The sequence below is a fragment of the Magallana gigas genome, chromosome 1 (assembly GCF_963853765.1).
Source record: "Magallana gigas chromosome 1, xbMagGiga1.1, whole genome shotgun sequence".
Taxonomy (NCBI): Eukaryota; Metazoa; Mollusca; class Bivalvia; order Ostreida; family Ostreidae; genus Magallana; species Magallana gigas.
The window spans coordinates 67434123-67578301 of NC_088853.1; the positions used below are offsets into that span (position 1 = coordinate 67434123).

Consider the following 144179-nt stretch of genomic DNA (forward strand, 5'->3'; position numbering starts at 1 on the left):
TGGACACTAACAAAGACCAATACTCACATCAGGTTCGAATACAAACACTGAAAAAGATAGATGTTAAAGGTCGAAAAAAGAAAGGTGTCTACAACGTCATGACCTTGATAAAGATTTTCGAGAACCTCAAATCGACGTAAAAATAAAAAAAAATTACATGAGGGTTTATGAGACATTGCAACAAGACTGTCTCTTCATAAGAGAGATATGTGTTTAAATACTGAAATGCACCTGTTAAAAGTGAATACGTGGATACACCTTTAATATTTCGAAGGTGTGGACATATTTTTTCATTAACTTTGCATTATTAGATGACACCAGTCAGGGTGAAAAGAAAGTATTGGTAAATGATTTCTGTTATTCATTCGTCAGACGAGACTTAATAAATCTTATTTAAACCAGACAGCAGTGGGATGTCAAATAACACATCTGTAAAGTGTCTACACCGTGTACAAAGTTAAGATGGTCGCTTAATTCAAAGACTAATGAAAGATGGAGAAATATACAGTAGATTTAGGGATAATATGTTCACATCAAAAAATGAAGCTTGGTCATTCAGTCAACTAAATGGTTACTTAAATGTGTCTGGATTGCATTAAGTCAGCTTGTTATCACCATTAATAACCAATTAGTAGACATTCAGAAAATGTTTTTGAGTAATTTTTTTTGGAACATGTATGAAGTAATCAACATTGTTGTTCAAAATAACGCTAGCCTAGTGTTAGTTTTCAAGTTCCTCACTCGGCATTCAGAACGTCTAATACTGAAGATAAGCAGATAATTTCGCTGGTTTTAATTTCACTATGTTCGCATTGTATCGTTAATCCGCCGAATTAAACCCATCTTGAATACTATTATTAGTTTAAAAAAAACATTTCAATGCTTATTCTTTGATCATTGCTGCTTAAAATCATAACAATTGTGTTTGGTACTTTTTGAGAAATAGTGAAATTCTAAACAGGAGAATTAAAACGACTCACAAAAGCTATGTGTTCCGGCTGGTCTTTTGCAGCACATTTAGCGTTCAATAGGTTATTGCATGATATGTGGTGACATATTAAAAGAAATAATAATCATTAAGAGTGTGGGATACTGAAATTCCACCACAAAGACGAGATGCACGGTCTAAAAGGAGGCTTTGCCGAGTCCTAGGCTGTGAATTTAATGCAATATATGTCCACAGATGAATTACATAACCAGATAATATCATGTAATGAATGATAAACTTTTTGGCATTATCTGAGATTAAAACGATTTCTGACAAATTTTTATTTTGACGATCATTAATTAATTTCCGTTTTTCCCCCAGAGGCTACAAATACTGCAGTTAAGGAAGAGGGCATACAAGATTTTTTTTTTCAATAAAATATTATAAATAGTAATCAACGAAGCAACTATACAAAATAATGACTTAAAGATGGGCTCATTCCATAACTCATCATTTCCTTAACAGTATAAGACATTTGTTACAGTATACGATGTTTGTTTACATTTTACAGCGGCGTGGTAACACACTGTGTAAGACAGCTATAACCTTCACTGTTGTTTCATACTGGACAAACCGTTGAAATTGAAGTAATTGATATACTATGCCACCGCCCCCCCCCCCCCCACCCACAAGGATTAGGATAAGAATTTGAAGATTTTGGAAAATTCAAATTCCCCCCCCCCCCCCGCTTTTTTGGCTTGTCAAGAATTTTTCGAGATGAGTCTGCCCCCCCCCCCCCCCCCACACTTTAAAAAACGATGCTACGTGTCTGCAATATAAAGACAAAGAGAACCTGCAAAACAGTGTCACTATGATCAAAGAAAGACAATTCCTTTAAAAAATTGCAATGATATTTATTAACAGTAGTAATGCTTTATGATCCTTCAATTTGTAACAAGTTGTTCGTTGTGCTTCTGGTATCTGATTGGCCATTTCGAAAAAAAAGCAAAGTATTTGTGATTTTTTTTAATTGATGGTACGTGTAATTTGTTCTTAACGTAAGTCTTTTCGTATTATATTGTTTTATTTTAGTTTTACTATCCACAATGATGTCTCAATATATTTTTTGAATCCAATGTATTGTTGTTCATATTCTATTATGAACTAGAATTTTAAAGAATTCTGAAAACCGTACACCGTTTTCAGCTCATTTCCCCCGTTTTCAATTTTCAATACATCCCACTGGCCTTTCAAAAAAAAATCAAAATCAGAATCACTTTAATCAAGGGTGAGTGTTGTCAAATAAGGGAAACTTTTGAACACAATGTTAATGCAAAAAAAGCCAAGTAAAAATGTTTTTTTTTTTTTTACAAATATGATTCATATACATATTTTACGCACATTAACCATTTGAAACAAATAATAACTCAGCGCCATAAAAATGGATTCATGAATTTGAGAAAAAATGTTTTTAAAATTAAATGAGTTTCTGTAAACAGTTATCTGGCCAAAGAAAAAATAAAATTTGATGCAACATGCCTTTAGGTTACAAAAAAGAAAATGTCACTAAAGGTGACCGCATTGCACAGCTTTGCCCCTTAGTGTGGACATTAGAGTGGAATCATTAGAATTTGTGGTGGCTAAATTTTTGTGGTATTTATGCTCAGACCTAAACCATGAAGTTACATCCTGGACGAAAATTAATTTTAAGGAAAATTTATTTCTCCTTCTGGAACTTAAAACAATTGCATCCACGAATTTATATCCCTACGAATAAGCCAAAATAATAACAATAATAAAGTATTTTTCTACAAACATTTTTACCTTTTAAAGGAAATCAATGCCAACTTATATCAACCAATGCTCTCTCAATATGTATCATTCCTTAGGACTGGTCTTAAAATGTATCAGCCCTAAGGACTGGTCTTAATATGGGTCAGTCCTTGGGACTGTTCTCAATATGTATCAGTCCTTAGGACTGGTCTTAAGGGTGTTGTAAGCGACTCAATACAGTTTTAACTGCGAGTACATCTCAATGTTGCAGGCAGATGTTCAAAGTTATAATCATATTTCTGTTTTCGTTTTGACATTTAAATATTAAGGGGACACTGCCACTGGATATGCATAAAGCATTTGTGGGGGATTAACTTATACTTATTTCGATTAAAATTAATAAGAGACGCTACTCGTTAAGACTAAGGGCTTTTCTATTTCAGTTTGTCAGACGTATCAAATTATGCTTTAAATAGATTGACAACAAGTTATGTCTTACTTGTAAACAGGTAAATGCTCTTTCCCTAAAGGAAGGGAGCATAGAATAAACAAAAATTTAGGGTTCATAAATATTTCATATTCAGCCCATTGTTGATAAACATTATTACACACCAATATGTTTGCCTTCTGTTTGTTTTTTATGTTAGACCAATGACATTTCAACGTTGAAACAACCGTTGCTGTTCTTTCGGTAAACCATTTGCAAACATATGAAAATGTCGCGAATTCTTCAAAAAAGATGTAAACTGATATAACATTATTTAATATACATTGATAACATATTTGTTTTATTTTCATTAGGTATTCATTGATGAAATCTAATGACGTCGCGCACGGTGTTGGTGTTAATTTCGGTAACGTTAAAAAAACGTCAAAAACGTCATTTTCACTCGTCATTATCATAACGTAATGATACATTTCATTAACCACAACATACAAATAAATTAAAAAATAAGACCTTTAAATTGATTTTTTTTTCACATGTAAGAGATTTTATATTTCAAAACTGTTATATAAATAAATATTTGTAAGAAATATCAATGTTCAAAAGCATGTGATTCGCTCACAGCTTTCAATTCTGATTCCTAAATTCTTAAATGAACTTCCTCTGAAATTAGTCATATATTATAAAGAATAGTTCTTGATTCAAAAATGATATACAAAACTCCTTCATTCCCGAGTCTGTTCTACCCTTCTATGTTTCCTTTTTTCTTCATTAATGTTAATTCGTAGTGTAGCAGTCAAAGATCCCGTTGAAATAATCAAAATACATGTTCATCGTCACATTACGTTTAACGTCAATGCGTCATTTTACATTTACCCTATATCTTATTCGTAAAAATAAATTAATTCGACCGGTTAAGTTCAGATATTTATCATCAATTATGTCTGTAAGCTATTATTCCTATATTTTATTATTTTTATACTTAGGTACCTTCTTCACAAAATAATTTGTAGTTATTTATAATTTCCTCTAGAACTGTTTTTATGAAGAAAAAACCCCGCACACATACTGCATGCCGTAACGTTTAAGTCCTTGCGTCATTTTACGTACCCGTGACATATAATGTTGACATCATTTTTTTCCTAAAAATCAATTATTTTTATTCGCAATGCTTGTATATTTGGCATCAAATTGTTTGGGAGAAAAAGCACATTTCTAACTGCGATTCATTTTTGTGAATTTTCTGCGCGACTTTTTAAAAGAAGTGTCTAAGTTACTTTCTCTTTCATTGCTGATGTAGTTTAATGTGTTTTTATGAAAGTGTGACATTTCATTTTGACATTCTAAAATGTTTCTATTAAGAAAATTTGCGAACACATTTGCTTCTTTTAAATGGCTATACAACTTATGAAAATGCACATTCTAAAATGATTTCTATTATTATGAAATATAGCCAACATTTTTTTTAATGGGCATCATACTTGTGATCGCCATGCTACGCATAACGTTCGACTGTGAAATGTATCTCTTGTGACACGTGTCTTGAATAAACTCCAGCATAACGAAAAAAATTTTATCATTGAAAATTAATTTATTATAAAATATATATTACGCAAATTTTACACAGAAACAATTTCTCTTTATTAAAAAAGTCATATATTTGAAAAAAAAACTTCAGTAGATCATTGCAAGTTCCTGAATCACAATTTATACTTTGACAATTAACTCATCTTGCACTGGCCATTTTCGAGGATTTTTTACGCATCTACAACTCCATTCTGGGAATTCTTTGATCCGGCGTCGATCCCTGGCATTGATTACGTCAAAAACGTTATGACGTATATCTGTTACATTATCAAAATAATTAGTCCACCAAAAATTACCCTCCCGAAATGAAAGTTCACCGAGATAATTTAGTTTATTTGAGATATGTACCCAAAAAGTGTTACCTATCTACATGCCATTTCTAGAAAAATTTTCAGGTTTTAACACCGATTTATGAAATATAAAAAAAAAAATCCTACATTTTATTACATGTTTTGTTGAAGTCCGTATACATTCTAACAGATCGGTATATAAAATTACATATGTCCAAATTTTTGTTTTTAAAAATACTCAAATACTGTGCGCGCACCCTGAAAGGACATTTTAACACCAACACCGTGCGCGACGTCAATGCGTATAAAGTTAAAGAAAAAAGGAACAAACAATGCATTTGAATTGATTAAAAGTAAAATAAATCTTAACAAATGCAGTTCATAAAATCAATCAACACACAATAACCGATTGAAATATTTCAAATCATAAATATAGATGTCATTCTAAGAATATATCTTAAAAATGAAATGAGATTTGAATACTCAATAAACATACTTCTTTTAAAGGCAAGTGAAATAAAACCGGGTAAAAATTTACTTTTCAGCAAAAAAAAAGTGTATGAAAAGTAACTACGAAGTGACTTGATAACTATATACCAGAAAATATTCGCCTCTGTTTTATTTTCGCTCCTTTTGCCCTCGTTGTAAGTGGGCTAACTTAAGTATTATCGAATTCCAATGTTCTAAGTTATCTCTTTAGTACACAAAATTTAGGGCAAATTTAAGACGGGGCAAATGTAGAAGGGCAAAAATACCAAAAAGGCCTGCATGCAATATACAGTTTTGCCAATTAGTCGCCTGTTAATACATAATTTAAGTCATTCAGTGACAATCTACGCTTTCCATTACCGTTAAACCAAGTTTACTGAATGGCAGATTTTAATCTTAGTCTGCGAAGTGCACAGGCAAAAGCTTTTTATTATCAGAACGAATTTGGTGAGGGTTTTTAAGTAGCTCTAGGAAGAAAATGTGGGTTTGATTATACATGTACATAGTTGTATAAATATGTACAGTGCATTCTGACAAAAAAAAATGCAATTCACTGCGCATAAATCACGCTAGTTTTTAAAAAAGATAAAATTAAAATATCATACCACATTCTGTGCAAACTTCCATTTTAAAAATTCATTCAGTTTACGAAAGTGTATACAAGTAGTCGTCGCATCACATGTCCGAAATATTCTCTAAACAAACAATCTTTTGCATACCGACCTCTGAAAGCAGACTAAGAGTCGTCATTTTTATAGGTAAACAAACTACGCCAGAGGTTTGGGGTAGTGATGGCGTGTCAAGTGAAGAAATAATAATAATTTGCGGTAGAATGTAAGAGGATATTTTGGTATAGATATACACAGAATATTGGTAGGTTGAGGGAGAATAAACGAATCGGTTTCTATGTAAATTTCCACTTTTCACTTTTGCTTTAATTAAGAAAAGAATTCAATAGTTTTAATACGATATAAAATGGTTTGGGGCAGTTTATGCTTTATAAACCGTGAAGCAGTTTATAAAAAAGCGTAAACTGTTCCAAACCATTTTCTATCGTATAAAACTAATAAATATTGAATTCATTTCTTATAATTTAATTTTTTTGCTATCAATTGTTGATAAAAACAGTCATTTGATCCATAAAATGACATCAAATTGTACAAAATTCAAACGTAACGTCAGGCAGATTGATACGTTTTTGACGTTAGTCTTACTATGACGTAGGCAACATTCTTTATACGATATAAAGTGATTTTTTCAACCAACCAGAAAGCGTGTTACAACCAAAATTAAATTATTTAAGAATATATCATCGTTCAAATGGTTAATATTTACATTCCACATATTTTTGGCTTGTGAAGTGTGTTAGAGTCTACAGCAGCTATGACAATGTACTCAAAGATTAAAAAAACGAGTTATACTCTGACGCTTCAAACGTTTACCGTTGTAGACTGCAACGTCACAAGCGGAAATCTAAGTTATCTTGTGTGGCTGTAACAGTGGCTCTTCCATTTATATGAACTTTCCCTAAGGGTAAGATTGAAATTTTAAGGTATAAGGAACATTTGCAGACAAGGCAAAAATAAAAATGTAATTATAAGTATTTAATCAAGATTTTTTTTAAAGATATTCACATTACCGCTGCAGAGAGAGAGAGAGAGAGAGAGAGAGAGAGAGAGAGAGAGAGAGAGAGAGAGAGAGAGAGAGTATATTCATTTTTAATGGGTTAAAATATTGGAAGTGCATACATTTTGATTTTTATCATGGATGAATTTTTATGTTTTACGTAACGAACAAATGACTGGTGGTCAAACTATGATTAATCAAATCTACCTCAAATGTTTAGAAATGAATTGTTTGGTTTTCGATATTATAGTAATAAAGAAAGCAGAAATTGAAAAGCAGCTTTTGAATTTGACTGTTTTCATTTTTCTTAATGCAGAGTCTTTTTGTAAAGAGAAAAGTACAGGCTAATAAAGAACACGGCACTATTCTAAGTGTATCAGAGCTTAGGATTTGTTTGTAGGGTGTCGTAAACAACTTGATACAGCCATAACTGAGAGTGTATTAGGCGATTGTTGTAATCATGTTGATATTTAAACAAAAGGATGAACAATGCTCTTAAATAAGCATATTACGTGCCGAAAGTCTGAGAATATTATTTTGAAATTTTAAAGACAAGTAATGACTATCAGTTTGCTGACATTTTTCAGACATTATTTTGCTTACAAAGAGCTAATAATTTGTTTGTAAAGAGAGGGGGTTTTGAAGAAAGAAAATGTTAAAAGATACAAAACGAGATACAAATATGTTTTTCAAATTTTGTTAATTATTAATTAACAACTTTTCTTATCAAAGTATGTTTGCTTTTAGGTCTTCGCCAGTGATTCTTAAACTTTGAAATAGTCATTACCAGTTCATTTGATGAACAATTTTGTAAACAATTGCAAAATTAATGTCTTGTATTGTTTTCTAAAAAAAAGATTTAACGCGGGGGTGTTAAGGAAGCATATGGAATCTGAGTTACATGTAATTCCGTGAAATCACAAATCTTAATTATTATGTACATATTCAAATATCTAAGCAACGAAACGTAGATCAAAAACAAATAAAGAATACTGAAGACAATTTTTTTCCAGAAATTAGTTTGTATTAAGTAGATTTACACATTGATGACGTCATGACTAAAAGTTGAATGTCGTGTGAATTTGATCGGAAAGCATTGTAAACATATTCAAAATATAACTAATCTAAGAACTCTAATAAAGTATTGTGGTGTGATTTCTTGAGAATTTAACATAAGAATACTGGAGGAGATGTTTGTTTAATCAATCATTCGCTAAAAGGTATGTAAATTTGCTTTTATTTCTCGGCCAGGCTTTCCTCTGTCGTTGTTTACTATATAAAAATCCAACTAGAACAACACTACCCCGTATATATTGAACTTGAAATTTTATACGTATCGTTAGTTTGATCAATGCTTAAATTGAAAAGTGCTGCTAGAATCAGAGGTTGTGTGTTGTTTTGATGCATTTTGCCGTTTTTCGTGCAAACTATATAAAAGTTGGGAAGGTTTTACGAGAACTGGATTAATAACTTTTTAATGAGGAAAAACATAGGATTCTAGCAGCGGTTTTGATTAAACTGAGATGTTTTGCTTTCAATTGGTATAATTATTTTATTTTTTAAACCGCGGGGTAGTGTTGTTCTATCTCATTTTATGTTAAGGAATATACGTAAGCTATTTATAGTTGTCACGTGATAATGCAGCGATGTGGCAGTAATGTACTACCCGATTTTATTGCACTGACATCTATTTTAAAGGATAATACTAAGTTTTTGATCTTATTCAAAATAATTATTTAATTTCACGATTTTGAATATAACAGTCAAAATAAGACGCTAAATTGTCCATATGCTTCCTTAACACCCCCGCGAAATAGAACAATACAATCATCATTTTTAATACATTTATAACTTATCATCTTTTTTTGATATCATAAGATTTTCAAGGTTTAAAAAAATACCTATAGAGCTGAAAATAATGTTGCATATCAATTTTCTTTGATATATTTTTGTGTGGATTGAGTGAAAATGATCATTTGAAGGATAACTAGGGTTTAAGTTAAAAATCCAATGATAGAATATGCCATTAAAAGTTTTTAACGAACATGTTGATTCGAATTTGTTGATGAACGTTAACAAATCACAAAAATTAGTATTCATCAAATATTAATAAACTCACAACAATCATTTAAGCTGCAATACCACATAATGAGACATATCATATTTCACATGGATTCGCGGGATCAACTGTTTCACAGGATAAAACTCTGCAATACACTCAACTTAAAGGTGACTAAAAGAAAACATAAAGGTTACTAAAAATCTCACCCGGTAGATATCTCAAACATCTTTTGAATAGAGAAATAGATTTACTTTTTATTGTCAGCAATGTAAAGGCAAATTTGATGGGCATTTTATACACTGCAGATTACAACATGTTTACTGTATCATTTTATTACTATATGCGCTAGAAAATCACAAAGCAAAGTAGAAATTATCACCTTTTAAAACAAGAGCGATAATAATTGATGAATCTGAGAATAATTGTTTATTTCGAGAACTCTGAATTCTTGTATTTGAAGAATGAACTTAATATGTTATCTGTATATATTCTGTCATGTTTCTTACATATCATAAATGTTTTAGAAATGTTCTTTTGATTGCATTTGACTTGTCCTACAATGTTGCAAGAAAATTACACAATGCGTTTGTGTGAAGAATAAAGTATTGAAGAATAAAGTAGACACAGAGATAGAAATAGTCAATCTTACTAAAAGTGACGTATATTTTCTCACAAACTCTTGACTTAAGAAAATAGAGATAAAATTGATAAATGCCATCTCCAAGGGAACCTACCTAAGTAAAAATGCCTTTTGTTATTTATTTTTACATATTAACATCACTTTGTTTTCTGGAAGATTAACTTTCTAAATGCTTAATAGTTAAACAATAACGTGTTAGTAAGTCTAGGAGAAATGAATTTGACGAAACTGCAGAAAAAAACGTTAATCGCTTTAGCGGTTATGTAATTTTTTTTCTACAATGATCACCACCTTCATTGTCGACATGGATTAGCATATTTTATTGTTTATATCCACAGTTCATTAAATGAATTATTAAATATATCATAAAAAGTATGTAAAAGTAACTAAATCATCATTGGTGGAAATCGGTACTTTTGATAAAAGAAATAGCCTAATCGTCTTAGATGGCAACTTTAGTCTAACATCATGATTGTCTAGTTAAGTTCGTGGTTTTTTTAAACTGCTGAATGATTCAAATTATTTATAAGATTAATAGACAAGAAGCTCTTATTTAGTTTGATTTGATCATCTAAAAGTAAAAATACCGTTTTAAGATGTAAATGAAAAAGCTAAGAAGTTCATAAACACAAATTAAAAAAAAAAAACAACCAGAACAGCTAGGTACAGGTTAATTCATATTAAATTAAAATTCCAACCTAGACACACGCTCATTAAAAAAATCAGAAGGTGAACTGAGAGCCAAACCAAACATATGCACTTATATGACATTATTAGTATTTTTTTTGTATGTGGTCAAGTAATCTTAAGATACGGTGGACGCCATATTTTGACGCACTTTCTATCCAAACAAACAGTAAAATCAACTAAAGTTTTTTTTTATTTTTTTTTTTTATTTTTTCCATAAATTCCACCTACCAGTGTAGCGCATTGATCAAGAGCGTTAACTTCGGATTTGTAAGTCAGAAATTTAAATCCCGCTGGAGCTTTTACAACTTTACCTTTCTGAATTTTTAAGGTCTTCCGCTTCCGACCAGAATACCTTACTATTATTCTGAAAATTTAACTCTTATTTTTTTCTTCAAGACGCCAACTTTGATCCTTAATATGTCGCTCGTTTCTTCACAGATTGTTTTTAAATGTTCAGGTTTGATAACATGCCGCTCAATGTTGTCGCTTCATATATTAGTTGATAAAAATCCCCATCCAGTTTTGAGTTATTCTCCTTTTAGAAAAATTGAACGACATCTTTTGTCCGGTGGGTTTAGCTTTAATGATGACTGGCAGAGTCTTATAGATGGGCTGGTTTGGAAGCTGATACGTTAAATTTGTGCAAGACAAATTTCATTTGTTATTAAAATGCAAATAAAAGAAGTGGTATAGGTGTTAAAACAAAGGTAAGAAAAAAAATACTAAAAGAATAATTTGTTATAAGATTTATTTTAAACGTTCTTGGTCTTACCGAGACCTTTCATTCGGTATACAAAAAAGGGGCTGGCCCCTATAATTAGGGAGTTAGAGGCGTCAAAAGTTACTTTGTCAATTACTTGTAAAGGAATAAAAATTTTAAGTGCATTTTTGAAGCAAATTTGTAAAGAAATTAGTTCTGAATCCTTCTGTAGTATTCAATTTTATGTTTTCGTAATCTATAGTCGGCATTTGCAAAAAAAAAAAAAATTTGTCAGATCGGTCCATTTTTGTGAGGTGTGCACGGTAAGGAAGTTATGAATAGGTTCCTTGTAATGCACTTACTGATACATGCAGCGCGTAAAGATGATTCCACATAAAATTCCCAATGGTTTTTATTCATATGTACATTTGTATGTTTCATTTCATAAAGATAAACCTCTTTGACCTTATTTTTGTTGTTTGTTTCATAACTGTGCCCCTTTCTATATTTAGATGCATTACGCACGCACGAAGCATCATGAGGGGGGGGGGGGGGGGGGGGGGGGGCAGGGGGAGGGGGCTGGCCCCCACCTCTTTTTCTCGCAGCAACACATTTTTTTTAAAATTTTCATATGAAAAATGGAATTTTCATCGAGTTGCCCCCCCCCCCCTACTTTTTTTTTGGAGGGTGTAAAAAATTGATATGAAAGTAAGGAAATTAGGATTTAAATTGAAGTAATTTACCACGCAAGCCCCCCCTCCCCCCAAAGATTAGGATTTTGAAGATTTTGGGAAAGTCTTATTTCCCTTTATTTTTCTTTTTTGCTTGTCAAGATTTTTTGGATGAGTTTGCCCCCCCCCCACTTTCAAAAACGATGCGATGCTACGTGCCTGTTACGACGCTTAGTTAACCGACCGATAGTAGAGTCGTTAGGTGTATTCAGGCCGTCACCCAGACGACAGTGCATGTGCTTGGAGAGCTGGACATACACATGTTTTACGCCCCACTGTTTACTGTAACATTTTGAATTGTTTCAGTATTGGGAGATGTGTTAATTAAATGGTTCCAATGCATGGTAAATAAACTCAACTTTTCTACTATAAACGGCCGTCATATAAAGCACAATATGTATTACCGACATGACAAATGTACGCTGGCAATTTAAATGGACACGGGATTGCTATCGATAGAACATTTGTTTTAAAGCAAAACAAAATACTGATTAACGATGAAGATAATATTATCATCGTGGAGATGATTTTAAAAAGTGAACTTAATATTCGTATACGATAATTGAATCTAAAGCCGCTTTTTAAGTTACGGTTATTAGGGATATTAATTATGACGTGCCCCGCGTTTCGCGTTTTTTATTTGCAAAACATCTACAAACGAAATATCAAACGACCTTCAGCAGCAATTTTAAAATCATTTATTACATACACAATTTTAAGGAGGTAATTAAATGAATTGTGCTTTATAATTGTACTTGCTGTCTTCCATGGAAAAAAAAGTGGCATGGTAAAAATGGTGCTCAATGTTGATCAACTACGCTATAGCCTTAGCAATCAAAAATATTTAAAGGAAGTGAACATGAAAAAATTATCAAGGGCTCAACTTTGTCTGTTTGATGTGTATAATGATATCTGAAAACCGTTTAGACAGAACTTTCCTCAGTAAAAAGATATACCACTTAGAATAACTAATTCTTGCAATCCATGAGCGCTGCCATATTGTTAAAATCATTACCTCCCTGCTGGGTTATCTCTAAGCATCTAAGAGAGGGCAGCACTGATGCTGCCGTCAGTGAGACACATTGCATTTTTACACACGTTTAGTAACAGAGATAAAATGCTATCATCAAAATGTGAATGGAAACTTGAAAGGAATGTAAAGATTTGTCATTTTAAACAGTGTTTATGGAGGAAGATTTTGGATCTCAGAATGATGCATTCCCACCAGCAGTTAATGTGACATGTAACTAGAATGGAATGTCCGTGGATCAGTGTTATTGTGACCTATTTATTCTTGCACTCGGGAATTTCTTGTTTATGAGTGTGCTACATAAATGAGCCCACAAGGTGCATTGCAGAGCATCCTGACTTTTAAAAAGTGTCTTAATCCTGTTATTCTTCTAACAGCATAAACAGAACCAGCGTACATATCATCAGGATCTTATGTATCAAAAAAAAAATCAGAAAAATGTCCAGGGCATTTGAATAAAAAGTAACGGTAAGAAACCCCACAAAGAAAATGAAATTACTATTTTATATTAATTTAAAGTGAAATCTAAAAACAGCATTTTATTTATGTAAACACTGACTGCAACATCTCCGTACAAACATCTGGAATGTGATGGTCTTATATTTCACAAATTAATTTATCTATTCATTTTTTGTACAAATCATAAATAGTTATCTGAGGTTTATTTATAGAAATGTACTAAATCCTTGTCTTCTCATGACAGTACACAAATTTTTCTTAACATCAAGGCATATTTTTTCTTCGTAACTTTTATCAACTCTGTACATAAACACTGGCCTAGTTCCAACATTGACCCCGTCACCAGCAGCAATGTGGCTTATCTACGTCAGAGAACAGATGCATGCTGGGGAATAATGGATTACCTCCATAAACCTTTCTCTGAGAGTGTTAAATTGATAAAATCTCTTGATAGAAATAAACAAAAAGGTAACAGACCTCATTTTTAAGTTTCAAAAGGCTTTTAAAATTTATTAAGCAACAATTATTTTTTTCATGTTCACTTCCTTTAAAGCTGACATGAATTCATAAAAGCATTTGGTCGCCATATTAGTTTCGATCGCTCCTCTACTGTCACTTGGGTATATATACCTGTTGAGAAAGTTACGGTCGGTTGCTTTCTGATCGAGGCATCCAGGTTGCACGGACTTCTAAATGTATGATTTACACAATGTAGTAAAATGTAATAAATTATAAAGGAAGCAACAATCAATAAAATACAAAATATATTTATTCTTTGAAAGAATTTCCAAGGTGCCCGTAATATTTTGCACAAATAGTGCTGCCTGACTTCGCATGCACATCGAACACGTGTGTCGTTCATACAGAATGCATAACGTCTGCATCATTTTTAAAACCCGGCGGCAGTACATCCAACACAGTAGCTAAATGATAGTCAATCCAAGAAACTAACAACGTAACATCGTTTCTATCCATTCCTACAAAAACGCTCCGTTTCTAAAATCCATGCGATCATTGACATTGCGCGATCTGCCACAGTGTGTAGTTTGCGCATGTGCGATGTTATAATATACAGAGGAAAACGGTCTACACTTATCGAGGATTTTTGAAATATCTGTGGCTGGATTTCAGTCTGTCTTGTTTCGTCATTCATTGGATATGCCTTGCCAGTGAAGTGGTTGTCATATTATTTTTGTTCCCTACGTGTTTCTACACGTCTTTTCGTCCAAGGTAACGTGTTCGGGTTTTAAAGCATGAAGCATGAATAGTGCTCTCGACCTTATATAGGGGGTGTATAGCAATGAGCAGAACAAAAGAAATCGACAACTAATATGGCGGTAGTCGGAGATAAAAGGGAAGTAACGCGTATTTATGAATTCATGTCAGCTTTAACAACCTGTATATCGATAGATTGACACATTTACAAACATTCAGACCCGCAATGTGTTGGGTTGTTTTTTTTACAAATTCTATAAAAGGTAGACTAAATAACTGAATTCCTTACCGTTTTTCGTTTGGGGTATTTTGAATCACTTGTGTACGCTATTGTACAAATAGATTAATAGCCATAAAGATAAACACTTTAAGTGTTTAATTTTTAAAAGATATTGTGTACGTGCAAAGCAATGCAATGCTATGGCTTTCAAATTCTATGGCTGACTGATACTGGTTCTGCTTGATCTACAAATAACGAATGTAAGACGTAGTATTGGGGTGTTGTTTTTTTTAACAAATAAGTATTGATTTCTTAAAAGCTTGCGATACTAAACAAAGTATTTCATCGGAAGCATTATTAGTTACCTTAGCTGCATATATGTAGCTCTCGGTCTGGAAAAATTGACTACCATCCTAAATTTTTCATACAAGGGCTACAGACTTGCAGCTAACATTACCTTTAAAAATACATTTTGGAATTTGCCGCTGTTCATAAATTCATGAAAAATACGCGCAGATTCAAGTGGTTATATGTCGTTTGATATGGGATTTATGACGTCTATTTATATTGTTTTCATTAAAATTATTTCATTATTTCAAGCTTGTGTGTGGAATGAAAAGAGTATCACATGTTATATGATATAAAGATTAACAATATTCAAGGCCATTCCGTCATTTTCAAACAATGATAAAAAGGACTCTCAAATAAGAAAAATAGACGCAGAATAAACTGCATTCACGGTATATGGTCACATTGTATGATGTGTCTCAAAAGTTCCTTTTTTGGACTCGTCCTCTATAACTGCAAACAATCAGTGAATGAGACATTCTGGCGCAGAGTCTTGTAAATGAAATTTCCATTGGTCACAATGAATTCTTTCGTGAGTGTCAGGATATGTATAAAAATAAATTTAATCGTTCAAAGGTTTAAATTGTTAACAACGATATATGAGATCGAATGTTTCAGAACGATTTACAAATCCAAAATACAGTTTTTTTTAATCGGTTGACGTGTGAGCATGAGTATTTATTAGGCAGGCATCCTTACACCCTATTAAAGTAAATAAACCCTCCTGTGACGTCATACATTTTACATAAACCATGAATTCATTAAAATTCTTGCAAGTAGATTTGTAATTTCTAAGTTATTATTGGTGCACATCAAAAACCCAAATCAGTGTTTACTTGGAGATATTTTATAAGCGTTTTTCATCCTTATATTCGACATAATTCAATTATGACAAAGGGGAATAACTCTTTTCTATTTTTCTTTAAGTGATCTATCTAAATGCTATAATTTTTCTAATGTAAACATTGTTTTTCTTTTTTTTAATTAGTTTTAGTTTTCTGGCATAGTAGGCAATAAAATTTAGATATATAAACAAGTATCCATCCACTTTTATTTGATTTTTAAACAAGAATAAGTGTGATTTTCAGATGACAATTTCAGCCTTTGGTTTTTATTACCTTACATCTTAAATAGTATGGATACATATATATTTTATTTATTTTTTGATGAAATTCAAGTCCAATAAGTGAAAAAAATTTAAGTTTTTTAACTTTGAACCCATAATTTTATAGGTACGGAGTTACCTTAATTTAAGACAAATGGAATCGTCCAGCAGATAGAGAAATACTTTTCAAATTTCCAGACTGCTTGTTTAAATAAATCTATGATTTTGTTTGTTAATAATAATTCAACATCAATTATCAAATATCAATGTGCACTCTAGTACGCTAGTACACAATCTAGTACCCCCCCCCCCCCCCCGGCCATGATAAATAATTCTAAATTAGGATTATGTGCTTGCATGTGGCAGAAGAAAAGCTGGAACTTAACTGTTAAATCAACTATAAGTTACCGATATCATCTCTTTGGAAATGTATTTCTCCGTAAGTAAGTACTTGTAGTAACTGATATATGTAATTGTGAAAACCATAGAGGAATACATGATCTGTGCATAATAACTGTTTGATACAATATTTCTTTTTTCCAACATGCTTTAAGTCTATGATAACAAGCATTCTGAGAGTATTGCATGAGGAATACACGTCCCCTACCGGTTTGTGGAGATTGTGAAAACAATGCACTTTTATGCAGAATACCGAACCCGAACATTAAAAAATTGGAATATAAAAAAATTAATTTTCTCGGAAATATGTCAACCAGACGCTACAAAAGTGTAAATTTGATATGTAGTTTGATATTTTGAAACTGTTCAGCAAATCTCATATGATTCCTCAAACGCATGAAGAAAAAAAGTGTGGAAAACTGAAGTGGGACAGACAGACAGACGGACGGACAGACGGACTGACGGACGCAGAGGAAAGCTATAGTTCCCTCCAGTGAAAACCGGTAGGGGACTACTAAGAAAATATATGCTTGACTTCATATCTGAAATTTTCTTTATTCCCCTTTTTAATAAACAAAATAAACCAAAAAACAAAATTGATCCAGATAAATATTATTACATGTATCAGAAATAAACCTAAAAAACAAACTACATATTCATCCTCTACCCATAATATTGCCTTTTCATTATTTGTCATCGTTGTAGACCCGTGTAACAATCTATTAAGTAGGTGCTTGCACGAAAAGGAACCCCTTGCTGATCTACGTTTTCATAAAGAAATATAAAGAAAAAACCCAACATATTTTGCCTTTTTGATGTAAAAAAAGAAGAAATTAGTTCTCAGTCTCTCTTAATGCTTGTTTGTTAGCGGATAATCTTAGTTCATTTTGCATATCCTTTTTGTAATTTGAAAAAAGAAATGCGATATGAATTCTTTTTTCCATGCAATATTTCGGATAAAGCAATGAAGAGTGGTATCTTGAAACTTCATACAAAATTTTATTACACCATTAAATTGTAAAATGCTTACATTGGAAATTGTGCCCGATTTCTTTTTATTTAAGATAAAACTTTATTGATTAAAAAAACCTGATTCTTTGAGACAAAATGAATTGACATATCAATAAGAGTTTGACAATCTCTAATTGCAGGTCTGTAGCTCTTAGTCTGAAAAAGAAGTGGATGGACGATCTGGTACCCAGATCGTCCATTCTAATTTCTTGAAAATTGCCATTTCTTTCGTACGTGGACGCAATACTCACCGAGACTTAATGGTTCGTTTCTTTAGTTTTAACTGGCAGTGTGTTGAAAGGTTATATTGGCATTCCGATAATTTTGAAAATGAATAATTAAATAAAAATGGTTACAATTACCGTAAAATTACCGGCATTGGTCTTCCCATGCGTGGATCTAGAAGGGAAGGGGGAGGGTTCCAGCCACCCACCCACTACCCGCAAAATTTCTTTCAATTACATGTACATTATAAATTTACAAAATTTACCTCGACCATCCCCTGGCAAACTCAAATAACCGTCAGACCCTCAACCCCTACCCCCGGAAAATTTATGATCCGGGCATGCTCCCCCTCCTCGAAAAACAAAATTATTCTTCAAAAACCCCTGTAAAATTTCCAGGATCTCCTAAAAGATTCATTGGCGTTTGCGTTCGATAAAAATCCGTGTAAAATGTTTGCCAATGGTCTTTTTACCTACATACCGGGCATTCCCACTGTGTGAAAAACATGCAGCGAATCAAACTATAGACAACGTTTAAAGATATGTATTTGCTTTTATACCTGTAGTAGAGTACTTTGTTTCTTTACCTAGTGTTTATACATCTCATATTGTACCATGATCAGGTATCAGTTTTTTTTGTATTACGTCATAAGTATGGCGCAGGTACGACGGACGACCTAATCGTTGCTTGCAACGAGCTCGTGTCTAGTTATTACATATTATTTAGTCAAATATTGTAAAATCTTAACTGGTGAAGTATTTTTTTTTATAGTTTATTTGTATCTTCTGTAATATCGATATGTGTACCATACCACCTTAATATTTTGTTAGGTTAATTATTTGTTATTAGTCTAGTGGTCCAATCAAAGAAAAAATGGTATCAAACATTTAGATTGAAAATATTCTGTGATTGGGTCAACTTAATATAGAACATATTGTGATCTAAATTTCTCTTATGAATAGATGTTACAAATAGAATAAAAAAGGAAAATCATTATAGACCCAACAAATATATTTAATTACATTCGATTCTATAGGTAGTAAATGTATGCTTAATATGTTGTTATTGAGTTTTTACCGAGCGCAGCGAGAGGCAGGCGATGCCCGCCTAGCGAAGCGATGATAAATGGTAGCACTTATATATAAAAAAAAAAAGCAAATGAAAGATTAGTCAGAGGTACTTAGGCCAAAACACATTTCTATCAGCCCTGTGCGCCGCCATATTGGCAGCCATTTTGTTTTTAAAAAGTTAGTTCTTTCATTGATTGACTGATACTCATCGATGTTTATTGCCCCTTAACTCGATAAAAATGTCCCAGTGTTTCAATAGAAGGTTCTATTAATTAAAAGAAATAAAAGAGGACACCAGATAGGTTTCAATAGTGCTTCAATCAAGAAACACGACTTGTTCTATGTATGTATTATCAAATTATCAGATGGAAAATGAAAACATTAACATCAAAAAACTGATCTTATTGATACTGAATAAAGTATTCAATTCTATTACCGCGGCATTACTATGAATTAACTTGATAAACAATGAAAGAAAAAATAAAAAAAAAAGGAAGTAACTCTTTTCGGCTATATCCAAAGACAAAACATGTACGTTTTACATCCGGAACATGACATCATATTGTAGACTGAGCACTTGATGCATAGTTAAATTTTCGCAAATTATTTAAGTAGGGAACCAGGCGGATCCTACTGTATGCGTTTCATATAAAGTGTAGTACAAATATCAAACTGCACTGTGTTAAATCTGCGCTCGGTCCAACGGTCACACCGTTTTGCATATTATGTTTTCTGTTAATCTCATAGTTGCAATTGGGTGACGTGAAATTTTCAAAACCGATCTGACTACCTTATATCACAGACAAAAAAAATGGACATGTAAGTTAGATTGTAATTACACCAGCATAATGACACGGGATTTCAGTTCAATCTCGCTGTTAAATTCTTGTAATCAACTCGGTCTGGATGCAGTCTTCTGTCTTCTTTTCTGTTCTTGCCAGAATGTCAACTTTTCTCTTCATGTCAAAAATGTTAATCAAGGTTTTTCTAAAGTAGTCATTGCATTTGCAGTAAATGAATACATTTACTGAACAATTAATGATTTTACCCACTTTTGTCACCCATACCAGTTCATGCGAAATCCGTTTATCGCTCTGAAATTAAAACAAATGGAATTATACAAGTGTTGCTCTGGAAGCGCTATGAATATTAAAATGTTTATTAGTATGTTGTCCTGATAGATTTGTTTACTAAATGAAGACACGTCTTATATAAAGAATAGAAATAAATATACTGTGGAATCATCATTGTTTGTGAGGGATCAATGTTCGTGACTTTCGTGGGTTACCCTTCCCACGAATTAACATCCCCAAGAACTTGTGCACTTTCAATTGCACAAAAATATTCAAAAAATTATGCGATTGCTAGCCACGAACACCCCCACCCCCCACCCCCCCCCCCCCCCCCACACACACACACACACGAATAAAAATGATTCGACAATATTAATGTTTAATATGTAGCATAGTAAAGTCATAATGGATGATTGATCATCGAAATCTAAATACATACCACGAAAGCCAGAAGAAGACACTGTCCTATACACTGTACAGCTATTCGTATTACAAAGAATGTTACAGTTTTCAAGATCATTCGTGTTATTTGAATATTCATATTCTTTTTTCCGCCATGATTTTGTTCAGAGTTCTTGATTTGTCGAAGTATTAAGAAACTGACTGTTACTGTCACAGATAAAGGTAGTGCCATCAAAAACCAACAGTGCACCCAGATTTCCCACATAAAATAACCGCTTGATTTGCTGAAAGGAGTGGTCGATAATGTTGATTGGCCATTCACTGACAACTGCTCCGGATTCAGTTGGAACTTGAAAAAAATGGGAATAGCCATGAGGGAACACACAAGATATAGACAGGAAACCCCGATGTAAGTTGCGTATTTTGAGTTCCGCCCTTGCTGTAATAAAAATTCAACTTTGATGAAATCTGATTAAATCAAATTAAACAAAGATTCTTGTTTTTGTGCAAATGTTTTACTTATCTAATATATTTCTTTCACTTGTTGTCCTTATTTTTAATATAACTTTTAAGCAAGACTAAGTTAATAATAAATTTCGTTTTAGGGTATTTTGTTTTATCTCTGGTCATTAGAGAGCAAAGGTTGAAAAGAAAATTTACCTACCTGAATGAATGGTTTGTACAATTTAAAAAATCGATCCGTAGTTACGGCCGCTAGCATCCAGTTACTTGCATAAGTAAACACTGAAAATAAAGGCAACCCAGCGAAAGAAAAATATATTCCATATGAAGAGGATTTAACAATCTCAGGGAAGTATAACGGCAAAGGTTCAATTGTAATATATAACAAGCACACTATGACGTCATTAATCGATTTCATCATCATAAGAAACGTAGTAGATGACGTCATTTTTGGACTTCGCCACACGTAGCATGATAACAAATTACCAGGAATTCCAATGGTTCCAAAAAACATACCAAATACGCAAGACACGATTTTGTGTAAGCGCTGGACGTTTTTCACTGCCCCACTTTCATCAATGTCCTCAAAGATATGACTGTCGCTGGCATTCATATTGGTTAAACACGTGTTAGACGAACGACATCGGAAACAAACAGCTTCAAGCTCAGCATCGTTATGTCGTCATGATTAAGGTTTCGTTGTTTTTGTTGTAAAATTAAACGTTATTGCTAGAGGCCTTTTCTGTATTAAACAAATCTACAAAAAAAAAAAATGCAAAGTCAGTATAACAAAATTATAAGGAGGAAATCAAATATCAAAAAGAAAAATTTATTATACGGTCAAAGCATGGCATAGCGTTTGTTTAACATATATACCAAGCAGATCATTTTCTATAACCTATCACTGTAATCCAAAAGGACTTTTAACGAAAATATGATTTGTTAGAACACAATTTTATGGTACAGATATACATTTGGGGTAGGGGACAAGTTATGTTAACGTTGCATAGATAGAGTTCTCATTTTATGAAAATAAACATTTTTTTTTTTTGTAATTCTAAGTAAATTCTAATAAGATAAGAGAAACTATATTATACAAAATTGAGTAAATATAGCATCAATCATGACCTTACGCATGGATTACATAGCTAAAGATTGTGGTGAATATTTTTGAAGCTATTATAAAAAAAAATCAATGTTTTTTGAAAAAAATTAGGAACAAAAAAAAGTATAAAATTAAGAATCCCTGTACATTGATATTTATTTGTTTAGTTAGTAGAATTTCTTGCTTAATTAAAAAAAGATGTTTTTCATAAAACTTACAACCACCGTGTTTGAAATAAATGGAAGCAATATTCTTCTTATCCCCGAAGTCCACGGTCAGCTACGCCTCCTTATGACCTGAAACATTTACCCAGCAGGCATACAACGTTATACAAACGTTGAAAATACGTTGATTCTAAGTAGATGCAGCAAGAATGAAGAGTAAAAATGTTGAATTAAAAAACAACTTTAACAGAGAAATAAACAGAGGGAGAAAAACAAGTTACCTCATCACAGCGTATGTATGTTCTTGGCTTGCATTACTATATGAAGTATAAGATAATGCTTTTGAACAACATTTATATAGTTAAATCTCCATAGCTGCCATTGGGCGATACGAAACCACCAATTAACACTTAGATCACGGTCATGTATTTCTTCCTGCACTTTCTGTTTACTGATTGAGGTTTCACAACGGTATTGATTGTAAATTTGACCATGTTTTTCTTTACAACGATATTTAGGTCCATGTAAAAATATAGATGATAGTTTTATGAAAATAGTTTTAAGGAGGTCCCTAGTTATATACGTCTTTTGACTTTAAATTGATCTTTCTAAAAGACAAAAAGTAGCAATAGTAGTACATATCTAAAATCTTAAACATCTTTGTTTATAAATAAAGCCTTATTTTTGAGTTCACAAAATTTTTCATTCAAAACGTACGATTTTTCAACGCTTTATACAACCATTCCCCATGACAAATTAAAATCTAGGCTTTTAGATATCATCGACAGTTGTTTCGTCAATAAAAATGGTAGTCGTAAAAATACTTACCTTGTCATTAGAACTCTGAAACATTATTCTGTAAAAAAAAATCCTTCTAACTGCACACACAAGTTCTCAGAAATTGACATTAAAAAGATGCTTGAGTTTCTGATAGACAATATCTATGTCTTTTTTTTCATATCAAGTCTTCCAACAATCTGTTGGAATTTCCGTGGGTAACTATTGTGCCCTATTGTAAGCAGACCTATTTTTTTAATTCTTATGAAGCAGAATGTATTCGAAAGCTTTTACGTGAAAAAATAAATCACTCACTTTGGCCTTCAACTCAACATTCAGGTATATTGATGACGTATTATCAATTAACAATTGTTAATTCCACTGTTACGTCGACTCGATATATCCCAGTCGACTTGAAATAAAAGATACCACAGAGTCTGCGTCATCTGGCTCATATCTTGATATTTTATTGGAAATGGACATTGGTGGTAACCTAACAACAAAATTTTCTGATAAAAGCGATGCCTTCAATTTTTCTATAGTCAACTTTCCTTTCTTAGGCCAAAAAAAAATATTCATGTTTCCTGTCGCCCAACCAACCCTATCTTTTACCCTCTGACCCTAAAAGTTTTTAGTGATCATGGTGGTGATTGGTAACTTCGCCAGAATTTCCTCAGAAAAAGAAGCAAACGTGCCCAATCTTCTGAGTTCACAATCGTGTAATTTAACCACATTGGCAAAAGAACGATGGAAACTAATCTACATACATTTTTACTGCATAAATTAACCGTGTGGCTATTTTACTTTCAGGGGTTATGAATACGGCTGATGCAACAACATACTGTGCATTGGAAATAACAAAAACGATGTTTATTACTTTCAATCCTGATAAAACAATTAGTTAATAACCTGTTATTAGTTAATAACTGCAATCAATGTAAAACTATCATAAAACTACTTTCTATATGATCTCCTGAATTAAACAGATCCTTTACATAGCGTATTGTAGTAAGTGGGTCAGATGGTTGGACTAAAACCCAAAATACACGTAAATACAGAGATTGGTTTAATTAATATTGACATTAAGCTAATAAAATACAGAAATATTTATCCAGAAAAGATACCTTTATACACGTGTAGATTAAATTTTTAATAAAAAATAAATCTATTTAGTTTTTTTTTTGCCTGTTGTTTTCTATACATTACATGCATCAATAATACAAAGACCTTTGAACATTTTAAATCATCAATGACATACCGTACACTGTGAGTATACTTCTGTCTTATTATTACATACATGCTATAAGTTTTTAAAAATAAAATATTTTTTTCCCTACTTACCTACCCTAATTTTTTTGGTCAGGTGACATCAAACAGGAATATTTTTCTTTTGGCTTTATGTAGCAATAAACCTTCATCACCTGCATATGGTTTTTTTGTCTCTCAGTTTATTCGATTTGCAAGGGGCTTACTTTTCGTAAGGCAAGGCAAACTACCGACAAACAAGTTGATAATTCAGGGCTATCAACAGTCTCGTTTGAAGACATCTTAACTTGAGTTCTAAAGTCTATACAACGACCTTGTCAGAAAATACAATCTTCCACTGTGCCGTATGCTAACTGACGTTTTTTCATACTAATTGTTAGACCAAAATTAACAACTAATTGTCTTTTCTATTACGACAAAGAGTACACGGGGGATGTGGCCGGTCAGCAGAGGATGCTCACTCCTCCTAAGCACCTGGTCCTACCTCTATCTGTTTGGAGGTCCGTGTTGCTCTGTATTTTGTATTTCTTTATATGGATTTTTGAGATAGTTGACGGTTTGTTATTGTCATTTTTTTTTCATTCAAACACCATTCAAAAAAAATTAAGAAAAAATCAAGAGTATTATATCAGCATCAACGTATACAACTTACTTTCAAAGAAAACACAAAGTACAGAAAATGTTTGGGCAGAAACTGTACATAGAACAACGTCTTTGGAATCTTTCTCTGTAGACATGAACTTTATTGATCATTCTATGTAAATAACTTGATTTCTAAAATCACAGCTCATTTTATAAATATATTTAAATTATTTATCTTAAAAAAAAAATAGTTAAATAGTATTATGGATACTTTATGGGGATTTTTCAGGTAAATTCCATTTACCTGTACTTACAAAATATGATTGAAATCGATACAGAGGGCAAAAAGCTAAGGTTTCTTCATCGGCACTTTATTTCTCAATGTGGATATTGACAAAAAAGGTTATAATGGAAATCATTGATTGAATTATCTATAAGGTAAGTCTCAGAAATACATTGCACATTCAATCGTTGAAAATTATCACCCGGATATTGTCATGGTCTTGTTATGCAAAATTTCTGTAAACCTTTTATTATATCCTGAGCTGAATTTTAATCGGACAAATTTTATTTATTTTTTTAAATGTGTGGTTCTCGAATGATCATCAGAATGTGATGCAAGAATATCTCGGGACACACTAAGGAAACACAGGTGTCGCTGGCCTGGTCATAAACTTTTAATGATAACTGAGTCCCTCGTTTAACGGAAATATACCACCAAAAGAAATCGAATGTCGTTCAGTAGTAAAAATACCAATCTTATATAATACCTTAATAGAATTATAATTTGTTTGGAACTGCCCCACCCTCTCCTTGAAATATCAGCCGCTGATCAAACTGTAAAAGCAAAAAATAAAGAACTTTTGAATATGGATATTTTTATTTTTTAAGTATTGTTTAATTAATTAAATTCAAGTTTGAAAAATAATCCCTCTCTCTGATGGTTCGAGAACTTCCAGGCGGCAATCCCAAACAAATAGATATTTTAAAATATTTAGCTTCTCCGACCGACTGTCTAGTAATTTCATTTTTCAATTAACATAGGTTATCACGTGTCTTTGTTTGTTTCTTTGTTTTTAAATTCCCCTAATGTTGACCTAGGCTGATACTGTAATATATTATTTATATTTATTTTTTTGATATTATATTTTTATTTATAGTTAATGTAAAGAGAGAGAGAGACAGACAGACAGACGGACAGAGCGTTATATATATAAAAAAAATGCATTCGTAGTTAAATATCATTTAATGACAAAAGAACATATTTTGTACATAGGAGTACAGTTATAACAAAAACAAGGTTAACAATATACATGACCTGGAACATCTAATTGATTGATTATTTATTGATTGATGACTGATTAATTAATGGATAACAACAATAATATAATGAGAAATATGTCTATAAAAATATCTGTCTCTTTTAATTCTTATTAAGACACAGAATAAGTTAGAATATGTACACTGAATAAACAAAATACAATCAGAAGGTATTCTGTCCTTTGTTTATGACAGAGTAAATGATAAACCCTTTAAAAGTTAAATTTAGTCGTAATTTTATTTCCAGTGTTTCCAAAACGCCTTGAAAATGGAATGAAAGCATTTGACAAATGAGTATGATAGTTATGCTATGAAAATTAAAGGAATCGAATCGTTCAAATGGGGTTTGCAAAAATATAATAATGTATATCAGTGGAAAAGTAAATTGAGACATTAGTTTACCTATCGACCTTAAAACGCGATGAGGCATAAAATAATGCAAACTTTTTAAAATTATTTCTATCAAATATTTTCTTTTTTGGCCAAGTATGTCCATGAATTAATTTATGTTACATGGACATGTACTATGTATAGCCGTTTGAAAGAATTATTCCCTATAATCAACTAAGTTAGAACATACAATTCGTGCAAAATGAAAGCAAGTACTCAATATTGTGATACAGTCTATCGACATGGGGCTTAAATGCAGATAGGAGGTTCCAATTAAAAATGATAAAACATGCTGAGAACAGTAATTCTCATATATTGCAGTACAGGTCTAGATGAATTATTATAAACTTTTGAAAACTCAGTTTTGGAGGTACACATGTAGATATATAATCTAAACTTATCAAAGCATGAAGATGATGACAATGGGTTAACCGTAACCTTTGACCTATGAAACAGTTTATATAACTAAACCCTGACTAGAAATGAAAATATCAGAACACCACAAAAAGGGTCTTCATCCTCGGTGTTTTCTTGTTGTTGTTGTTCCCAGGTGTATCAACTCTAAAGCAAGAAGTTGTGGTGTTGTATTTCGGTAGATGCTTCATTTCGTAGGGTATGATGTTGATATATGTCTTTTTTTTTAAATTATGTTTTAAATGCGGGGAGGTTATGCTATGGGAGCTGCAAAATAAACAAAATCAGTATATGTAACAAAGAAACTATATTTATAAGACGTGTTTTAGTTTTAATTAAACCAAAGTAATACAGTGACTTTGTTTGACTATCTTTTATGGTAAACATGATGAGTAAAAAAGAATAGAAATGGAAATGAAATAAAATAAGACATAAAGGAAGTCTACTAAACTAAATTATGAAATGCTCACCCATTGCGCATGCCTGATCCGTGCATCTTACGTCACCTGTGTTAGCGCACACGCATGTATTACAGTTATCGCCCTTGTTGAAATGTTGACCAGACTTGTACTTTTTGCCACCGTAAACGCAATCTATAACATCAGTATATATACAAATGAAATAAAAAAAATATACAAAGATGAACCCAATCTGAGGTTTCAAAATGTTTTGAAACAAAATTAAATTAGAAAGTTTAAAAAAAAATCATTAGCTTTAAAATTGAGATGAACAGAGTAAGCAAAGACGTATCAAAGGAAGTGTTGGACATATACATGTATGTTTATAAAGTTTCTGTTTTTTTGAAAATTGAAAATAAGATCTACTCTGTTCAATTTGTTTTTATCCACAAAAAATTACTTCTCTCATTGTAAAAAAAAAACATTTTTATTTCAGTTTTCTTTTATTTCAGGACCTTTTTTTAGTGATGGACGAGAATCAAACACCATGAATTTTTCAAGTGAGTTGATATTAATTACACGTTAAAAAAGATTTGTTATCACTTGGTGAATACGTGTAGCATGTGACTTAATTTAGCCATACCTGGGAAACATAAGAGAGAGAGAGAGAGAGAGAAAGAGAGAAAGAGAATTGATGCATACATGCAGCAAATGAAGTACTTGAGCCATACCTGGGAAACACTGCATCTCCGTACAGCTGATGGAACCGTCTACCATACACCAACAAGTGTTACACGTATCAGGGGTAAAACTCTGACCAGCATTGTAGATGGCGCCTTTGTAATTACATGCTGGAAGAAACACATAGCTACATTGTACAAGATTCATTTCAGGTAATTTTATGCATTGTAATGTTGAGAGAGAGAGAGAGAGAGAGAGAGAGAGAGAGAGAGAGAGAGAGATATACGGAAAGGGATAACTTACTGTTGTGACACCTTTTCTCTGAGCATCTGACGGTGCCATCTGCCAGACATTTGCAAGTGTTACAATTATCTCCTTTGTCAAATGTGGCGCCCTTTACGTATAACTCGTTGCCGTATCGACAATCTAAAACATAACAAAAATGTTTTTTCTTATATTAATAAAAAAATAATTGTCAATAATTTGCTTTGGATAAGAAAAGACATATTACGAGACGAGAATAATATATGAATCATAATGATAACATTTTATTCAGACGTCTGGTACGTGATGAAATCTGAAATATTAAAACAAATCTATTTCATAAGCGAGTTCAAAAGTTTATTGTCCTCTACCACACATAACAGAAGCATTCAAAACGTTCATAAGTACATGTACTTCTCTTCTTTTCGAAATCGTAATTGAGGATTGTTGAAAGTTTTAACAAAAAAAATAAAAAAATAAAGTCCAATACTTGAAGTATATTGAATTATACATGTATGCTCACTTAACATAGTACACAACATTTTCAATAAGATATCAATAAAATTAAAACATATCAAAATAAACTAAAAGACAAACTACAGGTGTGAAACACTTACCTGGATAACACGGGAAGTCTGTACAGGTGAAGGTACCGTCGTTCAAACAGGTGCAGTCGTTACATCCGTCCCCACTCCGGAACTGACGACCGGCCGGGTAAAACTTGCCGTTGTGTTGGCAGTCTAAAATATAAAACAGCAGCTAGCCAATAAATACAACGATCATCTTCAGAAACATATACTATACTTATCAATGTATTTAAAGTTAAGTAAACAGCAACATCATCCTAAGTTAAAGACAAATGTGTCCAGGCTCCACAATCACCAACATTTCAAATCCCTCATCTCGGTCCTTAACTCAAAGTCTCAAAAGAAATGTGCATAAATTTGAGGGCACAACTCGGACTTGAGGCTGATTTTTGACTTTAGGGGACTTGGTTTCGATGGGGGCAAAACTTAAATGTAATCAATAACTCATATTACATAAGTTAAAAAGAAACTGCATTTGATATAACTATAAAGTTTGATAATTTCCTTGAGTGCTAAAACAGAGCTCCTTTTCTTTAATTCAGGGAACAATTTGGTCTACAAATGGCCAGGAGTATTCAACACTCTTCAACACTGATAATTGAATGTCTTACATGGCAGACAGGAGTGTTGATCACAGCTGATGTCTCCTGTATCCATACACGTACACCTGTTACAACCGTCGCCTTTAGGGAAGGAGCTTCCCGACTTATAGGTAGTTCCCATGTAAACACAGTCTGAAAATGTTAGAAACAACTTATAAAATGAATCAATTTACACATGCAAGTGAGAATAAACAAGTTTCACACAATAGTTCTAAACAATTAACACATGGTTAATAAAGATATTCGAGAGAAAAACAATTGCGTATATTCTTAATTTGGCATTTGAAATTGCTAAGTGATAATGGTGTTTTGTACAAATAAATACCAATAAAAGTCTATTAAATATCGACAACACTTTTCTCTCTCTCTCTCTCTCTCTCTCTCTCTCTCTCTCTCTCCTCTCTCTCTCTCTCTCTCTCTCTCTCTCTCATGATTTAAAGGATCCTATTAACCTGAACGTTTTCATTAACTATGTTAAAAAATGATGTGCTCGACATATTTAAGTATTTGAAATAAATGTCTTTCCTTCAAGAAAATATCTTCTTCCTCTGTCCCTTATATCATTTAACTCATCATTCTAATGAGCAATATAAAGGTCTTTTAAACGTTCAATTAGGTTTTCTTGCATGCAAATGTAATTTGTTCATTATGAAGAGCCATTAGCCAGATTTTGTGGTTAACATATATGCATAATTTATGCCATCATTCCAGTTATTAACGTTTTGTTCTGGATCAGGTCAATGTTTGAAATTTTAAATGAGAGCTGTCTTCTCGGAAGACTTATCATACCAACATATTTTGAATTTTACCTTTGGCAATATTTGATAATTTCTGTTTAAAACGGGTCATAAAAGTTGTTTAAACAGCTCTTAACTGTATACTCATTTTTATTGATTATTTTCTTTTTGTACAATTATGTCACGCATTCAAAAAGTAATATCAATACAATGTGTTAATTTATAGCAGTTGCTTGGTTACCTTGGAAACACTTGTTGTCGGTACACTGGACGTCACCTGATTCTAGACACGTACACTGGTTACAGCTGTCTCCCTTACCAAACACGTTTCCAGGGGCATATGTGCGACCCAGGTGTTGGCAACCTGTAAATGTCAACAGGGTTTAAGGTTATTAAAGGTTATGGACGTTGAATATCAACAGATCTACTTAATAGAAATAAACTCTACCGTAAAAAAATAAACTTACATTCGTAAAATTAAAAAATAAACCAGAAATTCAAATTGATGTTGTGGTTTATGAAAATTACGATTGAACATTAACTTGACGCATATAATGGCTTTGTTTAGTATAAATTAAATTTTCGTTTCATATTCAACTATAAGTGGTTACAAATTCAAATGCACTTCTGTTGAAATTTAAAAGATTATTTATAATATCTTAATTTTTTTTTATAGATATATTCTTAGTCAATATAGGACATATTTTGTACAATCTACTTTATATTGGTATAGGCAGTATTTCGTAAAGAATGGTAAAAAGTCCTCTTATATTCTAGAACTTGAATTATATTCAACTTTAACAGACATTATTAGATACTTACCTACACTTCTACTGATACTTATTTTAATTTAGAAAGATAAAATAAATTTTAGCAATGTCTACTTCGAAACCTGAGTTAACTTTCAGTTAACAATTTAGATTTCTGTTGCTGTTATAATTAAAGTTTTTACCGTATGCTTATTTCCCCTTCTAAAACCTTTTGGTATGTTCATTTTTTATTCCTTTTCCAGACATAAATGACACATTCTTTTTCAGGCAATATAGCGTGAAGAAGAATTCGTTATGCACAATATACATGTAAATACGTTTATTTTCTTAACCTAGCTCTTGATAATTTATTTTGGCTGTCTATCAATCATGGGTTTTGAGCGCTTTTAAAAGGAGAAGGACGTCATTGTTATTTGTTTTTTTGTTGTTTTTTTTTAAGGAATTTAAATTTTTGCTTAAGTTTTGCATAAAGCAGATTTAATTTTGTCAGGCATTTATTTTTACATGTCCCCTATGCAATGTTTTCATGCTTGTATTGTTACATTTTATTTATATATATTTTTGGACGAGCAAAATTTCGCAGGCACCAGACAACACTTGAAAGGGATAAAAAGTTGGTGGGTTAAAATAAATTGAAATAATTAAAAATGGATGTCGTCAATTCCATATTAGAAAGGTTCAATGCAATCTAACGAACAAACACTGTTAATCACCGCTTTCTTTGTCTTCCTTTATTGAATGACTACTTTGATCCTTATTATGTTCTGGTAGTCTATTTAACAATCTACTAATAAACCATTAAATTTATTTAAAAGTTGATAATGTTTATCAATCTGCTTTTCCTGCTAGGCTTATTTCCGCCTATATACGATTATTATTATCCAATAAATATTTTTTTTTATATTTAGATGTGCTTTTCTGTTTAAAACTTGTTTTTACCGGGCTATTTATGTCCCTCATCGAACACTCGTTTACTTTTGTTGCTATTCCTCTCCATAATTAGATTGACTTCTGTAATTATTACATTTTTGATAGAAATTATTACTGTTTTGAATTAATTGCGCTCTGCCATTTATTGGACCTTTGTCTGGTAATTTTCTGGACAAAACGAGTGAATATTATATTCCAAATTCCTGCTTTAGTATCTATATTGTCCTCGGCTAGATCTGTGCCCTCATTTACCGAAAAGAAGGGAATAGGCAGGCGGTAATCATCATTTACCGTTTGGTGTTTAAAAAGCTATATTCAGTATTGATTAAACCTTTTTGTGTATTCATTTGCATAATATTGGCAAACCTTACACTGAACATTATTGTTTGGTATTTAATATGCCTTTAATGAGCCCTGTTTGTATACATGTTGTTACCTGGATAGCATGGGTATTGTGTACATTCCACCTTCCTGCTTGGCATACAGGTGCATGTATTGCAGCCGTCCCCGCTAGCAAAGGTGATTCCAATCTTGTACATCTGCCCCAAGTAGTCGCAGACTGCAACATAAAAAAAACAATTAATTATACAATACAACCGATATTGTTAATTTTTTGGTAAATACGTTGAAATATGCGTATTTCATTAATGAAGAAAAAAGAAATGAAAACTTATTTTTCATTCTAGTTATGCAATAACAATTTTTATTTGGGTTCTAGTTGGTCGACCTATTTATGCAGTGCAATCTAATTGGTTAGATTCTTTTTTTGGTTTTTTTTTTCAATATAAAATATCCCTCCGCTGAGGCCTTGAAGCAATTAAATGGTCAAAATAGATAAATAATGCCTTGACGTTTGTTTTATACCTAGATTATTAAAGTGTTACGCCACCGACAAGATAACACTACTGTTGTCAGGGTAATGATTAATTAATCATAATGTATTTAATCGTATATGTCTAACGTAAAAAAACAAACAAACAAAGAATGACAATTCTACACAAAAACACGTCTATTATTTGTTTCATACCCAAATCATTTCAGTTTTGTCAATTTTTATACGTTAGAAGTGTTGAATAATTTCTATGTCATGAAATCTATGTATTAACTGTCAACGCTTTTTTGTTTGAATACAGTCTTGTCTTGAAATATTCATTTATCAATTGTCAAATGATTTTCTGTTGCAGTTCATTTTGTTTGCAATATTAATGGTTTGTGCCTTTCACGACGTTGGTATTGAGAATAACTTCAACACCTAATCGACTTTCATTTTTTCAGGTTGGTATAAAAACGAAACTTTTTAACGGCCATTTATATATTTCATTTCTCCCGAGGCAATACGTGCAAATAAAAAGTCTCAAGTATAACACATGGTTTCCCAAGTAGTTTTAAACAATAAACACATAGTTAATAAAGATATTCGAGAGAAAAACAACTGCCTAGATTTTTGATTTGACATTTAAAAAAGCTAAGTGATAATGATTTTTCTTACAAATAAAAACTAATATAAAAGTCTATTAAATATAGACAAATCTCTCTCTCTCTCTCTCTCTCTCTCTCTCTCTCTCTCTCTCTCTCTCTCTCGTCTATTACTTACAATCAGCTGACGTCTGTGACACAATCATCATCACCAACAATCCAATGCTTTGATTCCACATACTGGCACTAAACCAATACAACGTACTCGAGCGCAAAAGCAACCTCTTCCTTTAAACCTATTTAACTTCTATACTCGTCATGGCCTAACGCGCCCATTATTTTTACTTATATATGCCCCAGTCATTGTTACGTATACAAAAAAGGTTAACGGTGAATGAAAAGAGATATTTAATGCCGAAAGTTATGCCAATCATTAAAATATGGTAATTTCTTCTCCACCACTCCCAATTATATTTCCTTCAATTATATGAAGTGCGGTTAAACAGTGGATTTATGAATAAATTAGTTATGGTAGTCTTCAAAAAGAGGACATTTGGTTATCGTTCAGACACATAACAAACGCAATGGTAATTGTAACAGACTACAGTGTCCCCTCCCCCGATATAAAATCACCTATACCTTAAGTTTATCAAAGAATATAAGGCGCAAATTTTCTGATGTTTTTCTCTTTTTTCTGGGGGGGGGGGGGGCATAATAATTTCATTTAATTCATGACATAATGCCACACAAAGCTAGAAGTTCATTCAAATTCTCTCACTCTACCTCTTACCTATTGTAATTCTTACATGGATGAAACAAAACCGCAACCCGCTTGACGTTCAATATGATAGAGAGTCCAGTGTTCAATACATCTTTTGTATGAATACAATGTTTATTACCCAAGATACAGATACTTTACAATCAATCATTGTAGTGGTAACACATTTTATTAAATCTTAATTTTATTATCAAGAAAATAATCGTGTGTTTGATAAACACATATAAGGAATTAATCCTTAAGCTAGGACGACTGACGTCAAACCAAAATGTTACGGACATTTTCTCTGCTATAAAAGATAAAACATAATTTCATCTTACCTGAATATCAAACTCGGAAATCAGATATTTGACAACACATTGCAGTCCCATTTTTGCGATAGTGTCAAAGTGTCCGTTCGCTGTTCTTTGACTATAAGTATCCCCACGCTCTATCAGACTGAGACTGTAATGGCTTTGTTAAGTTTTCTTGAGAATTCTCTGAATCTCAAATTATATATATATATATGCCCATTAAGATTTTATTGTGAGACTATCTTCGAGAATATCAAACTTTTTTATGTTTAAAAGGAACCTAAATTAAATGCCATGACTCTGTATTAACCCCTATTTAAATGCTAAATGTGCCAGCAACAGCCTTGCTCTTTTTGTAAAAAAGAAGTAAGAAAAATAACTGAAAAGACCCTCGACGCGGAGCAAGGACCAAATAACATCAATTTGCCGACTGTTTTATTGCTTAGTTTATTAACATTCTTAAAAAGTAGTATTTTATTTTTCCAAACTGTTCGTGTACAAATGCAGCAGACTTAATATACATTTTTTTAACCAAAAAATCTTACTTGCTCCGAGATGACTATATGAAAAATAAAATATATGAAGATGGATACTGTTAAAAACGCAGATGACAAACCTTTTAGTTTGAAACAAGGAACTAAAAATCATTTTTGATCTGTTATACTACAGAAAGGTCTTAGATTCAGTGATGACCATACTTTGCGTGTATGGAATACGCCAAGGACCTCAGAACCAACAAAGGTAATATAAGACATCGAAGTAAATGACATAAAAATGAATGTTTCCAGATGGAGAACCGTTAATGACTGATTTATATAACGAGGAAGTGTCACTTCACAATCAAAAGATCCCGTTCTATTTGAACTTGGAACTTTAGAGTTCGTTTAGATGTAAAATTTATTTTAAGTTTATTACCAATTTAAATTACATTCAAAAAATGATGGGACAATACACTGCTTCATTAAAAATCTATATGAGTTCATCCTGCCAATGATATACGTTTGATGTTTACCTTTGAATTGGAAAAAAAAGGTTTTGTTCATATAAGTCTGACTCCCATCTTTAAATTTAAAATTAGAAATTAAATACATGTGAAACATTATCCACTACAGCCTATACCCCTTCACCTCAAAAACGATTATCAAATAAAATTTTTTTTAAGTTATTCATTTAGAATATCAATATAAAACTATATATACCAATTCATTGATGCACTTGTTTAAAGCAAAATTAACTATCTGACAAAAATGCCTAAGCCCACGCACCCCCCCCCCCCCCCCCCACCCCGACCTACCATAACAAATCATTTTAAAAAAGCCGAGAGACTGTAGCTTAAAAAAGCAACCACAAATTTGAATTAAAATGATAGTGTAATAAAAAGGGTTAATTTTTGCATTAGCATGAAATGAGCTATTTCAGGATTTAAAGAGCCACAGAAATGTTTGTATTGGCACGGCTAGACACATTTCTATTTTTTATACGTGCAGATTGTGTGTATATATATACGCTTTCCTGATCCATGTCGCGACTCCACGGCACGCTGCACCAAAATAAAGACTTTATTTATTGGACAATTTCAGACGAAGCGCAGCTTTATTTATGCTTCTAAGAAACCAAAGTATTCATCATGGTTTGACGTGAAAACGCATGGTCTAGAGCCGCACGAGCTATTTGTTGAAGACAAATTGGCAAAGTCTCTAAGTGAACTTTCCACAGTATTCAGTTTCTGACTTCAATTTCTTGCTAAAGTGATGAGTACAACTTTTGTCAAGGATTAAAAATTTGGTTTCGTCATTTTCTTTAAAGAGTACCATGGAGTGGGTATGACAAGTCTTCCTTGTCTTAATCCGCTGAAATGAATCGGTGTACATGTAAACACATCGACTGGAATGACATCCGTATTGACCAGTTATTGCAAATAATAATTGTGTTTAATGCGATCAAAGATTAAAACATTAAATGACTCTCGTAGTCTTTGAAAAAGGTGCTTGATGACTGGAACCCCCCCCCCCCCCCCCCGTTTTATTTATTTTAATTGAATTAGTCTTTCACAAAGGTGCTTGATGGCTGGACCCCCACCCGGTTTTTTTTTTAAATTGATCGAATTAGTCTTTGACAAAGGTGCTTGCTGACTGGAACCCCCCCCCCCCCCTCCCGACCATTTTGTTTTTATTTAAATGAATCAAGGGGTCTACTCCTATATAAATAATATAATTTGTAAAAACTGTTTAAAATAAAATAAAGTGGATAAATGAGAGTAGATCTTCTGATTTTTTTTCTGTAAACTTTGATCGAGGGAGAGGGGCGGGGGTCTTGTAAATAAGCACCTGTGGTCTCTGAAAAATTCATGTGCAAAAAGCTTCTAAAACTGTTTATAATTCCTTATTTTAAAATTCAATTTTAGATTGTATATTTATAGGCACACTAATAGAAAATGTGAAAAAAATTCATTTCATATCCTAATTTTGCACAAAACAGTAACTTTTGATTGACAGGCGTAAGCTAAAGGGTTAATTCGTTGCACAGTTAGACCGCAGAATAATTTATCATAATGAAAAAAAGGCAGATATTCACTTATAATTTATTTGAAGAAATGTGTTGTAAATGTGAAATAACTCTGCACGTTATTTATAATCAGTAGGCATGCCTGGCTATACGTTGAATATATATCATAAATAACGATTTGTCATCACATACATTATAATATACAAAAGTATAAAAAGCTTTGATGAATAAAGTGATTAATTATAGCTGTACAGATAATAAATGGTATATTCATGCAGTTTTAAAATCAACGATGACTATAATAATTAAATAATAAAAGGCTAACAAGTTAAATAATTGTATATAAAAAACGAAACAATAATTATGATCATAACATCAGTTGTAAGAGTATAACATACTAATCAGTTAGTTACTCGTTGTTTAAATCATTTCCTTAAAATAGAACTGCACATTAAATGAAAACAAAAATTCAAGAAAAAAAGTATTAAAAAAAAACGTAGTAAAATTACGTAATATCATACGAGTGAACAATACCGCTCTTATCTATACCGTGAACAAGAAACAAAACAAAAATAAATAATGAATACCTTTACTAGCATGCACTGATGTAGTAAAGCGGTATAAATTCTTGTTAAAAATGTAACAGTATTCAGCTTTTCAATTGAGTATGTACACCATTCACAAATAAATTATCAGTAGAATATATCTTAACTATTCAGAACAAGGTTGTTGGGTTGTTGTTTTTCGTCATATAATGTAGCAGCAATAGCCAAAGTAAAAAATAAATATACATGTATCTTAGGTCATGCAAGAGAACTGAATGTAACAGTAAACATGATCAAACAATAATTCTATTAAACGAGCTGTATGGTAAGAAATATGATCTTATCAAAAGGTAATAGAAATAATGCACGTTTAAAATACCATGCGCTAATAAAAAAAATGTTCTTTTCTCATCATATGACAGGTTTTTTTTTTTTAACTTTTAACTTCCTTCTCTAAAATGTTATAAACGTATCTGATAAGAGATATATCTGAAAACAAATGTATGTGCTAAAAGTTAATTTTGAACACAGTGTAATGACCAGTTTTGGGGAAACTATGAACACAATTATTAAAGCAGTTGTAGTTCATTGTATCATACATTTAATGGTCATCATCAAGGTGGATTTTTTTTCTTTTTAATGTTTTTGAAACGTGTAAAAAAACAATGCTGTCTCTTAAAACGTTGGACATCTGTTCAACACCTTTGGTTCTGTTCAAGCCTCCGGCCGTTAAAGTGAACACAATAAAAAGGTCACTTAGAATTTTTCGGGGACAAGCTCGACAGAAGTCTCATTTTCACCGTCAAACTTATGTCCTCTTTCCTTTAGTTCATATTGTTTTACCTAAAAAATAAGACACAAATGTCTTTTTTTTAAAAAACTTTTTATATCTTATATTATACTTTTTTGATAATTGTGTAGTTCATTATAAACGTTTTGCTATAGAGTGTTTACAAAAAGTGCAATGAATTGAATACATCGTTTAATCGTTTACAATACGTACATATTATTTCATTTAATAAAGGATGTTTGATACTATGTAAGCAATACATATTCTAATCAACATCCTAAATTTCAATGTGCATCCTTGTTTTTTTTTATTATAATTATTCTTTTGCTATTCATGTATTGAAATAACTTTCTTATAACTTAACAAACAAAAGTTCTTAACAACTGTTTCAAGTATCTCATATCATAGGTTCTTTTACTTAACAAATATATATTGATTAGATCATTAAAACAAAATTACATAAACATACCCGTTTAGAATCAAGCATTCTTCTGAGATTGAACAGATACTTAATGTCTACGTCATCAGCTGTTCTTATTCCACCTGTATTTCCGGGAAATAAAAATTATCACATGAAACAATGTTATATATTCATATAACATTAAACTATGACATCATTTTATTTCGGGGATGAGTTGTTGATAGTCATAGAATAAATAGTTCCTTTTCAGTTATTTTACGGTAAGCAAAAGTGATTCATCTGTATATAAATGCTATATTTGTAATGCTTCGAATAATAATAAATTGTATGCAAAACAAATACTTTAATTTAGTAAGTGATCGGTTCAAGCTGAATCATTTATTTATTGGCGTAAATCTTTTCTCGATAAAACGAGTTAATGCCCTTTCTCCACCAAAGTATCTTTTTTTCTCCATAATGTACTTGTTCTACAAGTCAAGATATAGGTGGTATTGATTTGATTTGAACATACTGGGGTATTTTTTTATGCAAATATTATTCAAATATATATTTACATAGATGGATTAGGCAGCAGGCAATGCCTATGTAAGCCTTCTCCATAAGGTGCAAGGCAATACAAATAAAGTGCAAGATATAAATGATAAATAGGTGGTATTGATAGTTTTGTCGGCATTTTTTTTTTTTACAGAAATTTTTATTTTTGTTGACATTGAAGTTGAAATTACCGTTTATAAGACATTCACAGGAAAATATTTATTACCAAATTTGTTCTAAAAGCTTGTACATAAAATTCACACATTATTTATGTTTACTAGCCTTATACTTTTAAATATTTTTACTTTTTAAATGATTAACAATTCCAATTAACAAAAAATTGTAGAAAATTAAAGACACTTGTTGAAATCTTGATAAAGAATCTTAACAGCGAATTAAATGCCTCTTGGGGGGAACCTACTTCATTAATAGATACTTTTTATGTCATATTTTACAAATACAATTTTTTCATTTAGTGAATACAACACTCTGATTGCTAATGCATTTTTTACGTAAGCAATTTGAATTTTGAAGAGCAAGTTCTGACTCTCTTACATACGGGCGATTATGAAAGATTATGAAAGAACAGTGTCTGTATAAGCTAACAACATGTTTACAATATGTATACATGTTGGATTTTTTTTTTTTTTTTTTTTGCTTTTTTTAGGTAAAGTAGAGCAGTTGCAATATTTTAATAATTAAAAAAAAAGAAAAAGATCTACGTACCTGTTAGGACACTGACTACCATCCCAACCAGCATACAGACCAACATTCCTATTGTGGTGTACCAAATGTAGCTAACCTTGTATACACCCAGAATCTTATGGAAACTAACAATGAAACGAAATACAAATAATTTAAGCACAGTAAATAAAGTGCATAATATTAAACATTTGAATCTTTTAAATAAATATATATTCTATAATTGTCTTAATCCTCACTGTCCAGTATGATCTGCAACACTTTCATACGATTCCGTTGTGGAAAAATTCGACTGAACTGGTGACCTGCCAAAAAAATTACTTGTAAATTGTCATTGTTTTAAAGCATACTATTTTTCTAAAAAAAAACAGAATGAAATGAACTTTTTAAAAATTTAAAATAACTGGGTTAAGTTTTGAAATACATTTTCAAGGAAATGAAATAGATTTGTTTGTTTTAAGAAATGGAAAAAAAATGGTATAAAAATGGTATACTTACGTATAATTATTGAACTGATTAAACATAGATGTGGCGGTACAGTTAGTTGTCGGTCCCCCGGGTAACCTGGGTGTGGCAAACTTCTGTATTACCTGACCTAAGGCGATCCAAAGTAAGAAGGCGAAGCCGGAGAGACATCCTGCTATAGCACCCTATCAGAGAACAGTTTATACAATTAAACATTGGTTAGACATACGCCAGTCAGTCAATTCATTGTAAAATGACTATTTAATTCAGTCAGTGGTAGTATTGTATGGTTAACGATCGGATGAATTGTGCCACTCAATCAGTTGATTGCTAACTACTTTTAACCGATTGTTAATTGACTTTTACACTCAGTCAATTTTAGGTTTGTAAAGTTAAACATTGGATGAACTGTGCTATTCAGTCATTTAATTGTTAACTGACTACTGCACCCTGTCAATTAAGGTATGTATGGTAAAATGTTGGATAAGTAGATACCTTTTCTTCAACTAAATGTATACTGGCGATCTAATAGTACACCTCTGCCAATCTGTCATTTTAAAGGTAAAATCTGTTCATTTTAAGTAAGTCTACTGTTTTACACTGCCATTTTTTTCGGTTTGTACAGTAAAACCCCAGGGTAAAATAATACTATTCATTCATCTGAATGGAAACTTATGACTGAGGAACAAAGCCTTTTCAATGACTCTTTAGTTATCATATAGTCTTTTATTTGTCGCTGAATGCATGGTAAAGTTTCAGCTTCATGGATGATACTCTAATCCATACTTTACAAAAGTTGTTTTCCTTTGCGGGATCATTTATAATGTCAAAAGGGAAAAAATCAACTTTCTCCTTCTTTACGCTACCAAATATTTGGGCGTCCTGTCAGGAAATTTCACTGAATCTAAGTTACCATTCGTGGGTTGCCTTATCTTGGGGCAGTCATAGGCACAACGGAAACGGACGTTCACCATCAAATGACAGAGTAACAAACCTCTAATCAACAAAGGCTACTGTGAGAAATCTACGGTTATTCCCAAAGATGACTGCCAAAAGACATAACACTTGTTTTTGTGATGTACCTTTGCATTTGCTGATTTAAATATGGCGCCCATTAGAAACATCCCTAGAATTGGCCCATTAACACATGATGTCGCCGTGCTTGTCATCTTCAAAATGGAAACATAACAACCCTTAGATTACAAACATTTTTTTAAAACATCGATACAAAATTTATTAAATAAACAGTGTTTTGAAATGAAAACCAGTTAAAAAATAATAATAAAGAAATACATAAATGAATCGCGATAAGTAAAATACTAGTAATTTTTTTTTTTTTTGGGGGGGGGGGGGGGGGGGTTATAAATGAACTTCTTCATATCGTTTTGCCTATTCATCTTCCATTTTTTTTTAATTTGATTGAGTTTATGCAGTAGACCAATGTCTTGATTTGTTTTTCATTTTGTGAATATATGTTATCGTAAATTGATATACATGTAGCCAGAATTTCCTACCTGTACAATTGGGCCTCCAAGCAGGTAAGCCAGGTAGGCGAATCCTATAGCTAGTGATCCAAATACAACAACTAACAAAAAATATAAACTAAACTGTTTTACTACTCGTAAATTATCTTAATTCAAAGCAAACACAAATATCAGACAGGAATGGCTGATTAAAAACCATTGAAATATCCTGGTAAAGTATTAAGAATGTTTCTTGATAGAAAAATTAATCATTGTTTGGCATCTTAAAATGTAATAAGCATTCCTTTGAGCAGGTAAAATGTTAAATTTAAGACCGCTAAAGACACTGTTTAAAAATATTTTATTTAATTGCAATCTGGAAGCAGTTCATTTCAAAATCATACATTGTATTATTACTTTTTTTCCTATTTTGATTATTGATATAAGAATCTCACCGAGGATTTTGCCGAACATAGTGGCCTGGACCTCAGAGAACCTGGCCCCACAGTGCGGCTTAATGAAGTCCTCCCATAATATGGTGGGGAGGCTATTCAGTCCGGACGACAGGGTGCTGTTAACAGAACAGGGAGGTTAATGGCACTTCTGTCGTAATACATTGATTGACCGCGTAAACAGAACATGCAGAGAGGCTAGTAAGGTTGTTTTCTTTTTGTTATATTGTAATACATTAATTGACTGTGCTTTAAAATTTTATATTTTTCCCTGTTTTTTTAATATAAAAAATAAATTATATATCATCTATGTATTGTAAGATAGAATTAGAAAATTATATGTCCAACTTCTTTGTGAAAAAGTCGATTACTTTCGATATTCAGACATTATTTTATATGGTTCAGTTTACATTTACGGTGAAAAGATTACATTTACCTCTTTGAATTATAAAGGTTACAGAGCGGTCGATGTTTATAATGGAATAGAGTGTTCGACATGGAACAGGGCAAGTAAATTCTGAGTTAGATAGTGATGATTAAATGAATACCCTTTAAGAATTGTATAATCAAATAAAGTGAGAAAAATGTAGCTCTGTTGTTCACTTATTGAGTCCATCTAATAAACAATCGTACGAAATGAATCACCAGTTTGCATAATACTTAATCGTCTTATTATTCATAAAAGCGTGTTTATCAATAATAGCCTAGCTTCATCTTTATCGGCATTCGTCTAATATGTATTTTTGCCATTTAAGCATTGCATTCATGCAAAACAGTCACTTTGATCGTCTACCAAACAGGATATTGCAAAACTGAATCCATATGTCCCTGCTATAAACACTGCTTATATAGTACAAATGTATGTTTTTACATTAGATGAAGTACCTCAAAGAGGCGCTGAATAAGGCAGCTAGGAAAACACCAGGCATACCAGGTGTGCTATCAAAAATGTCCATAACAAAGTAAGGCAGTACCTGTAAAATAGTCATATTATTACAGGTAACAAAAACTAAAGGCAAAAACCAAAAAACAACGGAAGAGATCATTGCGGTGAAAATATTCAACTTGGTTAAAATGCATTTCATGAGCAATAATGAAATAAAAGCTACAAGACAACAGTGGGATGTAAATGTATAATTTGAAAATAGTCTACAGTAATTTGTACAATGATGATCATTTGATATTCATTGAAACAATATAATGCCTTCTGTGGTGATTCATGTGGGATATGAAGGTGGCGATGATATTGCAGTACTTTAGCTAAAAAATCCCAGCCAAATAGTCTTCTATGGGAATTCGAGTCTGATACTGTCATGATTATTTCATGGCGTCTGTGATTCTCCTTAAGTCTTTGCGGGTTTTCGAACAATCCATAAACGGGGCATGTATATTTCAGTCTAGCTGTTTCTATAGAGCTTTGAATTAACTATAAGTTTTCGTAGGAAATAGAGGGAACAAAACTCGGTTGTGCAAATATCATGGGCATCATGTTTAGCAATTTTGCTGATTTTTTTTTACTTTCGGCAGTACAAGTATAGGTAAGGTTCCCACCTGTTCAGGTCGAACAATAATCTTTTTGTTCAAAGGATCACATCCCTGCTGGACGTTGTATGCGAAGGCCATCAGACCGAGGAAACAGGAAATGGAACCAAATAGGGCAAAGCCGGGAATAGCCAGGAACGAGGCCCTGAAGAAAAGTCAAAGTTGAATCGTACGATCAAAATTCAGTTCATGCATACTTATGAGAATTTAGAAGTAAAGCAAGAATGATAACCCTTACCATATTGTTCTGTGTGTCTTGCTGTACATTCATGTATTTTTTTTTTTGATGCAGCTTGCCAGTTATACATATTTTTTGAAATATTTATTGCGTACCTTTCCATACTTTCAGTAAACTTAGTGTACATGTGTTTACTGCTTCCTTTTTCAATACAGTCATTTAACTGGCTTTAATTTTGCTGTACCATGAATTGATTTAATTGATAAACACTAAGAATACAGCACGTTTTGTTATTGAATCTCTCGCCTACTCTCTGCTTCTTATACTTTCTACATGTGGTCGGTGTCGACATGATTCGCTGTATGACCCTTTGAGTTCATGCTACTACTTACTGCATTGCCTTCCCCGTGGTCGGTGTGGACATGATTCGCTGTACGACCATTTGGCTGTAGCCCAGGGAGAAAAACTGAATCATGTTGGCTATTACCATACCCCAAACCGTGTGTCTGACCGTGATATCAGGGCTGAACCTTTAAAAGATAAGTACTGATTGATTGATTAACTGACTGATTGATTGATTGATTGATCGATCGATCGATCGATTGATTGAAAAATCGATTTTGTTGCTACTTTATACAATATGTTTACTCGAGGCAGAATCTCAAAAGACCAACTGATGATCGATTTTCTGATTTTTTGATTGATCGATCCATCTGCTGATAATTGCTTGTCTAATTGATTAATTGATTGATTGATCGATTTGCTCTATTCTCTAGTATGAATATTGCTTTTAACAAATACATCAAGAAAAAACATCTAAGTGAAACTGACATCAGGTTACCATAAAAGACATCATTTCAAATCAAAATCATTTTATGTATAAAACAACTCAAATAATATTCTATTTCATGGCGTAGATGTTCTACTTTCTCGACATAATGATGCAATTAAACAGCAACAACAACAATGTGACATTTTCGACATCAAACATGGAGAGAAAATAAAATATAATCGTGCAGTGACAAGAATTACAGAATGCGTCAACTTTTTCTAATATACATACCAAGTGCTGTTTATTGCATGGAATATAAAATAGCAATTGCAATGTGTATGTCTTATTCATTTAGAATAACTTATATTTTTATTGTATCTATATATCTTATGAATACTAGTTACTTACTCATCGAACTGGATCCGCCCGTACTCTTCATTTATCCGCCAAACTTCGTTTGATCCGCCAACCTTAATTAGTCCCTAATAACAGGTTCGAATAATACAATGCACATGTAGTGTAACGTAATATGATCAAATACGCTATAGTATAGGTACAGTTGTAACAAGTAATTTACTTTATTGCTTTGGTTTATTCGCGCTGCATAGAATATAGAGTAATACAGAATCACGTCTTGGACTTACTTGAATGAGGATAGCGAATATCCCAATAACGATGATGATGGACTGAAACACATCCGCCCAAATCACGGCTTTGAAACCACCCTGTAGTCAAAAATCATAACCTTGACATAGAACGTAAGGAGACTGAATGGTCCACAAATTATGTAATCAATTTTCATGCGCAGATCAAGAAAAAAATTCAGGGGGAGGGGGGGTTGGTGGGGGCGGCTGGGGGGGGGGGTCGACGATTAAATGAGTTTGCCGGGGGTGGGTTGGTCTGAGGCATATTTTAATTAAGTTCACAATGTAAATTTAAAGTAATTTGAAATTTGCAAGATGTCCCTCTGCCCCCCCCCCCCCCTAAAAAAAGATCTTTGCATGATCTTTAACTTTTATTTAGCTTTAAGCCTTTCCTTAGTTGAGAATATTTTTTATATGAACAAAACTTCATATTTGATGATTTTCTTATATCTCTTTACAGAAATTTTCTTTTAATGGAGATAATATGGTCTTAAAAATTGCCACAAATATCATATCCCTTTATCGGATGTCGAAGGAACGATCAACACATATTAAATAAAAAATATGTCAACAGATAGCAATGAAAAAAGTTACGTCAATAATAAACTGGTTTTACGAGAAATCACAAGGCAAAGTTTTGTTCATGTTTTGATATAATAGGTAACTCATTTACGTCATTTTTATTCATATTTTTAAGTGAGTTTAGTGAGTGTGATGTAGTCTATATAAACATTAAGGTCTTCAATCGTTTTTACTCTCTAAGATACACGTATGTAATCGTCAACAAGATTTTCAAGTCATTCAGTTACCAACTCTACTCTTTTTGTAGAAAAGTGCTTATATTTGTGGTCAATATCAGGCTTGGGGCTCAGCAATGCCGTGAAGAAACGGTGACGTCACCATATTTATATCGCCTAGCTTGGAATCGAAAGGACTGTGGCATCACTTGAAACCTAATCTCAATTTTTGAACTTTATCTCATAGCTGGGGCAGATTTGATGAAAGAGTCATATAGCCGCCATCCTTCCATTATAAGCCTATAATCCAATGCATAATTAGATCGAGTTTTCCGGCACTTTATTGCATGGGGCTCTTATCCATGATTTATACAGAGTGCAAAACCAAACCATGCAATGAAGATTGTGTTTCTCTGGTTAGTTTATGTATTTTGCTCTTCTCTTATTTCATTTAAAAGCGCATCAACTGGAATTGTTATTCTAGATTTCGAAATAAAATGCAGCAAATTCGGCAATTGATACGTCTATAGGATGCGAAATAGAATGTGCAGTTTTTTGACAATCAGAGGCCATTAATGGAATAAAAAATATCTCGGTCGTTTAAGAAACACAGAGGTCGTACTATTGATGTGTAGAATATCCCGCCAGCAGCTACGATAATCATTGAGGCCCAAAGAGGGAACTGTGTTACTGAAAAAAAGAAGTTTAGGTTAAAATATAGAAGCTAAAATGAAGAGTAAAATTGTCAAACGAAACTCACTGACTGAAATAAACACCTGTTGAAAATGAAATGTTAAAAATATTGTATGCACAATCAATTTGAATTTTAAAAAACCCCTAAAAACCTGAAACTCATGCGCGCATGATTTTTTTTCAAAGATTAATGTTTGAATACACTGTATATGTGTTGCGAAGAGAGAGAGAGAGAGAGAGAGAGAGAGAGAGAGAGAGAGAGAGAGAGAGAGAGAGAGAGAGAGAGACTTTACCAGTTTTTAATGTAATTGCTGGCCCATAAACTACCAGCCCCATAAATATTGCCTGCAATGTAAGTAAAACGAGAAAGTAAAACAAATAACTCCTAGAAAAAATTAAAACCCCAAAAACTGCGTTTTAAAATTCAGATTATAGAAAAGTAAAAAGATATAGATATCAATATATGTCCTTATCGGTGGATTGACTCACATAGATGATGACACTCATAAAGGAGGCTAGTTTTCTGGGGCCAGTGCTTTTGTATCGTGCCTCTAGGTACTGAAGAAAAATAATAATTTGATTAAACGAAATCTTAAATTAAAAAGAAAACCAAAATAACTCTTTTTCAACATGTACATGTAGATTGCATATCAAATATATAAAATAATAGCCGTTAATGTGTGACGTTAGGATTCTTTATTCTTGTCATAGGACAGAATGTGTGTAGAAAGTTGACGATGATCGAGTACATACACTGTATACTGGAAAATATTACATTTTATTAAAGTTTACATTTCACCCCTGATACTTCTGTTTCGATTTTGATCAGTAAAAAAATGATGCTGTAAATGGCATTGTTAGAAACAATAGAAATTGATACTTACCTCAAATGCGCTCCGTATTTTGAGAGGGTGGAGGAGGGGGGCCTCAAACACTGCCACCAAAACAAAACCTAACCCGACGCCTACAAAACTTAACCAGAACATAGATCCGTATATGTACATTTCACCGGGATATCCCAGCATAAAAATAGACGACTGGTACGTCACAAGCATCGATAGCGCCACCGGAAGTGCACCCATGTTCCGGTTGCCATAGTAGTACTTTTCTGTTGTATCCTGTCCGCCTCCAAAAAAAGCGTGGTAAACTCCGATCCCGAGCGAAATGCAAAGACACATCGCAAATATTACATAGTCCCATGCCTCAAATGAACGTATCGACATTTTGTTTCACTCAGGTACGTTTATCTAAAATTTAAAAAAAAACGCACAAGAGTATAGATACTGTATGAAATCAGACTACACTAAAACCATTTTAACAAGATCTTGGACTTTCGGTAGGACGTAGCTAACGTCAAAACAATTTTAAAATGACGCTGGATTCAAGCGAAATAGTCACTGATTGCGTAGCCTTAGCGCAACAGCCAGACAAATCGTGTTAATTTCAGAGAGCCATGACTGAGAGGCCAGCAATGTTTGACACAACTACCCAATGTCCAAGCTCTTGTTAAAAATGGTATTTTATGTAAAAGATATATATCTAGTCAAACAAAAATTGTTGTCAAACGTTCAGAAATACCTTTTTTTTAAATAGTCACGCTAGAAAGAAATACAGTCAAAAAATTAACCAAAGCCGAAATAGTTATAGGAAGAATCCAGCTTATTACTTGCAGCTCTGTCGGTTTAAAATTCGAGTAAAAGAGGAGTCAGTTCATTATAAATCTAGCACGTAAATTCCATTCCTCCAAAAACAATATCTTTTTGTCTTTGGCTAGGCAATTTACGTCATTAGTCACTTGTTTAATTTTCGTTTATTTTTTTTAAACAGAGCAAAAATGCCCCCAATTTCACCAAGCATCAGTGTATATTGCAGATAATTCTTCTGAGTCTGCATTACGGCAAATCAATGAGACACTCAAATGAGACACTCCAATTCAAAAACATGTATATTCGTAGTGCACAGATATCTATTTCCACAGTTCTCTTAGTGCAAATGGGCCTTGGATTTTCTCTTTTTAATTTTTTGGTGACTTTCATTTGCAGATTTTCACTTTCATAATTCAAGCAGCGAACTATTGAACAAAGGAAGTTACCAATTCTATACATCAACTACTAGCATTGAAATTAAAAGAAAAATTGTATATGCTATCTAACTGATTGATTCAAAACAACACTTTTAACCTCGATTCAAATAAGAAGATTTTCTGAGGGGGAAAAGGGGGGGGGGGGGTCACCGGATGAAGTTCTGCCATTCAGTGAGCTGACTGTTAGGTATATTCAATCAATACTTATGATGATTACACAAATTCAACGAGCTGGGATGGAAAAAGTTCATGTAATACCAGAGAGAGACAGACAGACAGAGAGGGAGAGGATAGAGAGAAAGAGAGAGAGAAAAAGAGTGAGAGAGAGGGAGGGAGGGAGAGAGAGAAAGAGAGAGAGAGAGAGAGAGAGGGAGAGAAAGAGAGTGAGAGAGAGAGAAGTGTGTCATAAAACATGCTTAAAAGTCATTGAGAAATGCATTGAAAAAGATTTAAACCGTCCTATTAATGTTCTTACACTGATAAACAGGTAACATTGTATCTTGAGGTGGGTACTGTGAATTAGCTTACTTTACGTGGGTTGTTACACTGTGCATGTGAATGTAAGGGGTACTCGGTTATCTCTGCGGTTATAACCCGTCGCACCTACATGTGTAAGGGTGCGCTCGATATCTAGCCAGGGGTTGTCTCTAATGCAGTGCATGGGGTGTAATTCACATTCATTCATTATCTGTCTCCTGAAAATAAATTCCGAGGCCCTTTGATGAATGAAAAAAAATATTGCATAAATGCTGAGAATGGCAAAGAACAGAGAAACCATTAAGTCAATTCCCCATTGATGATTGTCGCAATGTGAACTTGATGCCTCTGAACTGTGTGCATGTTATTTTTATATATATAACATTGAAGTTTTTGTTATGATGATGGGAAAAAAGAGAAGTTAAGGCGTAGCAGAGAATATTTCTTCTAAGTGTATTTTCCATGAATACTGACATTCGTTACATTGGGTGCCCCTGTACTTTTGTTTATTAAGTTAGCTAACCGCATTCTAAAGTTAAATTTGCTTTTTTTGTGATCTGTTCTTTGTCTGTCATTCTGTTTGTTTATTTTTGTCTCTGTCCTTTTGTTTGTTATTATGCATGTCTGCTAATTTTTTTACATTTTTAATTTTCGATTTTCTAATGTGTGTGTGTTACAGGTGGGGGGGGGGGGGGTTCTTATAATCTTTATAATAGACCTAAATCTTCCCTCAAACGTGCACGTAAATTTTGTTATCTTACTTAACTTCAATGGTTCTTTAAAATCTTTGCATTGGCTTCGGAGTAAAACACCTTAAATCACCAACCCCGACATACCCTCTCTAACCAAATTACCTAATCAAAATGAAATGAAAAACAAAAGACAGTTTTTCTTAAGAGAGTGGGTTATATTCATTCTTTTTTTTGTGTTAATGAGGGTGTCCTGAATGCTTACTATAATAATTTGATCAACAGTTTAAGTACACAAAAATGCATGCATTTCAATAACATGTTATAGAGCTCTAAACGCATAAAACTCCCTTCATCATTTGCGTTTATTTAATCTCCACTGGGTTTTAAGAGTTGATTTTGATTAAAATAAATGAACATTTAAAAAAAGCCCCAGGCTCCCGTGGTATCTACACTGATCATGGAGACTAATCTGACACGGATCTGACACGTATAATGTTTCCAGGTAATGAGAGAGAGAGAGAGAAAGAGAGAGAGAGAGAGAGAGAGAGAGAGAGAGAGGGGGGGGAACTCGAAAGAGAGAGAGAGAGAGAGCGCGGAACTTGAAAGAGAAAGAGAGACCGACTGAGAGAGAGAGAGGAACTTGAAAGAGAGAGAGAGAGAGAGAGAGAGAGAGAGAGAGAGAAAGAGAGAGAGAGAGAGAGCTTGATGACAAATACCACATATCATTGTGCACGATGGACAGTGAAGAAATGTCCAAACACGTTTGTTTATACATATATACATTGGGAGAAAAGACATGAACAATAAATCACATTGTAAAAAAATGATGAATAAGGAAAAAAAAGGAAGTCATACTACTAAGCATGCAAGCATGCATGATACGTGCTTACATATAGCCGAAAATGAAGTTGTGAATATTTTTAAGCATTTCAGCTTCATTGATGTACACCATCGTATAATTTATTTTGGGGGGTGGGGGGTGGGGGTGGGAGGGGGCTGGTAAACGTACTTGTATAATTAAAAAAGTAAACAATAACTAATTTTCAAAGGTTTGATTTTTCATGACAGTGATTCATTATATATGCTATCAGTTGTCAGTACCATGTATCTAGACAGGTGCAGTGCAATATAAATTAACGTAGTACTCTCAGCAAACAAATAATACATTTTTAAAATGAAACGACCCATGCCCAATTTGCTTCAGGTGTATCATCAGTTCATATCAGATCATAACACCCCCCCCCCCCCCACACACACACACACACATACACACAAACATGCAAGGATTAGGAATTTAAAAAAATAATGTTTTTTCTTTATTTCCTCGACAAAATTTTTGGAATGAATCTGCTCCTCCCCCAACTATTTTCAAAAACGACCCTTCGTGTCTGATATCAAAGGGTGGTGGTAGGGGTGACTTTCATATCATTACGTTATTGCATGTGTAAATTCCTTAATTTAGGCGAGTACTTATTTATGCGATTCCGCTGTTTTGCACCAAATCGCAAAAATATGAAATCGCGAACTCAATAATTTTTTTTCTGTTATAATTTTGTATAGTTTCAAACTGTCTGAAAAAGAAATGCGAGATTTCAAAATTCGTGAAATGTGCTTCATGCGATTTTATGCAGAAATTAATCCCTCGCATTAAATAAGGAATTAGCAGTAATACACATTGGACTGTAAAATATCACAACCCATGCAACGCATAGCTCGTCAATTTACACACGAAAGAAAGAAACCAAGTTAAATCTGAAGGTACATGTTGGAATAGGTAAACACGCAGTGTCAACTCCTCGTTCAGTTCTCTTTAGACAGATAATATAAAATATATAGCATAATTCACTTACCTTTAAATGTCTTTTGAACAGCGTGAGGATGACACTCAGATTCCTTTGTTTATTTTGAGTGTATTAACCGAGGCTATATGCTAATGATTTTCTAAAATGAAATTTAAAAATAAAAATCACACATAAGGTCAATCATGTGACGGACTTAAAAATAAATATACATGTAGCATGATTAGATCAATTATGTTCATTACAACTAATTTTGACACGTGATTGATGCCTCTTTGCTTTATTACAATCTTTTTGGGACCGACTTTTCCTTGAGTGTCATTTTTACAGGATTGTAAAACTTGTTTGAAATGAGCACGGCGTAGATTAAGTTCCGATTAATCAAATTCTTGCGTGTGTTTTAATTGTTTATGGATACTTACATTGTAGATAAACCCACGCGCGTTAGATTGCACGGTTCATTCTCCAATAATTAATAGCAAGCACTCGTGCATAACATATTCTAATGCGCAAAATCACAGGTGAATTTCCATCTAAGACTAAAACATTAAAAATTGAGTTGTCATTCAGCAGAAAAACGGAATGCCGTGTGAATACTCACAACGAATCACAGAGGTTTATCCTGCGCCCATTTTATTCCCCTGAAAAACGCTGAGATGTCACTTTCACGGAAAACAAATATCTACTTTAAGAAAACATATGGCGGGATGACATGTCCTCAGCAGTAACAGAAAAAAAAAATAGACGAGATAGCTTCGTACAGCGCAATACCGCACACCTCGGCATGCAGCGCAATGTCCCTTGCTGTTTATTTGCGGGTTTCGACGATGTTTACCTTGCACTATTACACAATCGGGAATCAGTGTACATAATACCTATCTGTGACAAAAATCTCAATTAGCTATTTAAATCTATTGACGATTGTAAAAAAATAAAAAAAAAAATATTTTTTTTAAACCCATGAAGGTGCGTCGGCTAGTATTCAAACCCAGGTATTTTATTACATGTAATTAAGACACGTGTAAAAAAATAAATGCATTGAATGAAAGTGGGGTAAGAAATAGGTGAGAGAAAATAAAGGCGAGAGAGAGACAGACAGAGACAGAGTGAGAAATATGATAAGTGCACAGAAAGAGAGAGAGAGAGAGAGAGAGAGAGAGAGAGAGAGAGAGAGAGGGGGGGGAGATAGAGATAGAGAGAGAGAGAGAGTTTTGACAGAATGTAGACCTGGGAGCTTAAAGCTGTTGCATTCAATCATTAAAACATGGCATTTTTTTATTCATCGCACTTTCATACATTTGCTTAAATATGTTACAAAGCAGATCGGCCGATAGTGCATCCAACTCCAGAGATGATATGATTTAATATGTGTGTCACGTGGGAAAGTTTTTCACTCAAATATACAGTTAAATACAGATAGGCATCGAATTTCAGAGTACATGCAGCGTTTGATCAAATGATACCAAAACATGGGTCGTGAGAGTTTGATCGTTCTCTTTTATCTCGCTTATTATCTCTCTCTCTCTCTCTCTCTCAACCATTTTTTTTTAAAACTCAAAAAACAATGAACAATAAATAATGTTAAATGTCATATCCCGGAAATACAGGAACGCGCTTTGCTTAAAATGCATAAAAAAATGCAGTTAGTCTTGATTTTTTTTTTAATTTTAGTTTTTCATTTACCTTTTATTTGAATAAAAAAAGATGATTAAACAGGTGGGGGGGGGGGGGGTGAGGGTGGGGGGTGGGGGTGGAGAGACATTCAGAACTTATACTTGTAGTTCCTGAACACAATTTCTGTAGTCTGGATTTTGAGTGAAGAAAGTGGAACAGCTGCCAAAGTTTACACAATCTCGACATTTTTATTAAGATGTAAGGAATTTGCGATACTGCTAAAATGCATTACGTTTTCCGAGAATTGACAATGTAAACAGCCAAACATGTTTCTGTTTTGTCTAGAGAAAGGAGAGAGGGTGGGATTACAATATTTTTTATTACATCTAGTAATTTTTCACGGAATCTTCTTTCTTGGTGGTTTTGTTTTTTGTTTTTGTTTTGTTTTGTTTTTTGTTTTTGTTTTTGTTTTTGTTTTTTGTTTTTTGTTTTTTTTTGGGGGGGGGGGGGCTTTCATTAGTATTTCTAATTCGAATAGAGGAACAAGAAGCTTATTTTTTTTTCTTCTTTTTAAATAACATCCCCTACCCAATGATGTTATATTTAGTATTTTGATTTTTTTTCGGGTGAAACACAACACGGAATAGTATTTGTAATTTGCTCTTTGCTCACTTGAATTATATCTTCAATTACAAATGCACTACATTCATTAATTACATTGTTTTATTAGAAACACATCAGACAATTACGTTGTGCATTATTAATGTAAAAAATTCAGTATTGACCATTTTTTTTTAAAATTGTGGTATTTGATGTAAACATTTGTAACTATGAATACAACTATCTTGTACCTTGATCTGAAAACAATGTAACATTAAAAATAACCTGATTTATTTCAAAATTTGGCGTGAAAAGATACAATATAGAATTAAACTAATATTTTTCGGAAGTGCATATCAAATTGGTTTTATACATGTAAGTTTGACCGTTTCAGGTAATTCAAAAGCAATCATTTTAATTTTTTTTTCACACGCGTGCTGACGTGTGCTTGTGCTCATACCTGCCCACCATGATTAGATTTGACGCGTGTTACACCTTACGGGAAATATACACCATATGTTAAGTTAGTTGTTTAAAAATAACATCACCGGAGAATACTTTTGGTTGTGTGGACAAGGTTCTATAGTCAGAGAGATTGATATTCTCCATTTTCAAAAAAGAATCCAAACTTATTGATTATTTGATTAAAAACATATGGTGAAGATGTGTAAAATTAATTGGTATTGATAATACCCCCACCCCCACAAAAAAAGAGACCCCCCCCCCTCCCCAAAGATAAAAATGCATATTAAATGATACAATCCACCTTTGCAACGAATTAATAGTTTCTGATCAGCGCATGCGATATTTGCCACACGTGCATTATAATGCATTTTATAAAGATTGTAATTCTTATTTATCTTTAATACGTTTATCTTTAATAATGTTGTATCTTTTGTAGCTTACAAAATGTACAAATATAAAATGAAATGTAGAGTTTTGAACGACATTGTAACATATAATGGTTTATTATGTTTTTTGAAAAGTGCTCTGACACAGTTTTATATGACAGTTAAATCAGCAAAAAGCATTATGTTTAATTTTGATATTCTTAATATACACTACCTTCTGTTTTGTTACATATATATGATTGAATAAATGTGTGGAAAAAAAAAATTCTTATTGAAAGTGCATTTTGTTTCTTAAACCAAGCTTTCCGTGAATTGGTTCTTCAAGGCCAGGAAGTGGTTATAAACATTCTATATGTATGAAAGGTTTTGTACGGGAACTACTGTGTGTTGTTTCTGAATGATTATATTGTATAAAACAACTTTTAAGTAGGCCAATAGTTCATCTACATAACCCGCTGCAATACTAAAATAGCTCAATGGTTCCGTTTTTCTCGCTCAGTTAAACAGTAGCAAAATAACTCGATACACTTTTTTTCAAGAAGTCGAAGAGAAAACAAACATTGTTTAATTAGATTCTAGCAAAATATATGAGACTAATCGTGGAAGATAGAAAACATAAAACTTACAGCAATTTGTAAAAAAAACCCAACTAAAGAAACAAAAGCTTAAGAAATAATGATAGGCAAGCAGACAAACGAAAATACAGACGATAATAGTTGACAATGAGAGAGAGAGAGAGAGAGGGAGAGAGAGAGAGAGAGAGAGAGAGAGATTCACTTACATATTTAACGCAAGATGAAGCTTTTAAACACAGGTGAAAAGTTATGCAATGAAAAGGAGAGTTGTTTAGACGATCCTCGGCAGATGTTGATTATTATCTTTAAAAAAGGGGGAAAACGTGTGCAACAAGAGAGAGAGAGAGAGAGAGAGAGAGAGAGAGAGAGAGAGAGAGAGAGCGATGCACATCTTTTCAAAGTAACATATCATTTACAGATTCACTTTTTGTGCATATTGTTTGAAAGAGAAGTATACCAGGATTAGGGTCAACGCCTTTCCAGTAATTTTCCCTATCAGTCTGTATCATATTCCCCGGATGTAATTTGTATTCCCAAGATCCCATTTATCTTAAAAATATCAACAAACTTTGCAAGGTTAAAAATTAAGACGAAAAATGCACAATATGACAGTCGAATTTCGATTCTATATTACTAATATCACTGCTAAATCAATTAATATTTGGTTGACATTTTAAAAACAATGTAAAAGAATACTTATGATGATTACACAAATTCAACGAGCTGGGATGGAAAAAGTTATGTAATACCAGAGAGAGAGAGAGAGAGAGAGAGAGAGAGAGAGAGAGAGAGAGAGAGAGAGAGGAAGGTTAAGGTTAGTGACCTATTTAACTATTTATTCCGAATTCCCACTAAACGTGACACCGGACCTGAACGTGCATGTTACCTGTGCTGAAGTAACGATAATCGTGACACACGTTACAACTCCGCGCGTTCGCTTGCCTTTGCATATTATAACTCTAACTCCATTAAATGTTCTATTTGTTTTCCTCATGTCATTTATTTTCCTTGGTCAACAATTGAATTTAACCAAATTTGATTACAAATACAATTCTCATGCGCGGATCTAAGGAGGGGGGGGGGGGGTCATTGGGGGGGGGGGGGGGGGGGTCCAGACCCTTTCTTCAAAATTGTATTATAAAATCATGCCTCAACCCCCTCTCCTTTCTGGCAAACTAAGAGAGACGTCCGACCCCCCCCCCCCCCCCCCGATAATTTTTTCCGGATCTGCGCATGGTTATACTTAAAGTACACATGTCAACGTGTGTCAGTGAATATAACCCTTAAAATCTAATTCAGAAAATCAATCATATTAATGTTTATGAAAATAGGCTGCTTTTAAATCGTCTAAAGTACCAAATTCGCAGTTTTATACGTACAAACATATTAAAGACTGATTTCCTTGACAAGTAAGATGTCTTAATTCATATCAAAATATTCACATACAGTGAATCCCCTTAAGTTTGCATCAGAAATCTGCAATGTTTAATTTCCTGCGAATACAAACTAAATAATATGTTGATATGGATGCTGTTTCATGTATGTTTTATATCCCTGACTAAGAGCGTATATAATTAAAAAATCTTTAAAGTGAGGATACACAAATTCTATATACAGCTTAACGAGGCCGGGTCTAATTAGTTGTGCCCTAGATTTTTTAATGAAATTTTTTACCTGAATTTCTACTGATATAATTATTATTTTAAGATTAAAAAATAAGACATTTACCACACCGTTTGTTTAGGGGGTCATCTCAAAGTTTGTTAATCTTTAACATAGGACCCTATGGGATTTTGCTTGAAATGTATCAATTTTGCACATTTTTTAAAACTTCTGCCCTAGGGATTTCTTTTTCTGTTCTACATATTAAAGTTATTGCTAAAAGGCATCAAATGGTCAAATAAAAAAAACCTTTTACCTCCTGGTTTGTTCCAGGGGTCTTATCAAAGTTGATTTTTGTATGCCCAATTTCCCAGATTTGTCAGATAATGGCTATTTTTTATTTGACAAAGGCGGAAAAGGTGATCTTTATAGTATTATTAAAGCCTTCAGACATATTTAAGTAATAAAAAAATATATAAAATCACATATTAAGGGTCATTAATATAAAATACATGGTTACTGTGTTGAAATATATGAATTAAGCTATATTTAGGCGGGTTAAGAAAACGTGACAGAGGGTTTGGCCTGCTGAACCCTCTTCACTTTTTCGACCCGAGCCCAAATATTGCTTATACTTCGAGACAGTTATTTTTATTCCACAATATAACATTAATTTTACGCATTAAACGAGCAATTTTCAACAAATTTCGCTGAATATCTGCAGATAAAACTATCTCGCCATGGCGTCAAACAAGCAAAAAGATGACGTCACAATACAAATGAAACGCTGCGCGAAAGCGTGCGTACTCGTTCTGTACTCGGCCTCGTTAAACTTAAATATGGATATAAAAATAAGCATTGAATGCTTAATATTGGAAGTCGTCGGTCCTATAACACACCAAAGCCACGCAGACAAGTTTCATTCCAATATTCAAAAATAAGCATTTAATATTTGCCGGTATATATATGCATTCTAGTAAGTTTATATGATAAATTATCTTGGGTTGAGCGAACTGATATTTTTCACAGTCTGAAGGATGGCAAATCACTTTCAATATGGTACTTATCTTTATTTATCTTAAAGCAATATGAGCGGTATTTTTTTTTTTTTGCTGCAAAAACCTGCTAGTATGATAAGTCTGCCTGTAACTTAAACTTTTAGATATTTAAGATTTTGAAAAATCATTGATTTTTATAAAAAGAAAACGTTCTCTTATAAGGAATATATAGCAGATGAATTTCTGTACAGGACGACAATAATTCAATTTTGCTTCAATTAAACATTCTCAAAGGCTTTTCCCACAATAATTTGGCTAACAGAAATTTTAAAAACTATAATATTTTTTGTCATGTTTGTAAAAAATAAATTCAGCGTGGAAATGCAGCTTATATTTCTTAAAATTTTGGTTGATCGAATGTTAGAAATGCATTACAGCAATTGATCTGCTATATATTCCTTAGAAGAGAAATTTTTCTTTTTACAAAAATGAATGATTTTTCTAAATCTTAAATATCATAAAAGTTTAAGTGACATGCAGACTTATCATACTAGCAGGTTTTTGCAGGTTTTTAATTTAGATTTAGGTTAAGTCTGCTGCTATATTGAGTCGAGTACATCTCATATCCCCGAAAAAAACTATTCACATTTAAGTAACTATTTAAAGTTATATTCACGAAAAGAAAAAAAATATATTCTTGATTAAATTAACAAAAGATAATTAAATAAAAACATTATCTAAGTTAAAAACGCGTACTATATCGGAAACAGCGTTTTCAGTAAACACTGCATCAGGAGGGAAACGACCATCAAACTTTTAATATTAAATACGTTTTCCTATATTTTAAAACAATAGTACATTTATCTTTATGAAAGGAGTTAGGAAGGAAGCATCGTACGGCAAGATAAAAGTTCATTCAATATTCGAGGAACGCCAGCTGAACTCTGTCGAATGAACAAGTGACGGCGGAACGCCAATGTTTTCTAAAAAGCAAAAGGATTGTTTGTTTACAAGTTACTAATACGGAAGAGAAAATACATTGAATATGAATGTAAAGTATTATATTAAACAGAAGTTATGGAAGTAGATAATTAATACATAGATCATCACGTTTTACAGGCGAGAAAACTAATGAGGGTTTGATGGTTGTAGCGTTTTTAGACTATGCAAATTTCTTTTTAAAAAGAGCTCCATATTGAAAAATACTTAAATTGAGAAAGTAAAATTGTTGATTTTTTCTTTTCCATATTATTCTTTACAGCATAAAACTTGTGAGGGCTTGATGGTTAGAGCACTCTTTAGACAATGTAAATCTCCTTTAACAAAAGAGCTCCTTATCAAAATATGGAAACATACCAAGATTGAGTAAGTAAAATTGTGGATTTTTTCTTTAGTATATTATACTTTACAGTTCAAATCCATTTCTTTTACATCTTATGGTTAAATCGTTGATCTCAATTTCTTATGCTTAAATACTACTGAATTTATATCTAGGACACCTGTTTAAATCTTATAAAATTCGTGAAATTCATAAAGTTTATTTAAAATCAAACTGTAGCTGTTAAAGATATGATCTTTTAAACATGTAAGTGCAAAAAGGTCATGAAAAATTAAGGCAGCTTTATACATAATGTTTTCTCATTCTCTTAATTATATCTGATTATTGTACATTTTTCAAAACAGCATTTGATGTCAAAATATCCCTTAATTAGAAATACTTACCAACAAATGCCAATAGGACTGAAATTGCATTTTTGGTGCAAAAAAGGTCAAATCAAAAAAGCGATAGGGACGAACACTGACTGACACCCCCCTCCCCCACCCCCCGCCCCACACACACACACCTTTTTGTATCTCTGAAGTATGTTCTGTCTGCATATTCAATAATAGTGCGTCTGCACAAAATATCAGGTTTGTGTATTGATGAGATATCCTCACGAGTTGTAGTAAGCATTGAAGTTTAATCATAGCTATATGAATGATATGGATTCATTCACATCACTATGGTACACATGTACTAGTGTAGGCAGTGTTTTCTCGTACATCTACCGTCAGTAGCACTATAATCACCGATAGAGAACTGTCGGATCATTTCTTATTCAAAATCATTTTTCGAAAACTCTGGAATTCATTCTGATAAAATTTTATCCGCTATATCATTGTTATTGGATGTCTTTCTCGTGAATGATATATGATGAAATTACATTTATTGGATAAAAAAGACAAGATAAACCTGCTTAATTTAACTGGATTGGCTGAAATGAATTGATGACATTCACACTGAAATATTGGCCTTATTTAAGTGCTCAGGTCCTCCAATTGGGACATCAAGTACTATACTACTCATAAAAATGTGCCTATTTGCATTTCATTATATCTAATACATACCATACTCCAATTTTTCATGATGTGTTTATGCTTTTAAAAGATTTTTTTCACAATGCTGATTAGCCTTGTTTCGGCTCAAGGCTGTAAATATTTCATGTTTGTCTGATTTAGTAAACATTGGAATGGGTGCATGCCACTTCCGCAGAGACTTATTGCATACGATCACCACTCCAACACCATCAGTGGAATGTGTAGTTTTTTTTTCTGAATTACTAGTAATCTACTTAACATGACGTTTGGTCACAACTGACCATTACAGGATAAAACATTTCATTTGAAATTATAATATCCATACAAGCAATGGTTATAATGGTAATAACCGCACAATAAAATGATGATATATAAGGTATCTAACTCCAATGCAATTTTGTTTCAAGTTATTCCATATACGATGTCGATTCTAATACTCTCTCTCTCTCTCTCTCTCTCTCTCTCTCTCTCTCTCTCTCTCTCTCTGATAGCTAAACAAAGTAAATATTGTTTCCGTTTGTAAATACTTTGAAAAAAATATAAATATATACTATCTTATACCAAACTTCAATAAAAGAAATGAAATGCAAACCTTTTTGTTACACATTTTAAAAACTAGAATTAAACAGAATAAAAGTAAAAGATGTCAAGAGGGTCCTCAAAAAACAAAACCATTTATTTTTAGGTGAAAGAACGATGCCATGTATTACATGAACACATTTTGACCAAAAAAAATGCAAGATTGTTTACATTTCCATCTTATTCTCCTTGGACTTAACCTCGAAGACGTAGCTCTGATGTTTGAGAATAAGATTTTGCAATCGTTTTTGTAATCGATTGCTTTGCAAATCGTTTTGACTGATTCCTTAGTTAACTGTTCAGTTATAAAATTTAAGGATTTGCTTTCACTCCTAGAATGTATTTCATATAAACACTAAACACAATCAGCTTAAAGTCAAAGTATCTTTACTTTATTGCACGTATTAGAAACCAGTTAATTCACAGAATAATACCTACCTTATTTTTAATAATAAGTACATTGGCCATGTGGAATTAAATACATTCTAAATAAATTAATACACACTGTATTTGTTTAGCGGTTAAAAAATATAAATAAAAGCATATATCATTATTGTAACATTTGAGCGTTTAACATTGAGAGACAGATATACTTACCCTTTGTGCTTCATATAATCAATTTTAAGTGGTTTATGGTTATAACCTCTTCTGTATTGCTGTTTCATACATAAGTGTTCAGAGGGAGATGTATTGACGTGACTTCCGATCGAACAAAGAGCAATAGTGTTTTCTCATCTACTTTTTTTTTTTTTAAATTTTCATCTTTTATGTTTTATATGTGGTATACTGCAAAATTTTGTGAAAATCATCTAAAAAGTTTATTAAATATTTCACAGAAATTTCTTAATTTTTCACTACTATTGTTTTTCCTTGAAAAACAATCACGCTTAATACATTTACTTATATATCCATCTGACTAGCTGTACTGTAAAAAATTACCAACAAAACAAAAAGCAGTAAAAAAATATTTGTGTTTGAAAATAATGTAGAAAAGAAATAAAGATGATAGCCTGACACGTTAATGTTATTTTTCCTTGCATTTTCATCATTAAAAAAGGATAATGATAGTTTAATTATAATAAAAAGAAACAGTGTGCCATCTTTGTCTGCTAGTTACTTGTACATAGGATTACACAAAAGAGGTTGTGCTTAAGATTGTTAACACTATATTATTGAAGAAAACAAGAAAAAAGTAATTTTTAGTCTTAACAAAAGGCCAAGGCAGTAAAGGTAACGGGAAAATCACCAAATTTCAGAGATAATTTAAGTATACCAAATTCAAGTTACCGTTGTCAAAGTTGTAAAGGAGTTTTAATAACGTCGGTCAATTTTGCATGCAAACCTCACATAATCTGGATTGCATAACGCTAGTTCGCAAATACTACGCTTCTGTAACTCTCCTGAAAAGAAGGTTAAAAAAATGTCCATCGGCCTTTGACTGATACTAGTAAGTACATGTATGTATATTTTCATTGACTACTGTATTCCGTGAGGGATTGTACTATTTTATCACTACAAATGAAACACAATTAAAAGGAAATAAGGAACAGTTGTTGATTCCTGATCTAGATTTTAACACTCCTCAGGATAAAAGTATGCCATCAACTGAAATGCTTCTTAACATTAACAAAAATGACTAAAAATAACTGCTAGTAAGGAAAACCGGACAAAACTAATGTGAATAAAGTAACACAATTATCCAACTACTCTCTCTCTGTTTTAGAATTGTTAATTTTTACAATATAAGCCCAAAAATATTGTATATTATGGTTGGAAAGAAGAAAATAAAAGCCCCAGCGGGCTTTTAACACTTAACATACAGATTTGTAAGCGACACTCTAACCTATAGCGCTTAAGTGTTAGATAAAATGCTTGTAAAACCCCATGCTGTTCTAGTTTTCTTTTTTTTTCTTTTTGAGAAGAAGCCTGCTACAATATACAGATGTCCTATTCTACCCTTAGGGTAATTATGCCACTCAATCATATGTTCGTCGGTAGTCATTTGAAAACATGACATAAAGGTTTATGTAAGCTTCAAAAGGCCTGACTTGAGCTGATATTTTACCTTTAATTCCATGTTTACAATGTTTCAATGAATTTATTATTATCACCAACCCTGTAACTAGGATGTTGAATATAAAGCAAGTTAGAATACTAAAAATTACTTACTTCACTCAGAATGTAAAAAAAATGCTTTTTTTATTTTAATCAAAACATATTGTAGAAGCACATATTTTCGTTCGATCAAAATGTCGTTGTTTCTAAAACAAATAAAATTTAATTTCGTCATATTGCAATCTTTTTCTATCCATAATTCACGCACTTTGGTTAAATATTTGGCATGGATTTAATTTTGTTGTTTATACTTCAAACGAAAATAACGAAATTAAAGCCTCAAAGAATATTTCTGCTTCTACAGTAGATTCAATGAATAACATGCATTTTTTTTAAGTATAGACACAAACAATAGGGATAACTGTGCATCAGGTTTAATCTTAAATTCAAATTATTAAATCATACACAAGGTGTCCCGGAATAATACCGTTTACTCTTAAACTATTATTAACTTAATTCATTTAACAAAAAATCAAATGCATTTTTATAAATCTATATAACGTAGATTTTCAATCCGCAAATTTCAAGAACGTTCATACATTTTTGTAGAAATAAGGCATTGTTTATAAAAACACAACAATAAAAAGGGTGTTCCAAATGACGTCTGATTTGTTCAATTATGACGTCAAGGCGATGAGTAATTTTCCTTACAACAGACACTGTACGTGTCCAATTTTCTCCAATCTTTTCACAATATAATCAATTCTTTGTGTCTTAAGTTCTTTTTCTCAGGGTATTATTTTTTTTTTTTAATTTGTACAACGATCTGAAGTTTATGTTTGATAATGCAGTTTTTAAACGGACGATGCCTGCATTATCTTTCGATTTATCTTTAGTTGATTGATATTAAGTTCAACCAAAAAATATTGTGCAATTTGTAACATCATAATTAAAAAAATTTCATGTTTTTCTCCTAAAACTTGTTCGTGAAAAACGATAAAAATATATTTTTAATTAGGTCACAATGCATAGCTGGTTTTTTTTTTGTGGTGTTTACACCCAAAGTATCGTAATCTAGTGTCACACATACCGGTAAACGTTCACATTCAATTGCTCAACCTCCCTTTCTTTTCTCATTAAACAATAATGTGTTTTATTTGGTGATTCATGCAGGATATGAAAGTGACGACAATGCAGAAAAATACACTATCCGCGTATTTTTTTCTGCATTTCGTTATCTCCATAACCCGCTTGAATTATAAAAAAAAATAATGTGTATATTTACATTGTCTTTTTTTTTTTTTACAAATAAATCCACTGACTCTAAAAAGTTAGTATAATTAAACAATATTATCAAATGAATGTTCATTAATATGTCAAATAATATAATCAGCCAGATTGTCTTCTATGGGCATTTGCGTCTGGCATTATCATGATTTTCTTTCTTGAAGGCAGTGATTTTTTCTTTGGTACATGTTTCGACAAATCGACTTATTAACGGTGCGTGTAGATTTCAGTCCAGTCAGTTTCTACAAAATTATTACCAATTACTTCCTTTAGGAATAAAGAAAATCATAATTGTTGGATGTAAATATAAACATATATTTACATCTACCGAGAAGGATTTTTATGGTAACCTATTAAACTAAAGCTAATAAATGAAGGACCATATTCGATAGAGTCCAATATTTGCTTCCGTTTTTTTTTTAATAAAAAAAATATCATTCCGATATGAGATTGAACAGGTTTGCTACTTTGTTGTAAGTTCTTTTGTAAAACGCAAACCAGAAATTTAGAATTTTTACAGCAATGCTTGTTCCTCGTGCCTCTATGACGTCACGTAAACGGTTATATTATTACCATTTACCGAAACATGAAAAGTTCATCAGTTTTTTTTTGGTCATCCTCAACAGTAGAAAGTCTAGAGTGCATCATGTTCTGAAATCATATTAACTGTTTATATCATTTTGCATACTATATTGAAAAATGGTGTTTGAGCAAGCATGCGATTGGTGTTTTCTTTTAAAAAAAATGATAGGAAATACCCAAGTTTTTGCCTAAATACAAACGTTTTGTTAAAACAGATCATCATAAAATATAATATTTGTATTATGACATCGATAAAACATTTTATCTTGTTACTCTTTAATTACATATGTTATCCAACTTTTAGACTCTATTCATAACTTTGAAATACTCTCGCACTCAATCATTTATTCTACAAATAATAATAGTTGCTGTTTAATCAACCTAAACTGAATTGTTAGTAACTTAATTATTTTTCTTAGGTTTCCACCAAATCGATTATCGGGGCATGTAGAATTAAATCCTGTCAGTTTCTACAGAGCTATGACTTGCAATCAGTTTCCGTAGGGAACACAGTGAATCATACTTAGTGGATGTAAATATTATGTGTACAAATTTGAAAAATCTGAAAGTGTTTTAGGGGAAATTTTTTAGTTTGATATCTGACTGTTTTGGAATTTTTTATAGATATGCATATCAAAATATAGAAAGTAATATAGAAAGTACCCGATTTCTGATTAATAGTTTATTGCTTAAATAATCATATCAACAGATTTAAGGACAAACTAATTGTAAAATTGGTGCCTTCGGAAGTGTTTTTTTTTTTTTGGCAATGCAGTACAATAGTAATTGGTTGCTCAATATGATTAATAGTACCAAGAGAATCAAAAATATTATCTTAACACTATAAGTTGTCCACTTTAGGCCCCTCCCAATTGAAAAAAAAAACAAAAAAACGACCAAGTCTAAGAACTATTGGCAAAACCACGATGTAGTTTACTTTTCACTTCCGTTTAATACAACCTAAAGCTGTCGGGACACACAGACGATATCCCGATAAACTATGAGAAAAGTCGATTTGTTTTTTAAATAGGACACGCTATTGAAAGTTAAAACCGGAGTGGTTAGTCCAAAATCAAGGTTCATCTCCCGTGGGAATTAGGAATATAGTGCATATGGCGCAGCTCTGAAGTATCGTGAAAGTCCCCCGACTGCAATACACTAGATTATTGTTGTAGAATCGATTTCCATATTAGCAATAATTGTTATTTAATGATAAGAGTATTTAAAAGGGTTGGCTATATATTGTCTCATGTTTGCGCCATTTCTTGTGCATCCACGAGTGACCTGAGTATTTCATAGTGTTTTAATTTCAAATTCACATATGAACAGCTTCACAATTTTTATTTTGAAAAGCATATTATGTTAACTTTTATCTTAAAATATGTCTTAACTTTTTTTTTAAACATATCAATCTTTATTTTTTTTATTCGCTTACATTTGAAATAAATAATTACAGTTACCTTTGTTAAAGGATTTAACAAGTAAGTTCGTATTTTATCTACACAAACACAAAGAAATTGTAGAATTGTATGGTTCTAACATTTGAATAAAATCTTTCAATGAAAAAAATATCCAATTTCATTATAGTGTCCATCGTACAACATCATCATATGCATGCACTTGTATATTAGATCGCATTGATCTGACTTATAAGTGTGCATCGATTTATTCAGCCTTTGAAAGAAGCAAGGGATTCAAGATATGTATTTAATGTTTAGATAACGTAAACCCCATGCGTATATGGGTCGATGGGAATAAAAAACCCTGTAAAATAAACCTACAGTCAAAGATAATTGGTAGATGCATGAGGTATTGTAGAATTTGAAGATGTTTATTTTCATACATTTTTAACCCTTTGATACAGATAATAACCTGCAGTTCCTCCTTACATTACGAAAACATTCGGTATATTCTTCAATGTATGTTGATTTACTAAAATAACCCTAGTAGGTAAATATGTATCTTTTATTCGTCACTTCAAGAATTTTAAACTATAAGATGTAGCATTTATTGAACAAATCAGTGAATATTGTGAAATATATAAATAACATTTCATACGTAAATGTGTTCCGTCTGTTTAAGCTTGATTCGATGTCAGAAATATTCTTATATTTACCCTTTGAAACTCCGTGGATATAGAATTCCAAGCATTGTTTCTCCTAGAATCACTCGAAAATAACACGTAAGAAGTTATATTGAAGCAAACTGCTTTCACAAATTTCTTTTTTAGTGTAGTGATGTCGTACTCATTATAAAACTCACTAGCAATAGTTTTTAACTAAATAATAATTGATGCTAATTATCAAGGAATGAGTTTGAATAATTAAGATAAATTTACTCAGTTTACTTATAAAAATAAATCGTTGGTGTAAAAATGCAATAATACTAGTGTTATAGAATAACAAAATATATTGTACTCAAGAACTATACCAACTGTAGTAATGATTCGTATATTAACAGCCGTTTATCAGTGAAATAAAGTGGGTCACCAAGATCTTGAAGAACGATCAGAACAGATTAATCTTACTAGATTTGTCATTATCTTTGTAAGTGACAAAGACGGCTGTCAAGATGACGTTTTATCTTTCTGAATATGCTCACTTTGTAATATTTTTTATTTCTGCAACAGAAAAAGACACTTAAAATAAGACATTTAGGTAATTTAACATTTAAGTACATCATCAATTGAAGAATTTTTTTTGGTTTTTTTTTCTATTCATTATTTCGATTATTTTGTGGACGATACTACCTCATTGAATAAAATATCATCGACAATGGGAACTTCTACACAACAACAAAACGTAAAAAGATGCATTGCTGTCCAAAGGGACGCAAACCGTGACAGTCCATACATGAGCAAATATTGACTTGTAATAAACATTTACGTTTGTTGTAAAAGCTCGTTTAAAAACACACACAAAATGTTTTTTTAAGAAAACAATTGCGATTTATACATGACAAGTGTACACGATATACGCCGTAACTGTCTCAACCCTGACCCTCGAGACATTATCTGTAAGACTTCACTGAACACGCTGATATAGTGATTCTAATAAATATACAATACATATCTTCAGGGGTGAATTCTAGAACTTTAGAGTAGAAAAAAAAATCGTTACATATACTCACTTATCCTTTCACAGATATTCTTTGTTAACTGATTATGTCTGCACAACTTAATGAATAACTTTTTAGCCGATAAATACGTAATTATGTCAATAAATCGAATCAAAAGTCGAATACTTTTTGCACTGAAAGAAGTGTTCGTATCAGCATACCTGTAAATGTTTTCCTTACTAAAGAAAAGGGCATCTTACATGTAGTAACATATGCGCTGGAGACGGAAACAAACGTTCAATTTAACCATAGTAACAAACTTTTTATGTATCAAATACAAGTACATTTAAAAGAGCAATATGCTGCTGAACATTTATAAACATATTATTAACCCTGTATAACTTTATAATATTTAAACTTTAAAGCTAAAATTCACAGTCATTTTCTTTTCTAGATGATGATTTTAAGGTAAACAAATCATATTCAAAAATATATGGAAATCTGATCGTTAATTTGTTGACATCCTAATCATTTGCACGTAATTTGTTCATTATTTTTTAATCATATGTGGAAACATAAAACCGTATGATATTCAGGAAGATGTATTAATGTAATGTGAATAATACCCATACTGATTCATTATTCAAAATTCATACTATGTATATATCTAAACTTAATTCAATTTTAAAAGGTGTCAAAGAATAGGTATAGCTATATATGATATGCAATAAATTCTAAATGTTTGTGATTTCCATACAAAAAGATGTTGATATATCAACAATGAAGTATTATCTATCCAATTGTCAAATAAATTTGTTCAGAGAACATTTTTATACTAGCTGCTCTTGCTTTGCTGATCTATCCATTTTTGCATCATGGTAACAAGGTCAACCAAATGGGAGAAGAAATATCACGATCTCTGAAACGTATGTACTATTGTTATAGCTAAATATGTTTCTTTTGTATTGACTCCAAGTAAAGGTTAGAAAGGTGTGCAAAAATTTGTTTACGAATGGGCGTGGTTAGTCGGTATCGTATAGTATATAAGGTGGATCGGTCACCTCGGTCCTTATCTAACACGATCATAACAATGAAGGCTACAGTACTGTGCATTGCCCTCCTTATCGCCGCGGGTAAGTAGCCTTATACAGAATCAAATGAGATATTCGAAAAACATTAAACAAATTCGTTATTAAAAAATGAAAAACCAAAGGGGGTTGTAAATTAGAAAATAACACAAGGAAATCAGTTTACGGAAAAAAACCTAAAAAAAAAAAAACAAAATCAAAAAAAGGTAATGTATGATTATAAGAAGTCATCTCTAATTAAAAAAAAACAGATCGAATTTGATAAAGAAATTTACGAACTTTTCGAATCTAATTTAGGTTAGAACTTTGGACTTATTTGTATATCATTTTCATAAATTGGGCAGGTGTATTAATAACAAAAATTAAAAGTATATTTACTATAATTCAGGTAATACAATGTCTTCAACATGATACACATATGTTGACGATAAGTACTTGTATATAGTATATTGCATAACAAACGTGAAGTTTAAGGATTATTTTGGAAATATAATTAGATTAAACCTGCATCGAACAAACATTGCCTAGTAGATAAGACTAGAAGTCTACTAGTTTTCTACGGACTATTGCAGATGTACATGTGGGGGAAAATACGTATGAAGTCGACTCTTCAATGGGATTTATTGAATAATTGTAATTTCATGTTTGATAATGTAGTTATATGCTCAGGAATCTAATTAAAAAGTGTGTTAATTATTATATATCAAGACGTTTCATTAGGTAAAAAACATGAACATTTTGGGACATATTATTTATTGTCAATCTTCAATTGATTATTCTTCTGACAACTTGTATCACAGTGTAGGTAAAAAACTGATCATACTATGTTAAAAAATGAATACTGAAATGCCGAAAGCAAAGCAAAATAATAAATAAAATGATACAAAACCCTCACACCTCGTTTGATCATTTGACGTCCTTTAAAGTCATCTCTAAATGGTGCACTGTCTTATCTTTATACAGATGTTATCAGGTTAGAAATCTGATAATTTCAAACAAAACTTGCGATATTATACGCAGTAAGAAAAGAATTAACAATTAAAGAATTACAAAGCTTTTGAAAAGAGTTTCAATAGTTAAATATATAAAAGGCCAATGATCTCAAAAAATGTTTTTTTTATCTTTCCTCCAGTCGCCGCTGAGCGCTGCACCTTCTTCCACCACGAGTGTTCCGGCACCACATGCACGGATGGTGCCGCACATTGCGTGCTTGGAACCTGCAGATGTACACAAAACACAGGACATGGTATGTACATTGTAAAAAGAAACAATTAAAACAACACATAGTTGAAATCAACTTCTCTGCCGAGGTACTTGTATTCATATAAACATTTTTTTCCTTACTATCGGTTACTCGTCAAATACGTGACTATTTTTGCTGATCAATTTCACCTACTCAAATGTACAACATTTCTTAATATTTAAACAATATTTTTAGACATCCAAGCTAAATAGCAACTTTTCTTGATGCATGTAACTGTATCTTTAACAATACATTAATTGTTTTGACAATGGGAAATATTGCAAAGATTACACCTTAAAAATTCATAGATTTTAGATAAAACACAAGATGAAACCGTGCCATTCAGCCAACTGAATGTTAACTGAAAGATAACTGACGGATAATTGAATGACAGAGCTATGCCACTCGGTCACATTTCAAGGCCTTTCAATCAGCATTCTGTTCATCGAATTGCTGAGCTTCATCCTGTGAAACATACATATTGTCCGATAGAATGAACCATTTATTACATATTTCATAAATGCACAAAATCAGGGACGATAATCGGGGAACAATTTTTACGGTAGCTGAAATTTTACGGTTATTTATCAGTAATGCAGGGGCGGAAAAACCCTACTACATGTATTTTAACATTCATTTATACCAACGTTGTATTATATGAAAGAAAATCATAGTGTTGAAAATCGTTTCATATGACCTTTAATAAAATATTTCAGCCTGCACAGCCGCCTCTGACTGCACGGACCACTGCGCTTTGTTCGGAGATCAACATTGTGTGGACGGTTTCTGCCATTGCCCATTCGACAATGTTCTCCCCGGAGTAGGAAAATAGATATTCTAATAAATGAAACAAATTTATTGAATCAATACTTTACTTCTGTGTCACTGTAAAAACTGTGGCAGGTTAAGGTGGCTCGGAGGTCAAAAGTCATGAAATCTACCTTAATTTTTCATTCACTATTTGTTATGCTACAAACTATTGTTTGATGGAAAAAAAATAATCTTCAAGTGTAAAGTGTAAATTTCTTTTTTATATCTATTAAAAAATCATTTTTGAAACACGGTTCTAAAATATGTTCTAAATATGGTCAAAATTAATATGTCTTCTTAAGCCGTAAGAAAACTTATTTGCCAGATTCAACTATCAGCTACATATACTCCATTTTATCATGGGACTGTTGCATTATGAAGACATGTCTCTTTGATAGTAAAGTATAATCAAAGTAATCTGTTGGTTTCAGAAACTAGCTTAAGACGTATTTTTCTTTAAATGATAAAGCTTTAAAAGAGGAAAATCACTTGGATCATTTGTTTTGATGTAGTTTAATTCATATTGTTAAGACAATGGCTGATTACATGTTATGCCCATATTGAGGACAGGAAGTAGAATTATTATTATTTTTTTTCTTTAATTTAAAAACTCTCGGAATGAACAATTGATAAAAGTTGGAATAGGTTTTATGCATGTATACAAAGCAGCCAATATAACAACGGTGTCATAAACCGTTGGATAATGACACATTTTTGAATCATACATAAGTTTTCAATTGAATTTCTGTTTGCTTGTGAGGGGTGGGTTTTTTTTTTGGGGGGGGGGGCTGTTTTTTTTTTTCTTTCCTTTCTACAAGAGGTATCAATGGGCGACTTCGACTGGAATTCGATTAAGAACTCAATTCACCGGAGTTATACATGAACACACATGTCATCTACTAATCTGACGTACTTTAAACTTTGACCAATAATTAAGTTTAACTTGCCTTAAAAGATAGGATTCATACTCTTCAGAATGGCGTCGAGAGGCTTAAGTGCTAAAATTTGCGCATTTTATAGTCCATTTAGTTTCTCTCATTTTCTCTTATCACAGAATAATTGTATTCATGAATCTTTAAGTAATGCATATTCATAAATAACGTTTGCAATTTTAAATCCTGGTTTTATGGAATCTTTGAGTTGTGTCTAGGATGTTGCTCTCACTTTAAATTTAATAATCAGTTTTATGTTAATTTTAACAAATTGATTTTATGAAGTTTTTGCCAAGCATTTTGTAAATTTCGTTCGATACAACAATTTCAATGCACCCATGGCATTATATACCGCAGAAATCTTTTAACTCGGATGCATGTTTCTGCTGTTTACATTTTTCATGCATGGTTTTTTTTCTTCTTATATTTACATGTAGGAAGTAAAAGAAATATCAAACTGAGTTTCAGAACTAATCTGACATTTAATTCGTTTCATTTAATTTAATTACCTTTTCAAATCGAAATAAATATCACTAATATTTAACATCATAAGTTTAAAGTAAATAAGTACATTGTATACTGTTAGAGTCATGATAGAAAAAAAATAGAATATTTATTCAAGTTTTTTTGAGAGTTTATTTGAATCAACTTTCTTATGCAGTTACTCTTGCAAAATGAAAACAAATCGTTGTTTTGGCTTACCAGAAATGATACAGGTAGTAATAATTTATCGCTGATGGCAAAATACAACTCAAGGAAATAAATTAAATAATAGTTTACACAAAATGTGTCTCAATAAAACAAATTTCATCAATCAATCAAAAGATTCATATTCATAAACATTCAAAAGATCGAGTGTTAAATGGTACGACCAGTTCAGATAGCTTTTGTAATCGTGTAAATTCCTTAAACAGCGTGAAATAAGCAGGTTCCAAAATACTGTTTATAGAATAATTAGGATAAATGCTGGTTTGCTGTCATTATTAACGGTATGGCCAGTCTGCAGCAGGAGCCTCTGCGAACCAATCTAATGTTAGAGCCAAAAGCGGCGTAGACAACGGTAGTGCTATGTGTTTGAAACATGTCTAGATGATTATTAGAAATTTATTTTGAACATTCATTATCGGGAAATATTTTAATTACGATTACAAAATTTAGTGCATTATCAATCCTTTAAATTTTTATTCGCAAAGTTCTACTTAGATTAAGGTTAAATTCGCAAGGACATATATTTCTTTTTCTAAGTATTGTTGGGCTTTTCTGACACGAACTATGACATAAAGGCATAAGTCGTTGTGTGTCACGCAACATACTAAATGTAATTAATCTTTAATATGCATAAAGGGTCAGCATTGAGCGAGCACACCTACCGTGTGATCTTTGTCGCAATCAGAAAAAAATATGAAAGAACAGGAATGCACTGAAAGCGTGTAAGCTTTCGGGGACTACGTTTATTAAATGTCTGAAGTTTATAATATGTACATGTTGGTATAAATATAGATTAAAGTCTTTTAAGGTTAGTTGAATGTCTGTTCTGTGTGCATATCTGGATATCCCCACTAATATGTTTTCTTTCAAATTGGGGCTCAAAATAGTTACAAAATATTACCCCCTCCTCTCTTAATTTACACGTATGCACATCTGATTACCTATATATACAATAACAGACTGTCAACCATTTTTAAAAAATCCATACTTTGTGTAGCCAAATACAAATTCAGAGCAAAACAAGATGGACCTTTAGAAGAATAAAGGTGGGGTCAGGTGCCTAAAAAGAGTAAGGATCCCCTGCAGACCGGTCGCGCCGGTCCATTGTTGAAGATCATGACCAACGGAAGAGACCGTTGTTGGTTGGGTGTTTAACCAATGGCAAAACAAGTATGAAAAAAACATCATCGTGTGTCTTTATATTTGCTGACAAGGTCATAAATGTATTGACTTGCCTATAGATAATTTTAATCGAGGTTCTAGATAATTTGTTTTAACAACGTATTTGTGGGTAGCTTGCCATGTTTAAGGAATTGTTGTAATGTTATATGCTTTGCATAACAAATAAGCTGTGAGACAAAACACTATTAGCAGGTGACGATGTTTTTTTTTTTAGATAAGTAAGTGAATTTGACTTTGAAAAATTAAAATTTCCACTTTATCATATAATTTTTTCGTTAGTTTACCACTAACGTCTTTATATAGTAAAATATCCAAACAGAAAACAAATATCTCTGGCATCTCCTATTCCAAAATCACTGGAATATATTACAGCTTATAAATGTAAGATAATCTATACTTTTCATAAAGGAAACTTTTCATGCAATCTCCTAAACATAAATTAACAACACACGTTAAGAGAATCATTGAAACAGAAAATGAGTTCTCCCATACAACTGATGTAAATTCAGTTGTCCAGTGTGATGCAGCATTGTAAGATTTGTCTGTTTTACACTGTGTATTACAACGCCGCTGTAAAATGTAAACTAATACAATTAGTTACATTGAACTTTCAGTTTTTCGTTTTAAAGATCTTGGACATACATGTAATAACTGTCTTATGAGAAATCACATTGTTTCAAGCTAAGGTGAATCGAACTTTTTTCTTGTAAATTTTTTTTTTAATGGAAGCTGCTCCATATTAGTTTGAATGCAGGTTATCCTTATCCATGGCTCAGAATCATATATAGTAGTTATATTCCCTTTCTTAAAACCAGAAATATTTTTTGTGGAATTAAAATCAAGTATCGTCGTTACTCTCAATAATTTGGTTATAGTTTGACAGTTTTAATGAATTTGTTATATTTATTATTTCATTTTCTTTAAAATGTTTTTGATCAAAACGGTTTTAAATAGTTTGAATTTTTGTTTTCGCATTTTAAAAGAAAACCCGTAGTTTTCTGACATCTTAGTGGAAACAGTATTTTACATTTTTATGGAGATTTCATTAAAAAATAATTCTAGATATACTTGATTACGATGTTTATTTTGATAAGAACTACATCACAATACAGAATCGCCCTGGATTACTTTAAACGTTTAACGATTTTGCATTTACAACCGTTGTTATAATCAGAACAGAACAGTACGTGTACTAGATCGACAAAATATTTCTTAAACGCATGCGCTTATGTACGGTATTTTGTACACTATATAATGTAAGATCTGTCACCTTAAAAGCTTATTTCTTATCATGACAAGTCCTGTACAATGAGGGTCATAATCTTGTGTGTAGCTATTCTTGTATCTGCAGGTGACTGTATCACGTTATACATGTACATGTACTCACCGCTCTGGAAGCGAAATGTTTTAAGGTTTTAAAGGGTACAAGTCAAACGTAAAAATGGCTTAAAAGCCCAAAATATAGTTTCTAAAACCATTTTAAAACAATTTAGCACCTATTTTTACCCAATGAACATAGTTTAGTATATTCAATTTAAAAAAAAGATAACTGAGTAATTTTGCGTAGTGTGATCAATGTGTTTTCAAATGCATTCAAGATAAAACTTTGGATTATACTTAAAATATTGGTTATAGGAATAGAGGGAAAAAAATATTCTCACATGACCACGTTGTTCCTTTAAAAGACTCTCTGACGACAAGTTAAGTGACATAATTTTTAAAATTGATAATACTTTAATTTGAAATATCATTTTATTTCAATATCGCTATTTAATATATCTATACAATTTTGGAACTATTGTAGACTGTAGCTGCGCACCGTGCTAAGTTCCATGCGGTGTGTTTCTAATAAAATTGTGTTACAATGTTTTTAATAAGTTTAGAAAGAAAACATCAAACTTATTAAAGCATATTGAAAGTGTGTGTACATTGACAGGATCAGAATTCCTGCTTATTTCTTATATCAAAGTCAATAAATTCGGTCCTTATAAAGGTGAACAAGATCAGGAAACTAAATTTTTATTGAAAAGACAAAGAAAACATTTGCATTGTCACTTGTTTTTTTGTTTGTCTTATGCATGCGATTTAAATGGTAATAAATTTGAGAAGTTCCCTTTGTAGAATTTATAAAGCTACATGTATATATAAAAACGTAGTTTTAATAGCATGAAACAGTACAATGCATACAGATTCTTCATGCTTCAATATTGTTTTTGAAGAATGTACAGATGAATTTGATCATTTATTTCATATTTGAATTTTCTGGCAAGATGGCTTAAGTAATCTTTGAACTATGAATATTCAACGTTTTGTAGTTTGATACAGAAGTTATTTTGATAAAAGAAAAAAAAAGAAACCTTATTAAAACTACAAACAATCACCTTTTTGTTTGTGACGTTTTCCTAGGGTTTGCTTGTATTAGCTGTTTCTTGTTGAATCCATTTTATACAACATATGTGCAGGGAATATAGGTCTATCAGAAAAAAAAATTACTTTAAAAAACTTTAATAATTTTACAACTTTCACATTACATCATTTGAATTATCTCATGATTTGAATGTAAAAGATACAATTGTTTTGTGTTTTGTGTTGCACATGCATATTTAGGAACGTATTACTATCGAAAACAAATCGAAGCGGGGTTTTAAATTCATAAAGTTTTTAAAGATGTTTACATGTTTTGGCTGCTTTATTCAATGAAAGTAAGGAACGCTTATTGATATTTACTCTCATGGTCTTGAGGTAAGGTGCATCTAAAATTTGGGGATGAGGGTCAATTATTGTGCTGTTTATTTGCTTTGACATGCATATAGGCTTGTAACTATTCAAGGTTGACATTTTGTATGTGACAGAAAACGATTTTCATTGTAAAAAAATATTTCTGTGCAATCGTTAAAGTTCGTGTTGGCTCAGTTTTTTAAAAATTCGTGGGTAAAATTTAAGCATTTCACGATAATTGCACCCCCCCCCCCCATTTTACTTAATTCAATAGTACTTTTATTCAATGGATAACTTACAGTTATTTACTGTTGAAAATACTGACTCAGCGTTTGTAGAAAGATGTATTCTCTAAAGCTTGATGGTAATATTAATAATATCAAGTGGTATAAGGCATTTATTTGCATTGTTACACAATTCTTTTTATTTATCTATTACAAAATGTATTGTAATGTATACAATTCGAGAATTGTATTCATTCTTGTTTTTATTTTATTATACATTAATACATTAGTTTAATAAATGATCCAAATCTTTCCTCCAGTCGCCGCTGAGCGCTGCACTTTCTTCCACCACGAGTGTTCCGGCACCACGTGTACAGATGGCGCCCCGCACTGTGACCTTGGTACCTGTACTTGCACAATGAACACCGGACAAGGTACCTAAATTCTTAACAAATGCCAAGAAAACAAAACTTCTCTGTAACATGGGTAGCTTCTTTTATAAATCTAAAGTATATGATTGTAAAAATATCTATTTATGTGTCATTTTACTGTTAAACATTGTATGTAGAAAAATCAGTAAAGTAGGCAAAATCGTAGAAAACGATGTTGGTAACCTGTACGTCTGACAAACAAATGCATTTTGGAATGTACATGTACATGAAATTTAGAAGAACCTGAAAAAGCATTTTCCTTTATTGAAAAATATAATTTTATATCTCGTGGTGAAAGGAATAATTGTATGTTTTCGTACAAAACGAAAGTCAATGTGAGAGAAACACTGGATATAATAGATTAACAATTATCATTGCTATGATACAGGAACCGACCAAACGTCAACTACAGTTTGTTATTTGTACCATTAAGCACTCGTTCTTTTCATAAAACTATACCTACAGTTCAGCCTGCACGACAGACGCTAGCTGTACCGATCACTGTCTCCTGTTTAGTCATCAGTACTGTATTGACGGCCATTGTCACTGTCCATTCACAGGAGGAAAATAAATCTTCAAATAAAGATTCTCTCCGTTAATTTGTCACTTTAGTTGTGATAGTGAAATTTCATATTACATTGTAATTTAAATCGATTCTAATTTCTTGATTTAACTATATTAGAGGTTTTTTCCCCTAATTGTTGAAGCTGAAAATATGTGAACCAAACTCCAACATTAGAATATGAAAACACTTATGGTGGGCAATCAATAATATGGCAGTGACCTTTGCCCCTCTTCTAAAAATTTGTTTATTTTGAATACAAAATACGGACATACTGCAGTCGTTTCATGCATATCTTATACGCTTTCCTGGATTGCTATTAAACAGCAATTTTAAAGATATGCTATGAGATGTTAAGGTGTGAGTGCCGAATGTTTTGGTATAAACAATTTAGATAAGACTTAATTGTATGGTATGCTGCATTGTTTGTTATACTGCAGAACAAAATTGCCTCTGCATACTAGAGAGTTCCGAAGATTTTGTTGTTAAATAATTAATAATCATGGTTTACCACTAAACTGTGGTGTTAAAATTAATTTTGAAAAAGACTCATTTAAAACTGAATTGAAATATTACATATGATATTGTATGCTATGGTCTACCATGCCAATTTCATGCTATTGTATGAAATTTCAACGCTGTGTTATGGTATAGGATATTTTATAAAATATATGCTTGAATTGACTGTGTAATACATTCAGAGAACCCATATCAAAAGCGTTACGTTGTAGCAACTATTTTGACCATGGTAATGATATTATAATATTTTTTGTGACGGTACATATTTTTCAATGATACTCACAAATATGAGTTATGGGTTGTTAAAAACCTCTTAAGTATGACGGATAAAATATATGTCCAACTTGGGTAAGGTAGAGGTAACAACTTAAATTTGTTTATAATGGATAATTATGTTGTTATTTATGGAATTCCAAACCCGATGTTAACATTCACTACAATATAATCTATGTCCGGCACTTATGTATTCATTGGTGCTTGTGTTACAAGTAACTGTCACAAGCGGCGCACATAATAAAGGTGAGGTTAAATCAAGGTAAACATATTTTAGATCAATGCTAAACAGATGATTTTAGTTAATGACATCGGTCAAATATACTGATTCATTAGCTTTTTTTTTTTTTTAATTTAATATAGTTAATCTTCTAAGACAAGTATTTGTTTACATGTAGTATACATTTTGAAGATAATGGCGTATTTAGAAACACTTGTTATGAAAAGTCGATAAAAGGCACAATGGGTCTTATGCACTAATGTATTTCTTGAATTTTGATACTGTACGGAGCAATGAAGATAAAACAATATCGTTCTCTACTAGTTGGTGATAACCCAAATAAGGGTCATATTTCGAAATAAAGTCATTGATCTTTCCGTCGTAGTATCTACAAAAACCAAAGATGTAAACTTTTTCATGAAAAAACCAACATTTTTATTTAATCTTATTTGTTGGTTTTTAATTAACGGTTTCATGTATAAAAAAAAAATAATAACATTATTTGTATGTTTGCTCAATTCTTGAAAGTCAGGTCACATTTTCTAAAATTGAAGATCATCAGATTAGATAATTTTGTATACATCATATTGTATTCTTCACAAAATAGTACCAAGAGTGCATACTCATTCTCATTTTTAGAGGCATCGTCAACATTTTCAAATATCAAGAATGTCGCTTTTATTTTTTTAATAGTCAAAAGTAATGCAGTTGAATTTGAAAAATATTTTTGGGAAATTTAAACCAGGATTTGTAGCACAACGAAAATGGTGGAATGGCCGAAATAACGCACAGTGTTCAAAATCAAAAGCCCAAACGTAAAAGACAAAAAGGCCAGAGCAAAAACGGACCTGTAAAAAAAATATAGAGGTAGGATCAGATGTCATTAGAACGGACCTGTAAAAAAAATATAGAGGTAGGATCAGATGTCATTAGGAAGTAAGCATCCTCTGTTGACCGGTCACAACTGCCGTTTGTTTTTCGTCGTAGTTGGGAAAACGTAAAGATAGACATACATTGGGTGTTTAATTATGGCCTAACAATTTAACAATTGGTATGAAAAACGCCAGTCAGCATGCGACCCATGGAAAACTGTATTTGCTGACAAGGTCGTTGTATTGACCATAGAACTTACAAAAATATTTCTTCAATCGAAACTTTGAACAGTTCTGTTTGATCAACGTGCTCATCAGTAGCTTGCCTCGCCTCAACAAAACTGTTTAATGCTCTTGGGTATCGACTTAACCGAGAGACAAACACTCCATATGGAGTTGATGATGGAATATTGCTACATAAGTAAGGAGAGCTAACAATAGAAAAATTGAAGTCATCACGTTTATCGACGAGTTTTGCTGTTAAGTTACCATTAAGGTTTCTATCCAGTATAATATCCAAATATAACAAACGATGACGAAGACTCTGAGGTATCTGTATTTAAAGTTCACTGGGATATATTGAGTCGACGTAAGTGGAATTAACAATTGTTAATATCTCGTCAATATACCTGAATGTTGAGTTGAAGGCCATAGTGAATGGTTATTTATTTCATGTACAAGTTTTCTGTAATAGTTAGAATATTTCAGAATACAGATAACACTGTTGTCTAGACTCATAATTTTTTTTAACTGAAAATGACTTTTTTTTTTTATGTTCATAGATTACACCTTTCAGAAATGATGTATTATAGTTAGATGAAATAGATATTCTATTCACAAAAAATCTCAATACGAGTTTGACAAACTTATCTAGATTTTAAAACGCATGCGCGTCCTTTTAAGTGCCCAGGTATATATAACGCTAGATCAGTCACCCTAATTCTTATCTTGGCAATTTTAACAATGAAAGCTACAGTATTGTGTATTGTTCTTTTTGTAGCTGCGGGTAAGTATACACCATTTCATTGGCAGTTCACAGTGTAACATTACTTTTGGATCCACTCTTGTACGATCAATCTCTAGGTTGATGTAAATATCGGTTGTTTTTTTTTGGTTTTTGTTGGTGTTTTATGTGCATGGTTTAGAGGGGTTTTCCTTAAGTATTGTTTATGTCTTGTGTACCCGAAATAAAACACAAATTTGAAATAATTTTAAATTAATTTCTGTAAAAAGAAAAAGATAGAGAATAAAATCAAAGAGTGAAGAATGCAAGAACTGTCTTTAAACTTATTTTAGTCGCCGCTGAGCGGTGTACCTTCTTTCACCACGAGTGTTCATCCACTTCGTGCTCTGAAGGCGCCCCACACTGCGTGCTTGGTACCTGTACTTGTACAACGAACACCGGGAAAGGTATTATTACTATAAAACAAAAGCAACTGCCAATAAACTAGATTTTTGTGCAAATGTTGAATTTTTAATTTTAATTTAATATATTATACCTAAAACGATTATAAATAACCTTTCTAGATTAGATTAACATTTTTCAAAAGGCAAATAAAGCTTATAAATGGCATTGGGTTTATAATTGGCCTTATTTGAAAATACGAAAAATTACAAATTTCATGTTTAAAAAAAATGTTGCATTTGCTTCATACAAAACAAAAGCCAATGAAACAGAAACCAAGTAATAAAAAACCGAAGGTTTTTTAGATTTACATGCATTTATTTGTCTGCTGAATAAAAGCAAGCAAGCGATTGTCTTGACGATAATGCATATATCGAACAAAAGTAAGCTACATTATATAAATAGTGCCTGTTTGGGAGGATAACTGTTAGAATTGACATTTGATATTTAAAGAAAATTTTACTGCTTTTATATAGAAAGGAAGTGATTTCTACGGCTAACCGTACGTGCATGATTTACGCGCATGTAACGATTCGTTATGTTACCGGTTGCCAAGTGTGATGCTAACGCTGAGGGTAATAGAACGGATAATAACTGCGTCTAAACCAATCAGATTTCAGTATTTAACATGAAAGTATAATAATTTATAATATGTAACATTTAACTGTAATCTTATTACACAACAGTTATGATAAACCGCTAAATAAAATCAGTGCCTGTGTATTTTCTTTTGCAAAGTTAAACCCTTATTTGATGGTCATAACAAACCCCTGAACATTACATGTTTCAGCTTGCACGACCGCCTCTGACTGTACCGAGCACTGTGCCCTGTTCGGGAACCAGCACTGTGTGGACGGGCATTGTCACTGTCCATTCGACAACGTTCTCCCTGGAGGAAGAAAATAAATCGTCAAATAAAGTCTCTAAATGTGACTTGAAATTTACAATGGGATTTCATCTTTCAATATTTTCAACTACGGCTATTAAAATAAATGTTTGGTAACTCATTGGGTGTATAAAGGTGGCGACATTGCAGAAAAAATAAATAACCCGCTAAATCGGGTTATCTTTTTTTTCTGCAATAGTTGCTACCATCATATCCCGCAAGAATCATCAAAGAGAGCGTGTTATTGTTTATATTTACATCTCTCTTTTAACTAATTGATAAATAAATTATAAAAAAAAGTATAAAGAAATTTAAAATTCACTAAATTGTTGTTAATGTACATAAGTACGTTAGCTAAAAGAAACAGCCAAACCGTTTCCTGTGAGACTTTGAGTTTGACATCTTCATGATTATTTCGTGCAGTCCGTGATTTTTCTTACGTCGCTGTAGGCGTCCTCAATCCGAAAAAAAGGGCGTGTAGATTTCAGTCATGTTAGTTTCCTGTAAGTTTTAGCTGATGTAGATTTCGACCAATCGTTAAACGGGGCATGTAAATTTCAGTCTGGCTGTTTCTATAGAGCTATGCAATAACTATAAATGTCCGTAAGAAATAGTGGGAATCATACTCGATAGATGTAAATTTATATTGTAATAACCTATGCATGGTATACCGGTTTCTCTATATCAGGTGCAGTGATGTTATGAAATTTTCTATCAATAAGAAGTCTTTGACCTACACACAAATAAATCTATTTGCATTATATTATTCTGGCATTGTAGACATATGCAAAGTTCAAGGTCATAGCTACTACATACATGTATCTCTTCTAAGGTGTATTCGGTAGACGACCTAGGTCAATATGTTTGCCTAACAATAACAATGTGCTATTAATAACAACACTCAGTGCCGTTAAGGTCATTATTTGAGGCACATAAAAACTTGGCTTATTTAAAAGCGTACCATAAGCGTGTGTATAAATGTTTCATAGTATACATCTATCACATCAGTAACTGCAGATGTCATAATTATAATTGTTCTTTCGAAATTTACTTACATAACTCTAGGAAACTGTCACATAACTATAATTTGATCTAAATTTGAACATTTATATATTCTTGGAGAATAAAAAAACTCAATTGATTTAATTGTGTAAATGACATATGAACTGACATAGTTAAGGTTGAAAAATTTTTTTTATTTGAATCCAATAATGTGTAAAACAACAGTTCATGTGCACAATAATTTGAACATTCTTTTATCGCATCTAATAGTACATTGTATTTTTTTTTTCATTTCAATGTAATTGATAATTCAAGAGATTCTTTTTAATAACTACATTTGCAAACTTCGTAAAGCACCATTTTTAATGAAAGGAAATCTCTATTACAAGATATAGTTTAAAAAATAATCTAAAATTCACATTAATATTTTTTCTAAATAATGGTTATGTTAACTGAAATAAAAAATAATGACACCATTTGAGTCAAAAGATCCAAAAACAAGTTGAATTGGTTGCGCGTCATAACCGTTCTTCTTGGTGTAATTGATAAACCTCTTTGTTGTTATAGGATCTTCTTTAGATTTCATACCTTTTAAAAATACACGGAAAAGTCTGAAATTCACAGCAGAAATATTTATTATAATAACTTAATAACCAAGCTTAAATATTTGTACGTTTACACTGCAAAACCAACAAGCAAATAAAAAGAAACCTGAAATCAAAGCATTAATTTGAACTAGCCTGAAACATCTAAAAATTGTATTTTTTAGGGATAATTTCACCATAACCAAGATTTTATAATTCAATGAATGAAATTAAACTTCAATACTGTTGCTCATAATCAATGAACAATCGAAATAGATGATCAATATTTATCAGACAAGAGAGAACAACATATCCTTATTTTGAACCCTTGTTTTTTCAACTAATGGTGTCCACTACATGATTCCTTTTGCTGGACTCCAATAAGTTTTACCAATGCAACAATGATAATGGATCTTTAAGTATTTACCTTTGGTTGTGTACGTTCAGCAAACTTATGTTATGTTTTGACGATGGAAAGTTAAAAATCTAAATCGGCACACGATGAATGACCATCTTTAAGTTCTCAATAAAGATAGCTTAAAGATGCTTAAAGGTAGCTTAAAGACGATCTTTAAGCCACCTTTAAGCTATATGTGTTGCTTAAAGAAGGCTTAAAGAATACGTAAAGATAGCTTTAAAGCAGCTTAAAGACTATCTCTAAGCCACCTTTAAGCCACCATTAAGGACAACTTATAGGTCCTTAATGTCCAAACTTCTGTAAGCCACCTTTAAGCTACCTTTAAGCCACCTTTAAGCCATTAAAAACTCTTTTAATTCAATATTGTGCTTAATTTACCAACAAATTATATTAACTATATGATAATGATAGAAAAGGTATTAAAAACGGTTTTTGTTCTAGAAAATAAAATGAAAAAAAATAATTAAAAAGCCCAAGACGAAAATTGAATCCGGGACCCTTCGTTACGAGCATCACCTCACTTCCTCTGCGGCACCTTACAATTCTTATGTGGTTTTTATATCCTATATATCAGTGGATATTGAATCAATGTATTCAATGTGTATTTTTTACTTGAAAAGATCTTGACTTCCATTCAAATTGTAACAATCAATTATATCTAATTTATGAATTACATGCATGCATTTATTTAGAATGAAATACAGAACTTGGTCTTCAGTGAAAAAAAAAATATGTTATACCTAAATTACTAAATAAATTTAAACCGAGTAGATTCATAGCAAAATGAAATGAAAGGAAGAAGATGAAATCATTTCTTTTAATAAATGCATTGAATCTATAAGGGTATTTGTTCTACGCAATTTTCCCGGTTTTCATGATCACGGCGCCGTTCCAGTATGTTTAAATATTTAATTGTATACATGATTTTTAGACTATCAATTCTATAACAAACAATATTACCAATTACGGGTGACGTATTTACTGCATTTGGCAATTGCAAATGATGTATAAATATACTTGTACAAACAATTGTATGATGTACCAGGCTGGGTGTGTGACATATTTACTCTTATACATATAATTAAACAATTAACCCCTATTTATGATCACCGGTACAGTAATTAATTAGCCTCTAGATTTTTCTCTTACATACATGTATCTTTAATTTGCAGACGTAACATTTTTAAAACCCAGAGTTAGGAAATCATGCTTTGAAAATGAATTATAAATGTAAATAAACCTTTATTCACTGGACTTATCGTATACACGTACATACTAAGATTTCAACGCCTTTTGAAACCCTGACTTGCACCTGGGCACACGACAAACCTGTTGTGTATGTCTTGTATATTCTGTGTTAGTTCCAGGGGTTTTCTTAAGTTGGACAAACAATAGACTCTAATTAGATATACACAAACGTGCATCTGGGCACACGACACAACTGTTTTGTACATCTTGTATATTCTGTGTTAGTTCCAGGGGTTTTCTTAAGTTGGACAAACAATAGACTCTAATTAGATATACACAAACGAACAAAACTAGACAAACAAAGAAGTAATATCCTGCCCGATATAACAAAGGCAGTTGATAGTCTTTTCATCTTTAACAGGTATCTAGCAGATCTAGAATTAGACCTAGAAATAATTAAAATCGAAAAAAATACATACCTTAAACCGATTTTAAAATTAAATCATGCATTTTTGGTTCATTATTTTTATTTTTTTTAATAAACGGATGTACTAAGAGAGAGAGAGAGAGAGAGAGAGAGAGAGAGAGAGAGAGAGAGAGAGAGAGAGAGAGAGAGAGAGAGAGATTTCACCGATTAATTCATAATAGGAAACAAACATACTTTAATATTATTTCATGCACAAATTTAGATACAGAGACTGCGCTCATCCCTACAAAGAATTTTATAACGGCAATCTGTGTCCATCGGAGCGTTGTTGATGATTGCAATCTGTGTTTAATGGAGCGACAATTAAAACCGCCTGGAACACCCCCCCCCCTCCTTCCTTGGAAATTATATCATCACTCGGATCACCCCCTCCCATCCCTATAAAAGAGCTTTTGCATTTAATATATGTTTTTATTGTTCAGTTTGATCAAACTTGGCTTAAAGGGGACTTAAAGAAGTTTGGACATTAAGGACCTATAAGCTCAGCTTAAAGGTGACTTAAAGGTGGCTTAAAGATTGTATATCCTTTAAGCCACCTTTATGCCACCTTTAAGGACTTGCTTAAGGATTGTTGTTCGCCCTGTGCGGGTTTGTATTGATGTATGCAGAACAGACTTTGAAACATACTGCTACATTAGAAAAAATGAGTGACTTCCGTACAAAAACATTTCAAGCGTTTTTTGTGAATCACGAAGCGTCCCATACAGACTTTCCAATCCAGAAAGATGTTTCATTAAATTTAAATTGTCTTTCTCATATAAATTTACATAGTGTTTCGTATCGTAAGATTTTAATCTCGATTTTTGTCCAATATCTTAATTCAAGCCATTGATATTGTTTAAAATAGTCACTACAATTCACTCTTTTATCAAGATCTGACTGTTAAGAATACAATTCTTATCAACTCTCGAACATATTGTTAAATACTTTATAAATATATAAGCATGTATTTTATTACCACCCACCGTATGGAATATCTTTTTTTTAATATTTTGATAATAATAAATCTGTTTTTATCGGTATATGTAATGTAATATATGCAGTGTGACTATATCTGTTATTTAACTACCCCCATCAACAAATCTTGGTCACAAACGAAGCAGTTATTTTCATTCAAATGCCTTGTGTATGTATTTTAAGATATCATTTAAAACATGATAATGGTTAATATATTTAAATACCTACCGCATAACAAAAACATGGCTACAGTTTTTGTTCTGAAGATATTGATCGAACTTAGACCGAAGTATATTCATTGTTTCACTGTGGCATGTTTAAAACGCAATGCGCTTAGATCAATGTATGTGCAATACATAAAATGGGTTGCCATGTGCAAGTAATTGCAATACGGTAAAAATATATAAGCTGTGTAAACAGGGGAATGTGCTTTCTATTGAAGCCCTTGCTTAAGGTAAGAACAGTTTACAAGTAGCATACTTAGTTTTTTTTTACATTAAGTTCATTGCTGCCTTATTCGACGTTATGAAAGATATTAGATAAAAGAAAACAAATAACAGGTAAACTAAGTTTCTTAAATTTGAAAAACAAGCCATATTATATTTAATTAAAGTAATAATAATACAATTTCATCATTTCTATCCTATATGCAAAATGATTGTGAATTGACAGAAAATACCTAACCTTTTACGCAGCACTGTTAAGGTTTACTTTGTGGTTGCGCCGACCAGAAAGTACGGGGAATGTTAATTATGACATCATACAAAACAAAATGTCGTTTAAACTGATAATAAAGTAATGTCCAATTGTTATGGTTACAAAAACATTCAACTACATTAAAATTACCTACACCGGAAAAATGTCCACATGTGTAAAATATGTTTATTATTTTACACATGTTTTGCACATACAATGCATGTGTACAACACCTGTTTCAAAATTTATATGTTGAACACATATATTATACACGTGTATAACATATGCTTTTTACATATGTTTAACACATATAAAAAACAATATATGTTCAATACATGTCCGTTTCAAACAACATATGTAAAACATATACACGTAAAAAAATGTTTTACTTATTATTCATTTTCATGACCTTCACCTATATTTATGCATTTATTAGTAAATACATGTAAAAAGAAAATTTAAAAAAAAAACAAACTTTTGCCGACTAACTTACAGAAAATTTATTAGTTAACCTATTCCGGATTTAAATCTTGATTGGCTTAAATTTAGTCGTTTGCAATCATACGCCATTTTTTACGTCACGGAGGCAGAAGATGTTAAATTTGCAGATTCGATTTGAGGGTAAAGGTAAGGTTTTTCAATCATTCTTATTCATTTATTTGTATTGTAAAATTATATAGATATTGCTGGTAGCAACCTAACATTAGTCATTTTATAACGCGAAAAGTAGCTCATAGCTTGTGTTATCAAGGAAAATTCGGGTTGAAAACAAGAAACCTGCATTGTCAACGATCGAAGCTAATCCAATATACTAAGATGAAATTGATGAAAGTTTTTAGATGAAACGTATTGGCAAATATGGGGATTTGATGTATATATACTCAAAAAGGTATATACTACATCTGCTATATGTAAACGGTGGGTCTGTTGGTAAACATTTTCCACAGAGCTACAACTCAGCAGCTGTAGCTGGCAAAAAGTAGATATTAAGAAAAAACAATGCTTGAAAATTTAGCCAACATTTAATGTATGTTTATAAAATGCATTTTATTTAGACAAGACACATTTTAATCTTAAAAAAAAGTGAAAGTAGAAAAAAAAAGACTTAAGTAAAGCACGTTGCAAAGTAAAATAGGATTCCATAAAACTTAAAGCTGCAAGTCGAAAGTTTTACATAATTTTGTTGTTGTTGTTGTTGTTGATATATCAATACTGAACATTAAATTGATTTTTGAAATGTTCCTTATTATGCAACAAGTTGCTAAAATGTTCAGTCTGTTACTTCATAATTATATCAAGTGAGTTCTTACTGTATGTTTATAAACACACTTTATTTTCAGACAGTTTACGGAAGACATAAATTTTTCAAGATCTAGACATTCTTCTTGAGTTCATAGATATTTTTACCCTGCGGATGGTATAAAAGTGACAAATCATGGTAATTAAATCGATACACGTTCTGACTGCATTGTTAAAATTAAGAATTTCAGTACCTTGCACCGTAATTTTTAAATGTTGAAAATCTAACTTTTACAAAGAATTCAAGTTAAATTGAAACAAATATTATGTCTGTTTTCCTCCTCAAAATTAAATACATATTTTATGCCGATTTAAAGACCTCTGACGATTGTATTAAGTTGTTATTACCATTTTAGAAAGAAGTCCACACATGCATTGCTAAGGTCAATGCATTGAAAAGAAGGAAGTTGAAGTTAGATCGACAGAGAGATGGCTGGTTTTAAGGTTAGTTTACCAGTTTTGTTGCAAAAATATGTGGATATCAGAATTCTGTTAAAGCTGCTTGGTATCCACTAATGGCTGCATGTTTGTTTCATTATTTCTTATCTCAGACTACTTAAAATTGTTAGTTGTTAACAATTAACAGCACTTGTTATAATTATTGTATGACATGTAACATGTTCTTGCAAAACAACATTAAAAAATATATATGATGCTATGTACACACAATTCTGAAAATCTGGATGTTTCAGGGTTTTTTTCAGTCCATAGCTGTAATAATGGTAAACATCGGATGAAGGAAAAGTTTACCGAATGTTAGAAGTTCTGGCCAGAGTTTAAAGGAGAGAATTATAATATTATATACATGATACTATAGTAAAAACCACATATATGTAAGTTCTGTTACAGAAATACATGTATTTAGATTAAAATGAAAATTTGATTCTTAAATGACAATTTAATTCATATATTCAATGTATGAAATATACAATGACTTTAAATTAATTTGAGATGTTTTTTCTGTCACCAGAGTTCTATCATCAATAAAAAAAACAACAGATGAAATATATGGGAGCCTCTGCAGGAAAAAGAAGAAAGAAGAATTAAGAGTTACCAAGAGGTCAGTTAAAAGATTTGTTGTGATTTTTTTCTTATACAATATCAGTACATATTCTGACCTAGATTACTTATCTAATATCTTTCTGTATAGATTCTAGTTTTAAATCTATATAATGTTATATCATTGGATTGTGCAACAAGTGTATCATGTAAAACAGAGACATGGAAAATAATAACTAATTTGAAATAGAATCAAAACATAACTACGTATGTGAATTTTTCATTTTATTTACAGGAACAAGGAAGAGAGAAATGAATTGTAACGTGGCAATGAAGAATAAACTCCTTAGACCAAATTTATGAAGTTTTTGTTATTAATTTTGTTATATGCCTGGTATGCATCTGTAATAGTATACTAATGAACTATGTATTGGTATCAAGGAATAGCGTGCAATATGAAGCACACTGTACTTAATATATTTTAAAAGAAGGCTTAAGTAAAGATGTACCATTATTATTGAAAATCGCTAACCAAAATAAATTTATATATGAATTTCAAATATAAATTGAAACACATATATTACACATATAGAATATATGCTTTACATATATAAAAAATGCTATGTTTAATTTCACACATGTTTAACACATATTAGACACATGTTAAATATGTGTGAAAACACTTTATATAGGTGTGCTCTTGTTATGTGTTTTACACGTTTAAAATATATATGTAAAATAGATGTTTAACACGTTGCACACATGTGGATACTTTTCCTGTGTTTGTGTGCAACTTTGTAGTCAAATAACTTACTGATTGCGGTGCACTTGTCGATGTGACGTTATATTGTAGAGAGAGGCGGGTCAATCAATCTTTTTAACATGGAAAATGCATTTTATAAATAAACAGAGCATAATCTTAAAACAATTACCATACCATTAAATCATATCTATTATGCTTGTTTTGATTCGACATGTGATTATTCTTTAGGTCGTGCATTATTTCTAGTGTGTTTAATGTTCACGTTCGATGTGTTTGACATCGGGAAACCTATCTAAATCTGCCTTTTACAAGGGCATACACTTAATAAATCATAGCGATGTTTTAATTTATTGAAAAAGGCTGATGTTTTGATAAAATCTATAGAATGATTTAAGAAATACGTAAAATATTATGTGAAGGTCATATAAATTCTAATGGAGCTCATTTCTTCGATATTTATTCTAATAAAAAATGAAGTTTACGCCAAGCGGCAGCACTTTTCAGAATTGACCAGAAGATTATTATTTAATTATCATTTTAATTTTTATTTCAAATAAGGTATGCCCTTGTAATATTGATATGTGTTTATGACCTATATTCGGGAGAATTATCAACACGTACCACGCAATTGTCAATTCAGGGGACCACACAAAGTGACATTCAAAGTAGCATTTACTATACTGTTTTATGGAATATCACATTTATATCATGATAATATAATTTTATATAAATATTTTGTAATTATAGATGCATCGTCTTATGAACGTTTAAATCCGCTGATATGTTCATAGTCAGCCTTAACAGTGCTGCGTAGGCGTGACTTAAACATATTCAGAATTTAAATCAATGTTGTCAGCCATTGTGTTGCCCGAATGACATAGAATGAATGAATGTGAAAGATGTACTGGTTTACAGCAAAACGTAATTTCTACATAATTCGACTACAGTCTTAATGTTCAGGAAAATTGATTGCATAAAAAATCTTAAATATGAATGAACAGATTTTTTTTTTCAAAAGAGATTGCTTTCGAATATTCCTTTGTTTAGTAAAAAAAATCAATTTAAGATATATTTTTAGTGGGGGGGGGGGGGCACTTGATAACTGGTATATAAAAATCAAATAAAGAGTGGTTATGGTTACATCAACCAGAAATCGAGTTTTGCACTATTCCTTTTAAAAATTATATGAGTGTAAACACTTGGATTGTTTTAAGATTCCGCCCTTACCAATCAAGAAATGTGTTCAACAATTTGAATACTAAACGATGTGTGTTAGAAATTGTGTGCCAGTATAGCTCCATTACGTAGGCGTCCAAAGACGTGTGAGTATTGTTTTCAGTGTATATATCATTATGATATCACTTTAACAATAATATGCATTCCAGCATGAAAGTGTGATGCTCAGATATAGCTCTGGTTAAAAAAGATAACCTCTTTTTTTTTATAAATACAACCAATATATCAATTAAAATCATTTATATTAACTCGATAGCTATACACAAATTGCTTTTTTAAAAATTCGACAGTTGAAGGTAGAGCAAAACAGAGGAACATAGGTAAAATTAGAAATAAGCGTGCCTGAACACGTCTTTTTTTCCCTTACATTTATCAGAATACAGGAAATACAGGAAATATTATTGATGATCCAGCTAATTCTAAACAATAATAAACTTTTGTGATGCATTATACCTTTATATTTTATTATTATTATTTACTTTTTAATAAATAAAGAGTATTTTAAAACTAACAATGTTGTTGAGAAATAACAGATTTTTTGACTGATATCAAACTTGGTAATACTTTAAAATTAGATAACTACCGATTAATTTCAGTTCAATGGTTCAAATCTCTAGCCGTGTAATTATAATTCCATATAATGTAATAAGTTACAAGTACAACCAAAGCAACCACTATAATACAATCTCTCTAAGCGTATGTAGTTAAAAACTATCAATATAAAGAATACTTTGTTTTAAATCTAGAAATATATAGTATCGGACCCTTAATGTTTAATATTATATTTGCTCTTTCATTAGGAAAAAAAAATTTGTCTTGAATTACCTTACTTTAAAAAATTAGGATCAGAAACTGTCCTCTTTTTATCTTACTTTACATGCATTGATGGTCGACATAAAATTCAACATTGATTATTCATAATTCATATGCATGAATGTATGCATAGGCATACACCATACAAATATAATTTAAATATTTTTCGAAAATGTAATTATGATTTTAAAGAAGTCCTTTTTAACAAATTCTACAACATGAACTGACTTAAAGTTTTAGAAATGTCATAAGAACGTAACAACTAATTTTTTAACACTGTTACATTTTGATTCATGTACAAATGATATATTTCATTTAAGCAATCGGCAAATCAGCCAACTGACATCGTTGATCAGACAAGCCCGTGAGCAAAATAATCCATTTTTTTCTCTTTTTGACCCCATAACTTGTTTCAATATGGAAATTTTGTAATATATCCCAAAACCCATATATTTTTATGCAACAGGTTGCAATACTGACACCTTGACCATCCACATCATGGACAAAGCAAGTGCTCAATATAGAGTACGCAAGTGTTCAAAGTGTCTCGGGGACAGAGAATATTACTGTGTAACGTGCGAGTGCGATCTTTGTCTCCAGTGTAAAGACAACCATGTAAAAGACCTTAACACAATAGACCATTTCGTTGTGGTATACTTGATCCCTAAACAAGAAGTCTATGTGAAGCATCCTGATAAGATATATGAAAAATACTGTACAACTTGCGAATCGCCTGTCTGTTATCATTGCAGAAAACACAGAACACACAGACAACTGAATGTAATATCAGCATATAGTATGCACCGACAACAACTAAGAGAAACCATTCACACCCTCAGAAGTGAGGCCCTCTTTTGCAGACCTGTCATTCTGTCAGGAATCAAAGCTGATTTCAAAACATGTCGCTCAAAGTTTTTTCGTTATGAATCTGAGATGTTGAAAAAAGCTCAAACAATAATTAAAAATATTAATAGCATTTTACGTGGTAATCTAAAACACAGATGCTTAAAACAGAGAGGAATAATGAACGGACATATTTCTAGCATACAGGTACTTGAACACATGCATGAACAGTCAGCTACCTCTGCACTCCAATTTCTCTTATTCACTAAAACAACCTGTCTCTCCCAAATACATCTTATATGTCACACCACCAACCTCATCTCAATGAATGAATCACCAAAAAGAAAAGATGCTTTTAAGTTACTAAGTCAATTCAAAATCACAGACAAAGGAAAACGACATGTAGGAAATGAATGTCTGCTAAAAATTATGTCTAGTCCCAAGTTATATCAATCTATTTCAGTAATAGGTTTTGACAAATTAAATCAAATTTCGTGTGCCTCATCAGACAAGGTTTGGGTCAGTGATATTTCAAAAACGCCCATTTTAACAAATAAATCAGGTCGGGCGCTGCATTATTCAAGAGATTCGAATAGATTAATGAAAGGAGCACACACAGTGAACAGTGACAATGAATTAATTTATATTGATAAGTATTATAACATCAGCAAACTGTCCAAATCTTTGAAAACAACCACTATTGTTATGCAAACACCAAATTGTGAATGGAAACCACGGTGTGTATACTGGTCCCCGTGGACTAGGAATCTACTGGTTGGGGTGTACAATGATAAAAAAGGGGCATGCAAGGTTACCCGGTTCAATGAGAACGGACAATTTACAAAAATAACACAACACGATAAAACAAACCTAGGACTAGATAGTTTACAACAACTGTTGCTTGATCCTGAATATATAACGGAAAACAATAATGGGGATGTCATAATATCTTACTCCTTCGTTTCTAATGGAGCCGTAATGGCGACAGATTGTGGTGGAAAACATCGTTTTAACTACACAGGACATCTATCAAGATCGGAACTGTATCCATTGGGAATATGTACTGACGCACTTTCACACATCCTGGTCTGTGATGGTAAAACCAAAACTGTTCAAATGCTAAACAAGGACGGTCGGTTCCTGTCACATCTACTGATAAAGCCATCAGGGATATTCTCTCCACACAGCCTAAGTTATGATGTCAACACTCACCGTCTTTGGGTTGGATCAGGGGGAAATAATAAGGTGTTTGTTTACAGCTATATTACGCGACAAGAGGCTTTTGCAGGTAAGTCTGCTCCACCATAACTTGAATGCTAGTAAGATGTATCATACTAATCATAACTAAATAAGAATAGTTCGAATGTAAACAAATAAGTCTGTGTTGTTTAAATTGCAAAATGTCAATCAAATATTGCAATCTGTTTACATTAATGTTTGTTAAATTTTAATGATAAAACAAATAAGTGCATTGTCGAAGGAACGGCAGATAAATGTTTCCCTGATTGTGATAAAAACAATATGACTTTTAAAACAACCCGAGGTAATGTACAACATAAGAAATCCTCTTATCAGAATATTAATGTGTCGATGTCACCAATAATTTTATACATGCTTATGCTTTAACTAATTTCAGTCTTAAATCAAAACGTCGTTCAAATAAAATTAATGTAACAAACGAGTATGGTATAGATGTACTTCGTTTATTGTTGATATTATTATTATTATTATTATTATTATTATTATTATGGTGACGCTCCTACAAAACATAATACACATATAAACTTCACAATCATAAAGCATCACAATTGATTCAATTACTATAATGACACATATGTTCAATTACGAAATATTGTTTTTCTAATTATCTTATATTTAATAAATGATGGTCATAAAAAGAAATAACCCTATTACAATATTGAATATGCAATGTTGCAGATTAAAAATATACTCTGACAATATGTAAATGCCATAGTCAATAATTTCTCAAGTACACATGTACCTACCCTAAATAAGGGTGAAAGGAACTGTATTACATGTACTGGTAGATAATATCTGAAACAAACCATTTAGACATGAAACTATGCAAAATATGCATGTCTATAATTGTATAAAAATATATGTAAAATCAATATCACTGTACCCTTTTCAAACATTAGTCTGTATTCAAATCATGAGTACAATTCACTGTGAAACCTTTAAACTTTGTAAACTTTCTTGATAATTTCAACATATACTCTCATCTGTGATACAATGATTACTTTGATATAATTACTGATAAAAAAACTAACTTTACTTCAATACAATATAGTAGCAGTACAATTATTTTACTTACAAAAGTTTTCTCAACTCACAACTGGCCTCAGCAATGGTCACAAACAAAATGGCTATTGTCCGAAATTTATAATCTCTATGATAATTGAAAATCTAACAAAATCAATTTCTTTATAAAATTGCTTTCAAGAAAAACTATTTATATCCATACACTATATGAAAAGTACCTTACATTATCATTATCAAAATAATACTAATTCACATATGTGTTCAAAATGTTCAAACCATTTTCCTATAGATTAACTAACAATATTATGATGTAATAAAAAACACATCTTGTTACATAAGCGTCCGTGGCCTACTGGATAAGACAGTGGTCATCACTTCCAGCGGCCAGGGTTCAATCCCCAGTTGAACCTCTATTTTTTTATTTGAATTTTTAAACTTTATATAAAATATGTATTAAAAAAATATATAAGATATACAATTCTTCATCTCACATTAAGATAACCCATGTTATATGCTTTACAAGTTTTTGACAGATATATGCAAACACATCAAAACCAAGAACTAACCAAAGTTTTTCAAGTAAAGTTGAGTTATGAATTTTGTTGTATAACGGAAATTTTAAGTTTTATTCTGTATAATAATACAAGTAAATAAGAAATACCCGTTTTGTTAGACAATCATATACACATAAAGCAATCTATTTGTTTTAATGAAAAAATAGATAAAACTCTTCGAAAACGGAATACTCTGAACCAACGGTCAATCGGAGGCCCATTTATTTGATATGTATTGTAATAAAAGATAAACTCTATACAGAGCAGCAGCACATTTTAGAATATCCAAGATAGGTATAATTTATTTATCATTTAAATTTATAATTCAAGTATAGTTTTTGCTATATTGAAGTTTGTTAATGACCTCCTTGTGGGAGATATATCAAAATATATCACGTGACTGTCAATTCAGGGGACCACACTGTCATACAAAGTGGCATATATTATGCTGTTTCATTTAAAATCAGAATTCATAATAGAATAACTTGTAATAATTGATAACTTTATGAACGTCACGTGACCTACCTGAGGAATGGCCACGTAAATTTGACCGGACAAATTTTAGCCGAAAAAGTGTGATTTCCAGTGGCAATTTACTTGGGATTTTACAGAATTCCTATTCGTAAGTTATGAACATCTTCGGATAAAGTTTTTGACAATTTTGAATATTGAAAAGACGTTTATTTATGAAAATGTCAACAAACCAACAACAACAAAGGGTCACTAAAAAATCCGAACAGTGTTCACTGAGTTCATCGAGCCAGGTAAACAAAGATGTAAAAAAAAGTATTCAGGAGTTACAGACTTCGATAAACAATTTAAAGCACAAACTCTTTAGGTATGAATCTTTGGTTGACGATGTTACCAAAATAAAATCTATAATCGAAGATGAGGATTCTGGGGTAGTCAAATCACTGAAATATGTGTCCGAACAATCGGAATGCAATTACGATGAGATTCACTCTATTCGTTCTGAAAATGCGCAACTTCGAGGTGAAGTCGATTTATTACGTGCGATGATTATCAAGATGGATCGAAAGATGGGCCACCTCGAACATGAAGTAACAGATTTACGTTCTCGTTCAATGCGAGATAACATTTTGATTCATAATTTTGCTTACACCCCCGGCGAGAACTTATCAGAAAGCATTCCTCAGTTAATTCATGAAGTTTTAGGGGTGCATGTCTCGTTTGTTCGTATTCACAGGAACAGTGTAAAGGGCATGATGAACTCCAGACCAGTGTCAATAACCGCAAAATTGGTAGACAGAAGCAAGAAAGACGAGATTCTGCAAGCACAGAAAGCTAAGAAACTACAAAGGGTTAAATTACCATTCTTTATAACATCCCAAGACCTACCTGTAGTGCTTGAAGAGCGCAAAAGGTTATATGCCATCTCAGATTCTCTCCGGGAGCAAAAAATTAAGTCAAAGGTGGAACGAGGGCGGTTGATCCTACCCAATGGGGAATATTACCGAGATCCTGTTCCAAAGATTGAGACGGCGGATGCCTTGCAGCTAACACCAGACGCGATTGATGCCCTACAACTACCCACACATTCAACGAAGCCTACTAAACTTAAGGGTTCCGAAATTTTGGCAACGGGTGTAAAAGTTAGCTCGGTGGAAGAGGTCCAGGACCTGTACAGAAAGGTGTGTGTTGATCCATATTCTGCGGCGGCAGATCACCGTATTCTGGTCTATAGGTTTGTGGATTCTGCGGGGAAAACTCATGAAAGTTTCTGGGATGACGGGGAGCACGGTGCCGGCCGACGCCTTCTACAATACATGAAAACAAATCAAATAAACAACGTGGGTGTGGTCATTACGCGCTGGAGTGGCCCCAGACACCTTGGTCCGGACCGCTGGCGAATCATGGAGGAACACTTGTGTGAGGTAGCCAATACTCTGGATGGGTGAACTTGTTATTTCATATGGTTAAAATACAACCCAACCAATATAATGACAAGGAATAACTATTACATATATGTAATTTGTAAATATCGTTAAATTTAAGAGTTTTTTCATTGTTTCCTTAAACTCCTTTTTTCATTTATTTATTTATATATTTATAAATTAATTTTTTTTATTTATTTATTTATTTTCATAATTATTTATTTTTTTCATCTACCTTAGTATTATTTATTAATTTATTTTCTTTTTTATTTATCTTTTTATGCTACCTTTAGTACGCCGGAAATATTTTGTCTATTGTCGTCAACTTTCATTTTATATTTCCCTTCTCTTTGTATAATTACCCGGTGTTATTTTTTTTTTTTTTTTTTCTTTATAAAGTTCGAATTAAAACATTTTCTGAAGTAATTCGCATACATCTCAGCAATTCTATTTACCTATTTATTTTTTAAAATATATTAATTATTTATTTATATCTCTTTTTGTGTTACCTAAGTACGCCGGAAATATTCTGTCTACTATCGTCAATCTAATATTCTGTATTTTCCTTTTCGTTACAATTGTCCGGTTTAGTGTCGCTGAGTGATATGGTCGAGGTATTTTGGCGTGTTTTTTCTTTTTCGGCTAAAAAATACCAAATACTATATAGAATATGCACTCATATCCTCAGAAACTAATCATACTCTTTTCTTTCCTCTCTTTCTTTCCCTCTCTTTCTTTTCATGTTACTGAAATGAGACTTATCCTGGAAAATATACGCCTAGGAAAGGCAGATCTAAGAGCCGATAATTTGCATATATATTTGCCCAGTCTGTGTTTACAGATCTTAATGAAATATACTAATAAACCTGTAATTAATAATGGCTGAAATTAAAATCATTTCGGTTAATTGTCAAGGATTAAATGATGCTAAGAAAAGAAAAGATATTTTTCAATTCTATAGACAACAAAAATGTAATATCTTATGTTTAGTAGATACACATTTTACTGAGGAGATGGAACAAGATATTAGAAACGAATGGGGTTATGAGGCTTGTTTTAATTCCTTTTCTTCGAAATCGAGAGGAGTTGCTATTCTCTTTAATAACAATTTTGATTTCAAAATACATGAGCAAATCAAAGTAGAGAATACAGGGAATTTATTGGCACTTAGTATCTCAATAGAGAATAGAAAGTTAAGCTTAGTATGTTTGTATGGACCTAATGAGGATTCTCCAGAATTTTACCAGAATTTGAGCAATATTGTTAACAAATTACAAAACGATGAGATGATTATTGTTGGAGATTTTAATTTGGTATTAGATACAAGTCAAGATTATTATAATTACTTACATGTTAATAATCCGAAAGCGAGGGAAATGGTCTTAGAGCATATGATGTCTTACAGTTTAGTAGATATCTATAGAGAATTTCATCCATATGACAAGAGGTATACTTGGAGAAAACCTACACCTCTGAAACAAGCACGTCTAGACTTTTTTTCTTATTTCAGCTTCACTTATAAAAGAAGTTAGAAATAGTGATATCATGATAAGCTATAGATCAGATCATTCTCCTGTTTTTATCTCTTTAAAGTTTAATGATTTTAAACATGGTAGTGGCCTTTGGAAATTTAACAACTCCCTTTTAAAAGATTTAGAGTATGTGCAAAGTATTAACTGTCATATTAATCAAATTAAAATCCAATATGCAGTTCCAGTGTACAAAAAAGAGTCTATTCTAGATATTCCAGATTCTGAAATCCAATTTACAATTAACGACCAGCTTTTTTTGGAGACACTGTTGATGGAAATTAGATCAAAAACTATCTCATATGCAAGCTATTTAAAAAAGCAAAGGACAAAAAAGGAAAAGGGGTTACTAGAAGAGCTTTTAGAATTGGAAAAGGAATATGAAAAACATATAGATAAAATAAATGAAAAGAAAAAAGAATTAGAAAATATTAGAAACTATAAGGTCATGGGTAGTTTGGTGCGTTCACGCTCTAAATGGATAAATGAGGGAGAAAAACCAACTAATTATTTTCTAAATTTAGAAAATCGTCACTATACTAGTAAAATTATTCCAAAGATAATACTAACAGAAAATAATGAACAGATAGAAATAGTTAAACAAGAGGAGATTTTAAATGAACTGGAAAATTTTTATAAAAACTTGTATGCAAATAATTTGATGATAACAGAAAGTACAGATATTTCACTAAGTGACATCCTAAAAGATTATTCTGTCCCTAAATTATCTGATAATGAAAGAAAATCAATTGAAGGATATATAACATATAAGGAAGCTTCTTCGGTTTTAAATAGTATGTCAAACAATAAAAGTCCAGGCAGTGATGGGTTCACAGTTGAATTTTTAAAAATGTTTTGGAATAAATTAGGCTCCTTTGTTGTTAGATCTTTAAATTATGGATATAAAGTAGGAGAATTATCATCTACTCAGAAACAAGGAATTATAACTTGTATACCCAAGGAGGGAAAGAGTAAATTCTCCCTTGGTAACTGGAGACCTATCTCATTGCTCAATGTTATATACAAAATTGGGTCAGGTTGTATAGCAAGCAGGATAAAAACTGTTCTAAATAAAATTATCAGTAATGACCAAACTGGCTTCATCTCTGGAAGATATATAGGGGAAAATATTAGATTGATTTATGATCTGATGAACTATACAGAAAATAATTATATTCCAGGGGTATTAGTTATGATTGATTTTGAGAAAGCATTTGATTCTGTTGCTTGGGAATTTATACAAAATACACTCAATTATTTTAATTTTGGCCTATTTATCTGTAACTGGATTAAAACTTTTCAATGTAATGTTATGTCCTGTGTGTCCCAGGCAGGCATTTTATCAAACTTTTTTAAACTTGGACGAGGCTGCAGACAAGGTGATCCAATATCGCCTTACATTTTTTTATTATGTGCGGAAATATTGTCAATTAAAATTAAAAATAATGAAGATATTACAGGAATCAAAATTAATAACACCCAATATTTAATATCACAATATGCAGATGATACATCAATAATCCTTGATGGAACTGAGAAATCATTAAGGGCAACCATGAAAGAAATAGATGACTATTATAAATTATCTGGTCTTAAAATAAACCAAGAAAAAACTCAGATTGTGTGGATAGGAAGTAAAAAATATTCTGAAGAAAAAATCTGTTCAGAAATGAATTTTCAATGGACAACTCAATTCAAACTTTTGGGCATATATTATGATGTAGATTTAGATAAAATTGTAAAACTTAATTATGACAAGAAACTTGTTAGGATAAAATCTGTAATCGAACAATGGAGCAAACGACACTTGACTCCAATTGGAAGGATAACACTGGTTAAGTCTCTTTCAATTTCACAATTAAACCACTTATTTATAGCCTTACCAAACCCTCAGAGTAAAACATTAAAAGAATTAAACAATATTCTATTCAATTTTATTTGGAATTCAAAATGTGATAAAATTAAAAGACAAGTATGTACTCAGAAGTATGAACATGGTGGGTTAAGGATGGTTGATATAAATTCCTATATTAAAGGATTAAAGTCTACTTGGATTAGGAGATTAATTAAGGATAATAATTCAAAATGGAAAACACTGCTGGAGAATTCTATTAATTTAGAAAAGCTATTAAATACAGGTTCAGATTATATTATGCAAATGCAAGAATCGTTAAAAAATGATTTTTGGAAGGAAGTTACCATAGCTTTTAAAGAAATCCAAGATAACTTAAATGTAAAATTATGGCAGGATTATTGTTGCCAGCCATTGTGGAACAATAATAAATTTAAGATAGGAAATCAGTCTTTTTTTTATAAATCATGGTATGCTAAAGGAGTTAGATGTGTAATTGACTTGTTTGATGAAAATGAAAACTTTTTAGATTTTGAAATGTTGAAAAGAAAATTTAATATTCAAATGAATTATTTAACATATATGGGAGTAAGACAAGCTGTACTTTCAGATCTAAGGAAATACAACTTCATTAGAAATGAAGTTTTCAAACCTCTTATACCATTTAATATTAAAACCTTTGTATTTACAAAAAAAGGTTCAAAGCCAATGTATGATATATTAAATCAGACAAATGTAACACCAGTGGGAAAAGAAAAATGGAGTAGACATTTTGTTTTTACAGAAAAACAATGGATTTCAATATTTCATTTACCTTTTATTATTACCTCAGACTCTAAATTTCAATGGTTGCAGTACAGAATAAACCATTATATATTAACTACAAACAGTTTTATGTATAAAATTGGTAAAGTGGATACTAATCTATGTACCTTTTGTGAAGATGCTGAGGAAACAATATATCACTTATTATGGGAATATCCAAGGGTACAACATTTATTAGCAGAATTTGTTAGAGTTTGCAACTCTAAAGGAATTAGAATAGTCCTTGATAATAAAACTTTTATTTTTGGTGTCTTAGATGATATGAAGTCAAAAGCGTTCAATATTGTACTCATATTGATAAAAAAATACATATACAGAAGTAGATGCCAGAAAAACCAATTAACAGTAAATGCCCTTATGAATGATTTAAAACAGTTATATAAAGTATTCCAATTCTGTGCAAACGAAAGAAGTGAAATGGATAAGTTCAATACAGACTGGGAAATTTGGACCCCTGTGATTAACTCACTCTAAGTGCTCTCTCTCTCTCTCTCTCTCTCTCTCTCTCTCTCTCTCTCTCTCAATAAAAAAGGTGCTCAATATGTATTTTTTTTTCTCTCTTAGTAAACGTTCACTATATATGCATTATTGATGTAATTGTTTTCGTTGCTTTCTTAAACATACTTTGTGTCCTTGAAAATTTCTGATGTATGTACGTGATGTATGTAGAAGCAGTTGGCTTACTAATAAACACTTCATCAAAAAAAAAAACAAAAAAAACAAAAAAAAACCAACTTTATGAACGTTTAAATTCGCTGAAATTTTCATAGTACACCTTAACAAAGCTGCAGATGTATGAAAATATCAGATACCTTTATATCGTGATTTTCAAATTATTTTATATATGACGCAAATATTTAGACGTTTTTTAAATGTATGTTTCATTTGTGAACTGTTTTTGCTTTAGTTTGTGTCACGAAAATACCAACATAACGATGTGAAATCGCTAAGTAGCAAATCGCTAAGTTTTTGTTAATTTTTTTTAATAAATTTTTGTTCTTAAAAATTTGGTTGAAATGTGTCTTTCTTAGAAAAACGAACAAAATATATAATTCAGGTAATTAACGTACTCGTTTCTTATTATCAAGTTTTTTTTTTCAATTTGTGCAGATAATTTCTCAGAAACTATTTATGGTTTGAATATGATATGCCTGTTGTAAAACTGGTTTGCACTTTTTAACTCGAAAGACAAAACTATTGATTTCTGAGGAACCCAAAAGATCAAATTTTATGGGACTGAACAATCAAATTGTTGGTATTATAAAAATGACAAATGGTTTGAAAAGCAATATAGAAGAGAAGATGTTCTGAATATTTCTTAACAATAAATCACCAATAAAGTTATGTTTTGGTCCTTAAAAAGAGATAATGGGTCGGCACCTGGAACACTCTTTTCTATATACCTCAAGAATTGTTAAGTAAGTCTGAACACTCGTTAAAAATATCTTTGAAATAATGAGAGCTTGAATCTGCCATCGGCAACCAAGTACAGGGGGCGGACCCTTCACATTTCAGGCCCAAAATGTTTTGTAGTCTCTCATTTATATTTCTTGTGTTTCTTGAACTTGATTCTTGTTCTTCATGAAGAATCTCTCTTGTTTCCAAATCATGTTCACAGTAAAATGTGCCAAATACGTTTCACATTTGTTTAGAACAAACATATATGGAACATAGGTGTATCATATGTGCATCATGGGTGATTTTTCAACATATGTTAAACATGAGTTCAAAAACATATGTTAAACATGTGTGTTTTATCGACCATCGAACTTACAAAAACATGACTTCAAACGAGAGTATTGAAATTTTAAATTAAATTCAAATTCAAATAAAATTGATAACAAATCTGGATTTAAGCCGGAATTGGCTTTGTTGTTGACAAACATACGTCATATTTTTACGTCACAGAAGCAGAAGATCGAACTGCAGGATGAATGAAACAAAGGGAAGGATTGTCAAGCTTTCCTTTTCATTTACGTTCATTTGAAAATTATATCGTACAATAGACGATGGCAAAAGAGTCAACCTACAACATGTAGCGAGTAGCTGTAACTGTGTTTTCCGGGAAACTTCGGGTTGAATTAATGACGATAAGTTTCCCCACAGAACTAGATATCGGCAGCTTACTAGGTTTTTTATATTTAGAATAATCAATACTGATGGAAAACCATAAAGTAGCTGTCGATAGATAAGACGCATTTATAAACTTAAAATTTTAAAAAAATAGCAAACACTATAATAGATAGCATTAATTGTACCTTAGTTTATATCAACATGTTAAAAGGAAGTCCAAAACGTTGAAAAGTAAGAAGTTGGATTTGGACAGAAATCAGGATGAATATTCTAGAAGCAAAACGTTTGAAAAGTAAGAAGTTGGATTTGGACAGAAATCAGGATGAATATTCTAGAAGCAACAGTTTATACTCTCTCTCTCTCTCTCTCTCTCTCTCTCTCTCTCTCTCTCTCTCTCTCTCTCTCTCTCTCTCTCTCTCATAACTTGCAAATGAAAGATATTAAAAGTAATATAAATTGTTATAGGAATGACAACAATAGAGATTAAAATGTAAAAAATGTAATTTTTTGAAGTAATTAAATTCACTTTTAATCTCGAAATCTGTTTTTCTCTTACTCTAACTTTAGATTTACAAGTTGTGAAAATGCAAAAAAAATGGAATGTTTCCCAAAGATCAACTGATTTTTTGGACAATCAATTAAAGCGGTTCAAACAACAAGATGGAGTGTATCAAGAATGAACTGAACAGAAAAAATCTTTTAATTCTATTTAAAATAGTTTACATTTGGCACGTATGTGATACATAACAAAAATATACATTGAAACCACATCCGTTAAATGTATTGTATTTATCACGTGTGTTTAATACAAGTGTTACAAACATTTCATGTGTGTTCGTTAACGTACGTCAAACATATGTGGTACTTAAATCACGTTAAACGTACGTGAGGTCACATTCGTATCACACAATTTAATATATGTGAGACATATGTGGCACATTTTGCTGTGTATATGCTTTCATTCAATTACATCGCGGGGGCGTTAAAGGGGCATGGTCACGGTTTTGATCAAAAATCATTTTTTTTCGGTTTCAACGTATACAATGCTTCAGTAAGGCATTTTTAATAGGCAACCAAAATTTGAGTGTCATTTGTTGAGTTATTAGAGGGTTACAGAGCTTACAATTCTTCGCTATGTAATAGGTTTTTGTTCACATTTTGAACGTTGAAGTAAACAATCCAGTTTTAGACCTCAAATGAATGTCTTAACCGTTAGGAACTGTTTATTTGTGCGTAAAAAGATTTTTTACTGGTATATTGAACCAGTGCAAACAAAAACAGGATACGAGGCTTGTTTACATGACGAAGAGTTGTGAGCCCTGTTTCTTGCTTAAAACTCATCGACTGGCACCCAAATTTTATTTGATCATTAGAAATGCACTCCTAAAGCATTGTAAATAATAAAAACAGAAAAATAAAATTTTACCAAAATCGTGACCATGCCCCTTTAAAAAAGCATATGGGCAACTTACAGTCTTTTTTTGACTGTTATATTCAAAATCGTGAAACTAAATTTAATTTCAATTTAAGCAATGACCAATCTAACGATACTTATATAATTTCAAGTTCAATATATACGGGGTAGTGTTGTTCTAGTCGGATTTTCATATCGTAAACAACGACAGAGGAAAGCCTGGTCGAGAAATAAAAGCAAATTTACATACCTTTTAGCGAATGATTGATAGAACTAACGTCTCTCCTAGTATTCTCATGTTCAATTCTCAATAAATCACACCACAAAACTTTACTAATGTTCTTAGATTTATTGTCACAATTTGTGTTAAAAGGCCTGCAATTCGTTCGTTTATAAACTGAACTTTGAAACAATAAAGAGGCAGAACCGTGAAAATGACTTTATTTACAGTGTAAAGAAAACATATATCGCTACTGCATACAACCCTCTACACACAAACACACTCACACACTCAATTCACACATGCAAATAGCTGAAAAATCACATAACATACTTTACACAAACCATATTAACAAAGATAAATTAACCCCCTAAATACCCCCCCCCCCCAAGATATATAAATAGAATAGATAACCCGACTATGGCTGATGTCATTTATGAAAACTTAGTCTGGACAGTGCTTTTGGGAAGTTGTATTTAATAAATAAATTCACCCGCAGCAGGTACGTGCATAGTTATGACCACAATTCAGGTTGATCATTGGTGACAAGGATGCATCACACGTTTATGTATATCGCATAACCTGGTACATGTGCGTCCATCACTTAGATCAAACCTTTCTTCACGGATGTTACTGGACTATATCACCAACTCATAAAGTGCTTGTGCGTCCGCGTGTGTCACATTTACCACGTTGACGATGGGTCCACGATGGTTAGTTTGTCCTTGTCCTGCACCCACGGAATATACCGTCATGTATATAACCGACCACATCCACTCACCTAGTCACCTAAAATTCAATTCATTGTCGTGTCCTCAGTGAAAATTACAACACCTCGCTGTTAAAAACAACACATTATATTCAACCGTCGGGCTACCATACTTTATATTTTTATGCAAACAAACAAAGATGTCATAAAACACTAACCAAAGGACAACATATTTACACTTAAGTATGCGTATTCTAAATTGAAATGATAAAGAAAAATACTTCTCACTGCTGTTCTTTCTCAACACGGTTAATCGTTCTTTTACCCAGAGGAATACTTTTCAAACACTCCACACATGATTAGACATAGACCACACAGGTCCTACGACATATTGTAAAACTCTACAAAGGTTCATACAGAAAGACACACCTTCTCCCAACAACGACCTGGCCGGAACTAACTCATGCACGAAAACCGGTTTAACAGTCAGCGACTAGCTGACCGTGGCACTCTATTGAGCGCCGTTACTCACAAAAATTAATAGACTAATAACTATTTGTGAACATATATACAAAATTGTGACATACCTCCCCTTTCAAGTTTCAAATTTGGGAAACCATATTTTGACCCCAAAAAAACACAAACAGGCTACTTCACGTGATGACTCAAAAAATCAGCACCTACATTATCAATGCCTTTGATAGCTTGTATCGTGAAATTGTTTGACAGCAAAAATATTGCCAATCGCATCAACCTTCCATTTGAAATCTTTGATCTATTGAGATACACCAAAGGTTGATGATCAGTCTCGAGAACAAAAGTCCTACCGTACAGATATGCTTGGAATTTTTTGACTGCATATACTATAGCCAAGCATTCTTTCGCAATGACTGAATAACCTCTTTCTCTTATATTCAACTTTCGACTTGCATACGTAATTGGGAACTTTCGCTCATGCTCTTGCAACAAAACTACACATATACCATACTCTGACGCATCTGTTCTCAAATAGAAATCTCACTGGAAATCGAGCAATCTCAGCATAGGGGCATACAAAAGCAAAGATTTCAACGAACTAAAAGCTTTTTCATGTCAACACAGTTTATCGTACTTTTACCACACAGGAATACTTTTCAAACACTCCACACATGATTAGACATAGGCCACACAGGTCCTTAAGCATATTTTCAAACTCCACGAAGGTTCATACAGAAGGACACACCTTCTCCCAACAACGACCTGGCCGGAACTAACTCATGCTCGAAAACCGGTCTTACAGTCAGCGACTAGCTGACTGTGGCACTCCATGGAGCGCCGTTACTCACAAAAATTAATAGACTAATAAAACTATTTGTGAACATATATACAAAATGCTGACAGTTTTAATTTGAATATGTTTACAATGCTTTCCGATCAAATTCACACGACATTCAACTTTTAGTCATGAAACCTAGGTAATTCAACCTAATTTCTGAAACAAATTTTTTTAGAAAGATATATCTAGGTTAAACATATATTGCTTTATTTAAAAATAAACCAAGTTTTTATGCTATAACTCTTTTAATTATATTGTATCATATTTTACAATAGTTTATCAAATGATTCAATATCGAATATGATAAAATACAATTTCATATTACATGTACAACATAGTTCATGTATGTGATAAATTATCGCTTATAATAAGAAAAAGATTAATAAGACACATCATTTAACACGAATCGCATTTATCATGCAAATGTGTCTGAGGTAGGACAAGGTTTTCTGAACATGCTTGATAATAAAGATCAGACTCTGTATCTTAAGCTAGCCTTAAATCCAAATGTATATGATCCCCATCATTCAAACCTGCATTTAATTACTAAAAGATCAACCATGCAGGTTTGAATATGTAAGAACCATTATTTACTTAAACTAGAATCCTGTGCTTTGTGATGTTTTGATGCAGCACACGATATGTTTATTGTTTTACGGAAAGCGCAGGTAGTGTTGCTCTATATCTTTTTATGTTAAGTAAATATACGTTAGCCATTTATACTTTGTCAAGTGATAATGCATCAATGTGGCAGTACTGTACTACCTGATTTTATTGCACTGATATTCATTTCAAAGGATAATACTAAGTTCATCATTAAATCATGGTCATTTAATCTCACGATTTTGAATCTGATAGTTACATGTAAAATAAGACACTAAATTGCCAATATGCTTCCTAAACAACCCCGCTAAGGCCCTTTTAAAAATTGTTCTGACCGGAAATATTTCAGATAGCGTCACCCGTTAATAAAGCAAAGGTTTACCAGGGTAGTGTGCACAAAACGTTTGAGATAAATGAGAGTTACCTATAATATTGTTATAATGATTGTTTATGCATATACTGTTCGTAATTCTAATAATGTCAATACATTTTGTAATTGATTCAAATTTAAAGGTCAATTGATGAAAGTAATATATGCTTTATCATGTAGATCTTAATGTAGCCGCTACTGATGTGAACAATTTACGGAGTAAAATCCAATCCAATGAGACAGAAACCCCACAGCAAGAAAACAAGTGTCCGCTGGAACTGAGGTCTTGCATTACGCTACAGCAACATTTCACAGTGTCTGAAGCTAATCAGTGTCGTCATATATCTTGTGCGACATCAGAAAGAGTTTGGGTCAGTGGTCTAGACAATATAATCTTTACAAGTACAGCAGGTGAAATTTTACATCACTTGGATGATATTTGTAGATATGGTAACGGATCCCACACATTAAATAGTGAAAATGAACTGTTTTATATTAATGAAAATTATAATATTAAAAAAATGTCACGGGATTCGAGTATGACCATCACCTTTTTTAAGAAGAAAAAACACTCAATATGGACACCTTGGTGTGTGTATTGCTCATGGTCAACTGGGGATTTACTGGTCGGTATGACTAAAGCTCGACCATTGGAAGGTATCGTGATCAGGTTCAACCAGAAAGGACAATTGATACAAAAAATACAACACGACAGCGTTGAACATGAACAACATCATAACACAAACGTAGCTCTGTATAGACATCCTTTATTCATAACAGAAAACAAGAATGAGGATGTCGTGGTGTCTGATAGTGACAGAGCTGTAGTGGTGACAAACCGTGGAGGGAAACATCGTTTCAACTACACAGGGATTTTACCTGGATCAGATTTTCATCCACAAGGAATATGTACTGATGCGCTTTCACATATCCTGGTATGTGATAATCAAACAGTACAGATGCTAGATAAGGACGGCCAGTTCCTGTCACATCTACTGATAAGACCATCAGGGATATTCTCACCACAAAGCCTTAGTTATGATGTCAACACTCACCGTCTTTGGGTTGGAACATGCTTCAACAACACTTTGTGTGTATACAGTTATATCAAGAAAAAGGGCGTTAAAACGAGTAAGTATGCTTAGATGTTAGCAAATAAAAGTAAAATAATAATCTGCATATATAAAGCATAAAAAGATAAAGTATTTGATGAATGCATTGTTTTATTGTAATTTACATATCACTCCACATGTTAGTGTAAAACCACATAAGTTTTACATATTCATTTGGTTATTTCACCTAATTACTTTAAAGGGGGCTTTAAGGTGGAATAACACACCTGGAAAAAGTCAATCAAATTAGCATAAAATTATTTGATTTTTAAAGATTTAATCAAAAATAAACTGAACATGTGTCAAATAAGCGAAACATTTCCAGTTTGGGGATAAAAAATGAATATCTAAAAATTTCAATTCAGTAAGTAACAACAAAAGCCCCTTCGGTATTCGAACTCGGGATGTACGGATCACAAGCCCGACACTTTATCCACTCGGCTATTCATTAAGTGACGTGTTATCGTTAATAAAATCCTTTTAATAAAACGATATGTCGTTTCAATCAGAGGTCAACCATTTTGTGATGATGTGTTATTCCACAATGAAAGGGGTTTTAAAAGGGGCAAGGTCATGATGCTGGTCAAATTCTATTTTTCTGTTTGATTTTAATAATGCTTTAGGAATGCATTTCTAACGATCAAATTAAATTTGAGAGTCATTCGTAGAGTTATAACCAAGATACAGGGCTCACAATACTTTATAAAGTAAACAAGGCTTGTGCCCTGTTTTTGTTTACAAAGGTTCAATTTAACAGTAAAAAATAGTTTTCAAGCTGATTTGTCTAGTATCTTTTTATTCATTTTAAGCATAAATAAATTGTCTCTAACGTTAAACACATTTATTTTAGTTGTAAATCTGGAATTTTGACTTCACCATTCAAAATGTAAACAATAGCTTTGTTTACATAATAATGAACTCTAAGCTTTGTGGCTCGCTTTTATCGCAACAAATGGCTTCGGAAGGAAATTGAAAGTGTGGGGGGGCTAGACTGATTCTCAGAAATATTGAGAGAGAAAACAAACTTATTCCCAAAATCATGAAAATCCTAATCCGCCTGGGGGGGGGGGGGGGGGGGGGGGGAGGGGAGGGGGATAGTGCCTATACTATACTTCCAAAAAATCTTCCCTACACAAAAAATGTCTTTCCTAAATCATGGAATTTCATGGGCTAGTATAACTATGACTCCAATTTCTTAATCTTTATCTTTCGAGGTCAACTTTGGCTTCTTATTATTTTACCTTGAAATGATTGGAACTCTTCTGTATGAGGCGTTTTTGTTCAAATTTCTAAGCATACCATAGCATATCATAGCATAGCATAGCATATTCATTTCAATTTCTAATAGCATAACATACAAATATCAGAGCATTGCATTTAATTTCAATGCATAGCATTAACAATGCATATCATAGCATAGTATAAAATTGTAAAAGCTATAGAAGAAAGAGTTGTTATTTATTCCTATATTTATACATATGACACTCGAATTTTAGTTGCCTATTGAAAATGGCTTACTAAAGCATTGTAAACATTTAAATCGGATTTCTTTTTACCAAAATCTTGGCCATGTCCCTATAAGGCTAAGATAAAGCAATTGAAATAAATCAACATGTTTCTAAAATTTGAAATATGAGTAAGTTTAACGAAGCGTCTAAACAATTGTCCGCTTAATTAATGTGTATTCAAGCTACAACTGTAAATTAACACGATACAAATTTAATTTGAAACCATATCTAAAAAAAATTAGTATAATAAATAGTCAATCTCCTACAAAAATAGTATCTATAATCCTTACTATTTACCGAACTATACGTCGTTGTATTTCATCGACCTCTTCTTGCTTTATGATATTTAAAATTGAATATAGGTGCTGGAATTCCGTTTTACTTGATGTTAAATTTAATGTGAAGAAATGTTTCATTTCCACACTATTGCTTTATAAATAATAATTACTGGGGAAAGTTTAAATCAATTATGATGAAGATTAAGACAAAACTCTTAATTAGATTTTAACTGGATTCCTGTACAGTCAGTTAAAGCATATTTTTACAATATACACTATAGCATACCATTACATTGGAATATCATTTCCTAGCATTGGAATATCATATCATATCATACAATACAATTTCACATAGATTCACATTCGTCATTTCATACCATAGCATACTATAGCATAGCATATAACATGATTCTAACCCGGAATTAAACGTTTTTATTCCAGATAACAAATATTCACATTGCATATTAGTGTTAAACTTTGGCTTCTTATTATTTTACCTTGAAATGATTGGAACTTTTCTGTATGAGGCGTTTTTTAAGCATAACATAGCATATCATATCATAGCATAGCATAGCATAGCATATCATTAAGCCCTTCATTTCAATTTCTTATAGCATAACATACAAATATCAGAGCATTGCATTATTTCAATGCATAGCATACCATAGCATAGCATAAGATTATAATTGCTATAGAAGAAAGAGTGGTTATTTATTCAATTTAAAAATACATGTAACATAATAGCCTTTCATTAATGTCTAATGTGTTTATATCTTTATCAAGCCCCCGTTGTTATGAATTGGCAGAGTGAAATAAAAATCGGAAACAAAGAAAAACCAGTGAATATGAATTTGTTTCTCCCTAATTTGATGCTTCCCTCTAAGTTACTTAGATCTTTCACAGTTACAATTGACAAAGGTGGTAATCACATTTCCTTTGTTGCACCAGCCAAGGTCTGGATAAGTGATGAAAACATGATCTTTTTGACGAACACGAAAGGTGAAATAATACATAATATAAATGATTTATGCAACAATTTATCTAATGGAGTGCACACAGTAAATAGTGATAGGGAGCTGATTTATATTGATAAGAATCATAATATCAACAAAGTTTCAATGGACAGAAAGGAAACCACCACATTTGTAGGAACAACAGGTTCTACATGGAAACCACAGTGTGTTTATTGGTCCCCGCTCAATAGAGATCTTCTTGTTGGAATGTATAGTGAGATAACTGAGTATACAGGGAAAGGTAAAATCATTCGTTACAACCAGACTGGACTAATCACACAACAAATACCACAAGGCGACAGAGAACTTGAACTGTATACAAAACCAAGATATATAACAGAGAACTTAAACGAGAATATCATTGTTTCTGACTATTCCCTGTGGTCTGGTGCGGTGGTTGTGACAGACCGTGGAGGACACCATCTTTTTTCGTACACCGGGCATCCTCCAGAATCAGGGATATTGCCAAAAGGAATATGTACTGACACGCTGTCAAACATCATTGTGTGTGATACTAGATCCAAAACAGTTCAGCTGATAGACAGAGATGGTCAGTTCCTGACACATTTACTTACCGAATCACTAGAGATGGGAACACCACAGTGCTTAAGTTATGATTTCAACAATCATTGTCTTTATGTCGCATACAACAAAATGGTGTGTGTCTATAAGTACGCACCCAAACAGGTTAATTTTTTCTGGTAAGTGTCATGATTAATATTTTCAATGGAATAAAGATATAACACAATTTTGCCGTTCTGTATTTATAACATATATTAATCTATATTTATATGCGTTTCAAGATAAAATATATTATCTTTTGACTAAAACAACACTGGTGTTTGATATGTCGTATTTTACATGTTACTTGTGTGAGTTTATCTAAACATGCACAGTCACTAATTGCCATAAGTTAAGATTTAAAAGCAGGGCATTGTATGTAATTAATCAAATCAAAAATGAAACTCATATTTGACAATGTAAGTAGAAAATTCTTTGTTTTTTAAGTGAAGTATATACTCTTTATTGGCTGAAAATAAATTATTGATTTGTTGTAGATGTCTATGCACACTGACTATTCAAGAATGGATAATAGGATACTGGACAAACAATGTAAGGAAAGGTTTCTAACAAAATCTAGTTTGGTCCAAATCATATTTGGTGTTTGTTACATTCTCCGACAGCGAAAGTTCACCTGTGTTTTATTAACATAAACTATATTAATGGCGTCTCTTTGTACCACATATCATATACAAGTGTGACGTATTAATACAATATCAGTATACATTAAGATATAAGATAAGGTATATTTCTTTTAAGTTTTGGACTCGGAGGGCATAAGTTTACAATTATTAGAGATAAATTTCTAAATGAGAGATTACACATACACAATAGTCCATACATATGGACAAAGATGGCGACCAAAACAGACGTTAGTGGGCAGCTCAGGAAAGTTGAGGGGTAACTTAAGAATTTCTGTGTTGAAAATTACAAATCAATGTGATCAAGACTGTTATATGGCTACTCTTGCTTAGTTTGGACATATTTAGGCTATTTGACTTGTAGGAATTTATTTCTGTTAACTACTCATAACTACTCATGTCTTCAGAAAGTTCTGCTAAAAGTGTATCAAGATCAAAACGTAAACAAAGAAGTCCATAACAGAATATTACAAATACCTGTAGACGCAGAGCGTTTTCGTCTTCATTGCCGGAAATAAATAAGAGTAGTTATTGTAGTAAAACTGATGATTTCACGACTCTGAATATGGCTCAGTCCAGTTCTGAACCCTGTAGCTCTACTAATATTTCTGCAACACAACAGCCCTCTTAATTGAGACCCAGGGTAACACCTACAGCCTACCAGATCTTATTTTCCCTGCAAAACAAAATCAAAACTTTAGGACCCAGCTTGTTCCAGTTCTTGCTAATGCAATAGCCCCAACTATTCAAGCTGCAATCCAATCAGCATTTAAAGATTTGTCTGAGTCGACAAAATTAGATTCACTGTCTCAAAAAATCTTAGAGGCTGAAAAATCTTCAAAACCAAATCTGCAATTTTGAGGACACAATCGATGATCCAGAGCAATACGGGAGAACGATCTCGCTCAGATTCTATAATTGTCCAGTTCCTGCTGGTGATCTTACTGACATCAGCACAGATCACATTATCATGGGTATCTGTAAGGATCACCTAAACATTGAACTGGCTGAAGACGAAATCTCAAGATCCCACCCCATTTGAAAACCAAATACAAAGGAAATATTCAAATTATATGCAAAATGAAGAACTGGAAAATAAAAACACTCAGTATACCAATCTAATAGAAAATTGAAAAACTCTTCATCACAAAGGACCTCAGCCAATACAGACAGGGCATCGTTCAAGAACTTACTAAAGAAAAACGGGCCGGTAAAGTGCATTCCTTTTGGACCAACGATGGCAGAACCTTTGCAAAACTACCAGAAAAGGGCCGTAAATTTATTACTTGATCAGTGAATGAATTGCATCAGCTAGCACCTCCGGAATCATAAATGATCTATTAAACTGGTTTAATTTTCGTCTTTAATATATCAAAACTATCAAGAACTGACGCCTGTTTGGGCATGCAGAGTGTTTTGACGCTTTCAGTTACCTATATATGCAAACAGTTATTTACATGTGAGTTTAAAATTACCGTCAGTAACCTTATTTCACATAACTCATTATTATATATTAATTCATATAAAATATCCCCACAAACTTTCATTGATCTTCCATCATCTCATGTTCATTAGCTTTCATATCATGTTTTTGTATATAGTTTTTTTTGTTCGCATTGTTTACAGACATTCCTGTTCTCTCAAGCCATCTCGAATCACATGACATTTTTTTGTTTTATTTACCATCACCACGTGACACACCTTGTTTTGTTTTCCCAGTACTTTTTGTTAACCCCTTTTAACTTTTTTATTTTTTCGAATTCGCTATCGCATATATCAAAGGTCATATTAAGATGCAATATTATTTGTTCATTGTTCTCGAAATGTCACTAGCGGCGAGGACTTTTCTTTTTTATGTAGACTTGAAAAAGTAAACGAGTACTGATGGTGGGTAATACCATTCAACAATATCGCGCCGCAATTTTGACATTTTATATTGGCTGTAGATGTACTGATAAGGTATTGTCTTTTTTTATATTTGGCACTAGTGATTTTATTTATGGCTTCTATACTACCTGAAAGGCTATTGCTCTGTGTGGAACAGAGTATTCACAAATTGTCCAAACCAATTTTACATTTATTCAGTATTGTGTACACATTATTTATATTTTACTATTTTTGTGTGGTAACATTGAACCTAATCCAGGTCCGATTGAAGAGACTGCGTATACTTCGGATACAGAGCATTTAAATGTTAAAAGTATTCTTAACAAAGTTGAATATTTGTTATATTTGGTGTTGGATTTTGATATTTTATGCTTTACTGAAAAACTTTAAAGCGGCTTATGTTATAAACCAAAATCTCAAAATCAGCTCAACGTTTAACTTACAAAAATGTGGAGAAAAACTTAAACTCTTAATAAACAGAAATATATGTTCTCTACTAAGATGTCTTTCTTAGCTATTTTCTAATTGATACTAAAGATGATCTAAAGCTTTTCTGATCAGTTGAGGATATTGTTGCTCAAATGAGTGATATGGTCTATGTGCCTTTTTAAGCGGTTAGCAATGTGGCCCCTGGGCTTTTGTTTATGTTGACTGACTTTTTGGTACTTATTCTTTAGCAATTATTATATACCGAATTATACCGAAATATACGGATTTTTCTGTTTCCCCGATTACGACAAAGAGCACACGGCGGTTGTGATCGGTCAGCAGAGGAAGCTTACTTCTCTATGGCACCTGATTCCACTTTTAAATTTTGCAGAGGTCCGTGTTTGTTTTGCTCCTGATTTTTGTATTGTTCCTTTGTACTTTTGATTTAGAACACTGTTCGTTTTTTGCCATATTTCATTTTCAGCCCTCATTTAAGTGTAAGTCGCCTCAACATATTAAGATTAAAGTGAATTTTTTACAGAGGTGTAACAAGGCGCTTATGTATCAAATGAGTCTAAGGGACGTTAATATTATAAACTGCAAATTCTTTTTTTAATTTCCTTTACAATACGAAAGTTTGCATAATCAGCAACTGGGTTTTACTTTCTTGAAATATATAAACACTATCCTGTATCACAACAGCATATTGCTGCTTGAAGTATGATTATGATTCTTATATGTATGAGTCTAATTAAAGCTTTCTTTTTAAATTTTATCGTTTGTTTTGTACTTATCTATTTCATTTTTTTGTAATAATCAATGTGTCATTACCTAAAGTAGGTGAAATCTTTATCTGTTTTTTTTTCAAGTTGGCATTAGTAAGTATATTAATATCCATGAAATGATTATTATATAACAAATTAAAAAACATAACAGTTCATGAAACCACTTAAATTGGGTAAATATAACCACAAATCTTCTATCCCTGTAATTTAAACTTGTTGAGCCTCTGAGGATCCTCTGTTTGACATCCCATCTTATGAATGACAGCAAAAGACTGATGGATTATCTGGCTCAGCGTCTCTCTTTTTCTGTCCCTTTAATTTCTACACCTTGGGCCTGATGAATTTTTGATTGACCTTCCATCTTTAGTATTCTACCGTTTGTGATGGACCCCTACATGCCCAACATACACTTAACATTAATAGTTATGGGTTATCAACCTCAACATCTAGGTTTTTATGTCCCTTTATCTTAAACTTGTTGAGGCTAGGTTGTCTGGATTTGACTTAATTGATATAGTGTCTTTTGATAACCAGTGTAGTTTAGGTGACTCTGAAACACTAACTGCATGTCTCAAGCAAAAAAACTAAGAATAAAATTGGTTTTGTATAAATCATTTTACTTAGTTCTACTAAAAATATCTGTCCGTAATAATAATTATTCATAGTTGATAATAGCTTTAAGCCTCAACAGATATTCTTCGGGCTTGGCATATTAACAATATATAATATTGGACAAGTATTAGACGGTCTGTTGATATATGTACTGTTCGGACAACATTTTACAAAATGATGGATAAAATTAACATCATCGCTGGAGTCCGTTTCCTCCTCAGCACTTATCTTCGATTCAGACCCCTTTCTTTTGTTTTCAAGAAGAACAGAGCTTTGCATTTATTCAATTTCTGGTTATCTTAAAACCTTATAAACATGTTCAAAAAGGAAAGAAGGTTTGAAATAATCTCAAAGCACTCACATAATTTAATTGCTTTTTACAATTACGTTAATTAGCATAATTACTGACATATATATCACGAAAGATGAAATTTTCGCAACCAAAAAAAATAATAATAAAAATAAGTTTAAGAAATAGTATGAACCAAGTCTCTTTTAAAAAAGTATCACATTTATTTTTTCAATTTCGTGCACTATATTGCATTCAACGTAGTGATAAGCACTTCCCTAATCTACCGGATATAATTGAAAGAAAAGGACCTGACGTCAGAAGGGACTGTCCACTCAACCTAATACGATTCAACCGTGGACAGTGCGTCAGAATGACCTCAATGACGTCATCTTGCAGACCTGAAATAAGATTTTTAATTTGTTTTTATTGTTTCAGAGCAGTGTGTAATTGAGCAGTGTGTAATTGTCCTAGAAAGGTTTTTAGCACCAATTTATGTGAGTAAACGAAAAAGAACTATGAGTAATATGAGTTTATTTTATCATAAGGGTAAATTCAAACTAATGGAAGAGCCACTGTAACAGCCACAAGCGTGAACTTTGATTCTCGCTTGTGACCTTGCATTTTACAGCGTTCAACGTTTGTGACGTCATAATAAAACTAGTCATTCTAACCTTTGAGTATCCTGTGTGTATTACGGTCTTACAACGGCAGTGTCTTTTCACACATTTTACATGCAAAAACCATTTGGAATGTAAATATAAGGAATTGTTGTTCAGGTGAACTTTGTGGCCAAAGGGCCTCTTCTTTAATGGTGATTTTCATGAAAATTGTTATTTCAGTGGGTAACATATTGGGAAAAACGTTATTTTGAGGGAGAATCTTAATTGAATCTGCATTATAACGCAACGCACTTAACCCAACAAAGTGAAAAAGAAATCAAAAACTGATTTAATTAAATATTTTTGAGGTATATAAATATGTACTAAAAGCTCAATCTTAAGTACACATCGTGTCTGAGAAGCAATCTAACAAAGGACTAAATACCGGGAGGATAGGTAGATAACAGGGCGATGGTGTTAAAAGAAAACTTGAAGTTTATACCATTGAAAAAAAACTTCCAGGCTACATTAAATGTGGAGAGTGGTAAAGAGTCAAAGGCATCAATAGCAAAGAAATACGAGATTCCACCCAACAACCTCTCAATTTGGCTAGAAATTAAAAATTTCAAATGAAAAGCGTGCCGTTGACCCTTAGCGCAAAAAAACTGACTTATGCTAATGTAAGATGGTGTTGTGTTTTTATGAAATACTTTGTTTCGTTTTCCGTCTTTGTTCTTTTTACCGTCATCAGTTTATCAATTTACATTGTGTATTGTATATCCGGTTATCAGAAGTGCTGACAAACAGACGAATGCAATTTTTTTAGAAAGTATTTACAAGATAATTTAACTCTTTAGATATCATTTGATGTTTTCTTATATCTATTTTAGATAAAAAATTAAAAACATTGAGTCTTTACGTCTTTCATTATACACAATGAATAACGATAACAGAATGACTATATACATATATGTACACGCATGTATAGAAACACATCAATAGAACGTTTTTCTCAGTCCCCCCAAGTTCGAGATACCGAAGTTTAACTTTATATACTGGTAACGAAGCAATTGTAATTTGAGTTGGAGTGATTGTGACGTGATATTGAGAGTTCAGTGTTCCTAACAATCATTTCTTTAAAGGTGCGCAATATGCTGGTTTCTATGCAAAGCGAATTAGGTCCGTTGTACTTCAGTCATGAAACAAGATTTGATGATATTACAATTCATTATATATTATATTATATTACTATTTTCATAATCACATATGAGCATACCTCACGAATGCGATTGTGAAGAGTGCATATATATATACAGTCAAACTAGTATTAAGCAGTCACCTGCGGGAGGCACCCAAAGTGACCTCTTAACAGAGGTGACCTTTGAATAGAGACTTGTGAATTTGCCAACATCAAATCCATTTTTCAATTTTATTTCAATTATATACTTATTTGATATTTAGTATAATGTATCAAAATGATAGATAAAGTAATATATTTATTTGATGTTTTTATAGTATCTATTATATTTACAAATAAGTAGAAATACATTAGAATGCATTGTGCATGCAATTTTTATATTTCTTTGAATTATTCAAAAAAGTCTTTCCGTGGTAAAACCTTGTCGTCAACATTTTCACAATTAACAATTCACGTGATTCCCATTCGTATCTGATCTGTCAATTTTGTATTATAAATACATCGATTAATTTGGTTTCTTTCGCCTCAAGCGTATAATCATTGTTTACATTTATACCCGACATTCGGAAGCCATGTTTAAAACCCCCGGGTGTAAATCATGTGACCGACCAAAATGGCCGCCTAATGCATGTCGACTGTACAGAGTCGGATCAAAATACGATGACCGCTGACCGCGTTAGACAGGTGACCGCTCTTTAGAGGGCAATTATATAGGATTTTTCATCGGGAGGAAATAAAATGACCGCATACGAAAGGTGACTGCTTAATAGGGGTGACCGCTACGGTGTGTGTGTGTGTGTGTGTGTGTGTGTGTGTGTGTGTGTGTGTGTGTGTGTGTGTGTGTGTGTGTGTGTGTGTGTGTGTGTGTGTGTGTGTGTGTGTGTGTGTGTGTGTGTGTGTGTGTGTGTGTGTGTGTGTGTGTGTGTGTGTGTGTGTGTGTGTGTGTGTGTGTGTGTGTGTGTGTGTGTGTGTGTGTGTGTGTGTGTGTGTGTGTGTGTGTGTGTGTGTGTGTGTGTGTGTGTGTGTGTGTGTGTGTGTGTGTGTGTGTGTGTGTGTGTGTGTGTGTGTGTGTGTGTGTGTGTGTGTGTGTGTGTGTGTGTGTGTGTGTGTGTGTGTGTGTGTGTGTGTGTGTGTGTGTGTGTGTGTGTGTGTGTGTGTGTGTGTGTGTGTGTGTGTGTGTGTGTGTGTGTGTGTGTGTGTGTGTGTGTGTGTGTGTGTGTGTGTGTGTGTGTGTGTGTGTGTGTGTGTGTGTGTGTGTGTGTGTGTGTGTGTGTGTGTGTGTGTGTGTGTGTGTGTGTGTGTGTGTGTGTGTGTGTGTGTGTGTGTGTGTGTGTGTGTGTGTGTGTGTGTGTGTGTGTGTGTGTGTGTGTGTGTGTGTGTGTGTGTGTGTGTGTGTGTGTGTGTGTGTGTGTGTGTGTGTGTGTGTGTGTGTGTGTGTGTGTGTGTGTGTGTGTGTGTGTGTGTGTGTGTGTGTGTGTGTGTGTGTGTGTGTGTGTGTGTGTGTGTGTGTGTGTGTGTGTGTGTGTGTGTGTGTGTGTGTGTGTGTGTGTGTGTGTGTGTGTGTGTGTGTGTGTGTGTGTGTGTGTGTGTGTGTGTGTGTGTGTGTGTGTGTGTGTGTGTGTGTGTGTGTGTGTGTGTGTGTGTGTGTGTGTGTGTGTGTGTGTGTGTGTGTGTGTGTGTGTGTGTGTGTGTGTGTGTGTGTGTGTGTGTGTGCGTGTGTGGTTCTGCCAAACTGGGGGCCTGCCTCAGATACGCAAGTCGTAAAATGGGGACCTCAAATAGTCTGGGGACTTGATTTAAGTCCCCATATTTTTTATTGCTTAAATCACAAAAATAGCATGTTCTAAACCTAAAAAATATCGAAAAGTATCTAGTCCCATTTTCGGGTTTTCATCAGACATGTGATTACACAGATACCGTGCGGATTGTAGTTGCCATCTTCACTTACGCACCTCTGACGATACACATGTTCGAAATGCGCATGCGCGTGTGTATAGAAAACGGAAATGCCATTTTGTTGAAGCGGGGGAAAAGTATGTCGAGAAGAAGTCGGAGGGAACGGGGAAGGCCAGGTCAACATGGTCAAAGAATCATTGACCGGGATGCCTTTTATATTAAAGAAACTCCGAATAAAGGTATGTTGATTACATGTTTCGATGGCATTTATGATGTAAACTTGAAATACGATGTGCTGTGGAAGGGGGGGGGGGGTACTCGCACTCGGTGATTTTCTTCCAACGATTTGCATAACATTAGAAATGAAAATCTTATTAAGACGGGTTGTATAGTGAACTTTCCGAGAAATGCACAATGTATACTTTTTAAAATCCCCTTGCAAATCATGAAAGAAATATCTTTGTGCATAACGCTCAAGTGCGATCCAGGATTTTTTCTCGGTTGTATGCTAGGCCTATAGTGTTTTCCCTGGGGTTGGGGCGGAGGGTTCCAAGGCATACATTTGGTCATCTTACTGTGTAAATTTAAGAAATTTTAATTTCCGGGGGGGGGGGGGGAATAGGCCTTAGAAATTTATTTAAAACGTTTAAAAATTGTGAACATACCACATCTATCTATAGTTTGTCCAAATATATTTATGCAGTACATTTGGACAGTTTTTAATAGAAATACACATACCTGTGATAAAGGTGCAATTAGAATAGATGAAAGGGAAAATAGTCAAGATAATTTAATTGAAACAATATCATTTGTTACTCAGAAAAATTCACAGGAACAAAACTTATTTCTTATGGCTTATACAGCTCCAACACAATCTCCTGATTTAGCTATACTGGCGTGCGAACAGTTGTCGCTGAGTACTTTTTCTCGCAAGTACATTGTGAAGTCATTTTATCAAAACAAAAAATAATACCGGTATATGAAAAATGATGTCGCAATGTACTGGCGAGAAATGGTACTTGGCGAGAATTGGTCGCACGCCAGTATAACTTCTAAAACTTATGTAGATAATAAAGCTATTCAGAATAGCTTGGTTTAGTTATTTTGACATACAATTTTCATATATGTGTATTTTTTTCAGCATGTAAACAAAATCGCTTTTTAGAGCAGTGATAGTTTTCAACTTTGAACTGTGTCTGTAAACAATGCAATGTAAAGATTACGGGTACTCATCAATTTGTGTCTCTTTCATAGACTTTGCATTCAAACTTCTAAAAGTTTTGGGGCAATTGTATAATGGCCTCCCAGTTACTTCTTGCATGAAATATAAAGAAGGTCAGTTATGGTAAACAAGATAATTATAGGGCCAAATGGGGAATGTTAACATCCATTCGGAAGTCACTTTAAATACCTCACAGAATTTTCAACATTGTCATGCGGGTCACTTTGCAGTACAAAATCCCCATAGACATCATATTTTTTAGCTGTGTGTTGAAACCTGATAAGCTAGTGGGGGTGTTTCAAAGGAGAAAACTGTTAAATGAATGTCATTAGTTTTGAACCCAGAGGTTTTAACAAATATCAAGTAAATAAGCAAAATGTGAATCAAGGATATCTTTAGACAGAGATAACAAATCTAATGTTAAAAGCATGCAATGATCACCTTTGACCTTCAATTGTATTTAAAAATCTCATTGTTAACAATATTTTTGAGTTCCTATTGAGATAAATAAAATAATTATATATTTAGTGAAATAAAAACCGTTGCAAACTAGTTTTTTTTTAATCTCAAAAGATATGTAACACTTTCATTGATAACAATACAGCATACATCCTATTTATTAGCTTTTATTTAGTGTTTCATTTAAATGAATTGAACACAATTTGTAATGGATTCAATTATTTGCCGATCATCAGTTAGTAAGAGACAACCGATTGACCGATTAATCAATTATCATTTCCAACCAATTTGACAACACTAGAAGTGATGGATCATGACCATGCAATCCCACTGGTTTGAATCAAATTGCACGAATAAATATATATTTTTTATGGTTCTCAACTCTCAGAAAATAATGACGAGACTATAAATTCTGCGGAGGGGGCTTCTTGCGATTTTACGCGGATATTAATTCCTCCATTTAATTAGTAATCTATGGTATTTGGGCAAGGGAAAGAAAGCTTGCCAGGCGTTCTTCATGTTTTTGGACTGAGCCCAAATATCGCCCATATTTTAAGATGTCATCATGTATTTTGTTTATCCTGTAACATAATATCACATTTTGCATCTCAAATAAGCTTAATTCGTCAGATTTTGCTGCCTATCTGCAGTTGAAACCATGACACCATGGCGTAAACCAAGCAAGAAAAATGATGTCATAGTGTATTTGAACGTTAGTTAAATGCATGAGGCTATATTGGGGCATTTACCGAATATAGCTTTGGTTTATTGGGTTACCTTTATTTGGTCAATGCAAGAAGTAGTTGCAGGATAAAATATTTTAATTCAATTTGATGGTTTACATATTGATAGGTCCCATGTTGATCTCAAGGGTCTAGAAACCCTAAAAATGTTTAGAAAAAAGTCAGGAAACAATGAAATTATCTTGGGAACTTTGTAAAAATATATAGGCCCTAATGATTAAGTACAACAAAAACATTCTGCAAAATAATTTAAATTTAAGGAAAAAATGTTTTCCACACATTAGACCAATCCTAAAAATTGTTTATATCATTAACAATTAGATACAATAAAGTGATTTTGAACTAGGTTGCATTGGAATAAAATCTTTTTTTTTGTATAATTTGAGGAACCCATTCTTGTATATAATTTTAAAATTGATCATTTTACTAAAAAAAATACTAAAATGTTTGTCAGATGCCTAAGGGGCTGTTAAAATGCAGTGTTTGTCAGATGCCTAAGGGGCTGTGAAAAATGCAGTGATATCATGATTCTGTTAATTTGTGAAGGTATAAATAATTTCTTAACCTAACAATTTGTACATGGAAACAGTCTGTCAATATTCCAACATTTGAATTCTATTTAGTATTTCTGAGTATAGTTTGAACTTGTTTGTAATTGTGAAATTCAATGATTTTAGGGTTTGTATTGAGACTTTGTTTTAGGATAAAGATAGAAGAGAACAACTGATTGTGTTTAACAGGGTTAATTCTGGGATAATTCAAAACACCCTAACTAATGTTTCTACATCTACAGTTTCTTTAGTGTAAGCTTCTGAATTAAAATCTGAATGGATAATCATAAACCTCAAAATCCGAAAAAGCTAGACCATTATTTTGTAACTCGCAAAAGTTGGCAACCACATGTCTCTTTTAGCGCACAATTTCATTTTTTAATTTGCATACAGCAAGTATATCTTGTAAATTTCAACCCCTAATGGAAGTTCTTTATTTATTTTCAGGAAGAGGTGTATTTACAAAGAAAGAATTTGGACAAAATGAATTCCTATTACCGTATGAAGGAGAGTTATTAGAGAAAGAACCAGATGTAGATGACACATATATTTTTGAATTTACATTCAAAGGAAAGCCTTATTGGTAAGAAATTCTTGCTGCTTAATTTGTACATCATGTTCACCATGTTTAATTGTTTATGTTAAGAATACAGGGGCTTGGTTGTTGGAGAATGAGTTTCTAGATATTTGTTGAAGGAAAAATTGATTAAAATTGGTAATCTAAGGTGTGTGTATTGCAATAGATAAAATTCACTGAAAACCCCAGTCTCAGTCATGTTAAAAAGTATATTCAATGTAAATTAGAAAAGTAAAAGGACGACACCCGCCGTCTTGGATTTATAGGAGGTCCTCACTTCAAGCTAGTGATAGGAGTCGGTGAGATTTTCATAATCAATAATCGACTCTCTGCAACTAACTTATTATCGATAATAATCAAAATTTGTCATATTTCTTAGTTAAGTGTTAAAAAAATGTAAAGAAACAAGATACAATTAACTGACTTGTTAATAGGCCTTTGATATTTCAATTTATTTAATATTTCTTGCCATAAAAATGCTGTATTCAAAAGATGTTCTTTAGTAGCTAGACGGTTCAACACTCAATTTCTTGAAACAAAAAAATGTCCAAACAAGAGATTGTGCTTTATTTCACGGGTAGGGATAGCGCACGTCTGACATATCAGCCATTTTTAAACCGCAGCTCCTTTTTGGTGTATTGATAGTTCGGGTCTGATAGTTCGGGTCTCAAATATTCTGCTATATGATATGCGCTTGTTGAGAGGGAAATAAAAACCCAACCAATTAATTGTAATGAAACTTTTTATAATCGAGCACTTAGAATGCGGTAATAATCTACTAATTTTAGATTATAATCAATGATTAGAACATCACTACTTCAACATTTAAGAAATAAACAACGTTATTTAGTGAACATGGCGTTATGAATAGCAATTGCTCTGTTGGCATATTCCATGATGCGCGCTAGCGCATCATGGAAAATATGCCAGCAGAGCAGTTGCTATTCATAACGCCATGTTCACTAAATAATCGTTGTTTATTACTTATATTTGCATTTTACCACTCGCAAATACCCTGTATTAGCCTAGACCTTGACATTAAGCTATTACATCAAAAGTAAACATTCAGACTTTGTAATGTATCATTTTAATTCACATAGATTTGTTAACAGAATAAATGATATGTTATAACAGTAATTCCTTTAAAATGTTATCAAAAAACATGTTTTAATATTAAATACGTCAATTTTAATGGAGTTGGAGAAAAACACATGATGTATCGTATAGTTGAACGTCATGGAAAGTATATAACGTTACACCTTTATGACGTCATAGTATACAGACAGAGCAATTGCGATTATAAAGAAATATTTGCAGCTCCTCCGTATGGGCTTACAGTGGGAAAGAACAATGGAAATGCAAATATATGTTTTTAAACAAGTTCTATATTAATATCTCCAACGATTTCTGATGAGATCTAGGTGGGAAAATGATCAAATGAATTATCCCTATCGTCTAACTACATCTGTCTGTCGCATAATAAACACATCGTTCCAAAATGTACTAGATACTTGCCAAACTTGTCGAAAGCAATAGGAAGGTTACTTTTGAGTGACGTAAATTCTCCATATAATCACTGAGATGTTCTGAAAACGTATGATAAATCCAGAGAGAGCAAAAATCTGTGGGCTGTGTGAGAAACCTCTTGGTTTATTGTATTTTTTTGGATCTCCTCAGTGTTTACATGGATAGTTTGCATCAACCTCCGTTGCTTTCAATAAGTCGAGCCAGTATCGTAATGTATCAGAAAATCTTTACCAATACACAGCCCTAGTGAACTGTGATTATCTAGCTCTAAAAATGTTTCAGTATACCCTTTTACGTATATAAAGCCTTGTTTTTATATTTTATTACATACACATATATATGTAGAACTTATGAAGTGATTTGCAATTTTAGATATTTTGTCTTCATATCTTTCACTGTGACAATACCAGTTATGCAAGGTTCAAATTTATGTTGCTTATTTTATTTTCATCAAGGGTTGATGCTTCAAAAGAAGATGGATCATTTGGACGTCTGTTAAATGATGATCATATCCATCCAAATTGTAGACCAAAAGTGATGGAGATTGATGAAAAGCCAGTCATTTGTTTTTTCTCTCTAAGGCCATTATCCTCTAATACAGAACTGGTATATGACTATGGCCCAGGCAACATCTATCCTTGGAGAGGAAAGGTAATTACTCCATTGCATATGTTGATTGTGGAAGTTTTTGTGATTTAATAGTCGATGAAAGATTTTCACATGTTGATGTTTAAATTTGTATGTATTTTACACTTTAAGTAATCATAATTATACCCACACTTTGTAAAGAATGTTATTGTTGTTATCCCTGTTAGTCTGTCTGTCAATCTTTTTTTTGAAAATCTTGATATTGCTTGCTCTTACTGTCTGCACTGTTTCTGAGAAGGCGACTTTTAAACCTTTGATATGCCTGACGTCATAAAGTCAGGCAAAAACTACCAGATATAGCATGTGGCCTTCTTTTTTTGCTGTCCAATGACAACATATATTTTTTTTCTGTAGATGTCCAAAAGAGGTGCATGTAATACACATCCTTAAAACGTTTTTCATTTTTTGTGCATTATATTCTGTTATTTGTTTTGTTACAGGTTGTAACTCGTTATCCTTAGACTACTGTGGTATTATTTGAATTTGTGAGGGCCAATTTTCATGAACTATGGGTTATTGCTCATTTGTGGGGATGAAATTTCATAGATGCATTGGTTTTCAGTTTAAGTATGATGACTTACCCAGGTACTCTTTCAAAATGTGTTTTCGTCAAGAGTGTTAATTTGTGGGGGAGTGCTACACACAAATACTACAAATATTTAGCCACCACAAATTCTAATGATTTCACAGTACTTGTCCTTTGGAGTAAAGTCAATCTATATACAATCTAGACTGTCTTATGTGACAATCCAACATTAATTATTATTAACTTAGTACATTGTTTCAAATAGATAAAATATTATGTACGGTATCTTTTATCTTAAAACTAGGATTTAATTATTAGCTGTATTTTAAAATTCATGGCCATTAGGCAACATAAAATTACTTTTTAGATTCTCATCCCCGCCCACCTCTCTGAAAATGACCCGCTCCAGTGTATTTCAGGGAAAAAATATCAAGCTCGGTACATACAAACATTGCAACGGCTGCTTAACATGGATAAACGTTCGATTCCAGTCATGTTTTTATAATAAAGATACAAATGTCTTTCTGCATGTGCAGTTAAGTTGAAATTAAAAGATTACAAATGGGTTTGTATACTCATATTAGCATTAACAATTTAAATATTTCAGGAATAGAGCAGTTGTAATTTCTAGGACATGAATGGTGAAAATAATAGTTTTTAAAAGATAATATAAAATAAATCCACCCACCTGCCCCATTATTTAATCCAGATCAGGATGAGAATCTAGATACCGAGGGTTCCACTTAATCTGATAGTCAATTTGCCCGAGAAAAATTATCAGATTAACCATGCAATTATAAGATTAGCCGGTTTAGCATTTTTGTTGTCTTTGATATTGGTATAGAATAAGATATAACTTGTTTCAAGACATAATTTATCAATGAAAAATATGTTATGTGGGTCTTGATATGGTCGCATAAGACAGAGAGTTGCTATGGCAGTCTAGACTGTATATGACAATTTGAAAGCTATATATGCAGTAGCAGTCTAAATCCTGCTGAATTTAAAGTTTTTAAGCATTGTGAAGAGTTTTTTTTTTCTTTTGATTATATTTGCATGAGTTTATTTATTTCATCTGATTAACCAATTGCTCAATTTTGAATTGTTTCCATCACGTTGAGTAACATTACAACTTTGGGGACTTGCACAATGAATATAGAATACACTAAACTGAGGACTTAATACACACGGTAAAACTTGAGGATTGGCACATAAATATAGTATACACTAAACTGAGGACCTAATACACATGGTACAACTTTGGGGACTCACACACATAAATGTAGTATACACTAAACTGAGGACCTAATACACACGGTACAACTTTGGGACTTACACATAAATATGATATACACTTAACTGAGGACCTAATACACACGGTACAACTTTGGGGACTTACACATAAATATAGTATACACTAAACTGAGGACCTGATACACACGGTACAGCTATGGGGACTTGCACTTGAATAAGCTGTGTTATGTACCAGGTAATTAACTAGTTACCAATTATCACCCTTGATATAAATCCCGCCAGTTCATTTTAAGTTTTGTCAGTTTAATAAGTTACCATTAAGACATGTAAAAAAGATTCAGTTGTCCACTTTGTTGTATTGCAAGCATACAGCTGCTATTAGAAGTCATACATACATGTCCATTTACAATAAATTGTGTAACATTGAAAAAAATGGAAGTAATGAAGAATAAAGACTTCAGGGATTTACCGGTATATTCACAACTATTCGATTGCTTGGGGCACGTAAAATCTTATTAGAAGCAAGTGAAACTAGGAACTTCATTGACCAATTGGTTAAGTGAAAATTTAAATAGAAATATTAATAAAATGTATTTTGTCAGCTTCAAAATAAACTTTCACTATACAACTTTGCAATCGGATACTCAAAAAGACCCCTGTCGATTTTAGATATTCGGATACTTAAAAAGACCCCTGTCGATTTTAGATAAGTCCTCTTTATTAATTTACATAATTAGCTATTAAATTTGATTTTTTCTTACCATGCCAGTTAAATAAATAAAGCCCTCATCTTATAATTATGTTGCATTCTTTTTTATAAAACTGTTTATCGTGATTGGTTAGACAACCTTTGTTAATTTTATTTTTGTCCAAAAGTGACATACATATATTCTTTTTTTTAGTTCGGAATGCTACGGAATCACCAGAAAAACTTAACAGCAGTGTAGAAAAACCTGACAGCTGTGTACCTGGGAGTGCTACAGATTCTTCAGAGAAACCTGACAGCAGTGTACCCGGGAATGCCACATATTCTCCAGAGAAACTTGACAGCAGTGTACCTGAGAATGCCACATATTCTCCAGAGAAACTTGACAGCAGTGTACCTGAGAATGCCACATATTCTCCAGAGAAACTTGACAGCAGTGTACCTGAGAATGCCACAGATTCTCCAGAGAAACCTGACAGCAGTGTTCCTGGGAATGCCAAAGATTCTCCAGAAAAAGTTGACAGCAGTGTACCTGAGAATGCCACATATTCTCCAGAGAAACTTGACAGCAGTGTACCTGAGAATGACACTGATCCTCCAGAGAAACTTGACAGCAGTGTACCTGGGAATGCCAAAGACTCTCCAGAAAAAGTTGACAGCAGTGTACCTGGGAGTACTAGGGATTCTTCAGAGAAACCTGACAGCAGTGTACCCGGGAATGCCACATATTCTCCAGAGAAACTTAACAGCAATGTACCTGTGAATGCCACAGATTCTCCAGAGAAACTTGACAGCTGTGTACCTGGGAATGCAAAGGATTTTCCAGAGAAACCTGACAGCAGTGTACCTTGGAATGCCACGGATTCTCCAGAGAAACCTGACAGCTGTGTACCCGGGAATGCCAAGGATTCTCCAGAGAAACTTGACAGCCGTGTACCTGGGAATGCCACTGATCCTTCAGAGGAACTTGACAGCCGTGTACCTGGGAATGCCACAGATTTTCCAGAGAAACTTGACAGCTTTATACACCATGATTTTGTTGGTGATGATGATGAGTTTTCTTTTTCGGATTCCAATGATTCTGATTATTTACCTTCAGAAGATACTGATCAGTAAGTAGACACTTCAAAAAATGGAATTTTGCAGATTCTTTTTTTTCTACCTGATCATTATTTACAAGAATAGGTTCTGTAAAGTCTATAAAGGATTGTATAAAAATAAGAGTATAATTAATGATTTGAATTTTATACAGAATTGGGTTCATCAGTCTTAATTTGTTGTTTAGTAATCACTATAAAAATTAACATACCTATAGCAAATTCAATATTATTTATATTTATAAATTTATTGGTTAAAGTACACCAGTACTTTACTTTTTAGAAACAGAGTTTTGCTATTTGTCAGATGGAATTAATGCAATTCCTTTTTATAGGGGTTCTAGTGATACAGATGACAATGCAGTTTGTTCCTTGCTACATTTAAAAGATTCATCCCATCCTTCCGATTATGTCAGTGACAGTAATGATTCTGAGAAAAGCATTGATGTTCCAATATCTATCCCTTTTGAAACTAGGTATGTACAAAAACAAGAATATACTGTAGATTCCTTATTTTCAGCTAATACCCTGATCATCCGTCACTTCTGGTCTGCTTAAATGGCATTTTTGGAAAACTGTTTTTAAAAAAATTTCAAATTAAAAATTTGGATTTTTTTTCTTCATCAAAATATGTTTTAAACTTACCAAATTTGATTATGGGCAGGTTGTCCGTCACTTCTGAATGTCACTGGAAGTGATTCCAACACATTGCAGAGATATTGCCTCTTAAAAATGACCTTTTTGGAAATCTTAATTCTGCAGTGTTGGGCCAAAAATTAGTCTGAGAAAATTAATATAGTTACTCGTACCAAATCTGATTCAGAAGAATTGTTAATTTGTACCTAGTAAAATGATTTGTTTTATATTAAGCCTTTTAATTTCCAGTTTTTGTTAAGTAATGCATAAAATCATTCGGGCTTTTAGTTAAGCCCTTCTTAAGAATTTTGGATTTTAATAAAATTATTGTATTTGTTATGATTTTGCCCAATTAAGGTGGATTTATTAAATTTTAGAAATGAAATAATGTCAACATATTAGTTGAACCCTGTCATTAATTCATAATCAAACAGAAAACCTATTTGTTGCTCGCAATGAGATCATGTCTAGTATTTCTTATATTTTTATGAATTTGCTAAATTTAAGTACATCAGTAGTGAACTTTATAGAAACATGAGTTTTGCTATTTGTCAGATTGAATTAATACAATTCCTTTTGATAGGGGTTCTAGTGATACAGATGACAATGCAGTTCATTCCTTGCTACATTTGAAAGATTCATCCAATCCTCCCGATTATGTCAGTGACAGTAATGATTCTGAGAGAAGTATTGTTGTGCCAATATCTATCCCTTTGGAAACTATCACTGTACAGAAAACCAACACAGAGAAAGGAAAGCAGAAATGGGACAAAAAACATGCATGCAAATTTTGTGGAAAATTGTACCCAAAACTGGCTAGACACTTGGAAACAATGCACAAAAATGAAGTTATTGTAGCTAAGGCTCTTTCCTTACCCAAAAACAGTGCCGAAAGAAAAGAAATTTGGAAAACATTAAGAAATGAAGGAGACTGGGATCACAACTTCAACGTTCTGAAAAATGGAACTGGAACATTAATACCGAAGTATAGAGAGCAGAAGACCAGAGCACATAGTGAATTTATACCATGTAGTGGTTGCAAGGGTTTGTACTCCAAAACTTCATTGAGTGATCATTTTAAGACATGTGTTAGTAAGCAGACTGATAAAAAAAATCAAGGAGTGAAAGAAGGTCGTTTTTTACTACCTATTCCAGAACATATTAATGGAGGATTTTACAAAGATGTTTTATTATCCATGTCTCAAGATGACATTTATATGTATATATATCGCGATCCACTCATACTGAAATTTGGAAAGCGCCTGTATGAAAATAAGGACATCCAGGAACATACATCTAACCACATCAGCTGCAGAATGAGAGAACTAGGCAGACTAATAGGAGAAGCCAAAAAGACACCTGAATGGGGTATCCAGAAGATTGAGGATTGTTTTAGTCCTGAGAAATTTAACAATGTTGTGTCATGTGTGAAGTCCCTTGCTGGATTTAGTGAAGATACACATATGTATGCAACTCCTTCCCTTGCACTGAAAATAGGGTATAGTCTTCAACGATGTGCAAGGATTTATAGATCAGATGGAATTATTGAGTCAGATATAACAAAACAAGAGAATGGTTCAGCTTTCATTCAGTTGTATGAGTCTGATTGGAACGATCTCATCTCTTCCCGTGCACGACAAACTTTGAGTGAGAAAAAGTATAATGCGCCAAAAATGTTACCTCTATGCGAGGATGTGTACAAGCTTAATTCCTACCTAAAAGAAAAAATCAAAGAACTTTTGATGAAATTGTCGAATGATTCAGCTTTCTACATTGAGCTGGCAAAGATGACGCTATGTCACATAACTCTCTTTAACAGGAAGCGTGGAGGCGATGTGCAGCGTATTACTGTAGACAATTACAAGCAAGCTATTGAAGCACAAAACAGTGTTCCCTACGATGACGAACTTAAATCAAGTTTGTCAGACGTGGAAATTGAGCTTTGTCGTTCTTTGACTCGAATTGAACTCAAAGGCAAACAGGAAAGAAAAGTTGCAATATTACTTACTCCAGAGATGATTAAATGCATTGATCTCTTAATGCAGAAAAGAAGTGATGCAAATGTATGTGGAAAATATTTATTTGCTAGACCATCACCCTCCACACGAACACTAAGGGCAAGTGACGTATTGAATGAAATATGTGGGAAAATAGAATTGCGCTATGGAAACATTATAACCTATACAAACCTCAGAAAACACATTGCCACAATGGCACAAATCCATGAGCTTAGTGAAAACGGTCAGGATCAGTTAGCCAAATTCCTTGGCCATGACATAAGAGTCCACAGAGAAATTTATCGGCAACCATTGGATATCATTCAAAAAACAAAGATCTCCAAGATGTTGATGCTAATTAACGAGGGGAAAAATGTCACAGAGATGCTCTTTAATAATCAGGGTGAGTTGTTTTCTTTAAATGATCATAGGCATATAGACAGGGAAGGATTCAGTGTTGTGAATAGATTATTAAAATGAACTCATTTGTTATATTTCAATGGTGATTATTTATTCCTCCTGTGCAAGTTTGATCTATAGACTTTTGATAACATTTGATTTTAGATTTGGTTTATTATAGTATGTTTATTGTGGACTGTTGTACTGTAAAATTGTGAAATTCACTGGGAGTGGGGCAGGGGTTGGGGCTTTTTCGTGGGGGGGGGGGGGGGGGGGATAAATTAATTTGGCCGAATAGTGAATGACTTTTTTTTAAGGTCAATTAATTCACATGGGTACATGTAACATATTGCTGCCATAATTTAGGAATTAACTGCACGTGTGCATTATTAGCAAAACTGAGTGTTATAAAAGTTTACCGTTAAAGTCTGCAAGTTTCTTTTAACCAAAATTAAAATTTGGATTAGGGTTTAGACTCCAAAATGAAGCTTAAAATGCAAAAACGAGACCCTCAGCCAGGTTAATCTAAATGATATGGTACTCAGGTGACTGTCAAGGCCTGTAGGCCTCTTATTAGTTAATGAAGGTAAGAATTCTAATTTCTTGTATATATGATATAAGAATTAATGTTCATAACTTACTCTTATCGTTTTTTGATTATTTTTTCCAGAGGAGGTAAAGGAAATTGACGGGTCCTGTGCTGATGAGAGTGATGGAGAAATGGATTACCAGACTGATAAAGACAGTCTTCATAATAAAAGCGCTCAAGGTCTGTACCCTTATTTCAGTACACATTTATTTTTGGTATATTCTCCTTTTCTGGTATATTATAATTCTACTTTAAACTAGATGCATGGAAAAAAAAAAAGCAGTTCTCAAGATTAAATGTTGGGTACATTAACAGTCAAGCTTCAGTCCACACAGGGTCATAGTTTTAAACTAAATGTTTATTGAACAATATGCATCTTTGAAAAACTTCTTACATCTCCCCCATCCATAACAAAACAGTTCCCAACAGATGTATTTTAATTATCATACTGACATTTTTCCCAAGAATATATTTGTTAGAAAATATGTTTCTAACTGAGTGGAAAGATTTCAAATTCTGATTTACAAAAAAAAAAAACAATTTTCTTAGTTAATTTGTTTTCTTAAAACAAGACGAAAACAAAGCTTAAATACGACTCATGAATAAAGTTGACACTGGCATTACCATATTTTCTGTCTGCTCATAATGTGAAGAATTTTCAGTCAAAAATCAAGTACATGTCAAGACCATGTAATTTATACAGAAAGTTTTTATATACTTAGTATCTTTCATATTACATACACATGTATGATAGATGCAGATGACAAATTCCTTTTTACTTCTCTAAAAATATTTAGCCAGAATGAGAGATGAAATTATGGTACCTGCAAAGTTATTTATTGTACAATCCTTTATCAATGTATGAATACTATTGTATCGCGCGTGTAAACTGTTCTATCGTACATTAGTCCTATCCTAACGTACAGTAATCTTATCAGGTTTATCGTTATATTTTATCAGTTTCTCCATTTACATGTATCCTATTGTGTTAGCTGTATCCTGCCTTTTCGTAAGCAAGCTATTTTATTTTAAAGTTATAAGTCGTTCATCGCTCCGTTAACAATAATATTGGAACAAATAATGCAAATCTTTATCAAACATTCCATCAAATTAACAATATTAAGCTATATGTATTGAAGTTCTTAAGTCGAAAGATATTTTTAAAAAGAAGACATAAGTAACATTTGGAGATGATAGGGTAATGTGTACAATCGAAAATTCTTTGGAACAAGATAACATATGTAACTGTATGTCTGACATATTAAATCGTACGCAGAGAGTGTTTTGAATTACTGTGTAAACATTAACTTGCATGTCATCTAATTTGTTTATTTAATTCAATAAAAAAAATGATAATATTTAGATAGATTATATATTATTAAAGAACACGCATTGTATTTTGATTATTGATTAAGATAATTCATACATCATTTTAGTTTATTTTTCCAATGAATTTATTCTAACGACGCAGCTCGTAATAATTTGACTTTTTTAATAAAATGAAATTCTGCATAATATTTCTTATTTCCTACATTTTCTTTATCAAATTATGCCATTTTCGGGTAAATCGTGAAGATCATATATCGTGATTATTCGTTAATTATGAACATGCATAGTATATCCTTTCCTATGGTGTATAAATCCTATTGTATCATGCATGTATCCTGTTCTATCATGCATTAAGCCTGTCCTATCGTGCGTAAATTCTATCATTTATCTTGTGAAAAAAAATGCTGCGGTACTGTATGTCTTCTTAGTTATTTGCATTTTTCACATTCCAACCATATCATCAACCAATTTATATTGTAAAACTCGTAATTTTAGGGAAAAGAAAAGCACCCTCTGATGGCAGATCTACCGATGAAAATTCTGCAGGCAAACGTCACAAAACACAGAAAAAACCATGGAATCCATCTGAAATGAATTCAGTCAACAAGCATTTTTCCCATTTTATTGCAATGTCCAAAGTTCCTGGCAAGAACGATATCGAGAATGTTTTAAAAAAGGATAAAATCCTTTCCAAAAGAACTTGGAGAAATGTGAAAGATCAAGTGTACAACCTTATAAAAAAACAAAGAAAATGCTGATTTTTTGTCTTTATTTACTTTGATAATGAAGTAATTACAAGTTCATTATAGCTTGTGGACATCAATTTTCATATATTGTATAAAGCACAGAAGTGTGAGGAATAGCAAATTTGTAGAAAATACTCCATGTATAGCTTTACCAATACATACTGTTGTCATGTTTGTTGCTGTGATGAGCATTCACCTTTGTAAAATAACTAAGGAATAAGGGCCATGATAACTTTAGCTGGAATTGATTAATACAACTGTAAAACTAATATGGTTTTGTGTTTTTAGTTGACATTAACTTGAAATGACAAATTTTTTTTTTTCCAGATATTTTGGGTATAGACCTTGATTAATTTTAGCATTTTCATTGAAATACAGAGGGATTGGAATAAATATTACAGTGACTGGACATGTAGTATTAATGAGCAAATTGTGTACCGGTATATCAACCTTCATTGTTGGTTGTATGAATGACTATGGTTACAGTTAGTAATTGTATGAATTATACAATAATTGGTAATTGATTTGATTTGATGTTTGGAAATAGATTTTGACAAATATATAATGTACTAGAAATTAAGAAAATATTTAGTAACTTTGCATACTGCAAATTATATTAATGAGCTAGATTTGCTATATAAAAATTAATTGTACTGTTCATGTGCATTGATGATAGTTGTATGAACAACAGAATGTGTACTGTATTCACAAGAATTGTAGATTAGATAGAAGAATTGGTTATTTTAATCAAAATGTAGAGAATATGTTGTATGTACATGTATATATATATAGTGTTTTACAATTTCGGTTTTGGAGTGAACTGACAGCATTAGTAAACTCTGAATAATTTGAATTTGTAAATTCGCAAATTGCACTGATGAAATGTTGGAGAAGTAGATATTGACATATTTCATACTGTTGAAATGAATTACTTCATTGTGGATGTTGAGAGTTGACAATGATATGAATGATGCATCGTTTACAGCTAGTATGCACATGCACTATACATACGAGGTATTTGATTGTTTGGGATGATTTGGAGATTTGGAAATAAATAATTGGCTGATTTTAAGTATTGTAATCAATATGCAGAGAATGTTAATTAACTGTTAAGTACTACAATTTTATCAATGATTTATGTATGATCAAATAGTATATTGTTTTACATAGAATTTGTTAATTAATTTGGATGGAGATGTTTTTTTTTAAATTTAAACATCTTACAGCATTAAATGCTATGTTTAAGTGGAGTTTTAAACTGACATGAATGGATTGAAAGTGTATGATAAATGATAACTATAATTGCAACTTTAATTGCAATTTTATCAATTGTATGAAAATATTTGCCAATAAATTTTGATTACTTATATTAGTGTTAATTTGTTGTAGAGCAGTAAGAAATTTATTCATTACATCAAAATGTAAATATGTTAATACGAGGCTCACATGAGCTGTAATGTTCAGAAATTTATTGTGCTGCAAAAACGTGGTATTGTGATCATGCTGCGTACAATTAAAATTTTGATTTGAATGACATTAAAATACTTATTTTTGTTATAATGACTACGGAAGAAGAATAATGCAACTTTCAGCTAATACCTTGAATAGCCTTTAGCACATACTCTGAACAAAAGTTTATAAATTATAATTTTTATTGCCATTTAAGTTTTGCGCAATACTGTAGTTTCTTATCAGGCAGATTTGTAAGCATAATGAATGTGGGGATGTTGACAATCCGTGGATCCAAGTGGAAAAGAAATTACAATTGTACATGTATGATTTTTTTAAAATCAGTATTAGGACCAGAATTGGATATCTCAGAAGGTTTTACAGCATAATTTGTCATGTAAATGTTCTCTAAATGCACACTGCTTCTAGTGGTGAATGTAGGATCGGCGAAAAAAAGGTGCAAAATTGCCCTGGAAACGTTTGAAAGTTCAGTAAATTGTGACTTTAATCGTCTATATTTCATAATTTCAATATAAAGCTTAATATTTGTTAAAGTCTGCAATGTTTACTTTGTGTATTCTATATTCATGTGTAAGTCCCCAAACGTGTACCGTGTGTAATGGGTCCTCAGTTTAGTGTTTACTTTATTCATGTGCAAGTCCCCAAAGTTAGTGTAAACCATAGTTTATTATGAATACAACGTACAACATATATACAATGATGCATAATTAGGCAAGGATTCGGAAACAAGTAAACACTTATATTAATCCGTTTCCTTAAATATAATTTACAAATTATAAATCACTGAAGTGCCCAGGTTGGAATGTCTTTGTAATCACGTTTACGAAAAATTTACGTCTAAACAAACAATGTGTATGAAAAAAATATGTTATGGGAAAAAAATAAGATGCAGGATGAGTAAGATAATAGAAAAGATGTAGGATGTGTGAGAAATGTTTATGTTTGAAAACGTTTTGATGCTGAAATAAATTTGTGAACTGCTTTGAAAATTGTTTCATTATTTGCTGAAGAAAGATTTGTATCCCCATATAGTAATATGTAGACGTCAGTTTGGAAAGGTATAGTATCCAGGTGCAACATTCTTGCATTGGTATATAGGGGGCATTCAAGAAGATAGTGTTCGTTAGTTTCGGGTTTACCGCATGTGCAGAGTGGGTTATTAACTATATTGCGACTGAAAAGGTGATGTTTTAAAGTGCTGCATTTTAGTCTAAGCCTGGTATGAAGAATCTGTTCTCTACGGTGACCGAAGTAATAGTAGTTGGGAATTATGTTTTTGGTATGCAGTATGCGCTTTAAGTTTGATAGGGAAGGATTTTGTTTCGTGGCAGAAGAGAGATTATTCCAGAGTTTGGTTGTTGATGAAAGAAATGAGTTTTGGTAGTACATTGTGTTGCATTTGACCTGAGTGATACGTTCTGCATTTCTTGTAGGATAATTGTGAGTATCGCTACCTCTCGGGGGGATTAGGCTGGTGAGGTAAGGTGGTGCGAAACCGTGAACTATTTTGTGATACTGCAAAATCTTATGGTTGCGACGCCTACTTTGAAGGGTTTCCCATCCCGTTTCTGTATAGAGATCTTGGATGCTGCTTAACTTAGTTGCTCCTGTGATGATTCTGGCTGCTTCAATATTAATGTGTTCTACCTTTTGTGCTAGTTCAGCTGTAGTATTATCCCAGATGACGTCGGCATACTCAAGAATTGGTCGAATGTACGAAAAATAAAGAGTTTCTAATGATTTACGATTAAGCTCATACTTGTGTTTTCTTAAGATTTGTAGACGCGAGGAGGCTTTTCTAACTATATCATCTATGTGCATTGCCCACTGTCCGTTGTTTGAGAAGTTTAATCCAAGATGTTTATGCGTAGACACTTCTTGTATTAGACTTCCATTAAAGTATAAATTCGGATGTTGATTCCTGTGTTTTTTGTTAGTTATGAGGAGAGACTCGGTTTTGGTTGGGTTGAAGGTAACAAGCCATTGTTTAGCCCATATATTGATTTTTTCTAAGTCACTGTTAAGAACATGTCCAGCTGACTTGGGGTCATCAACAATAACGTATAGCGTTGTGTCATCGGCAAACAGTCTAATAGATGATTTGATATCGGAAACAATATCGTTGATATAAACTAGAAAGAGTAAAGGCCCTAATATAGATCCTTGTGGCACACCGGAGTTTATATAACCCCAGTCTGACTTTTCCGAATTGAGAACTACTCGTTGTTTTCTGTTGTTCAAATAACTTTCAAACCACTTTAATAATGAACCAGATATCCCCGCGTTTGCAAGTTTGTACAGTAGGCCCCTGTGCCACACTCTGTCAAAAGCTTTGCTAATATCACAAAATACAACTCTGATTTCTTTTCCGGAGTCAAGAGCTTTGCCTATGTCATTGGTGATATCTATTAATTGATTTACTGTGGAATCACCAGGTCTGAAGCCTGATTGATTTTCACAAATGATATTGAATTTCTGAAAATATTCGTAAATCAGATTGTAGACACATCGTTCTAAAATTTTGCCAGTAATAGAGAGAAGGGAGATTGGACGATAGTTGGTTAAGTCGTTGGTATTTCCTTTTTTATGAATAGGAATGACGTGGGCCATTTTCCAAGGGGCTGGAAAATAAGAAGTACTGAGAGATTTATTGAAAAGCTTAGTTAAAGGATAGCACAGAATAGACGCAGCTTCTTTGAGGAGCCTTGGATTCATGAGATCAGGACCGCAAGCTTTACTAGTGTCAAGATGGATCAGCATTTTCTTTACGTCTTCATCAGTTATGACAAGAGAAGAGAGGAATTCAATAGGTGTAAAATTGTTATGTAAGGGAGGCAACACAGCTAACGAATCATCTACGTTAGACTGTTTACAAAAGAAAGAATTGAATAGATTAGCTTTGTCCGTATCATTTTCATATACTTGCTCATTGTCGATGATGGGAGGTATTCCAGTTTTAGACTGTGATTTAGTTAATCTTCCAATTAACTTCCACCATTTTTGCGAACCCTTACAATTATTGATATCGGTTGATAATTTTTTAAAATAATCGTTCTTTACATTGCGTATGACATTGACGGTATGGTTTCTTATAACTCTGAATCTGGCCCAATCTTGTTGATCGTTGGTACATTTCGCTTTAGAATGTTGGCGTTTCCGTTTCCGAATTAATTTTCTAAGAGAGTTTGAGAACCAAGGAGGGTCATGACGTCTTATGACTACCGTCTTGTATGGGATACACATTTTAGCCTCGTGAATGACGATTTGATTGATTTTCTCAATACAAGCGTCTATGTCTAATTCCAGCAGTATTTCATCCCAGTCAATTGAATTTAATCTTTCTCGATATTCATGGTAATTACCGTGGTTGAATAGCCATATGTCTCGCCGAAAGCATGTTGAAGAAGAGAGCGGTTTACTAAGAAGACCATAAATGGGACAGTGATAGCGAGAATATTGGCACAAGAAGTTTTCTCCGACAGAGGATTTGGCAAGTATATTTGGACTGCTGATAGCGATAATATCTAGTAGGGAAGAAGAATGTTCGGTGAAGTGTGTAGGTTCAGTTAAACACTGCGACATACCATACAAGCGAAAAATGTCTTGTAAACGGTTCGAATTACTATTGGAAACAAATAGGTTTGCGTTGAAGTCACCTGTAATTATGATGTTTGTTATATTAGTGTTGTAGGCAAGATCAAGCGACAATTCAATGTCATCCCACAAAGAGGCAGGCGAGTTAGGTGGACGATAGAATGTGCCGTAAAGGTATTTTTGTCCTTGGACTACAAATTCAATCCAAACGCATTCAACCGTAGGGATTTCAAGATCAGCTCTACGTTTGGCAAATATGTGATCTTTGACATATACAGCTACTCCACCGCCTAGGGTACCTGTGTTTCTGCAGTAACAGAATGGGGGCTGAAAGTTTGTTAGATGTATTTCAGAGTTTACTAGGTTGTCTGCAAGCCAAGTTTCTGTGAATGATAAAATGCTGTGGTTGAATAGTTCAGTTTCTAACAAATCAAGCTTAGGGATTATACTTTGTACATTTAAATGAACAAAAGAAAAAGAAGTTGCAGAAAATGTTGAGCTATGGGAAGTAAAACTCGAGGAATCCGAGTAGTGATCAAGATGTTCAGTAGGTGAAGGGCCAGGGTTAGTTTCGATATCCCCAGACAGTATATTCAAACAGAAAATATATAATAAACACAACAAAGCGTTGAATATAAAAGAGACTGAGACAGAGTGTTGGCTAGAAAATATACATGTATTTGGGTTAGTTTTAACATTGCGGGGCGATGATTTCATTAGGACGCTCGTGTCTTTGTGTGTACTAATTCCATAAAACATATGGGTTAACAGCACGGCTGGTAGCGAACAAATACCGTTTTGCAGCATAATATTAATGCAAATAATATCAATAAGACTTAAATTATGTTTAGTACGGATACAAATACAGTAAAAAAGACCTACTCTGGCTCGGTAAGAAGATATATCAACTCCCATCTAGGTGATAGGTGGGTGGTATTTTATACGTACATACATATTGGAACGAACCAGAGCAGGTTTTAACAGGTAAGCAAGAACACAGTAAGCGTGATCAGCATGTACAAAAAACACATCCTTTGAACTGTGAAAAAGTAATTGTAAGTGACAGGAGATTGCAAAAAAGCAAAAGATATATACAAAAACACCATGGAGAGGTTTGCGCATGGAACAAGGGTGTATATGAATGTGGAAATATATATAACATATAATTAAATATCAGTATGCTGCATTCATTAGGGTTATATATTGTGTTATATATGTAAATGATGCGATAATGAAATGAGTTCACATATTGTTATAATACACAACTCAGTAACATTGGATTAGGTATATTGATGGTCGAATTTGGTACCAATTCGGACGGGTGTGGCCCAGACTACCCAAAGTTGTACCGTGTGTATTGGGTCCTCAATTTAGTGTATACTATATTCATGTGTAAGTCCCCAAAGATGTACCGTGTGTATTAGGTCCTCAGTCTAGTGTGTATACTATATTCATGCGTAAGTCCCCAAAGTTGTACCGTGTGTATAAGGTCCTCAGTCTAGTGTGTATACTTTATTCATGTGTAAGTCCCCAGAGTTGTACCGTGTGTAATAGGTCCTCAGTTTAGTGTATACTTTATTCATGTGTAAGTCCCCAAAGTTGTACCGTGTGTTTTAGGTCCTCAGTTTAGTGTATACTTTATTCATGTGTAAGTCCCCAAAGTTGTACCGTGTGTATTAGGTCCTCAGTTTAGTGTATACCTTATTCATGTGTAAGTCCCCAAAGTTGTACCGTGTGTATTAGGTCCTCAGTTTAGTGTATTCTTTATTCATGTGTAATTCCCCAAAGTTGTACCGTGTGTGTTTTGTCCTCAGTTTAATTTAAATTGGATTCATATGTCAATATCAAAAGGTGTACTGTGTGTGTTATTGGCTCTCAGTTAAATATATTTAAAAAATAAATAAATAGATTTATCATGCCTAAGTTCCCAAACTATACACGTAGTTATGTGAGGATTAGGATTTCAGGTTTTTATGCTATCGTTACAAGTATTCCTCGCGATTTAAGATTTTAATCACATAACAATTTTCAAACGTTTTAAATCTCATTTGTTGGATGTTGAAATGATCAATTATCAATTAATCATATATCATTGTATGAATCCTCAGAAAATGGGGATCCATGTGGGATATTAAGATGGCGCCATTGCAGAAAAAATACATAAAACGCTAACGTTGGTAGTGTAAGTTTTT

The 144179-nt window shown here is 32.5% G+C and overlaps 5 protein-coding genes and 2 long non-coding RNA genes across 10 annotated transcripts; 4 read left to right on the top strand and 3 right to left on the bottom strand.

The window, feature by feature from the left end:
• Positions 1 to 19545: 19545 nt before the first annotated feature.
• LOC105319779 (uncharacterized) lies at positions 19546 to 22564 on the bottom strand. Its single transcript, XR_010712384.1, has 5 exons — positions 22531 to 22564; positions 22304 to 22381; positions 21183 to 21737; positions 20556 to 20957; positions 19546 to 20137 (listed from the first exon to the last, which is right to left on the bottom strand). It is a non-coding gene; the product is annotated as an uncharacterized lncRNA (long non-coding RNA).
• Positions 22565 to 27097: 4533 nt separating this feature from the next.
• On the bottom strand, positions 27098 to 33732 carry LOC105319780 (kielin/chordin-like protein). The gene is made up of 9 exons (XM_011417456.4): positions 33562 to 33732; positions 32404 to 32526; positions 30509 to 30631; positions 29540 to 29662; positions 28959 to 29081; positions 28381 to 28503; positions 28128 to 28247; positions 27469 to 27591; positions 27098 to 27265 (listed from the first exon to the last, which is right to left on the bottom strand). The coding sequence occupies exons 1-9, from the start codon at positions 33620 to 33622 to the stop codon at positions 27252 to 27254; spliced, it is 933 nt and encodes a 310-aa protein (XP_011415758.2). The 5' UTR covers positions 33623 to 33732; the 3' UTR covers positions 27098 to 27251.
• Positions 33733 to 37016: 3284 nt separating this feature from the next.
• On the bottom strand, positions 37017 to 61835 carry LOC105319781 (sodium-dependent multivitamin transporter). Of its 4 annotated transcripts, none has more exons than XM_066067323.1 (19): positions 61723 to 61835; positions 52000 to 52090; positions 47782 to 48144; positions 47387 to 47455; positions 47191 to 47242; positions 46827 to 46894; positions 45468 to 45548; positions 45232 to 45305; positions 44444 to 44581; positions 43883 to 44018; positions 43217 to 43305; positions 42335 to 42450; positions 41931 to 42001; positions 41499 to 41585; positions 40450 to 40601; positions 40191 to 40256; positions 39976 to 40079; positions 38764 to 38837; positions 37017 to 38347 (listed from the first exon to the last, which is right to left on the bottom strand). In XM_066067323.1, exons 3-19 carry the CDS (start codon positions 48118 to 48120, stop codon positions 38261 to 38263), a joined length of 1803 nt encoding a protein of 600 aa, XP_065923395.1. In that variant the 5' UTR covers positions 48121 to 48144; positions 52000 to 52090; positions 61723 to 61835; the 3' UTR covers positions 37017 to 38260. The 4 variants fall into 4 exon arrangements, with proteins under 4 accessions (XP_065923395.1, XP_034318865.2, XP_034318867.2 ...); XM_034462974.2 differs by lacking the exon at positions 61723 to 61835 and adding an exon at positions 52550 to 52724; XM_034462976.2 differs by lacking the exon at positions 61723 to 61835 and adding an exon at positions 52371 to 52393.
• Positions 61836 to 69122: 7287 nt separating this feature from the next.
• Positions 69123 to 71300, top strand: LOC105322508 (uncharacterized). Its single transcript, XR_010712386.1, has 3 exons — positions 69123 to 69239; positions 70327 to 70440; positions 71154 to 71300. It is a non-coding gene; the product is annotated as an uncharacterized lncRNA (long non-coding RNA).
• A 25516-nt stretch (positions 71301 to 96816) lies between these two features.
• LOC136270273 (uncharacterized) lies at positions 96817 to 98318 on the top strand. The gene is made up of 2 exons (XM_066067474.1): positions 96817 to 96923; positions 97509 to 98318. Exon 2 carries the CDS (start codon positions 97525 to 97527, stop codon positions 98218 to 98220), a length of 696 nt encoding a protein of 231 aa, XP_065923546.1. The 5' UTR covers positions 96817 to 96923; positions 97509 to 97524; the 3' UTR covers positions 98221 to 98318.
• Positions 98319 to 121859: 23541 nt separating this feature from the next.
• On the top strand, positions 121860 to 130371 carry LOC105323923 (N-lysine methyltransferase KMT5A-like). The gene is made up of 4 exons (XM_066087582.1): positions 121860 to 122156; positions 125340 to 125475; positions 127452 to 127647; positions 130327 to 130371. The coding sequence occupies exons 1-4, from the start codon at positions 121988 to 121990 to the stop codon at positions 130369 to 130371; spliced, it is 546 nt and encodes a 181-aa protein (XP_065943654.1). The 5' UTR covers positions 121860 to 121987.
• A 3-nt stretch (positions 130372 to 130374) lies between these two features.
• LOC117691940 (uncharacterized) lies at positions 130375 to 138292 on the top strand. Its single transcript, XM_066067535.1, has 5 exons — positions 130375 to 131242; positions 131563 to 131703; positions 132447 to 134263; positions 134930 to 135028; positions 136673 to 138292. Exons 3-5 carry the CDS (start codon positions 132697 to 132699, stop codon positions 136933 to 136935), a joined length of 1929 nt encoding a protein of 642 aa, XP_065923607.1. The 5' UTR covers positions 130375 to 131242; positions 131563 to 131703; positions 132447 to 132696; the 3' UTR covers positions 136936 to 138292.
• Positions 138293 to 144179: the final 5887 nt, after the last annotated feature.

Coding starts and splice junctions, on each gene's coding strand:
- LOC105319780 (XM_011417456.4), bottom strand. CDS start 33,622: ATGTGGAATCAAAGCATTGGATTGTTGGTGATGATGATTGTGTCACAG. Junction 32,527..33,561: donor GTCACAGACGTCAGCTGATT/GTAAGTAATAGA, acceptor TTTATGTTGCAG/TCTGCGACTACTTGGGGCAG. Junction 30,632..32,403: donor ACAATACCCATGCTATCCAG/GTAACAACATGT, acceptor TGACATTTACAG/GTTGCCAACACCTGGGTCGC.
- LOC105319781 (XM_066067323.1), bottom strand. CDS start 48,120: ATGTCGATACGTTCATTTGAGGCATGGGACTATGTAATATTTGCGATG. Junction 41,586..41,930: donor TTGGAGGCCCAATTGTACAG/GTAGGAAATTCT, acceptor TCCATTTTGAAG/ATGACAAGCACGGCGACATC. Junction 40,257..40,449: donor AATCAGTTCAATAATTATAC/GTAAGTATACCA, acceptor TTTTTTTGGCAG/GTCACCAGTTCAGTCGAATT.
- LOC136270273 (XM_066067474.1), top strand. CDS start 97,525: ATGATGAACTCCAGACCAGTGTCAATAACCGCAAAATTGGTAGACAGA.
- LOC105323923 (XM_066087582.1), top strand. CDS start 121,988: ATGTTCGAAATGCGCATGCGCGTGTGTATAGAAAACGGAAATGCCATT. Junction 125,476..127,451: donor TTCAAAGGAAAGCCTTATTG/GTAAGAAATTCT, acceptor ATTTTCATCAAG/GGTTGATGCTTCAAAAGAAG. Junction 127,648..130,326: donor TCTATCCTTGGAGAGGAAAG/GTAATTACTCCA, acceptor TCTTTTTTTTAG/TTCGGAATGCTACGGAATCA.
- LOC117691940 (XM_066067535.1), top strand. CDS start 132,697: ATGCACAAAAATGAAGTTATTGTAGCTAAGGCTCTTTCCTTACCCAAA. Junction 134,264..134,929: donor GATGCTCTTTAATAATCAGG/GTGAGTTGTTTT, acceptor TATTTTTTCCAG/AGGAGGTAAAGGAAATTGAC. Junction 135,029..136,672: donor TCATAATAAAAGCGCTCAAG/GTCTGTACCCTT, acceptor TCGTAATTTTAG/GGAAAAGAAAAGCACCCTCT.